Source organism: Sturnus vulgaris, chromosome 24 (genome assembly GCF_052056855.1).
Source record: "Sturnus vulgaris isolate bStuVul1 chromosome 24, bStuVul1.hap1, whole genome shotgun sequence".
Lineage (NCBI taxonomy): Eukaryota > Metazoa > Chordata > Aves > Passeriformes > Sturnidae > Sturnus > Sturnus vulgaris.
The window spans coordinates 4,241,389-4,375,213 of NC_142266.1; the positions used below are offsets into that span (position 1 = coordinate 4,241,389).

At 55.0% G+C, this 133,825-nt stretch overlaps 11 protein-coding genes across 23 annotated transcripts; 7 read left to right on the forward strand and 4 right to left on the reverse strand.

The window, feature by feature from the left end:
• Window positions 1-5,673: 5,673 nt before the first annotated feature.
• CSF3R (colony stimulating factor 3 receptor) lies at window positions 5,674-12,192 on the forward strand. Of its 4 annotated transcripts, none has more exons than XM_088178314.1 (16): window positions 5,674-5,942; window positions 6,752-6,847; window positions 7,142-7,441; window positions 7,527-7,650; window positions 7,744-7,913; window positions 8,615-8,769; window positions 8,948-9,107; window positions 9,237-9,319; window positions 9,414-9,627; window positions 9,803-9,991; window positions 10,229-10,330; window positions 10,591-10,737; window positions 10,941-11,081; window positions 11,201-11,291; window positions 11,450-11,531; window positions 11,633-12,192. In XM_088178314.1, exons 2-16 carry the CDS (start codon window positions 6,778-6,780, stop codon window positions 12,011-12,013), a joined length of 2,409 nt encoding a protein of 802 aa, XP_088034440.1. In that variant the 5' UTR covers window positions 5,674-5,942; window positions 6,752-6,777; the 3' UTR covers window positions 12,014-12,192. The 4 variants fall into 4 exon arrangements, with proteins under 4 accessions (XP_088034440.1, XP_014736719.2, XP_088034441.1 ...); XM_014881233.2 differs by having other exon boundaries at window positions 5,674-5,930; XM_088178315.1 differs by lacking the exon at window positions 11,633-12,192 and having other exon boundaries at window positions 5,676-5,930; window positions 11,412-11,532.
• Window positions 12,193-12,524: 332 nt separating this feature from the next.
• On the forward strand, window positions 12,525-18,874 carry MRPS15 (mitochondrial ribosomal protein S15). The gene is made up of 8 exons (XM_014881269.2): window positions 12,525-12,655; window positions 13,509-13,571; window positions 14,186-14,261; window positions 14,975-15,023; window positions 15,550-15,634; window positions 16,507-16,565; window positions 17,711-17,902; window positions 18,648-18,874. Exons 1-8 carry the CDS (start codon window positions 12,580-12,582, stop codon window positions 18,816-18,818), a joined length of 771 nt encoding a protein of 256 aa, XP_014736755.2. The 5' UTR covers window positions 12,525-12,579; the 3' UTR covers window positions 18,819-18,874.
• A 1,535-nt stretch (window positions 18,875-20,409) lies between these two features.
• On the forward strand, window positions 20,410-31,094 carry OSCP1 (organic solute carrier partner 1). 2 transcript variants are annotated; one of them, XM_088178283.1, is made up of 11 exons: window positions 20,410-20,558; window positions 22,282-22,311; window positions 25,706-25,860; window positions 27,011-27,178; window positions 27,538-27,618; window positions 28,180-28,283; window positions 28,627-28,755; window positions 29,249-29,318; window positions 29,802-29,941; window positions 30,507-30,570; window positions 30,890-31,094. In XM_088178283.1, exons 1-11 carry the CDS (start codon window positions 20,447-20,449, stop codon window positions 31,004-31,006), a joined length of 1,170 nt encoding a protein of 389 aa, XP_088034409.1. In that variant the 5' UTR covers window positions 20,410-20,446; the 3' UTR covers window positions 31,007-31,094. The 2 variants fall into 2 exon arrangements, with proteins under 2 accessions (XP_088034409.1, XP_014736753.1); XM_014881267.2 differs by lacking the exon at window positions 22,282-22,311 and having other exon boundaries at window positions 30,890-31,093.
• A 139-nt stretch (window positions 31,095-31,233) lies between these two features.
• Window positions 31,234-32,507, forward strand: LSM10 (LSM10, U7 small nuclear RNA associated). Its single transcript, XM_014881273.2, has one exon. It carries the CDS (start codon window positions 31,890-31,892, stop codon window positions 32,283-32,285), a length of 396 nt encoding a protein of 131 aa, XP_014736759.2. The 5' UTR covers window positions 31,234-31,889; the 3' UTR covers window positions 32,286-32,507.
• Window positions 32,508-33,551: 1,044 nt separating this feature from the next.
• Window positions 33,552-56,433, forward strand: STK40 (serine/threonine kinase 40). 3 transcript variants are annotated; one of them, XM_014881265.2, is made up of 12 exons: window positions 33,552-33,683; window positions 39,659-39,783; window positions 41,677-41,796; window positions 42,761-42,846; window positions 43,311-43,454; window positions 44,609-44,836; window positions 45,626-45,678; window positions 48,510-48,625; window positions 52,688-52,832; window positions 53,106-53,225; window positions 53,500-53,584; window positions 54,236-56,433. In XM_014881265.2, the coding sequence occupies exons 3-12, from the start codon at window positions 41,685-41,687 to the stop codon at window positions 54,452-54,454; spliced, it is 1,308 nt and encodes a 435-aa protein (XP_014736751.1). In that variant the 5' UTR covers window positions 33,552-33,683; window positions 39,659-39,783; window positions 41,677-41,684; the 3' UTR covers window positions 54,455-56,433. The 3 variants fall into 3 exon arrangements, with proteins under 3 accessions (XP_014736751.1, XP_014736748.1, XP_014736749.1); XM_014881262.2 differs by having other exon boundaries at window positions 39,659-39,771; XM_014881263.2 differs by lacking the exon at window positions 33,552-33,683 and adding an exon at window positions 36,334-36,652 and having other exon boundaries at window positions 39,659-39,771.
• A 381-nt stretch (window positions 56,434-56,814) lies between these two features.
• Window positions 56,815-64,838, forward strand: EVA1B (eva-1 homolog B). Its single transcript, XM_014881270.2, has 3 exons — window positions 56,815-57,179; window positions 58,445-58,561; window positions 58,648-64,838. The coding sequence occupies exons 1-3, from the start codon at window positions 57,101-57,103 to the stop codon at window positions 59,058-59,060; spliced, it is 609 nt and encodes a 202-aa protein (XP_014736756.1). The 5' UTR covers window positions 56,815-57,100; the 3' UTR covers window positions 59,061-64,838.
• On the reverse strand, window positions 60,166-62,407 carry LOC148221289 (uncharacterized). Its single transcript, XM_088178106.1, has 7 exons — window positions 62,185-62,407; window positions 61,380-61,430; window positions 61,135-61,246; window positions 60,933-60,994; window positions 60,527-60,845; window positions 60,369-60,432; window positions 60,166-60,295 (listed from the first exon to the last, which is right to left on the reverse strand). The coding sequence occupies exons 1-7, from the start codon at window positions 62,405-62,407 to the stop codon at window positions 60,257-60,259; spliced, it is 870 nt and encodes a 289-aa protein (XP_088034232.1). The 3' UTR covers window positions 60,166-60,256.
• THRAP3 (thyroid hormone receptor associated protein 3) lies at window positions 63,539-89,589 on the reverse strand. 3 transcript variants are annotated; one of them, XM_014881258.2, is made up of 14 exons: window positions 89,502-89,564; window positions 84,577-84,635; window positions 80,788-81,012; window positions 80,426-80,507; window positions 76,777-76,937; window positions 72,963-73,862; window positions 70,826-71,566; window positions 70,102-70,274; window positions 69,567-69,678; window positions 69,228-69,312; window positions 66,748-66,932; window positions 65,977-66,169; window positions 65,292-65,441; window positions 63,539-65,024 (listed from the first exon to the last, which is right to left on the reverse strand). In XM_014881258.2, exons 5-14 carry the CDS (start codon window positions 76,911-76,913, stop codon window positions 64,803-64,805), a joined length of 2,898 nt encoding a protein of 965 aa, XP_014736744.1. In that variant the 5' UTR covers window positions 76,914-76,937; window positions 80,426-80,507; window positions 80,788-81,012; window positions 84,577-84,635; window positions 89,502-89,564; the 3' UTR covers window positions 63,539-64,802. The 3 variants fall into 3 exon arrangements, with proteins under 3 accessions (XP_014736744.1, XP_014736741.1, XP_088034593.1); XM_014881255.2 differs by lacking the exon at window positions 80,788-81,012 and having other exon boundaries at window positions 89,502-89,589; XM_088178467.1 differs by lacking the exon at window positions 80,788-81,012 and having other exon boundaries at window positions 64,990-65,122; window positions 89,502-89,589.
• Window positions 89,590-90,213: 624 nt separating this feature from the next.
• On the reverse strand, window positions 90,214-105,205 carry MAP7D1 (MAP7 domain containing 1). Of its 4 annotated transcripts, none has more exons than XM_088178309.1 (18): window positions 105,170-105,205; window positions 98,150-98,803; window positions 97,972-98,040; window positions 97,118-97,281; window positions 96,655-96,769; window positions 94,887-94,997; window positions 93,371-93,493; window positions 93,115-93,257; window positions 92,861-92,994; window positions 92,423-92,772; window positions 92,172-92,346; window positions 91,947-92,106; window positions 91,597-91,701; window positions 91,421-91,474; window positions 91,266-91,323; window positions 91,066-91,183; window positions 90,803-90,993; window positions 90,214-90,729 (listed from the first exon to the last, which is right to left on the reverse strand). In XM_088178309.1, exons 2-18 carry the CDS (start codon window positions 98,784-98,786, stop codon window positions 90,719-90,721), a joined length of 2,718 nt encoding a protein of 905 aa, XP_088034435.1. In that variant the 5' UTR covers window positions 98,787-98,803; window positions 105,170-105,205; the 3' UTR covers window positions 90,214-90,718. The 4 variants fall into 4 exon arrangements, with proteins under 4 accessions (XP_088034435.1, XP_088034434.1, XP_088034433.1 ...); XM_088178308.1 differs by lacking the exon at window positions 105,170-105,205 and adding an exon at window positions 105,012-105,030; XM_088178307.1 differs by lacking the exon at window positions 105,170-105,205 and adding an exon at window positions 104,638-104,713.
• Window positions 105,206-107,999: 2,794 nt separating this feature from the next.
• Window positions 108,000-111,901, reverse strand: LOC106856133 (uncharacterized). Its single transcript, XM_014881275.2, has 14 exons — window positions 111,655-111,901; window positions 111,426-111,586; window positions 111,163-111,322; window positions 110,850-111,020; window positions 110,678-110,769; window positions 110,429-110,586; window positions 110,234-110,337; window positions 109,920-110,144; window positions 109,726-109,811; window positions 109,394-109,530; window positions 109,143-109,232; window positions 108,834-109,042; window positions 108,515-108,721; window positions 108,000-108,398 (listed from the first exon to the last, which is right to left on the reverse strand). The coding sequence occupies exons 1-14, from the start codon at window positions 111,871-111,873 to the stop codon at window positions 108,111-108,113; spliced, it is 2,307 nt and encodes a 768-aa protein (XP_014736761.2). The 5' UTR covers window positions 111,874-111,901; the 3' UTR covers window positions 108,000-108,110.
• A 2,197-nt stretch (window positions 111,902-114,098) lies between these two features.
• On the forward strand, window positions 114,099-119,648 carry TRAPPC3 (trafficking protein particle complex subunit 3). Of its 2 annotated transcripts, XM_088178311.1 has the most exons (6): window positions 114,151-114,321; window positions 115,774-115,821; window positions 116,783-116,880; window positions 117,077-117,176; window positions 117,434-117,616; window positions 118,064-119,648. In XM_088178311.1, exons 1-6 carry the CDS (start codon window positions 114,280-114,282, stop codon window positions 118,181-118,183), a joined length of 591 nt encoding a protein of 196 aa, XP_088034437.1. In that variant the 5' UTR covers window positions 114,151-114,279; the 3' UTR covers window positions 118,184-119,648. The 2 variants fall into 2 exon arrangements, with proteins under 2 accessions (XP_014736758.1, XP_088034437.1); XM_014881272.2 differs by lacking the exon at window positions 115,774-115,821 and having other exon boundaries at window positions 114,099-114,321.
• The last annotated feature ends 14,177 nt before the right edge of the window (window positions 119,649-133,825 follow it).

The window sequence follows — 133,825 nt, forward strand, 5'->3', positions numbered from 1 at the left end:
GCTGGGGAAGGCAGCACCGGGCGTTCTGCTCAGAGCAGCTCAGAGCAGGAGGAGCCCTTAATTATGTATTAAACACACACAGATTTATTACACAAAGTTATGAAAAATAAAGGCATTTAATTTAAGAAATAACGAGGCTTTCTGCTACCTGGAGACCCATGTTAACGAGGCAATTGGCTGTGGAGCTCAGCTCCAAGGAAAAACATTTACAGGGGCCTGGCCCTGTTGTGGTGAGCTCTTTCTTTATGTGGGAGATTCGGTGCTCACCAGGGAGGCTGTTGGGAAGGGCAGGCAGGGCCACCCCAGTGCACACATGGTGTGCATACACACACATGATATTTTCTGGGAGCTTTCCCACCTCCAGCTCCTCTCCATGAGCACAAGACGTTCCTTTGCTCCAGGGAACCTGGTGCAGGTGACCCCAACACAGGCTGAGGGTCTCTGGAAGCCCTGGTGGCAGCTCACACACAGACTGCTGCCCAAACAATGATCTTCAATTTTCAATTTTCAAAAAGATTAAGTTTTCATCTTAAAGGATGTTGTCTCCTGCTTTTTGACCCGAATAAAGTGAAAGACAATAGAACCCAGATGAAATATATATCTACATTAATCTTACACAGCCTCATGCTGCTTCCAGGTGCTGTGGCAGGAGCAGATCCAGTTGCAATCAGGTGCACACCTGGGTCTGAGTGATTCCCACTCTGATTCAACAGCATTAAGTGCTGCTGTGAAATGCAGCTGGTCCCAGTACAGGCAGCTCAGCTTCCCCCTGGGAGCGTGGTGGAAAAGCTCAGGGGTACATTTTCCCTGAGAAATATCCATGGCAGGGGAGGTGTGTGACCCTGTCACCTCCAGACATCAGAAGGTGACAGTGGGGTGGCCACGGAAATTCTGCTCCAGGCTGGGCCACGCAGCTGCTGCCAGCTGGGCAGAATGGTGCTGTGCCCAGCAGGATGATGCTGTGCCCAGCAGGATGATGCTGTGCTGGGCAGGATGATGCTGTGCCCAGTGGGATGATGCTGTGATGAGGGGGATGATGCTGTACTGAGCAGGATGATGCTGTGCCCAGTGGGTTGATGCTGTGCCCAGCAGGATTATGCCACCTCAGCAGGTGGACAGGCATTTTCACCCGGATTTTGGCAGAAGGAGCGGCTGCCGGGTGCTCACGTCGAGGACCAGCAGAGAGCATTCACTTTGTTTTGTATCTCCTTAGGTTCCTCCAGCAATTTGCATTTCAAAGCCTCTCCTGTCCTGCCTGTGTCCCCAGAAAGGCCTTGTGCAGCCGCAGGAGCTGAGGCCAAGGTGAGGGACACTCACAGCCTTCACAGGCACAAATGTCTGCCAGAGGCAGCTGGATCCCCCAAGCCAGATCCCAGAGCCAGGCATGATGGGGGCTCCAGCTGTAGCAGGAGAGTGCTGGGGGAAGGAGAGGGAGAAATTGGATTCAGAGGCAGCAAATGCAGCTCCCCAGAATGGATGTACATTTTCATTATACACTGAGTAATTGGTGGTAATACAAGAGATATGGGCAGTATCATTATAGACCAGGCTGTGCTGGAGATGGATTATCATCATCTGTCATTATCTGGGCTTCCTTGTGGCTGCTAAAATTGTAGAACATGATTTTAATAACCCTGGAAGGCAAGAATCATTTTTCTTTTGTCACTTAACAACTTGGCCTCATTCGCTGATACCTTTAAATAAGAAGGGGGGATTAATTTCTAGTGGGATAAATGCAGACCTGGTTGTTTCCTCCTCTCTTCATTTGCAAAGGGGCCCTCTTTGATGCCTGACAGCTTCCAAGGAAATTGCAGATAATGGGGACAGGATGTCAGTGTGGAGCAGGGGGCACAGGATCAGCAGGAGGGGGTGCTGACACAGTGCCAGCCCTGGGGACCTCACCCTGTGCCCCCCAGGAAGGGCACTGATGGCACTGGGAGCCACAGCCTGAGCCTCAGGGAGTCTCGGCCAGGAGATTTGGGCAGTATCAGAGCCATCAGGGTGCTGCAGGCACCCCAGCCTTCAGTCCCATCTTACAGGGCACAGACACGGCCACTTCCCAGGAGCCAGGGGAGCTGCGTCACTCCTGACACCCCTGGACACTGTCAGGCTCATTTGTGGGTGTTTCATTTGTCACTCCTCTTGGCCATGGAAAAAGCCAGCAGCAGGAGAGGGACAAATCAAATTACAAGGCAGCTAATGAAAATAATGGGGAATAAAGCACTTTTGGAGGCTGCTTGGTTGGATTCCTATTTTCCTGTGTCACTGGGTTCAAGCGGGGATGTTTTTAACCTCACGAAGACATTTCATTACCTTTGTGATTAGCTCAATTGACCATGGATTTTTTGCTCTCACAGATTTGAGCCCTTGGAAGAGAAGTGCCAACTCCAAGTCACATTCCTGCCCCACAGCTCGAGCACCTGGAGACCCCTGTGCCTTCCAGGAGCCTGGCACTGGCAGCATGTTCCAGAGGAATATGGATGGGAATGAGGGGGGTCTCCCTGGGCAGTACAGATGGGGGGGGTTCATACAGCAGGAGCAAGGGGGGAGCAGCTGGGAGAGCTTTTCCCCTTTTCCATGCAATGCTCTGGCCACTTCAGCCACGAGCAGCTGTCAGTGCCTGCCTGGGCTGGCAGCCCCTACCTGCAGCTATTGACTCTGAGTAAATAATCCCCAGGTATCCTTTTCTCCTGATAAAAGCTGCTTTTTTTCTATTATTGTCAGAGGTGTTTATTAGAGCAGAAAAATAATAGTGCTTTGCTTGCAGCCTGATTGCCGGGAAGTGTCGGGAGTGGCCACACAGCCGCGACAGCTGGGATCAGACTCGGATGTGCTGCCTGGCACCACGGGCACAGCGTGCTGAGGGGGTGTGGTGGGTGGGTGAAAAGCCCCTACCCAGGTGGTTTGATGGGAAGCAACATCAAAGGGAAATTTCTTTTCAGCAGTGGCAGGAGAAGATGCTTCACAAGTCTGAGCTCTGGAGTGAATCAGCAGAAAAGAGCAGGAGTTTCCAGGAATATGAGGGGTGAGAGGCTGGGCCAAAGGACATGGGGAGGTTCCTCTGCCACAAACCTGTGCAACAGAGGCAGGAATTTAGGGACAGGCGAGTTCTAGGTGGTCCCATGGAGGATCTCTCCCTCTTGCCCATCCACCCTGTCAAACCCTCTGCCGAGCTGGAGCTGCGGTCCCTTGGCACCACTTTGGCATCTCAAAGAGTAGAGATGAATAATGGCAGCACATCCCGCCCCTCCTCCCCCTCCCCATGCCCATCAGGGCCTCCCCGGATCTGCCACACAGAAATTAATCCTCCTGCCTCATTAATTGCAGGAATGTGTCGGGAGCTGTTCAAGGTCAGCCTCTAGGACCCCTGCCATCAATCCTCTCCAATTTGCAGCTGCCTCGTTGGGGAGGAGCTGGCAGTGGCACAGCAGGGACAAGCACCGGGGACATCTCTGGTGTTTGGGTGACCAGAGCCTGCAGACACAGGAGGGTCCTGGATGGGCTTCTGTCCCAGGAGTGGCTCCATGCTGGCACGCTGCCCATGTCCCCCTGTCCCCTGGTGATGCCATCAGGAGCCAAGGGTCCTCTCCTGACCACCTCTGCCCATCCACAGAGTGACTTGATGGGGAGCCCTCTGCTCCCTCCTCATTGCTGATGGCTGAGCAAGGGGTAGTCTAAATTAATTACATTGGGTACCAATTAACCAGCTCTCCTCACCCATTAGAGACTGCAGAAGCTTTTGCACTTACATCTTGCATCTTATGTGACTGGCACTCTTCTATTTTTTTAGGGAATGAAAAGAAGAAAGGGAAAATCCCTTTAGGGGAGCTGGGTTTTGCTGCCTGCAGAGCTGATACACATCAGGAATGTACTTTATTCTGTTTAAGAGCAATGATCCACCCAGCAGGGATGGAAACAGAGGCGCTGGGAACAGAGATGTAGCTGAGAGCTCCCGGGTACCGAATGTGGGGCTGCTGCCTGTGGACTGCAACCAGGGCTGCCCACAGGGTCTGGCCATGCCCACAGGCTGCTTTCCCAGTGCCACTGGTCCCCATCCTATGCACTGCAACCAGGAAAAACCCTGCAGCTGCTTCCCCTTTCCACGTTCCCCCTTGCTTGATGGCCTTAGGCTTGGGAGGCTCTTATGTCACAAACTGGGAGCCACTGTCCCATCACTCACCCCAAAACCTGCTTCCCTCCGAACTGTGCTCCCCTTGTTGTCCTGTCCCATGGCCTGCGTCGCCACCTGCCTCTGCACCGTGGGACCCATGGCTCAGGATCCCTGCAGGGGTGGCACCCTGCACCCTGCCTCGTATTCCTGTCCCATCCCAGGGGTGGGATCTGTGAGCTTGTGAGGGTGACTCAGAGCCGAAGGGGAACCGAGAGCGCTGTCGGGGAGGCACATCTGCTCCATCCCCGCTCGCAGGGGGGATGTCCCAGCAGACTGGCACGCTCAGAGCCTGCTGGGACGAGCCCTTTCCCTGCGGAGCACGGGCGAGATGAGCCCGAGGACAGGATTGTGCTGGTGTGGGATGCAAGGTGCTCTCCCCACCCCGGATCCCAGCCCGTGGCGGGGCCCCACCGGCGCTTGCCGGTGTCCAGCTGGGTGTTCGCAGCGCTACGCCCTCGGTTCCCACGGAGATGCCCACGTCGCCATGGCTACCCACGGATATTCCTGCTGGTAAACAGCCCGCACGGCACCAGCTTCCGTCCCGAAGTACTGCGGGTTGCTACACCCCAGGGAAATGTTGCGAGGGCAGCTCCCCAGGCCCTGGCAGGCAGTGGGCATGCAGTGGGCATCAGCCCAGGGTACTGAGCCCCCACCCCACCTGCAGCCTGACCCATTACAAGCAGGGCAGATTGGGGGAAAAGTGCCTTTGCTTGGACTGTCGGGCTTGTGAGGTCGGGGGTGAGAGCCCCAAGACATCCCCTCCAGCCAGCGCCCGGCTCTGCAGGAGGCAAAGCCAGATCTCCCCATGCTGATCTCCCACCACATCGAGACGCTCTGCTGCCAGGGCGCTGCTCTGGCCCCCCAGATTTTGGCAGCACGGGCTATGTGAGCACTGTAGCGTGCTGTGGAGATGAAACACCGCCCCGAGAGTAAACAGCTCTTTGCACAACAGCCGCCGTGGTTGCGAAGGCTGTGAGTGTGTGAAGGGTTGAGCAACCCTCTGTTTACCGCCCATGCCAGCCCCATCCCACCAGACATGGGATTCCCTGCCGGGGCTGTGCTCCAGCCTGGCACGGGTGGGCACAGCAGCTCGGCAGGCCCCAGGCAAGGAGCTGTTGAAATAACACGGATTAATGGTCAGTACTGGGAGATACTGGTGGGAACATCATGTCATGGGCTGCCCTCGGGTATCTTACTGGCCACTCACCCTGGGGCAAGCTGGACTACGTGGACGTGGACACGGACACAGGCATGGGAATGTGAGCTGTTCCCAGGTGGCATCACACTGTGCTGGCAGCCACAGCTGGGCTTGCCTCCTGCCCCTTGAGTTGCTCATTCCCTGGCCCAAGGCCTCCTGCTATATACTTCAGCTCACATTCTTCTGCCGTGTCCCCAGCCCAGCCTGGCGGCCCCAGAGCAGTTGCCGTGAGGAACTGTCTGTGCCACATCCCGGCTGTGCCAAGTCCAGCCCTGGAGAGGGCAGGGTGGAGGCTGGGCGCTGCTCAGGGTGTCCATGTCCCCTGGGCTTTCCTGCCTGCGGCAAGCGAGAGGGTCGCAGACTTCAGGGAAGTGTTTTGCAATCACCTTCTTCAGAGCGTCACAGCAACTAACGGCCCTGGTTTTGAGGAACTAACGGGGAAAGCAGCATGTTAGCAAACAGACTGAGCACGGCCAGCCGCCGGCAGCTGGAGCCCTGCACTTGGAGCGGACGGTGAGCCGGCCACGCCGGACACAGAGGAGAGGCAGGGATGGAGGCGAGGTAGGGATGGAGGTGAGGTAGGGGTGGGTGCGTGGTGCTCAGGTCCCACTGAGCAGCATCTGGTCTGGCTGCTCTGCCCAGTCCCCTGCCTGGGACAGCCGCACGTGCCGAGTGCTCAGGGGTGGCCGCTGTCCCACTTCCCACACTCGAGTTCATTGTCTCCCTCTGGATGTTGGCCTAGGGGGTGAGGAGCTGTGGGCACCCAGAGCTGGGCACACTGTGGCCAGCCCTTCCTGGGCCACTAAAGTGTCTGGGACCCATCAAGGGCAGAGGACCAGGGCACGGGCAAAGGCAGCCCCTGCTCCCAGGGCCATTCTCAGCGTCAGGCAGGGGATGCAGCTGACGGGGGCAGCCGGGAGGGGCGTGGGCAAGACCCCGCAGCTCCGGCCAGTCCTGCTCTGCTGCTGTCGGTCATTCTCTTCCCTTTCGCAGCTTATCGCCGTCCGCCGCCCTCACCCGCCCTCAAACCGCAAATCTCTGCCCGGCAGCAGCTAGAGATAATGGAGATAAAATCAGCCCGTGCCTGCGGCCAGGCGCAGGGAGCTGTGTCCGGGACGGGGCGCGGGGCCGGCATGGTGACAGCGGTGTGGCGGGACCCGCGTTCCGGGGTCTCTCCCCTGCGCTTCCCACGCCGGCGGCTGTGGCGGCGCGGGCGCCGAGCCGGGGGCGGAGGTGTCAGAAGGGCTGCGGGAAGGGCTGACGCTGACAGCGAAAGGACATTCTGCGCCAGGAAGCGCAATGACAATGGATCCCGGATCCTTCAGCCCACCTCGTCCCCAGCCCTTGCCGACCCCCAGGACAAGCCGCTTTCTCCGTTCCAGGTGATGCCAAAGGCACGGAGGACACAATGGCCAGGCGCGGTGCTGGGACACCCTTCTTGCCGCAGCTCTCCCTGCTCCTGCTCCTGCACTTGGGCGGTGAGTGCGCTCTATCCTGTCCTGTCCCGTCCCACAGCCACTCCATCCCCAGCACCCTGCGCCCATCCGGGCTGGCCGGGGCCCGGGGGGCTGGCAGGAACGGCGGCAGCGCAGCAGGCACGGGCAGGATGGGGCCTGGCACGTGTCGGTGGCTTGCCCAACGCTCGACTCTTCCTCTGCAGAGACGGGGGGCCCGTCTAAGGGAAGAGGCTCGTCCCTATGTCCTGCACTGAGGAGCAGAGATGGCTTTGTCGCAGCTGTGCCCAGGATGTGACATGCTTTTCCTGCCCGCAGGGACACTGGGCTGCGCCTCGGTGACTGTGGGCTCCCCCACTGTGCCCCTGGGCTCGGCTGTCACGGCGTCCTGCACCATCCAGAGAGAGCTCTGCCGCGGCTTGGAGCACGAGAAGGTCCGGATCAGCTGGATGCTGGACAACAAGCTTGTGGTTGGCAGCCAGCACCAGGGTCCAGGGGGCACGGAGGTGTCCAACCTCACCCTGCCCCGGTTCAACCACACACACGCCAGGCTGTGGTGCTGTGTGGAGTGGAATGGGACCAAGCAGCGCGTTCACATGGCCGAGATCAGGGCGGGCTGTAAGTCTGATACCACTACGGGTCACCCTCCTCCCCAGCAGGGACAGGCTCTTGCTCAGGCTCTTTCCCGGCTGTTCTTCCCCAGACCCTCCTGCGAAGCCCCTCAACCTCAGCTGCGCCCTGAACCTCAGTGACTACGGGCTGACGTGCCGATGGGAGCAGGAAACCGACAGCCACCTCCCCACCAGCGTCGTTCTGAAGTGCACCGGGTAAGTCCCGGGACCACGGCCCTCTGCCAAACCCCACAGCAAGCCTCATCCTCTGCCAGAGGGACCCCGAGCCCACTGCTCTGTCTGCTGTAGGAGCAGAGGGCAGGCAGTGACGGGCTGCATCCCGCGAGGAGGGCACAGGCACTGCACGGTGCCACGCCGGCTGCTCCAGCTGTACCGGCAAATGGAGATCTGGGTGTCTGCCACCAACGCCCTGGGCACAGCCGAGTCAGAGCATCTCCACATCGACCCCATGGACGCGGGTGAGTGACGGCACAGAGGTCAGGGGCCAGGGAAGCTCGTCAGCAGTGACAGAGGTATTAAAGTGACATTAAAGCACGTCGGGCCTTGAGGTCACATTTTACGGGCAGGTCCCATGATGAATGTCCTGCCCGGATGAATCGCTGCCAGCGCTGCATTTCAGAGCGAGCAGCACGTGCCGAGGGTTATGAGCTGCCAGTTGACCTGCTGCACTCCACAGCTCCTGCAGCAATTGATTACCCATTTATTCAGCAGGTCTATTAATAATGGATCCAGTGCCTATAAACTATTTATAAAAGGAGCCTTCTCAGATGGAGAGACTTATTCTCCCTGATCTGGGGTTGGGGAAGGGCTGGCCAGGAACCAGCTGAGCCCTCCCATGGCTGTGCCACACTCTCACCCCTGAGCAGACCCAGATGGGTGGTATTCCAGACACCAGGCTCCATGGAATGTGTTTTCTCTGCATAGGCATTAATGCAGAGCTGTGCCAGTGTTGTGCTCATGAGCATTACTCCATCCCAAGCAGGGACACACACCGGCTCCTGTCCCGTGCCACCAGCCATTCTCCTAAATGTTTTGGGGTGGTTCCCCCCATTTCTTGCTGCAGCACCCCGGCTGCAGCTCCTGGCATTAACAACAGGCATATGTGAGGTCATGGCTCTGAGCACTGCAAGCCACACACCTTTCCTTGCTCTTCCTACAGCCAAGCTGGACCCCCCAACCCTGCAGAGCATCCAGTCCATCCCCTTCCAGACCGACTGCATTGCCCTGGCCTGGGATGCGGCGTGGGGCACAGAGCATATGGACCTGCAGTGTGAGCTGCGCTACCGAGCTCCCGAGGACCCTGCCTGGGCCCTGGTGAGTGCTGCTGGGCAGTGGGGCCGGGCAGGAGCCGGGACCCTCCCTCTACTCCACGCAGTGGGAGAGGAAGGGTCTCCATATGAGTGGGACGGCAAGGCGTCCCCCCGCGCCCACACCAGGGCCAGCCCCTGCCCGAGGCAGGAGCCAGCATTGCCCTCGTTTCGGCTGCCACCAGGTCACCGGTATCATCGGCCGGGCCGGCACCGCGCAGCACTGCGGCTTCCTCTTCGGCACGCAGTACCACTTCCAGATGCGGTGCCGGCGGAACTCAGCATCGGCGTTGGCTTACTGGAGTGAGTGGAGCCCGGGCAGGAACTACACCACACACGAGAAAGGTGAGTGTGAGTCACTCAGGGGGTCCCCTTTGCCTGAGCCTGCGGCACAGCCCTGGGGACACACGGCACAGCGCTGGGGGCACAGCCACACGGGCCCCTCTCAGTTCTCCCATCCCTCTCCCGTTGCAGCCCCCACAGGGAAGCTGGACGCGTGGTGGGAGGCTCAGCTGGCTGGGACAGGGGGGCGGCTGGAGGTGCAGCTGCGCTGGAAGGTGAGCAGGGGCAGGCAAGGGGGGGTGGGAAGTGCGGGGGCATTGCCTGAGATCCCCGCAGGGACTGACACCCGCACACCCTGCCCGCACCCAGGCCCCACGGCAGCGGGAGGCCAACGGGCGAGTGCTGGGCTACCGCGTCACCCTGAGCCCCCGGAGGAGGGGCAGGGACCCTTCCACCGTCTGCAACACCACCCACACCCAGTGCAACTTCTCGGTGCCCGCGGGGACCAGAAGGGTTTATCTCTCAGCCTACAACAGCGCCGGCGAGTCGGCACCGACCGAGGTCGCCCTCCTGGAGAGAAAAGGTGAAGGCAGTGCCCGAAACCTCCGCGCGTTCCCGGGGCTCTGCTCCCCCCGAGCAGGCTGCACGGAGTGCACAGCCAGGGCACGGAGAGGGCAGACTCCAAACCCGGGCGCACAGGGGGTGATGTGGGAGAGGTGCTCCCCTCTTCCACCATCCCGGCTGCTTGTTCCGTGCAGGTCAGCCCCTGGCTGGGCTCCGGGCCGTGCCCGGGGGCGAGCGCAGCCTCTGGGTGCACTGGGAGGCACCGCTGGCCCCAGTGATCGCCTACGTCCTGGAGTGGCAGCGGGTGACAGCAGAGCCTGGGCACTGCAGCGCATGCTGGCAGATGGAGCGTGACGGGGCAGCCACCACAGCCCTTATCCAGGGTAAGTGGGGGCTGCCAGGGGGTCCTGACCCCCTGGTCAGCTGTCCCAGGAGGCTGGCACCCATCCTGACCAAACCAGGACTAAGCCCTGGCCCCAGCGCGCTCCCCACCCTCCCTCCTTCCCCCTGGATCCACCCCTAGTGTAGGTGGGCTGGTGCCGTGGGGCAGGGGCGGCGCAGCTAGGGGGTCTCAGCAGCCGGTGCTCTGAACTCCCGGCCCCCTCTGCTCTCCATTGCAGATGGCATCGAGCCTTTCCAGCGGTACAACATCTCACTGTACCCCCTCTATGAGGACACTCTCGGGGTGCCCGTCCACACCACAGCCTACTCCCAGCAGAAGGGTACGTGGGAAGGGTGCCCTATCACCAAGAGTTTGCTCTTCCAAAAGGAGGAACGACCCCTCCACCATGTACCCCTAATGCAGGGGCTTTACCAAAGAGCTTGGGAGGCTGGATTTGTCTCATCTCTGAATGTGCTCTCAGCTCCCCTACAGCATGGGCAGGTCCTGACGCCCACACCTTGGGAGTGGGACCTCCCCCCATCAGTTCCCACCCGAGGCAGTGCTCAGCACTTGGTCCCCCCCTTGTCCTGCTCTTTCCAGCACCATCCCACGCCCCAAAGCTTCATCTGAAGAGGATCAGCAAGTCAGAGGCCGAGCTGTGCTGGGAGCCGCTGCCAGTGGAGATGCAGAACGGCTTCATCACCAGCTACACTGTCTTCTGGGCCAACAGCATCACCAACGGGGCCAGTGAGTCCTGCCCGCAGTACCACTGACCTCGCCCTCTGTCCCATGTCAATGTGCTGGGTGGAGATATCAGGAGACCCTGTGACCTTCTCAGAGAGGGTCAGGGAGTTTTACAGGTCCCTCACAGGGCTCCCTGCCAGCAGAGACCTGAGGGGCTGTGCAGGTTGGGGGGATTCTGCCACACCATCAGCCCCATGTATCCCCAGGTGCCACCGTGAATCCTTCCCTCAGCTCCTTTGTCATCCGGGGGCTGAAGCCATCGACCCTGTACAAGGTGCACATCATGGCATCCACGGCCGCCGGCAGCACCAACGGCACCAGCCTGACTCTGGTGACCAGAGTCCTGGGTGAGGGCTGCAGCCACCCGAGGCAGGGGGGGAACTGGGGGGGACCTGCCTTAGCCCCATGGCACAGCACAGCCAGTGGTGCCCACTGCAGTTCCCTGTGACCCTGTCCTGCTTCCCAGATGACACCGAGATCCAGTTCCTCTTCCTGACCCTGGGGCTGGTCTTCGTCGTGCTCATAGTGTTGCTCATCTGCTTCCAGAAGAACGAGCGGTGAGTACCAGAGCCCGGCCCGGGCTGGGCTGCTGGTGGGACAGGGTGGCCTTGCGGGGTGCTGACATCCCGCCGGGAGCTTGGCGGGAGCCAGTCCAGCACTGAGGCCACCCATTCCAGCCCGCCTCGCTGAGTCCCCTCATCCCCGTGGTCCCCAGGATGAAGGAGCAGCTCTGGCCCAGTGTCCCCGACCCCGCCAACAGCAGCCTGGGCAAGTGGGTGCCGGCAGCGGTGCCGCAGGTGAGACCGGGTGGCTGCTGCCCGGCCCCCCAGTCCCCACCCAGCATATGGCCCCTGTGAGGGACAGATGACACCGGCTGTGACCTCCCGCTGGTCCCCAGGAGCCGCTCCAGGTCCTCGCCCCGAGGGAGCCCGGCCCGGCCGCCATCTCCACGGTCATTGTACTGGAAGGGGAACCGGGGAAGCAGCCGGGGAAGGAACACCCCACCCTGCCCGCCGCCCTCCCGGCGCTGCACCGGCCCTACGTGCGGCAGGAGGGTCCCGTGGAGCCCGTGCAGTACGCGCGGGTGGGGGGTGGGGGGTACCGGGGCCAGCGGCTGCTCCCCGAGCCCGGTCCCCGGTTCTACGAGAACCTGCGAGGCGGCGGCGGCGGCAGCGCGGGTGACTGGGGGTTCCTGGAGGAGCCCCCCGCCACCTTCCCGCTGCTGCAGGGGCTCCGCATCGGCGGGGCCGAGGAGCTGCACGAGTGCCGGGCGGACTAGCACGGGATGGAGCCGGGCAGCCACACCGGGGCCGCCAGAGGAAGCCCCGGGATGCGGGATCCACCCGCGGCGTTCCAGCCGCATCCCGGGGCGCTGCCCGGCTCCACCCCGCTCTGTGTGTGTGTGTGTTCCCTCCCGACCGTATCCCTCCCAAATAAACGGAGACGTGCTGAGAACAACCCGGGCGCCTCTGCGGGAAGGGGATGGAACGGGGACGGACAGAAATGGGGACGGGGACAGGACGCGAACCAGGAACCGGGACCGGGACCAGACCAGGACAGGGACGAGACGGAGACGGGAATGGGGATGAGGATGGGGACGGGGATGGGGACGGGACCGAGACGGGGACAAGGATGAGGACGGGGACAGGTAGAGGACGAAACAGAGACGGGGACGGAGATGGATATGGGGACGGGACCTGGACAGGGACGAAGACGGGGAGAGGATCGGGATCCGGGACGGCCATCGACCGCTCGGCGCTCGCCCCTCCGCCCTGTCTCGGCACTCGGCAGTCGCGCCTGGCCAAGATGGCGGCGCCCGTGCCGGCGTGTCGGTGAGCGCGGGCCATGTTGGCGCTGCTGGGCCGCGGCCTGGCCGGGCCGGTCCGCGCCGGGGCCGCCGTGCTGGGCAGGGCAGAGCCCGGTGAGGGGAACGGAGGGCTCGGGAGGCCGCTGGGAGGGAAGGTGGAAAGGGAAGAAGACCCCGCTGGAGGAACTGAAGAGGGGCCGGGGCCGGGGTGGGAGCTGAGGATGCGAGGAAAGCGGCGGTCTGGGGGTCGGGGGTGGCCGGGGGCCACTCAGGGGACCGCACACCGGCCTCATGGTCTGTCCCACCTCTAACGAAACAGGGGGCCGGGTGATTTTGGGGGTACCCGGGGTGTGTCTGGGGAGGGGACGCGGGCAGGATGCCGGGGGTCCCTCGGAACAGCGGGGGCGAGCGGGGGTGGCCGAGCCGGGCACAGGCGAATGCCCTGAAACAGATCCTGGTTCCAGCTGCAGGGCCCTGAAAGAGCAGCTGGAAGGGTTTGTTCTTGAAAGGTCAAAGAATGACGAAGTCCCGGCTGATGATGAATATTCGCGTCTGTACAGAGCTGTGTCTGACAAAGCTTGTCCCCAGGCTGTCCCCAGGTGTCACTGCCCCTGAGCTCTGACACTGGGGTGGTCCAGAGCAGCCTCTCCACATCGCTAATGAGATTGAGTTAATTCATCAATTAATTCGGCAGTTCAAACCCTCTAAATGAACACATTTCCTCACACTGCTCAGTGTCTGCAGTGTGTTCTGCTGCTCTGGCCTCGGCATTTGTTCTCTCTCAGGCAGCACAGCTTGGTTGGTTTTAGCACCATGTGAAAGCCACACTGAACTATCCTACATTCCTCTGGGACTAAAGATCTGCCTGGTCACCCTGGAGTCTCAGTGCTCTGACCCCATACATTTGATGTGTACAGAGCTGGAGAAGTGCACACAAGTCTGATAACTTTCTCTTTCTCCCACACAGCCTGCAGTCCTGTGCTCCAGGCAGCCAGGGGCTATGCCAAAGCTGTAACAAAGAAGAAGAAAGGTATGTCAGGATGCACAGGACCAAATGTTTTGCTGTTGACATGCTCAGAGCTCTAACCTCATGGCACAGAAATCGTTCCAGAAATAGTTCCTTGCAAGCTCAGGAGTTACTCAGAAGATTCCCCTCCTCCTGAATGTGGGGAAATGAACAATTGTCAGTAGATCTGTGAGACAGGACATCTGTGAGGATGGTGACGCCCTGGCACAGGTTGCCCAGAGAAGCTGTGGCTGCCCCTGGATCCCTGGAAGTGTCCAAGGCCAGGCTGGACAGGGCTTGGAGCAGCCTGAGATATGGAAAGTGTCCCTGCCCATGGCAGGGAATGGAATCAGATGGGCTTTAAGGGTCCTTCCAACACAAACTATTTTGGTATTCTGTGATCTGTGAGCTCGGTGGATTGTTGTAAATACATTTACACCATATTATAAATGCAGAGTGCTGAAGGGAAGATACTGAACCTATTTTTTTCACTCAGTTCCCACCCTCTTGGCTGGATCTGCTCATTTCTTCTTTGGAGCACACAGCCAGTTTCCTTCAGAGTGTTTCCTCTGATCTGGTTTGCGAGGTCAGAGCTCTGACTTTGTCCTGCTCTTCCTCAAATGTTTATCTCTTTGTAGACACCCCCAGCCATCTGGATGACCTTCCTCCCACCCTGCTGAAGAAGGATTATGCCAATCTCCCAATAATGAACAGGTATGAACAGGGAGAGGGAATGCCTGCTCTCTCCAGGGGTTTGTATCTTACATATAACCATGGTATGTGGAAGCTGTCACCTCCTTACTAATTAATTATTAATGCTCTGTGGGCACAAAAATTGCAGAGTCAGTTTGAAAGCAAATTTACAGCTACAGTGGTCAGGCCTTGATTGTTCACTCCATGTGAGATGGAGTGCTGGTTGCCCACGTCCTCTGTGGGCTTTGAAGTCCATAAGAAGAAAACAAGGAAATAATCTTGAAATACTAGAAACAGTCATCTTGCAAATAATCTGTGCCTCTGTTCTTAAACTCGGGCAATGGAGTGTGTCCTTAAACAACTCAACATGAATTCAGCTGCTGCTGAATTTGGGCTCTGGGGCTTAGCACTGTTGTGCTCTGATGCAGAGCTTCTCGTGTGTGGTGCAGGGAGGGCCCCCAGTGGCCCGACTGTGACTTTCACTGCTCTCTGAACAAACCAGTCTTAAAATGAAATATTTTTGCAGCAAAACTATTCAATACTCCTGTAATCCTAGCCATGATTTTGCTTAGGAAAGTGAGCACCAGTTTGGGAGGGGAGGAGAGTCCCTGTAAATTTGTAGAGTAAATTAAAGCTGAGAAAAGTGAGTATGTTCCAAGAACCTGAGTTCATTTCTGTTGTTAAATAGACTTGTTTCTGCTTTGTTTATAAGTTAATTCGCCATCTTCTTGCAGTGTGGATGATGTAGTGAAACGGGTGCTGTCCCTGGAAATGGCAAGTCAGGTCAGTGTCATTCTGCTTGCTTGAAAAAAAACAGATTTCATGAACACCTTCATGTGAGACTTGTCTATGTTGCTAAATATCTTTCACTTTCTGTATTTCTAAGTGACTGAAAATATTGGAGTGATGAAATACAGTGATAAGTCTGGTTTGCTCTTAAAATTTATCACACTAAAGTGTTAACAATTGCACATTAAAATTAGAGAAGAAAGTATTCAGGGGTGACAGGACAAGGAGCTGTTCTGTTGCTGCTCGTGGCTGACCCCCTGTGCTCTAGTAACCATTGCACTGGACAGCAATGTCCTTCAAGTTATTTTTACTTTCCATATGCCCAGAAAACAAACAGGTAAGAAAGTGGCACAAAGATCTCTATGCCATTCCTCTATGCTTGCCACTTCAGCTTAAAAAGATGTAAAAGCACTGACTAAAGGTCTGAATTGCAATGCCTTTATCTGGGTGTTTGGGAAGAGAGCTGTCTCTGACCTCTAGTGTTCTTAGACAGTGACAACCTCATTTTTGTGACCCACAGAAGGAGAAGATGAAGGTAAAGACACAGCAGCTGGTGGAGAAGGTCAGGAGGTCTCCCAATGACAATGGCTCCTTTGAGGTGCAAGGCAAGTTAAAAAAGGAAAGGGTATTGTTGGCAGATGAAACATCTCTGCTTGTATTCAGCTGTTCCCACCCCAGCACTTCCAGTTTGCTGTATAATTCAGGAGAATCTCCTCCAGGAGAGCTGCTGAGAGGCAGGTAGCCTGCAGGATGCCCTGCAGAACTGCTACAGGTCTGGGAGTGTTGCAGAGGCTGCTGGGGTGCTTCCAAATTCCTGCTCCACATCCACCCTCCAAAGGCAGCGTGTGCATTATTCTACTTGGAGTGCTTCTGTGACATGAAGCACTGAGCTGCAACTCTTACCAAAATGAACCAAATCAGCCACGGAACCCAAATTTTTCTCTTCATCACAGAGCTGTGGCTGAAGCACAGTGGGAACAGTGCAGGGACAAAGGACTTACCAACACTGGCAACTCCTTTGTCATCAGTAAAGCCCTTCAGTTCCTCGGGATGCCACCAGCCCCTCCCTCCAGAGCCCTAAACCCCAAAGACCTGGCTTTCTGTCCTTGGGAAAAAAACCTTTATTGCTGTCTGCTCCCGCAGAGCTTAAATCCCATGAGGTGCAATAAATTTCAAATCACTGGGAATTAAATGCGTGCAAGAGGAATAAATTCACAGATAAATTTATATTACGTGTTGCTAAAATCTTACCCACTAATTCAACAGCCTGATAACAGTCACAGCTCTGCAGGGTTGTGTGTTCTTGTGTGCAGTGCTTCCTGTGGGCAGTGTTGTGCCATGGTCAGTCCCTGCTGTGCTGCTGTGGGTACCTGCAGGCGCAGCAGAGCTCAGCTGGCAGTTTGAGACAAGGTAGATGATCCTGGATCACCTGGGAAGGCTGCTGCTCTCACACAGCTGCTCTCTCTGTCCTTTACAGTTGCTATTTTGACTGCCAGGATACGCACGCTCGAGGAGCACCTCCAGAAGCATCCCAAGGTAACTGGGGGATCTGAGCCCACACACAGCAGCTGCTCAGGTGGTTTTCTCAGTTTATAACGAAAGGGTTTTAATCCTGGGGATTATTGCTTTCCTAAGGAGGTTTATAAAAGAGTTACAGCTGTTCTCTGGTGCCAGTGTGGGGAGCGGCTGGCTCAGGCACAGCTGGATTCTCGCCCACTCTGGTCTGTGTTCTGGTTTGTTAGTGTAGTGGAGGAAGGCTGAGCAGATTCCTTTGGGCAGAGTTGAGCTCCGTTTCTCCTCGCTGCAGATGTGGCTTCACCACTTAAGTTTTCACTAATTAATGAATGCAGCTGCAGTAACAAACAAAGAGCAAAGTCTGTGCTTGTTCTGCTCATGGCAATGTTTGGTGGACAACACTGTGTGAATGTCCCACTCCCCTGCCTGCAGCTACCTGGGTTCAAGTCCAAATTTGAGACATCTTGACTGAATTTATGTTCATAAAACAGATATCAAAGATTTTTTATGCAGGGCAAAAGGTGGGAAATTAATTGATAGCTACATTTGAAAGAAGTGCATAATTGTTACTCATGAAAACGTGAAAGGTACAAGAGAACAGAATTGAGCTTTTTAGACAAGCCAGAAGCTATACCAGTGTTGCAGTGAAGTTGGGCCTTTTGGAATTCCTTGACTGAAGCCTGTTCTTTACACAAATCACTCGTATAGGACAGGGAGATGTCTCCTGTGAGGGATTGCCATGCTTGAGCCCTTCCAAAGAACAACCAGACAGAGCCAAGTCACAGATTATGTTCATACTTAATTTCTGGCAAAACAAAGGTTAATGCTTGTGTTATTCTGAAGCTTCAGGAGAAGCAGGTTTTAATCAGAAGACCTTTCCTGCAGCTTTGGCACAGCTTGAAACTGTACAAAGCTTAAAACAGTCTTCAGGGAAGGTGAAGGTGCAGCCATGGAAGGGAGAAAGCAATTCCAGTGCAAAGTAAATTATATCTCCTTGGACCTGTGCTGACCTGATGTACTCGCAGCATCTGCCAACAGAAGTTGTTCTAAGACTCTGTCCTTAACCTGATCGTTCCCTTTCAGCCAAAATCTGGTTCATTCTCAGTAATTTATTGGAGTGGCAGGACGATCTGCCTGCAGCGGGGTGAACGTTGGGTGCTTTGCAGGACAAAAAGAACCGGCGGTTCCTGCTGATGGATCTGGACCGGCGGAGGAAGATGCTGGGGTACCTGCGCCGGGTCAACTACAGCACCTTTGAGAACACCTGCAAACAGCTGGACATCCAGTACAGCCCCCCCCAGCCCTACACCCGCCGTGTCACCAAGCGCTGGCTGGTCAAGAAGGCTTTGTGCATCAAGGTAAGGAGCAGGCTGCACAGGGAAAAATCCCTCCCTGAAAGTTACAAATGACTGATAGCCGAGTCCTCTTAAGCCAGGCTTTGACTTTGATCCTGTTTGTAGACAACTGCCTGAGCTCAGCCAAGAGCTCCGTGGGGGATATTTATGTCATGGGCACTGACACATGCTGTACTCAGACACTTCAGGGTGGGCCACTGGTTTGCTCAAAAAATGTGTTGTTGAAAACAGTTTTTTTCTCAAATCCTGGTATGGGAACTGATATGTGAGATAATTTGATGGCAGTCTGGAACAGAAACGTGGATGCACCCACTGTCTGCCCTATTTTGCTCAGAATATGAGAGTTTAACTGCATGCAGTAGATTTTGGTATTACTGAGCAGAACCAAAAGCTGAACGTGCCTTAGGTTTGTAAATGCTAAATTTCAGTCCAATTAAAATATAGCCAAAGCACTGGACCAAAGATGTGCAAGGAATGACTAGACATGGCACTCAGTGCTCTGGTCTGGTTGACTAGGTGGGGATTGGTCACAGGTTGGACTCTATGGTCTCAGAAGTCTTTTCCAACCTGAATGATTCAGTGATTGACTGAGTGGCTGTAACAGAGCAATCTCAGATGGTTCCCTGGAGCAAGGAAGGCACAGAGGGAGGATTTGATCTGGTTCGTGCTGGAACCGCTCTGCCTGCAGCAGACAGCCTGGGGAGCAGCTCTGCAGGCAGCTTTATCTCTCTCCCTTCTGCTTCCACAGGTGTTCCAGGAGAAGCAGAAGCTCAAAGCAGCTGAGAGACTGAAGCAGAGGAGAGAGTGGCAGGCGAGAGCAAGGGCTGCACGGGAACAGCAGGAGAAGCAGGTGCAGGATAAGCAGGTGCAGAAGAAGCAGGTGCAGGAGGAGCAGGTACAGGAAGGGACACCTGTGTAGTGGCATGGCCAGGCTGGCACAGACAGGCTGACAATAAATACTTGACCTCAAGCCTCTTTGCTCATGTCCTGTGGTCTCTGCACTGTTCTGAGCACCTGGGAAGGGCAGTGGGTGGTTTAAGTGATTTAGAAGCTGTGTGCTGGGCAGGTCAGTCTGTGAGAGGACCCGAGGGCTCCAACAGGTCTGTCAGTGGGAACAGCTCAAGGGCTGTCTGTGTCCTGTCAGCACAGCCAGTCCAGAGGTTTGCACTGTCACATTTTCTTAGATATTTACAGACTGAAATTTAAGACATTTAGATTGAACATTATGGATAAATTCTTCCCTGTGAGGGTGGAGAGGTCCTGGCACAGGTTGCCCAGAGAAGCTGTGGCTGCCCCTGGTTCCCTGGAAGTGTCCAAAGCCAGGTTGGACGGGGCTTGGAGCAACCTGGTCCAGTGGAAGGTGTCCCTGCCCAAGGGATGAGATGGGCTCTAAGGTTCCCTTCCAACCCAAACCACTCTTCACATGTGCTGGGGCCGTGCCTGTGCACTGGGATGATCCACACAGGGACTGGGACAATGTGCACATGGATTGGGATGCTCTGCACACAGACAGGGATGATGGCACACTCAGACTGAGATGATGCACACATGGATCAGTGCTGTGGTCCAGGGGTCCCGTGGTGATCTTCCCCGGGTGCCACAACCTTCCTGGAGAGGTGTCCAGCAGGAGACGTCCCAAGGAGCAAAGGCACATCCCTTAGTAGGGAATGATTCAGCTCTAGTGATTTCTAGGGATAAAGGATAGGAACCTCATATAGCATTCCACAGAGAGCAAAAGCCTCTATTATAGGAGGCCACTGTGAAGGGTGCCAGGAACGAGAGCTCCCCTGAACTGCGGATAAACATGGGATTATATGGGGAAAGCAGGGGGCGGGGTAGAGCAACAGGGCAAATAGTCTGAGGGCTCAAAACCAAAACAAGGGAAAGAGACCAACGGGGTACAGACTATTAACATGAAGAATCAGCACGGCGCGGGGGAGCTTTCTTCTCGCCACCAGCTGTAAGGGGACTCGTTTGGGAGGTGTATCTCTGGGGAGTCTTACAGAACCTTTCGGCTTTCAGGCCGCGCTCCTCCACGGGAGGCGCAGGGTGTTCCTGTGCTGAGGGCTTATTGCCCTCCACAGAGCGGGACGATGTGCGCGCTCAGATGATGCGCGCACACGCAGACTAAGGTGACGCGCGCACTCGGACCGGGACGATGCGCGCACACAGATCGGGATGATGCGCGCACACAGACCGGGATGATGCGCGCACACAGATCGGGATGACGCGCGCACACAGATCGGGATGATGCGCGCACACAGACCGGGATGATGCGCGCACACAGATGGGGATGATGCGCGCACTCGGACCGGAACGATGCGCGCACACAGACCGAGATGACGCGCGCACACAGATCGGGATGATGCGCGCACTCGGACCCAGATGACGCGCACTCGAACCGGGGCCGATGCGCACGCGCGGCCCAGCCGGCCAAGACGGCGCGCTCTGATTGGCCCCGCGGCTGCCCGGCAACGGCGGCGGCGGCGGCCCGGGGAGCGGGAGCGGGGCCGTGCCGGGGAGCGGGAGCGGGGCCGTGCCGGGGCCATGTCGGCGCGGACGCTGCCGCTGCTGTTCCTGAACCTGGGCGGGGAGATGCTCTACATCCTGGACCAGCGGCTTCGCGCCCAGAGCATCCCCGGAGAGAAGGCGCGCAAAGGTGAGCGGCGGGCGGGGGCCGGGCACGGGTCCCTCCGCTCCCAGCGCTCCCGGGGAGCCGCTGGTGGCACTGCCGGTGTCCCCGGGCAGGGCTCTGGGCTGCTCCCCCCGGCCGTGCCGGTTCCCATAGAATCACGGAATGAACCAGGTTGGAAAAGACCTGTAGGATCACCTGGCCCAACCTATGACCTAACACGTCCTCATCAGCTAAACCCTGGCACCGAGTGCCACGTCCAGTCCTTTTTTAAACACATCCACGGCTGGTGACTCCACCCCCTCTCTGGGCAGACAATTCCATTGCCCAATCACTCTTTCAGTGAAGAATTTTTTTCTGACATCTAACTTAAACTTCCCTTGGCGCAGCTTAAGACTGTGTCCCCTCCTCCTGTCATTTGTTGCACCGGGACGCGCAGGGACACGCTGTGCTGTCACCAGAGGATGCTGCGAACTGACGGCATCAGTGCTGGTCCAGGGCAGGAATTTAGGAGTTTCCTTGGCCCGATTTCAGGGCTCTCTCGCAGCAATTACCACAGTAATTATCACAGAAATCAACCCTCAGTGTTGTGTGGTCCCCACTGGGAAGCACAGCCCGTTGGGTTGATCAGCTCGCTGGAGTTCCTGTGGTAAGAACAGCCCAAAGGAGTTGCTGAGATTGGTTTGGGAGGGTCTCACACAGAAGGAGAAAGTGGAGTCGGTGTCAGTGTTTCTGTGCTCAGTTCGGGGGCTAATGCTTCAGAAATGCAGTTTTGGAATCAAAATAACTCAGGATTTGGTTATGTCAGCCCAGTCCTGGACTGTTTGGGGCAGACCAGGTTGCTTTGGAATGGGAAGGAGTTTCCAGGAATAAATTTGTAAATCTTGTGCAGACCCAGCATGTGCAATTGTGTGAAATTCAAATACCAGTACGGCTCCTGAAACCCTTGTCTGGCTTTTGTACAATCTCATTTGGCCAAAATCCCTGTGAAAACTGAGTGCCTTCACATGGGGCATGAAACTCCAGCTCACAGCCAAGCACCTCTGTATTTACCACTTCAAATTAAAGCTTTGCTTTACAAGTCCTTGCACCTCTCTGTCAGGGGATGGGGAATGTGCCTCGGGAAGCTCTGTGATTCTTTAATAAAAAATCAGCTTGATATGAGCTTGGTATTATCCCTTCTGCCTGTCCTTTATGAAGTACTAAACAACAAAGGCTTCACTGTGTAATTATTGTATTGTTTGTGAGGGGGAAATCTGTAATTTTTCATGTGTGTCCTGAAGAGGAAATGATCTGACAGAAGTTTACTGCTGTACATACAGGGACACGTTTAGGATTTTAGCTAAATTAAATCTTGGTGGAGTATCTCAGCAGGAGAATTGGACTGTTTCAGTTTGTCCATATAGGGATTTTTTTTTTTCTTCCAAAAAATTGTGTTAATGCTGATGTGTTTGTTGATGCTTAAAGCTGTTCACTCAAATGCTGGTTACTTGTAAGTGCAAAATACAGCTGAAAACTACCCAAGCTCATGCAAAGGGTAAAATTTGTTGTGCACTGAAGCAGCAGGATTTAATCCAAGGGGAGGGTGAGGTTCTCATTCAGTGCTGAATGCTGATGAGAAGACACAAAATCCATTAGTTAGCTTTTTTTTTTTTCTTTTTAAGCTTATTTCTTTTTATTTCTTTTCTTCTCCTTGCAACTCTTGTTCTTACATCTTGAACTGCTGTTTTGTTTTATATGCTTCGTGTAGATGAATGGACAGATGTGGACAGGAAACGAGGTACAGTAACTGCTGGCTGCATGCACCAGTCCAACCCCACGTGCACACCTGGGGCTCATCGTGCCTGAACACCTGAGGCTGTTCCTGCAGCCTTCAGTCAGTGTCACAAATGAACAGTAATTCTCACCCGGTTCTTAAATACCCTTTTGACTGTAAATCTGTGAAAAAACAGACCATATCTTAAAATCATATGGCCTCAAAAATCAGCTGTTCATTGAACCAAGACTATAAATGGATCAAGATCTTTTTATCCTGGTGGTCTTGCCTGCAAAAATGGTATTTGTGTTTCTTTACCACTGTTTTCATGCAAGCATGTAATTGCGTGGGCGTTGTGCAGGTTGTTTTTCTGCTTAAATGCAGGAATATTTGGTATATTCCCTTTTTCTAAGGTTTTATCTAATTCATTGCTCAGGGTTTGGACAGGTGAACTCCAGGGATGATCGAAGGCATTCCCATCCCAGCTGCTTTACCCACCTGTGCTGGTGGTCACACCTGGCAGAGGGATCCCAAAGGAGCAGGTGCCCACACCTCAGCCAAGCTCATCCTGACTGCAGTGATCCTGAGGGTGGGATTGAGTCCTTGGATGCTGCAGGGGAGTAGCCAAGGTGTGAACACCTTTCCCTCTGGAATCTGTCCTGGAACAGGAGTCTCCAGCAAAGGCTGTGCTAAAGAATGAGGAAATAAATCTCTTGAATCTCAGGTTTTTGCTCGGTGAGCAGAACTTACAGGGTCCTTCTGAGCAGCCCTTTTTAAAGAGGAATCAAGGTTATGATTCATGTTTTGCAAAATAAGCATCATTTTAGTAGGTTTTCATATTTACTGAAGGTAAATGTTGATGTCCTGGAGATTGCCCCAGCTTTTTTCTTACCATTATATCCTGTTTCCAAGCACACCCTTTTCCCAGCCTTTAACTCAGAAGTGCAGGAACAAATTCCATCCCATCCAAAACAACGAGGAGCTGCCCCGAGCTGTGACACAGCGAGGCAGGGGTGGCTCAGGGGCAGGTCCCAGGCTGACCCATCACTTCTCCTGTGACAGAGGACACTTTGCCTGTGCTCAGTGCTCCTGGGGATCTCGGGAGGGTCCTGGAGTCACCACCTGGGGCTGTCACTGATGGAGCCCTGATGAGGGTCCCCGAGGAGCCACGAGCCTGTGGCATGCAGGGTAACTGTCCAGAACTCAGAATGTTCCTTCTGCTGCCCCAAACATCCTCCAGGAAGCACCAGCATCACCCAGGCATAGCTCCAGTCTCATTCATGCATCCCAGCCATGCCAGTGGCACGTGCTGTTTGTCACCACAGCCTTGGCATGGGGAGGTGACAGCTGCCATCACCCCCAGCTTCAGTCCTGTCCATTGCACTGGCTGCACTGGTTTCCCTCCTCTCATCCCAGTTGATGACCTCCCCTCTCTGCTCAGTTGCTTTTTCTGTGTTGCTTGTGCCATGTCCCTGGGCCAATGCTCCTGTGTCACCTGCCATGGCCACTCCAGGGCCCCCCTGAGACCTTTGCTGTGTCATTATCAAACATTGAGAGATTTATTATCAATTTGCCCTTTACCGTGATTTTTTTTTTATGTCTTTCTCAGTTCTTTTTATAGCCCACACAAGAGGTTTTAATTTCAGAAGATAATTTATGTCTGTGGTTCACACAGACTTTGATTCTGTTGAAAAATCAGTGTACTGGGAGCTGCCTCCTGGTGGTTTGGGTTGTTTGTGACAGGAGAAGTCTTTCTCAGGGTGGCACACACAAGCAGCTTAAAAATATTTTCCTTAATATCAGTATAAAGCAGAATTTTTTATTTTTGTCATAATTGATTCCCTGCAAAATTAACTAGATACTAATATCTACTAGTACTAATACATTTTATTTTCTCCACAAAAAATAGGGAATTTCTGCCTGAGATTCCAAGTAGGGATTGTTTTATGGCCAGTTTATTTGAAAGGAAGGGAGGAAGAAGGGACATTTTTCCCATTTTTAATTAGGTGTATTCATAGTCCAGAGTGCTCAGGAGCTGAGATCTGTCTGTGGCTTTGGGGTGTTTAAACCAGGATTAGGGAGCCCTGTCAGGTTCAGCCCAGGGGCTGCTGAGCTGTGTGTGACCAATGCATGAGGAACCTGCAGCCAGCAGGTTTTGAGAGGAGAGAGAATCACTTCTCTCTGCTCTGCCCTTGGGAACACAGCAGTCCCCAGGGAGTTTATCCTCTAGGAAGAGATGAAGTGACAGGGAAATTACCTTTGGTTTGTCTCTTGGTGTAGGACAGGTGTGAAAAGCCAGGTGTCTGACCCCCCCAGGGAATCATTAGGGCAATAATTCAAACCACTGGTCACTACCACTCTCTGTATGTTTACTTTTTCTCCTTTTCCTTTTTTTTTTTCTTATTATTTATTCTGAGATTTTTCTAATCCACAAGAATTGTCTGGCATTATGAGCTTTGTAACAGTCATCTGCTTAGGAAAATCCATGCTTGTACAGTAATCTGTGACCTGATGTATTCATTTACCTTTTTTGATAGAAAAATAAATGTTTATTGATGATAACTCTTTAGAGGGTATCAGGGAGATAATAAAAGTGGCAGATCCAGCACAAAAGCTCAGATGCTGCATCTGCTGGAACCACTGCTCAATGTTTTCCATCTTGTTTGCATTAAAAGCTCAATAACCAGAGCACAGCCCTCACACTCAGCACTCCTGAGCTCTAAGAACTCCTCAGTAATAAAACAGTTCCATAGCTAAATTTACACATAAAAAAATGAACCACAAGTAAGGAAATCTGGGGCTCTGCATTTGAAACTCTAGGGCCTGCAGATGTTTCAGCTGTGAGAGCCCTGAATGAGTTGATATAGATATCCCAGGGATATAAATGCTTTATTAAATACCTGTTAATCAGTTTGGAATAAAGATTACAGAGAGCCTTGCAGGAGCTTCTGTTGAGAAGTTAAAAAATAGACTGATGGTGTCAGAGGGTGTCAAGGAACAGGCACAGCCAGGCAGCTGCAATCTGCAAAGATCTACCACAGTGCAAACCACTCTCCTTAGGAAGCAGAACTGCAGCTTTTTTAGATCATAACATATCAGAGCAGCCTACAAGCAATATTATTTAAAAGTGAAAAGTGCCAACTATAGCTGTTAAACCAGGTTAACAAAGCCAGCCTTATTCCCACTGGGAAACAGGGACTGCTGCCTTCAGCTCAGGTGGCATTTGTGTCCTGGGGGACATCAGCTGGCTCAGCCCAGGTGGGACTGAGGCAGTGCTGGATCCAGAGGTGCTGTTCCCCCTCTCCTGTTGTGCTCTGTCCCTGCTCTGCACAGGTAACCCCAGTGTGACCTTTGCAGCTGGCATGGACCAGGAGCACGCTGTTCTGGAGCAAACCACACAGCCTCTTTGTCTTTGCAGTTATGAACGACATCATCACCACCATGTTCAACAAAAAATTCATGGAGGAGCTGTTCAAACCCCAGGATCTGTATTCCAAGAAAGCCCTGCGCACCGTGTACGACCGGCTGGCTCACGCCTCCATCATGAGACTGAACCAGGCCAGCATGGACAAGGTAACACAGCCCTGCTGCCCAGCCTGCCTCTGCTGCACTCTCCAGCTGCCCTTCACCAGTTTCTGTTGCAATAATTAACCTGTGGCTTTACCATTTTGAAGCATTTTGGAACAGCTTTCCTTGTGAAAATGGTTCTCGGCCAAGGAAATCCGTGGTGGTATCGGCTGCTTCAGAACTGAGTATTTCTGCTTGAAGAGCTAAATGTTTGATTTGAACAAGTTCACTAAGCATTCCTTAAGTTTATCAGGTGTTTTCATAGATATTAAAAATATACACATATATGGTATATGTGAGTGGATAAACATCTGTATTTCTGTACTGATACCCACTGTCTTGCAGCTGCAGGTGTTAGAGTTATTGCCTGCAAACAGTGTATCCACAGCCAATTTAGGAAAAATTGGTAAGGATGGGTAGGGATGGTAGGATTAGCAGAGAGCCCTCCATCCAGGTGTCAGGGCTTCTGAAATTTATAGGATCAGTGAGATTGGAAAAGCTCTCCTAGAGCCTCGAGTCCAACATGTGCCAAATTCCCACCTTGTCACCCAGTCCAGAACACTGAGGGCCATATCCAGTCATTCCTTGGACATCTCCAGGGATGGGGGCTTCACCACCTGCCTGGACAGCCCCTTCCAATGTTTAATCAACATTTCCATGCAGAAATTCCTCCTGATGTCCAGCCTGAGCCTCCCCTGGCACAGCCTGAGGCCATTCCTTCTCCTCCTGTCCCAGTTCCATGGGAGCAGAGCCTGACCCACCCTGGTTGTCCCCTCCTGTCCGGGAGTTATGCAGAGCCAGAAGGTCCCACCTGAGCCTCTTTTTCTCCAGTCTGAGCCCTCTCCTTTGCTTCAGGTGCTCCAGCCCCTTCCCCAGCTCCACCCCCATCTCTGGACACGCTCCAGAACCTCAAAGTCTCTCTTGCACTGAGGGGCCAAGAACTGGACCCAGTACTCAAGATGTGACCTCACTGAGCACTGGTGACATTGGAGAGCCAGCAGTAAGGCTGAGGATGTGGCTGCAGAGGTCTTGTTTTTTTAGGAAATTAAGCTTGGTTCCTTGTGCCATAGGCAGGCACTGGCCTGATTGAATCCCTCTGTCCTTGCCTGGGAGGTTTCCTCTGTGGCAGGACCAATGTTCCTGTGTTCCTTTGCAGCTCTACGACCTCATGACCATGGCCTTCAAGTACCAAGTGCTGCTGTGCCCTCGGCCCAGGGACATTCTGCTGGTCACGTTCAACCACCTGGATGCCATCAAGGATTTCATCTCCGACTCCCCTGGCATTCTGAACCAGGTGGATGAGACCTTCCGGCGGCTGATTGAAGTAAGAGTCCTCAGAAAAAGGGTGAGACACACTGGGGTTTGATTTTATGGGGTTTTTTCCTCTTAGGGATGAATTACTACTTTGGAGAGGGCTGTGAGTCAAGTAGTATTTTTCTGCTGGCTCAGTTTAAATCAAGATATTGTTTATTCAGCCTGATTTAAGTCTCTACTGATTTCAGCAGAAATTAAATCAGAGTTTCAGTCGCAGACAATAATTACTGATAACGAGCAGCAGCCCCCTTAGAGCATTTCTGCTCCCCCTGCAAGTGGATCAGAATATTCAGCTGTATTTGTTCCCTCTTTCCCTGGGTGGGACATGGCACACCTGTAAACCCTTGCATGATGATTTTCCTTTTCCAGACCTACAACTGTCTCTCTGATGGTGAATTCCAGCTCATCAGGCAAACACTTCTCATTTTCTTCCAGGACATGCACATCAGGGTAAGAGCCCAATCCATTTAGGCAAGGAGAATGACAGGGAGTTTGGGGCTGGAATACCAAGGGGTCTGCTTATAAACACTGCAGGTTTGGGATTGTTGCTTGTGCTTTTCAGTCATCTTGATGTGCTTATAATTGCACTCAAATTTCACAGATTGAGTACATATACTGCAATAATGCTGAATAATTCTACAATATTATGGAAAAAGGAATCTCTACTAGTGTGATTTGTTGATTGATAAATCCATGTTTCCTTTTAGAAGAAACTTGATAGGAAACCTGAGCGTGAAGTCTTGATGTTCTCTAAACAAATTGGTCACACTTGGGTGCATAAACAGGACGTAATTTTTAATGTAATTTTTTTCATGTTACATCAGTGTGCCCATCCTCTGGACCACAATTCCACATCACTGGCTTTGTAAATACATCCCTACACACACACTCAGGAGCTCTGGGAAACCTTCCCCAGTGTAGGCAGAGAGGCTCAAGCTCAGATTTCAGGGAATTTGGATGGGAAGGTCCGTGGAGGATTTCTCCAGTGATGTTTGTGATGTCCTTTTGCAGGTCTCCCTCTTCCTGAAGGATAAAGTGCAGAACTCGAATGGTCATTTCGTGCTGCCAATCTCAGGGCCTGTCCCATGGGGCACAGAGGTGCCAGGGCTCATCAGGTGAGCTGGTGCCATGTGTGAGGCTGCTCAGGGAGGAGCATTTCATGCCAGAGGGCTCAGGAATCCAGCTCAAACTGCCATTCCTATTGCATGGATAGCTGAACCTCCAGAAAATATTATTTAAAGGGCAGGATTTGGAACTAAGTCACCCAGCAATGAAATGTTGAGCTGCTTTGGGAGTTTTTTATCCCAGTAAATTAGCTATTAGCAATTTATCCCATAACAGAGACATTTAACAATGTATGGAATAGAGTTTTATTCCCCTCGTGCAAAATGCAGAGGAACTAGGTAGTAAAATCAGGACTGAAACTACCAAATGTTTTAATAATGCCTTGTTTTTAAGGATATTCAATCATAAAGGAGTGGAAGTTAAAAGGACTGAGTTCACCACTGCTGGAAATTATGTTACTCCACAAAGGGAAGGATCTTTTGAGCTTTATGGAGACAGAGTCCTCAAACTTGGAACAAATATGTAAGTAATTTTTGTTCTATGTAGAAACCTGAACCAAATACTGATGGATTGTTCAGAAGCACATCTTCAGCCTGGTGTGGTTTTGGCCTCCTTTGCTAAGGTTAACTTTGTTACAAGGTGCCATCCTGCACCAGGACACGTGTGGACAGTGTATAAAAGAGCTGAAGAAAACAACAAAACTTTGATTTATGTCCACGGTGGAGCTGAGGAAAGAGTGTTCTCACGTGGTGCTGCATCTTATGTGCAGTGTGGTTTAATGTAACCATAGTTAAGAAATCCTCTCTGTTCTCCACTGCTTTAATGCACATTTTCCATCCAGAGACATCTGTATTCCTTCTCACAGCTTTGTCCCTCACACACCTTTTTGCCTCAGTATTGCACCACACTGAGCTGTAACTTCTCATTGCAATTGTTCAGTCTTCAGAAAAATATCCTAAAATTGCTGTACTTCATCCCAGAGCAAACTGTTCTTCCCTGTGTGTTTTTCCTCTAGGTACAGTGTGACCCGGCCAGTGGAGACACACATGTCGGGGTCATCCAAAACTCTGGCATCCCAGGCAAAGGTCAGTGTTGTCCTGTTCCTGTCACTGCTTAAACTGGCCAAATTCTTTGTCTCTAGATAAGGGATAAGTTCGGGGAAGCTTTTCAGTTCTTGTCAGAGCCTCATCTAATCCTCCCCAGTCCTTTGAAGCCAGGGGAAGTGCACATTTTCCAAAAGAATCCACACACTCATGAAAGGATGTGCTTGTTTCCGTTTTAATCTCCTCAGAAAACAGAAAGTTGGCTTTACAGATTTCTCATCTGTTCAGTTTAGCTGGAAAAGTAGCTTGTGCTGAGTCTATAAATTCAAGCAACCATTTCCAGTATCAAGCTGGTGAATACTGGTTATCTGCACAATCTGTCCCAGGAATAACAGGGACGTGTGTTTATATCCCTCTGAAGGACATGGATGGAATATCAGAAATATATGAAGGACATACATGGAATATCAAAGCTCCTTGCAGCCCAAATCTCCCAGGTAATGGCCCAATTTTTTTTTCCTGCAGGAGAACATAGCCCCCAACCCTCTTGCTAAAGAAGAGCTGAACTTTCTGGCCCGGCTGCTGGGAGGTTTGGACATCCAAAAACCTGCTGGTGGCGACACAGGATTTCGGCTGAATTTGTTCACAACCGATGAGGAGGAAGAGTATGCTGGAGTCCTTTCTGCTTTGGGTTTGGGGTGCCCTATGGGGAGCCCTGGAGAGCAAGGCTCGCCCTCAACAGCTTTAGGGACACACCAGCACATTGTTATCCTGCTCCAGGATGTTTCCTGTGATGCAGCCTTGCTCCCAAAGCCTCTAGACAGAAACATCCTTCAGCTATTTTAGCAGAATGATTCTATCTGCTTCTTATCTCAGCTACAGAAATATTCCTGCTCTTCTACACCTAACAAAAATATCTAGGACAGGGAGAAGCCTCCAAACTGGGGTGAATACATTAATTTGCCAAGCAGGAACAGAGGCATTGTCCAAACTTCATAGAATTCCAGAATGGTTTGGGTTGGAAGGGACCTTAAGGGTCCTCTAATTCTACTCTGCTATGGGAAGAGACACCTTCCAGTAGACCAGGTTGCTTCAAGCCCCATCCAATCTGGCCCTGTGAGCATCCTCTGAGCATCATTTGTGCCTACAGGAGCCTCATGAAGTCTGTTTTTTATAATTTCCTTATGCATGTTCATGGGATTAACCACTCTTTTCATGTTTTTAATTGAGACATGCTGCACAGACCAGACCAGAGGAGTTGTCCTACAAGGTTATCAACATTGAAGCCACACAGGTATGTAACATGTTTCCTATCACTTGTTCTCACCATCCCTGCCTTGCTAAGGACTATGTTTCACCTAGAGTAGGGATTTAAAAATACATTTTTTTCCCATTTCGCTTAAGCTCATATCTAAGTAATAGCCAATTTTCTGCCAAGACAGTGGAATTGGTGAATATTTACTAAGAAAACTTGAATCCTGACAAATACCAGAGCAAGTTTTTAGCCGACTTGGATGTAGAAGGGGCACGTCCCAGCCCAGCCCAGCCCAGTCCCGGCCGCGGTACCGGCGTGGCGGCACCGGCGGGGTCTGAGCGCGGTGTTTGTCCCGCAGGAGCCGGGGCGGCGAGCGGAGCTGTCCCGCATCCTGGGCGAGCTGGAGGTGGCGGAGCCGCGCCCGGGCAGCGCCGAGAAGGGCGAGGACCTGCTGGCACTGATGGACGGGCTCTGAGCGGAGACCGGGACATGGGGACAGCGGGACACGCAGACGCCGGACATGGGGATACGGGGACCTGGGGACACTGGGACACGCGGACACCGCCCGGGATCGCCCCGCCCCTTCCAGCCGTGGGCGGGGCGGGGGGGGCGGGGCCGCGCGTGCGCGAGGGGCGGGCGAGCGCGCGGGAAGCGGCGGCGAGTGAGTGCGTGGGGGGGGGCCTGGCGGGGGTTCGGGGACATTGGGGGGACCTGGGAGAGGGACAGCGAGTGTGGACGGGGGGGTGAGGGCAGGGAGAGTGCGAGGGGGACACGGAACACCCCAGCGGATGGGGGGGGGGGGGGGCAGGTGTGCCAGGGGGGTGGGCGAGGGGAATGGGAGTGACTGGGGAGAAGGACGGTGTGCGAGGGGTGGTGGGAGTGCAAGGAATGGTACGAGTGCAGGTAAGTGTGAAAGGGGTCGTGGGCGTATGACAGGTGGTGTGTGTGCAGGGGAGCTTTTGAGGTTTGGTACAGTGTGCAGGTTTGTGTGCAAGCTTGGTCCCTGCGCGGGGCAATGTTCAGGGGCTGCTCCAGTCGCAGATGAGCATGCAGGGTTCGACCATGTGCAGGTCCATGTGCAGGAGTTGGTCCATGGCCAGGTGTTCGTGCAGGGGTTGGTCCGTAGGCAGGCAAATGTGCGGGGTTTGATCCGTGGGCTGGTGTTTATGCAGAGCTTGGTCCGTGGGCATGTGCTTGTGCAGGGGTTGATCCGTGGGAAGGCGTTTGTGTAGAGGTTGGTCCGTGGGCAGGTGTTCGTGCAGGGGTTGGTCCGTGGGCAGGTGAATGTGCAGGGGTTGGCCCATGAGAAGGACTGGTGTGTGTGAGGCACAGCGGGTGGATGTCCCCAGCCCCAGAGCATGCCCTGTGTCACCGCAGCCGCCATGGAGGTGAGCCACTCGGTGAAGGAGCGCACCATCGCCGAGAACAGCCTGGTGATCCTGCTGCAGGGCTTGTGCGGCCGCGTCACCACCGTGGAGCTGCGTGACGAGAGCGCGGCCACGGGGCGCGTCACCAGCGTGGACGCCTTCATGAACGTGCGCCTGGCTGAGGTGACCTTCACGGACAGGCAGGGCGCCGTGTCCCAGCTGGACGAGCTCTTTGTGACCGGCAGGAATATCCGCTACGTGCACATCCCTGACGAGGTGGACATCCGGGCTACCATCGAGGAGCAGCTGCAGGCCATCCACAGGGTGCGGTACTTTGGGGGTCGTGACAAGGGCCGCAGGGAGTTCCTTCATACCAAGCACAAGTGAGGACCTGGTGCTGCCTGCAGCAGCCAGGATGGACTCAGAATGGGCCTGGGATGGACGTGCCCCTTTGATGGACTGCCAGCCCCCTCCATGCCAGCCACCCTGCCCAACACCATCCCCCAGGAACATTTTCCTCAAGAGACTTAGGGCTCTGCTGTTCCCTCCACCGGTGCCTGCAGAGGAGCAGGACTGTTTTTTGTAGTGAATAACACCACTTAAATGCTCTGTGGTCTCTGTGTTCATTTCCTGTTCCATTGGCAGCTACTCATGTCCCTCCTCCAGTGGCCAAAGGACTCTTGGCCATTGCTGCCATCCCACTGCCCCTGGCTCAGCCTTTCCCTTCCCACCGAGCAAAGGATTTGCTTTCACCAGAATGGCTACCCTGGGAGCTGGAGCCACTGGTTCTGAACTGGACAGGGGCTGGTTCTGTGTTCAGCTTCCTGCTGAGCCACTGTTCTGGAAGTGTTCAGGGAGAAGAGAGTGAGATGAAGGGGAATGAACATACAGGGGAAGGAGCAGCACCATCTGCCTCAAAAAGCAGAAACATACTTCACCCAGGACACAGAATGCTGGTACTGCCAGCTCCTCTGTTTCCTGCCTCTCCATCACCATAAACTCTGGTGACCAAAGTCTGCAGCCCACCATAACCTGTTCCCACAGGAACCTCTTGGGACACGGAGCTGGGTGGCCCTTGCAAGCAGAGCTGGGGGGGCTGTGCCCAGGGCGTGCTTGTCTGCACGGGCCTGGGGCTGGGCAGCAGCACAGGGCAGACCGGGGGGGCCCAGCCCGAAGGGTTCCAACCTCGCCGGTTCTAGCCCGGGGCTCGGAGCACGGGGTTCTGTGGTTCCAGCCCAGGGGATCCCAGTCCTGGGGTTCCAAACTCAGGGTGTCCCAGTCCGGGAACTCCCAGTCGGGGGGACGGAACCGAGGGTGTCCCAGTCTGTGGGTCCAAACCCAGAATTTCCCAGCCCGGGGGTCCCAGTGCCGCTGGGCGGGGCTCTGTGGGCGGGGCCATCTCTACGTGCCCCGCCCCTTGGCCAATCATGGCGCGTTCAAATCTCCCGCGTGTTCACTAATGCTCCCACGGTTCCTGGCCTCGGCCTGAGCCAATCAGCGACGGGGTCATCGCACCACAGCCAATCACCCTCCGCTGAGGGACCAGCTCTGCTGCGCACCGCAACCAATCAGAGCTCGCCGCAAAAGCCGGTCCGGCCCCCGCGCTCTCCTCCAATCATTGCCCGCGCTGTCGCCATCGCCCAATCGGCGCCGCCGTTTCCCCGTCCCGGCGGCGGCCGGCAGGGGGCGGGCTGGCGGTGGGGGGCGGTGGCGGTGCGTCACTTCCGGTGCCTGGCGGCCGCCGGAGCGGAGCGAGGCCGGGCCGGGCCGGGCCCGGGGCCATGGGTGAGTGAGGGGTGTGAGAGAGCGGGGGGAAGCGGGATCGCCATGGATGGGTGAGGGGTGTGAGAGAGCTGGGGAACCGGGGCCGGGCCATGGATGAGTGAGGGGTGTGAGAGAGCGGGGGAAGCGGGATCGGCCGTGGATGAGTGAGGGGTGAAAGAGAAACCAGGATCGGGGCCGGGGTCGTGACTGAGTGAGGAGAATGAAAGAGTGGGGGGAAGCGGGATCGGGGCCATGGATATGGGTGAGAGACAAGGGAACGGGGGCCGTCGGTGAATGAGGGGGAAGCAGGGATCAGGGTTGAGCATGGGGGACGTGGCCCCGGGACCCGTCACCGTCCCCGTCCCACCGTGCGAGAGGGCAGTCGGGCACCGTATCCGGGCCGAGCCGGGCGCTGCGGGGAGACGCGCCGGTGGTACCGATCGTTCGATGGGACCGGGCCGTGGGAGCCCCCCGGTACCGCCGGCTTAGCGGGAGGCTTGGTGACCCGGCTCGGCTCGGTGCCGGTGTTCTCCAGTCTGGGAGACTGGCGTTGAAAAGGCCCCTTGGTAAATCGCTCGTTCGTTCTTTTCTGCCCGGCAGCAGCTCGGGGGGCTGGGGCGCTGCTGCCAGCACGGGGGCAGGTCCGGGGGGCCGAAGGAGGCACAGCCCGTGACTGGGGCTGGTTTTACCTCCAGTCTGGGCAGGAACCTTTGAATGTAGACTTTTTGGACCTCTGTGCCGAGGAGGAGCCTCGTGTGCCTCAGCAGTGAGTAGGTGAGGGCTGTGCCTCTGAGTGAGGGTGAGTAACATCAGCAGGTGTTGGAACTAGGAACGGACCTTGCCCTGCACTCTCATGGGAGCTCACCCAAGGGGCTGAGGGGGCTGGGGGACCTCCCACCCCCAGAGCTGGGTGCTGTCCCTCTCTGGTCGTGGCCTTTGGGAACCCTGCTGCCTGTGCAGTATTGAGGGTGTGAAAGGTCTCACTGCTGGGGGGGGACCCCATGGGATGGCATCTTCACCCCCTGGCACGGGGGTTTAGGGTTCCTCACGTGCCCACCCAGCTGCTCCCACCTGCCCAGGCTGTGCTGAAATGTGCTGCACCAATGTTGGGGATTCAGTTCTTTGCTAGTTTAGAGCCTTAATGTATGGGCTCAGTAATATGTGTTGTATGAACAGGTGTGCTGGGGGTGTCGGGCTGCAATCCCATGTCCAGAGGGAGCTGGAGAAATCGGAGCAGGGGCCATTGCCCATGGTGGGGCTGAGGCACCACCCCTCTGTCATGTGCTGCGGGCCAGCCAGCTCTCTGAGGCAGCAGGGACACAGTGGGGCACAGGTGAGGTGCCTGGCACCCAGGTGAGGTGTGACCCGAGGGACAGCACTCACCTGCTGGCACGGAGCCCTGGGCTGGCAGCAGTCAGGGTTCAGGACATATTTCCCCATTGCTGGAGGGCTCATGCTGCATCCTTTGATTGTTTCTCTATGGTAACCATGCTGAGGGTTTGATCACATAATTGTATTCCTTAAAAGCAAAGTTCAGCTGTGGGCTGTGACCCTCAGGATGTTACAGAAATTGGAACAGGCAAGGGAAGCCTCATAGCCGCCAAGCTGTGCTGTGATTCAGCACAGAAAGGACATCGACCTGTTGGAGCGAGTCCAGAGGAGGCACCAAGATGATCAGAGGGCTGGAGCACTTCTGCTGTGAGAGTATTGGAGTTGTTCAACCTGAAGAGGAGAGACTTTAGGGTGACATAACTGCCCCTTCCAGTACCTGAATGGGCTACAAGAAAGATGGACAGGGACTATTTACAAGAGCCTCAAGTGACAGGACAAAAGGGAATGGCTTTACACTGGCAGGGTTAGATGGGATATTAGGGAGAAATTCTTCCCTGTGAGGGTGGAGAGGCCCTGGCACAGGTTACCCAGAGAAGCTGTGGCTGCTCCATCCCGGGAAGTGTTCCAGCCAAGTTGGAGAGGGCTTGGAGCTCCCTGGGAAGGTGTCCTAGCCCAGGAAGGGTCTTTCAGGTCCCTCCCAACCCAAACTGTTCAGTAACTATGAATAGGCACAGCCCTGGGGATTGTGCCTGAGCTGCCCACTGAGCTCAAGGGGTTGTTAGCTGTGCAGAGACACCAGGTGCTCTGGGCAGGTACAGTGTGTGTCTCCTTCCTGCCTGTGAACTCTTGCTGGACAGAGTAGGTTCTGTGTGTCCGTGGTCATTTTCTGTGTGAAACAGGCTATTTTGGTTAATATTTTTTCCTGACTATGCAGTTCCTGTCAGTGTGCTGTCACACTGCAAAGCTCAGTAGCATAGGCCTGGCAGTGTGTGCAGGTAACTTCAACAGATTTGTCTCCAGGTAGGGCCAGGTGAGTCACTGCTGTGAGAAACTGCAGCCACACCTCGCTGGGAAGTGTCAGCACGTGTGTGGGTCACACTGTACTCTGTGCACACAGAGGTCCTGCTCAGGGGCTTATGGCATATTGATAGTGTCAGAAGCAATAAATGAGAAATAAAACCCTGTAATACAACCCACCCCTCACCCCTGGTGGGCTTTGGAAGGTGAGCACGGCCTGACCACAGGCACAGATCAGGTCAGGGACTCGTGCTGGGGCAGCGGTGCAGCCTCAAGTGCTGCAGCTGCATTTCCAGGCTCCTGCTGTGAGGGTGTTGGGCAGAAATGGGAAAAAATCCTGGTGGATGTGGCCTGTGCTTCAGCACGAAAGGGTTAAGCTGAGGTTGGTGTTTATGTAACCAAAGAGGGAACTCCCAGAGATGAGTCCTTGGCTATCTCATGTGTTGATGCATCAGAAGGGCTTGAAGAAAGCCTGGCTTGTTGCTTGCGCCGTAATTACGCACTGGAACCCTGTGCTTCAGAGTTTCCCCGGCTCCTGGGGCTGCAGCTGGGATGGAATTTGCTTTCCCTGATGTGTGACTGTGGAAGCCTTTTTTGTCCCTGAAGAGCTGAAGACTGACCATAGCTGGATGTGGGTGGAGGTAAGGTGTGCCGAGCTCCTGTAGGGGCTCCCAGGTGCTGGCTGTGCCTGGGATTCAGCTGATGTGCATGTTGGGCTGAGGAAGGAGGATCTCCAGTGGGGTGGTTCAGCAGAGGCTGCCAGAGATGTTCCTGTCTCCCAGCTTGTAGAGCTCAGCGAGCCCAGACCTCCCTGGGTGCCTTCCAACAGCACAGGGCTGTTCCAGCCCCTCATGCTGCACCAGTGCCCCAGGATTCTTCCTGCTCCTGTGGGCAGAGAAACTCTGTGCCTGGTTTTGAGTGAACTTCTCGCTTAGGGAAGAAGTTGAATGAGTCTCTGCTCAGTTCCAAGAACCCTGTGAGTCAGGGCTCCGTTTCGGGAGCAGGCTTCCCTTCCCGGAAGGGCAGCGCAGCGGAACACAGGCTGGACTGAGTCATCCAATGGGCTTTTTTTATATATATGTTATTGCTTCTCTTAGAGAACCGTTCAACTCCCAGAGCCTTCAGTAATGTTAACATTCCTGCACAGGGAATCTCCCTCGTGCTGTGCAGAGGGAGAGGAGTGGAGCCCACTCTGATGCCCCTGCTTCTCCTCCTCACATGCCCATGTGAGATGATGAGCCAGGGAAGGGCTGAGGCTTCTCCTGTGCATTCAACATTATCTTAAGGGATGAAATTGTTCCTGGCTGATGTCGAGAAGGCTGAGCTGGCTGCAGGAAGAGGGACAGCACAGACAGGATGGGCCTGGTTTGGCGCTGAAGAAGAAAACAAAAGTCCTGTGACTGAAACTTTGAAGGACATTATGTCCGGAAAGTAACTTTTGCCTGATTAAGGGTCATTTAAATATTAAAATTCACGTCAGCTTAATGAAGTACATGCTACCACACATGACTCTCTTGCTCAATTTCCCCCCTAGATCATGCTGTGTGTGACGTGGGAGGAAGAGGATAAGGGTGGGCTGTGGATGAGGGGGGCAGAAATTCAGCCTTTTGAGGAGGAAGAAAAGCTAAAAAGCCCTTGGAGACATTTGATGGGTGACTGTCTTCTCCCTGCTCCCAGGGTGTGATGATCTCTTCTTAGTCTTCGAGGTCTCTGGATGTGCTCCTGGTCTCTGAGGACCAGCTGGGACACAAGGGGTGTGTTTTTGACGAAATTTCTTACACTTAATGCAACAGCCTGCTTTCCTTAGGATCTGACACACAAACATTCCCTTTAATCCCCCAGCCAGTGACTCCTCCGCAGGCCTGCCTGATCCAAACTCCGCCTGTTCTCAGGGAAGCTTTTCCAATGAGAGCCAAGGCTCTGTCCCTGGGAGTGCTGATGACTCGGGTCTGAGCTGTTCCTGGCCGGGTTTGCCCGGGAAGGAGTGAGGCAACACTGGGATCGTTGCTCCTTGCAGTGACACCGACCTGCTGGTGTTCCATGTGGGAAGCTGGGCCGTGCTCCAGCTTTTACCCCTTTAATGTTTTGTTCATGGAAGTTTTTAGGTCATGTCCAACACAGCTTCCCATGAGCCAGGCTTAAATGTGACCTTGGATTAACTGTAACTGATAAATACTGCCCACTGTGGTATTTGGGTGGGAAAAGGTGCAGCCTGATGCTGCTCATGTGATTCCATTTTTTAGCTTCATTTTTGCAAACATGAAGGCTGCACAGAGAGGGTCAAAACCTGTGGAGCAGCTCTCCAGCTTTATCCCAAATGCTACAGCTTTTGGCTTCAGGAGGGCATGCTGGACTGACTGGAATGCTGCTGCAGTGGGAGGCAGGTCCCTGGAATCATGTGAGCTCCTCAAAGGAGCTTCTTCTCAGCAGGTGCTCTTGGTCTCTGTCACCTGCTGCTGGTTGCCAGCTCATCCACTGCCTTATTCACCACAATCTACTCATCACAGTAGTGGGGTCGAGCACTTTTGAGGTTCCCAATCCTCACACAAGAAGTGTAACCACCACTGAGCTTGTGTTGTGTCCTTAGTGCAAGACATGACCCCTGAAAGTGCAGTGAGGACTGGATCAACTGCTCTGGAGCCGTGAGTGGTTTCTGTGCTGCTGAGTAATCCTGCTCACACCCCAAAGGTGCTTTTTCCAGCTCCTTTTCTGAGCTCTGGCTGCTGGACTGCAGGACCTTAGTCTGGGATGAAAAGGAAAATTTCCTTATCTCATGTTTTTCATTGTTGTTACTCTGGGCACTGGGACATGCAGTAATTCAGGAATTAAACAATTTCCTTAAGCTACCTAATTAAAAGACATTACATTTAGGTCCCCAAATTAATTGATTCATAATTCTATTAAAGCCATAGCTAGCACAGTGAGATGCTTTGGGCTGGCTTCTCCCGTGAGATGTTTGATACATCCCACGTGTCACATCAGAATTAAGTATAAATTTCTGTTCTTGACTTGTAACTTTGTCTGTGTGAAGGACCATTTTTGTTCCAATGGCAGGACAAGGGAGGAGAGTGTTTTCATTCAGTTTGGATTTGGGGGAAGGGATGCATCTGTCCACAAACAGGTGAGACTTTCCAGTTCTTAAGACTGAAAAGAAAAAAATCATCAGTAGGATCAGTCTAGAGAGAGAACCTCTTACATTCCTGCAAGGAACCAGGACAAACCCATGTTTAAAACACTCCATCCCAGGGACAGTGGTATCAGATACTTCTCTGACCTAAACTCTGTTAACTCCTAGTGTGATTAAAAGCTGCTGGTGGTGGCAAGGAGTCTCTTGGTGCTCAGTTGGGTGTGTTTGAGATGCGTTAAGCCCAGGCAGGTGTGGCATGGTGAGGGCTGAAATGGAGCCTGTGTTTGTCCCTGCACCAAAGACCTGTCCTGCATCAGTTTGGAGGTGAGTGACATGGGAGTTTGTCCTGCAGTGCAGGGACTGAACTTCCAGAGACCTCTCACATGATAACAGGAGCTTCAATCCTTTTCTGAGCCCAAGCAGAGATGTTGGGGGCCCTAAAGGTTCAGTGCATCCTGTGTTATCATCATCAGAATAATCCAGAACTGCAACATCACATGTATTTCATTCCACATTACAGAGTCCTCGACCTTTTGTCCATCCAGCCTTCTCCAAGGTGATGACTCCTGCCTCCTGAGACGTTGGAAAACCTAGTTTGGAAGAAGAGTAACGATACAGTTGATGCTGAACTACGTGAGTCCTCAGGTTGTTTTGATTACAGTAACTCCATTTGCACCAGCAAGCCAGATTGCACAACGAGTTTATCTCAGAGCTCCTGTGCAGGCGGTTTCTCCAGTGGAAATGTTACTCATATGTTTCCAGAAGAGGTGGTGATGTACAAGAAGAGGAGGAGTTCATAAGGATATTGGGTCAGGGATGCAGAATGAACAGAGCAAGGAGCTCGTGGGGGTCAGAACTGTGTCCTGTTCAGCTCGCTGGGATGGTGACACTGCTCTGTGGAGGTGTGAAGGTGCTGGGAGTCAGGAGGGCAGGGATGCAAAGTCTGCTGCAAGACTCCTCCCTTTATCTCCTGGCTGTTGCTGCTCCTGGACAGGTGCTGCCGGATGAATCAATGCAGTGAGATCAGCCTGTGTCCACAGAAAGGGCGGGACTGCCACAGGGTGAACTTCACTTACAGGGAGGTGATTTATCAATCTCATGCGGTGAAACACCCAGGATCTTCTAAAACAAATATGTACAGCCCAAAAAATTGTTATAGTAATCTCTTAGGGAAGAACTCCTGGGCCTGGGTTTGAGTAAGGAAATGGAGCTGTGCTTGGTTCCTCTTCTCACCTACTCCACAAAGTATCTTTAGAAAGTGGGAGCACAGACATTAAATGTAGATGTTTGTGGAAGTCTTTGAAGCTATTTTCCAAAAGCTAGAGATGAAGAGGAGTTGGACGGGGAGCAGAGCTTCCATTGGCTGGAGCTGATGGATGTGGAGAGCTCACACCACACCCAGCAGCTCACCTGAGAAGTGCTTTTCAAGCTAAACTGAAACAATTTTCTTTTGAGAAGGAAGTGTTTTAGTCATAAACATTGAATTTATTTAGCCTTTTAGGTCTTGATTGTGCAATACTGACCCAAATTCTCTAGATTTTTGAGCAGCAGGAAATGGACATTGGAAATCAGACTTTCTGCACTACCTGAATAAGGAGGAGGTAGTTGAGTTTTTAGTTGTTGGTGCTGAAGAGTGGTGATGTGTGGATCTTGAATAAATTCCTGGATGCAAACCAGGAGATTGACATTTAATAGATCAAATGGGTTTTTGCCCATAGTGATGGTGCAGGAAAACACGTGTTGTCACCATCATTGCCTTTCACTAGAATGTCCATTGGAGCATTTAATTGTGTGTTAGTTGTAAATACAGCATTGATTCCTGCATGTGGAGGCTGAGGTGACAGCGTTTTATGTGCTGGACTCCAAATTCCAGCTGCACTGGATGTAGGTAGATGGAGATGTAATAAGGTCAGAGCCTAACAAGGTATAGAGAGGAGACTTTTTTCCAAGGCTAAAAATACGTTTTGAAAAATCATTGTGAACGGAACTGAATCTTACAATAACTATTGTGCTTGTTTTCTATGCCCTTGTTGGGAAAGGTGAAAGATACTAATTTTTGTGGTCAGTTTTGTGCAGTCTTGGCTGTTTGAGGAACAGACTGGAGCCTCTGAGGGACTCAGTGGGTGGCTGTGATGCGTGGTGTGGATCCTCTGTGGAGGAACCCCAAAAGGCTGCAGCAGCAGCAGACACCCATACACAGGGCTAACTTGGGCATCTTCTTTCGGAATATGTTAATTTGCAAACTTGTTTTTGCTGTAAAACAAGCTTTAATTATCTTGACTTGTTCCCACTATGTCTCTCAAGCAACTGTTGCAGGAAATGTTGCCCTGAATAACGAGGCTGATTTATGCCTTGAGAGCTGCTCTGAGCCTGCAGCCCACCCCTGGTCTGTCAGCAGGGAGCCAGGGCTGTGTGTAGACACACAAGTAGGCAGAGCCACCAGTGCATCCATAAGTGAGAGCCTTCCAGTAGAAATGAGAGATAACAAGAGAAAATAACTTGGTGGCTCATCAGATGTGATCTCTCTTTTCTTTCAAGAGCCAAGGATGAAGCGGCGAGCATCAGACAGAGGAGCTGGGGAAACATCCGCTAAAGCAAAGGCTCTGTGTGCGGGGATTTCTGGGAATAACGCCAAGAGAGCAGGTCCTTTCATCCTGGGTAAGCAGGGAGGGGGCTCTGCAAGGCAAGGTGGCAAAACTGAAAATAAAAGGCACTGTGGAATGAAGGAAAGCAGGTGTGTAACTCAGGGTCTTACCTGAGAGTGCAGAGCAGCAGCCTGGGAACTCCTGCTGGCCAAGCTGAGGAGATGTGAGATGCCAGTGCAGCAAGGCAGGCAGGGCTTGGGAGAGAAATATGTGATCTTGATTTTACCCCTTTGGGTATTTTTGTTGGGTTTTTGAAATTTTTTTTTAACTCTGTTCTTAAATTTTGTTAAATACCAGATTCATTGGGGGTTTTTTTGATTAGAGCTGTGGGGACATGTTCGACTCTGCTGACCTGAATGTGTTGTCACATGAGCACGGAGGCAACTTAATAATTCAGTAGTGATCATTCAAAGTAGTATGTGCCAAGGCAAGGCCACTCTGCCAGCTCTGAGGAGTTGCTAGAATAGTTGTTGGTTCAGAACTGCTTACATAAATTGTCAAAAATCACAGACTTCACATTGGAAACTAATGGGAAATCAATTGGAGCTGGCTGATTAAAAGTGAGGAGTGGAGACTGTATGTTAACTTGAAATATGGGCTAATTTGGACACCCCTGAGCCATCCCTGCAGAGGTGGCAGCTGTGTTCCCAGGTGTGGCAGTAACAGTTGCCATGGGTGTTGCTGTGAATGTAAGAGCTGTGTGGTTCAGGCATGCAGAAATTAGGATTTCTGTAAACAGCTGGGCCATGTGTGGGCTTTGATAAATGTTTCTCCGAGTTGCAAATGAAACATTATCCCAAAAGGTTTCAGAGTTCAAGACCTTTTATTTTTGGCTTTAGATTTGTGAAAATGCACTCAAGCTCCTGCAAAAAAAGGGAACTTGTTGCAAGCAAACCAAAAAAGGTGACAGCTGATGTAACCCGGCTTAGTCACTGCTGTTGGAGGGAAAACAAGTCTGTTTCTGCTTTATGCTGTAGGTCCACGTTTAGGTAACTCCCCTGTGCCAAGTATTGTTCAGTGTTTGGCAAGAAAGGACGGGACAGATGACTTTTATCAGCTGAAGGTAAGCAAACTGCAGGCTCCCAGATCTTCAGGGCTCTCCAGCTCTTGTGCAGAAGCATTTGAGCAGTGAGTGAGTGGTGTGGGCTGAACCAGTGCAGTGGGACACGGCTGCTGCAGCTCCCCCCTGGGCAGGGCAGTGCTGCCAGGCACAGATCTGTGTCCAGATCAGCCCTGAGATGAGGCCTCTGCTGCTCCCAGAGCCCTTGGATCTGTGCCTGAATGGGGCAGCTCTAGGAGGGAAAAAGCACCTGGGATATTTGCAAAGAGCCACCTTTCCATGTTAATGAAGCTGCTGCCGTGCATTCTGCACGAGTGGTGCTGAGCTCAGACAGGCCTGTGGCAAGGGCACAACCAGCAGAGCAGTACCACCAGCTGTTCAACACATGGGAATGCCAAAAGTGAGAGAGGGCTGGGGGCATTTGTGTGCCTCTGGGAACTGTAAAGGCATTTTCCCTTTTCCTGAAGATTCTCACCTTAGAAGAAAGAGGTGATAAAGGAATAGAAACCCAGGAGGAGCGACAGGGCAAGATGCTGCTGCACACGGAGTATTCTCTTCTTTCCCTGCTCCACAACCAGGAAGGAGTGGTCCATCATCACGGGCTCTTCCAGGTACACTTGGTCACCATCCAGGCTGGGGCAATGCCAGGGACTGCTGATAGATTGAGCTGCTTTTGTGTAATGTAGAGTTTGTGCTGACCCTGCTCTTGTGTGTCCAAGTTGCAGCACTCTGAGGTTAACCACTGCTGCTTCAAACAGGAACTTTGGAGAGTACATTTGGATTTTGGGAAATGTGAGAACATTCACAGACGGGACAGGCACTCAGCTCTCCCCCTTCAGACAGAACAGCAACTGTTTAATTGACAAATTAATTAGCACCTTTTAGAATTAAATTTGGGATTTCTGTTCTCTGTACTGTTTATAACTTGCAAGAGGGGACAAATAACCAAGAAACTGTTTCAGCAAGTTAAACCAGTCACTGTGCTGGTCAGTTTTTGTATGAGTGGATTGTGTTGTTGATGTGAGGGGCTGATAGCAATTACTGCTTTGGGTGTTGGTATTGCCTGCCTCGCTGGTTGCATTTTGCCAACACACTTTTCACTTGAGACCATCTGTACTAAATCTTAAATAAGCCAAATGTCCAGCTCAGCTGTATCTTGTTTACTGTCGTGGAAGGACTGTTAATTGTGCCTTGAGATTTCTGTTCTTCTTATGAATGGTGTGTTGGATCCCTCTGTTCCCAGAGGCTGCTTCACTGCAGAGCTGTCCTGGGTTCAGCTCCAGGTATCTGTGTGCATGAAGAGCATTAGTGCTGATGTGCACACAGAGCCACACAGCAGAGACTTCCTCTGCCTTCTGCACTCCTCCTCCTCCTCCTAGGAAAAGTTCTTCCCAGTGAGGGTGGGGAGGCCCTGGCACAGGCTGCCCAGAGGAGCTGTGGCTGCCCCATCCCTGTCAGTGTTCAAGGCCAGGTTGGACGGGGTTTGGAGCAGTCTGGAATAGTGGAAGGTGTCCCTGCCCATGGCAAAGGATGAAGTGAGATGAACTTTTAAGTTCCCTCCAAACCAGTCTGGGATTCTGCAAATCGTTAAGTAGAGCTCCTGTATGTTTTTGAAATCCTGCCTTGGGACAAAGACCTAACACTGTGATTGCATTTGCTTATTTTGAGATCACCTCCCAGTTATACAGTTATTTGCTCTGCCAGTTTCTGTGCATGTGCCCTGGAGCTTCCCTGAGGGGTTGCTGCTGTGTTTGCCTCCCTGCAGGACCGAGCTTGTGAAATCATAGAAGATCTTGAAGCCAACAGGATGGTCAGAAAGATGAAGAAACGCATTTGCCTGGTGTTGGACTGCCTCTGTGCTCATGATTTCAGTGACAAAACAGCAGATCTGATCAATCTGCAGCATTATGTCATTAAAGAGAAGAGACTCAGCGAGCGGGAGACCGTGGTGATATTTTATGATGTGGTACGAGTGGTAGAAGCATTACACAAGGTGAGAGCTTGGAAAGAGAGCTCCCTTCCAGTGCTGGGAGGCAGTTTTCCAGGGTTAGAATAGCAGATGCTTCAAACCTTCAGGCAGTGACCGACTTACAGGTCATGGATGTTAAGAGTGTTCTGCATAAGACCTTGTGCCCCAAGCTCTAAAGTGCATTCCCTTCGCTCCCTGCTCCTCACGTTTCTGGATGATGATGTGGTGTTTGTGGGCTGTGGAGAGGGGCCAGCTGGGCTGAGGGCAGGTCAGGTGAACCACAGTGTGGTAACCTCAGACAGGAGCAGTCAAAGAGCCTGATCAAACACAGGAAACAGAAACTGTTTCCTTGCAAAGCAAAATAAATCATAGTGTAAGAATTGATTGGAGATCAGAACCTCAAGCTACAAGTTTTGAGATCAATGAACTAGAAACTGTGGTAATAAAAATGGATTGTGCTGATGTTTGACTCGTTCCCCTGTGACACAGGACACGTGTCCTGCCTTGGCAGGGCAGTGCAGCATGAGTCTGGTAAAGGAATGCTCATCAGATGGCTCTAACCAAGCCTGGACAGTTCAGTTTCAGGTCTCTTAGGTACACTAAGTCTGTCTTTGTCTTCAAAGTAGCAAATTTGTTTGTTCTGTCCTGATCACAATCAAAAGTGAAGGCCAGAAAGAACTCGGGGTGGAACCTGACCTGAAACCTTGACCTGGGTTTTTGCAGAAAGTGCAGATGCCATGATTTCTTTTTAGTGCTCTTGTGCAACTACGAAATTTATACTTTACTCATGTCATACTCCTGTATTTTTTGCAGAAAAATATTGTGCACAGAGACTTGAAACTAGGAAACATGGTGCTAAACAAAAGGTGAGTGTGCTGGAGAGCTGCTGGCCTGGCAGTAGTCTTATTTCTTCCTTGAAGCAGATTTCTAGTACAGAAGCAGACAAAGGCAGAACTTGAGTGCTCTTGTGCAGGAGGGTGAGGGAAAGGGAATCAGGCTGTGCAAAAACACAAATCCAGCTCAAAGTTATATAAATTAATCTCCAAAAATTAATTTAGCCCCACCTAGGTAGTTCACTTTTCCCACCCAGCTTAGTGGCCTCTTGTCAGGACTTCTGTTTGGATTCTAACTGCTGAAAACTGATTTTTATAGTATTTAATAACCTGCAAGAGAAGTACTGATTTTTATATATATTAAAAGGAACAAAAAAAACCATAGTGGTTGGTTCTGTTCCCATCATTCACCCTCATCATGCTAAAGGCATTCCCAGCCCTGCTGGCCGTCCTACAATCACAGCAGTGTTAGATCTGACTGCTGCACTGCTGTGTTTTTGCTAGCAGTGAAATATTGACTCATCTAAACAAAAGCACTTCTGTCCAGTGTGTATTTGTGTATGAAATAGCTCCCTTGTTCCATTGCTGGTTTGACAGGAGCCTCTGGAGCCTGGCAGGTGCTGGATGCTGGTGCAGACCCATAGGGACCAGCCCAGAGAGGGGCAGGAGCTCAGGGCAGGGGATGGTGGCCTGGCTCTGCTTGGTGGCTCTTTGGAGCTGCTCAGTGCCTCGGGGTCTGTGTTCTGTAGCTGGCAGCTAAGATCCTCTGCTCTCTCCACCAGGATTACATTACTGACTAAATATTTTGCACTAACTTGAAGAATGAGTGGAATTCATTCTTTTCACACTGTCTGCGTTTCTGTGGAATGAATAAAAAGAGGGAAGGCTGGAGTTCTGCAGGCTTTGAGTCTACAAAGCTTGCAGGTTTGCTGGGCTCACAGCTTGCTGCTTTCTCCTCCCTAACACTGAAAGGAAACAGGTTTTATCTACAGAGCTTGAACTTCTTGGTTCCTCCCCACACACACACACGCAGCAGCTGCTGCTTCTCAGGGCCACCTCTAAGTTGTTTTAAGTTGTTTCTGTAGAGCTTCTATAAGATAAATCTCTTCTGCTTGCTGCTTTGATTCTCCTCCTTGCTGGAAGAGGCAGACAAAGGTTGGTGCTTTAAAGGATCCATGCAGAACTTCCCTTCTTTTCTCTGGGCACTGAGTGCAGGGGAGCGCCCCACCGATGGGACTACACCCAGCGCCCCACTAGCAGGGGGAGGTATTTGAAGCTTTGAACACACTTGCCAGAGTCACTCTTTGTGTTACATCTCTGCTTTTGCTTTTTACTCAGCGTTGGTGAGGGAAAGCTGCAGGCTGTGCAGCAGTGAGTCACGGGGAAGGGTGGGAGAGGTGTAAGAGCCATCTCCATGGAGAGGAGCAGCCACTGGGGCTGAGCAGAACCGTGTGTTCTGCTCCAGCCCTACTCACAAAGAGCCAGGTCCCTTCTCAGGGCAGGGAATGAAGGGAACAGTGTGGCACTGCAAGGACCTGGCAGGAACCTCCCATTTGGGGCTCCCTCAGACCTCCCTCCCCACAGACATTAAAGCCTCTCGGGTTTCCCCATTAGCCAGTGCAGGAGGAGTTAGGTGATTACAGATTAGATCAAATTTCAGGGAAGAAATAGAACCAAGCAACCCTGAACATTTTCATGTCCTATAGAACACTTAGTCTTTCAAATCCTTAACAAATCCTGCAGCTTGTTATTCAGCCAGGGAAGTCTCCTGACAGTTGAAGCTAACACTTCTTAAACACAAGTCTGTCTGTTTTAATAACCATCTCTCCATGGACAACCCACACTTGGTTGTATTTCATTTGTCTGTGAGACTGGCTGGAAATGTTTCTTCGTTATTGTGACTGACTTAATCCATTCTCCTAGGCTCCAGTTGTGAAATACTTTCCAAGAAATCTTTCAGTGTTTTTGTACTTACACCTTTATATTATAAGTGAAAATCTAAATTATCTGAATGACAGGGAAGCTTAATGAAACAATAGTTTTGTAATTAGCTCACTTGCACTGGAAAAAAATCATTAATGGGAGCTGGCAGTACCATAGGGAAGTAGGGGTGAGCTAATAAAGAAATTTTGTGTACCTGCAGCTCTCCCTTTTCTGTGTGAGATTTTTGGGGTGTTGATCAGGCTTTGTGTTGTGCACACCTGTGTGTGGAGAGCAGTCCTGTGGATCAGGTGGAACTGCCACCAGGCAGTGTGGTCCTGTGTGGGACTCTGAGTGACACAGACGTGGTTGTGCTGAGTCTGATCACAGCTCCTGCAGCTCCTCTGGTGACTGTAAACACAGAGTGCTCGGGGGCCAGGCACGGGGCAGCTTCCACAGGGTGTTTTCCCTTAGCTCCCAGAAAATGCTGTGTGGAGAAGATGGCAGCTGGGAAGCGCAGGGCAAAATCAGCAGCTAAAATAAACTTCACTTTTGTTGATGTTTCACCTGTGGCAGATCCTGCAGCTCTGGTGCTGCAGCCTGGAATGCTCCTGGGAGATTGGCCAAGGCACCTGTGTGGCTGCAAGGTGAGCCAGGTACACCCTGTGCTTACAGCCACGCTGACACAGGCCACCCAGACATTGTCACAGCTGTCACATACCCTGTTACTGCCCCTGTGAGTGCCTTTCAAGCCTTGCTGGCAGGCATGGAATCCCTCCCCTTTGGGATGGAGTTCATTTTACAGCTCTGTGTGTCTTCTCCCAGCACTTCAAGCTCCCCAGAAAGCCCCACAGGCACAGTTCCTGTTCTGGAGTCCACTTGCTGTCTGCTGCATGGCCTGTGCAGGATGCCTGTGTTCCCTGACACCTTGTGCTTCTCCCCAGGACTCACCGGATCACCATCACCAACTTCTGCCTGGGGAAGCACCTGGTGAGTGAGGACGACCTGCTGAAGGACCAGCGTGGGAGCCCTGCCTATATCAGCCCAGACGTGCTCAGTGGTAGGAATTCCCCTTGACACTCATTTCACTCATTTGTGCTTCCTGACAATAAACAAAACCACCTCTTGTGTTCCCATATGGACCTTCATGAGAGCCTTTTAGTTAAGGTCCAGTTAGGAGACTTGGTCTGGTTTTCCAGCTGGGAAAGTTGGAGGGAAGGAGCGAGCCTAACTTTTTTCTTAAGGCTTGTCTGAACTTCAAAGCTAATTCAAATCTAGCTGTTCCTGAATGAGTCTGACTGCATACAACATGTTCTGTTTCCAGTATCAGAATGGATTCCTGAGTCTTCCCTTAAGCTGCAGGTAAAACCCTGGGCCCAAGGGGCAGCCAGCCCAGATCCCACCTGGATGTCAGTGTATTCCAGATGTGCACTAAGAGCACCAATTCCTCCAGCGGCTGCTCACTCCAGGAGGGAACTAGTGACCCTCTGGGCAGCTTCTGGACCAACAGAGAGGAATTACTTAAAATTTAAGGAATGATGACAGCAGGCCAGAGCAGTCTGGGCTGGATCCCCCCTCCAGCAGCCTGGCCTGTGCCTTGTCTCCAGCAGAGGCTTTGAGCAGAGTCTGGCTCCAGCACAGAGCAGCTTTTCCTGGTGTCCTCCTGCCTTTAACTGTTTCCAGTGCATGAGACCATTGGGAACAGCTGTGCTTTCTGTCCAGTTGGTTCAGGAGGTTTTTCTCCATGAGCTCTCATGTCTGCTCTGTTCATAAATCTATGGGACTGGATGAGATCCATCCCAGGGGGATGAGGGAGCTGGCAGATGAGCTTGTGAAGCCACTCTCCATCATTTACCAACAGTCTTGGCTCGCTGGGGAGGTTCCAGATGACTGGAAGCTGGCCAGTGTTACCCTCATTCACAAAAAGGGTGGGAAGGAGGAGCCTGGTAATTATAGACCAGTCAGCCTGACCTCAGTACGTGGTAAGGTAATGGAACAGTTTATACTGAGTGCCATCACAGCACTTAGAGGATGGTCTGGGTATCAGACCCAGCCAGCATGGGTCTAGGAGGGGTAGGTCATGTTTGACCAACCTGATCTCCTTCTATGACCAAATGACCTTCCTGGTGGATGCAGGAAGGGCTGTGGATGTTGTGTACCTGGACTTCAGCAAGGCCTTTGACACTGTCTGCCACAGCATTCCGTGGAAAAGCTGCAGCCTGTGGCTTGGACAGGAGCACTCTGTGCTGGGTTAAGAACTGGCTGGATGAGCAGGCCCAGAGTGGTGGTGAACAATGCTGCATCCAGCTGGGGATCAGTCACCAGTGGTGTCCCTCAGGGGGCTGTGCTGGGGCCAGTCCTGGTCAGTATTTGTATTGATGACCTGGATCAGGCTATTGAGTCATTCATTAGTAAATGTGCAGACGACACTAAGCTGGAAGTGTGTGTCCATCTGCTGGCAGAGAGGAGGGCTCTGCAGAGAGACCTGGAAGGGTTGGATGGATGGGCAGAGTCCAGTGGGATGAGGTTTAATGAGTCTTACTGCCAAGTCCTCCATACCCCCCTGCAACATTATAGGCTGGGGATGGTGTGGCTGGACAGTGCACAAAGGGACCTGGGGACACTTCTCAGCAGCCAGCTGAATATGAGCCAGCAGTGTGCCCTGGTGGCCAAAGGCCAGTGGCTCCTGGCCTGGATCAGGAATGGTGTGGCCAGCAGGAGCAGGGAGAACAGCAGTGCTGTACTCAGGTGAGGCCACACCTCGAGTGCTGTGTCCAGTTCTGTCCCCTCAGTTTAGGGAGGACCTTGAGACGCTCGAGCACATCCAGAGGAGGCAACGAGGCTGGTGAGGGGCTTGGAACACAAACCCTGTGAGGAATGGGCTGAGGGAGCTGGGGTTGTTCAGCCTGGAGAAAAGGAGACTCAGAGGTCACCTTATCACTCTCTAAAACTCCATGAAAGGTGGTTGTAGTCAGGTGAGGATTGGTCTCTTTCTCCAGGCAGCACTGACAAAGCAAGAGGACAGAGTCTTAAACTGTGCCAAGGGAAATACAGGTTGGATATTAGGAAAAGGTTTTTCATAGAAAGAGTGATAAGATACTGGAATGCTCTGCCTGGGGAGGTGGTGGAGTCACCATCCCTGGATGTGTTTAAAAAAGCCTGGATGTGACACTCAGTGCCATGGTTTAGTTGAGGTGTTAGGGCAGGGGTTGGACTCGATGATCTTGAAGGTCTATTCCAACCCAGTGATTCTGTGCTCCTGTATTAGCCTTTGAGCAGGCAGGAGTGGTCCTGGTTGTCAGTGTAGTGACCCAGGCATCATTTTGAGGATTTTTCTTCTCATGCAGGTGAGCCAGATTAGTGTTGAAGGGTGCATGTACAGGTGGGACTGTGCATACAAGGCCTCTCACTCTTGTAGATCCAGGTATCTGGCATTAACACATGAGTTATTTGTTCCTGGTATCCCAAGCAACTGTGTTGCAGTAATGCCCTCAGAGGGAACCAGTCCTGGAAGATCCAGCCCCAGTGGACTCCCCTCAGGAGGTTTTGTGTCAGGTTTGCAGGCAGCAGCAGTAAATGTTGTCGTGCTCTTCCATCATGATCTGCCGGGCCAGGTTTGAGATGCTTCCCTTCCAGCCAGAAGGGAGCAAAGGCAAGTGAGGAGGTGGATCCTGGGGTTTTTGCAAGCCTTTCCTGTTCTGCAGGATATCCTGAGGCTCTTGTGACCCGATGGATGATAGAAGCCAACTGCTCTGCAAGAACTTGGAGCAGTTATGGCTCAAGTGGCTGAAGAAGGCTATGAGGAGCTGTTCCTTTCTGCTCCAGGGTGCTGGTCTATCCAGGCCTCCAGCTACCTTCTCATGTTTCTTCTAAGGGCTCTCTTGTGGTGTAACTGGCCACAGGGCACTGAAGAGGCTGTCTTGGCTGATCTCTGACAGCTGAGACTGCTTGAGAGACCCTGCAAAGTGCAGCCTTAGCTCAGGACTCATCCTGCTCTGCCCAGCCTGGCTCTCACTGCCTTGTGCTGCACCCCAGCTCTGGTGTCTGCCATCAGCCCTTCCCGTGGGGCCCATCCTGTGCTCTCCAAAATGCTCTCCCAAAATTGCTCAGTGTGTAGTTCCCCTTCAGGTATCAAGGGGGAAGTTACTTGAGGACATTCCAGTCACCACCACCTTCAGGCTTGGCACATCCCTCTGTATTGCTGGTGCTCCTGTGCAGGGGGAAGCTGGAGCGCCTGAGGAATTAATCATTGTTGTGGGTCTCCAGGAGAAGCTGTCTATGTTGAGGGACGGCTGCTGAAATGTCACAGCAGGAAAAGTTGGAGGAGGAGGGAGAGGTGCCTTTTTCTGAGCATATAAAGCAAGGAATAATTAGTACAAATACCAAATGCTGCAGCAGTGACTCACTGTGTGAGTCAGAGGAAGTCTCTCCCTGAGTCCTGTGCTGTGCTGTAGCACTGGGATTTGATTTTGTGACCCTGTCCATGCTGCTGTGTGCTGATTATTGTGACCAAAGGGGCTTAGAAACAGCATTTCCATCAGGTGAATCCTGGGGCAGCAACAGCCTTGGGTTAGGGTTTGACTATTGTCTTTGTCTAAATGTCTTTGTGCAGGAAAGCACCTTCCTGCACACTCTGTGGCTTTATATCTGGCTTCAGTGGCTGTGTGCTAGATCCATCCCACTGTCAGAGTCCCTTCTCCATGGGCTCAGCCTTATTCTTCCTGGGTTTCTTTCCTGCCTCCTCCTGCCCTGTGCTCCATGGTTCTTGAATTCCCTCTCCCTTGGCCCAGACTGGCAAGCTGGGTGGCTCTGTGCAAGGGATGCTGACCTGGGAACTCCAGCACAGCAGTTCCAGCTACCTGATGCCTTTGGTTCACAGCAGGGATATCCCTGCTCCATAGGGAACAGGAGGACACTTGTTGGAGGTGGACAATTTGCTCATTCACAGAGCCTTGAAAAGTGTTTTGGTGTTATGTTATGGGAAGCCTCAAGCATTTTGGTTAACGCTTAGAAAAAGGGTCCCATGTGGGGGTTACTCAGCACCTCTGCTGTGGGAGGTGAGGGAGGTTGCCAGTGCTGTTCTTTCCAGGATTTTCAGGCTGTGTGTGCCCTCTCCCTGCAGGCCGGCCATACCGTGGGAAGCCCAGCGACATGTGGGCATTGGGGGTGGTGCTGTTCACCATGCTCTATGGCCAGTTCCCCTTCTACGACAGCATACCTCAGGAGCTCTTCCGCAAAATCAAGGCTGCCGAGTACACCATCCCTGAGTGAGTACAGCCTGCCCTTCCTGCCTGGCCACGGGGGGCTTACTGGGCTAGCTGGAGCTGGAGGGGCTCCCCTCAGCACCCAAAGGGTCACAGCAGTACTGACAGCAAGCTGTGTGCACTAGACACCAGGAAGCAGGAGCAGGGCTGGGACAGCTTGTGGGAAGGTGAGGCAGGCTCAGAGCAGTGGTGGCTCCTGTAGCTCCTGTGCTCCCAGCATGTCCGTGCTGCCACCACTCTGCCCAGCCCAGGCTCACCACGTGTTGTCTCTGCCAGGGATGGCCGGGTCTCAGAAAACACTGTGTGCTTGATCCGGAAACTGCTGGTCCTGGACCCGCAGCAGCGGCTGACGGCTTCTGAAGTGCTGGATTCCCTCAGCTCCATCATAGCGTCCTGGTATGTGCAAGGGGAGAGACAGGACACGCTGTCTCTGGCCACAGGCTGTGTTGTTCCAGCTGTGGCTGGATCACTTCACCAGAGGAAGGTCTGGGAACTGCAGTAAGCCTTTAAATCCCATGTGTCCACCACTGTGTGCTGATGGCTACAGCTGGAGAAGCCTGTGCAAATGCTTGTGGCAGCCATGGCCATCCCAGTGGGATCACCCTGGGGCTGGGTGAGGGTGGGTGAGCCAGTGCCATGCTGTGGATCCCAATGCTGTGCTCTCCTCCAGGCAGTCCATGTCCTCGCTGAGTGGCCCTTTGCAAGTGGTGCCGGACATAGATGACCAAGTGGCTAATCCTGAAAACCCCCAGGAGGTAGGTTTCCCTGCTTTCCACAGAACTGCTTTTCTGTGCTTCTGTGCCAGTCTGTCTGTGATAGCACCCATTGTCTCTCCAAGCTGGGAAGGGGAGGGTGGGGAGTCCCTCATGTTGTGCAACGGAAGGAAAGGCTGATGCTGCTGGGACCAGGAGGCACATCCAGCTGGCTGAGCTGCCAGGAAGTGAGCTCGACCCTAGAGCTGATGAGAGCAGCTCACTGCGCTCCCAGCAGCGCTCACTCCCTCACACACAGCTGGGAATGCTGGGAGGAGGCAGCAGTGTTGGCTCTGGCTCCCAGTGAGCTCTGCCATGGGAGCAAACATCCTGTTTTCCTGCCGGTTTGTTTCATGCTAGAAGTGCCTGCCATGGGGACAGCCGTGCGGGATCTGTGATGGTGCCACAGGGACAGGGGTCAGGCAGCTGCAGCCTCAGTGCTGCCAGGGCTGGGATGAGCCATGTCAGGACAGAGCTGCTGTGGTGGCCAGAGCTGTGTCCTGGTGGCACTGCTAACTCACGAGGAGGCCTCCCTGAGTGCCCAACAGCAGGTCCCTTCCCTGTGTTAGGACTCCAGTTATCCCGTGGTAGCTCAGGCCCATCAGAGGAGCCATGGCGCTGCCAGGTGTGGCTCTGACAGGTCGGTCTCTGCAGGTGAAGGTGACGGAGGAGTGCTCCCAGTACGAGTTCGAGAACTACATGAGGCAGCAGCTGCTCTTGGCCGAGGAGAAGAACACCTTGCATGAGGCCAAGAGCTTCCTGCAGAAGCGGCAGTTCGGGAACATCCCGCCGGTGCGGCGCCTGGGCCACGACGCGCAGCCCATGAACCCTTTGGACGCGGCCATCCTGGCCCAGAGGTACCTCCGGAAATAGCTTCCCATGCCCCAAGAGCACGAGCACCACCCTGCAGTCTGCCCTCACCTCGCCTGCTCCAGCCTACAGCAATACCGCTGTCCCACGACGGGGAATAATGTAGCAATCCCAAGCTCTGTCCAGGGACATGCACTCACACCTGCTCCGGAGGGAGAAGACTTTTGGAAAAGCTAGTTTTGGAAGCAGCAACCTCTTGGCATCTTCTGGAATCTGTTTTTTTAAAATCGAAGCCTAGATGACTAATCTGCTTTTAATCATGACTGTAATCTACCTCTCTTGTCTTTTTAACCATGCTGTTCTCTGGATCGAGCAAAGCCCGTGGGAAAGGAGGAGACTTCCAAGGGTGAAGCTGCTGGCACAGAGCCGTGGCCGTGCAGCGCGGAGCCGGCCCGTGGCACCCGCTCCTTGTGGTTTGAATAAGCTTGGATTTATCAGGGTTTCTGGAAAGGCAGAATTTCTTGAAACCTCCCACTTCCCTTCATCTGCATCAAATCTGTTTCTGTCCTTATGTGCCACCTGGTCTGGCCACGCTGGCCAGTCCTGTGGGGCCACTGCTGTGACCGGAGAGCCCGGCCACCGCCTCAGGCAGGAGTTGAGGAGTCGTCTGGGCAGCGCCACCTGCAGGGATCGGATCCTGTCCCCACTTCAAAGGTTTCACAGGACTTGGCCTGCCAGGGCCCCTGCCCCTCTCCCACCTCTCACTGATTCCTTTAGTTTATAAGGATCCATGATTTAATCTTATTTTTCAGTAGCATATCCCAGGTGCAGTTACAGTTGCATTAATTCTGATTTAGTGTTGACCCCCTCAGTTGTGGTACAGATGTAATATATGAGTTATAATGTGAAAAGCTTCCCAAAATAATCCGCCTAGAGTAGGAGGGGCTGGCTGAAGTCTCTACTGTATTTGTTCCCAGCTTTTCTTGCCATCTCAGCCCAAACCTGGGGCTGCCTCTTGCCCTCATGCCAAGACAGGGGAAGGACATCGTGGTTTGTCACCTCGTACCACTGGAAGAGCTTTGGCCTGTGCTGAGAACAGGGATGATTGTTTCTGAGCCTCATTTATGAACTGGATGCCTGTCTTGCCAGATGAACTGTTCTCACACAGAGCTCCCAGGGCTCCCAGTGCCCTGGCCAGGGTTCCTGCTCAAGGCAGCACCTTCTTCAGCTGCCTCCTTCCCTGCTCCTGGCTGCTCCCAGCCCTGTGAGCAGGGAGGGTTGGAGCTCGGGGGGCTGCCCTGCTTTTTGGGGCTGCACTGCTCTCTGGGCCCAGCTCTTGCAGCACAAGTGGGCGTGGGCAGGGAGTGAGTCGCAGATGTTTGTAGCGTGTTGTTGCCTTTTCTTGCCCCAGGCTGGGGAAGGGGACGGGGTCTAAGCTGGGCCACCCCAGCAGTGGCTTTATGGGGACAGGGGGCTGGGCCTGAACCTCCCTGGCCACGTCGGGCATTACGTGCCAAGGCCCTGTGGCCAGGCAGGGCCTCGTGAACACTAACACAGACCAGCTCCCTGCACCACCCCAGCTGAGCCAGTAGCCCCAACTCTTTCGCCTTATTTATTTTGAAGATGGTGGTCTGTCCCGTGGGCCCACCACCCCCTGTGCCACCAGCAGCAGGGCAGGGATCCCCTGAGCACCCTACCAGGGCCCTGTTCTCTCCTCCTGGTTCTCCTGCCTCATTCCCTGTTTATTTTTACTGTTTTTTCCCCCTTGTTAAAGCAAAAAGCAATATTCTGGGACTCCTTGAGGCTGTATCACACCAGGATCTTGCAGTGGCAGCACCAGTCAATCCACTTGTGCTAAGGCAAACTGGAAGGGGGTGGTACAGGGGGCATGGGGAGGCCACAGGGCCACGGCGGGACAGAGCCTGTTGTAAGGAAAAAAAAGAAAAAGAAAAAAAAAAAAGGAAAAAAATTTGTATAAAGACGTTATTTTTGTACTACATCGAAACTACTCCTGCATGTCGGCAATAAAACTTCATACGACAGCCCAGCGACCCCACAGGGAAGGGGGGGGTTGGGGGATTTTGGGGTACTGATGTGCTCTGGGAGATGTACAGGAGGGGGCAGGAAGGGGAGGGCCAGGCTCACAAATCAGCGTTCTGAGTGCCCCGTGGGACCCCCATCCCTGTCCTGCCCCAAGGATCAGTGCCCTGACTCAGCCACTGAGCTTGTCCCTCCCAGTCCAGCCTGGAGTGGCCATGGGGGCAGTGATGGAATTCTCCTGTCCCCGGGCCCTGGCATGTCCCACACCTCGGCCAGTGGGGCTGAGCCAGGGCCACCCTGCGTGGCTCCCACCTCCGTGGGGCTGGCACCAGCCCCGGCAGCTCCCCCAAACCCATGGCAACCGCTGTGCCTGAGCTGAGCCCCCCAGCCCGGGGGACCTTGGCTCCGGCACTGCCAGCCCAGCCTAGGCTGGGCACAGCCAAGCCTGGCCTGGCCGGATGGGCGCTGGACAAGGCTGGGACGGGGCCCGGAGCCGGCTGTGGCCCCGCTCCGGGGCGGTTCCACTGCAGGGCCGAGCGTGGCGTCCCGGGGGAACGGGACGAGCCCCGGCCCCGCGCCCCGCTCAGCACCGGCCGGGGCTGCCATTGGCTCCGGCGGGAGCGCTGACCGCCAGCCGCCTCCGAACTATTTCCTGTTGCTGCAGCCTTAATGCTAAACAGACCTTGCTCTCTCTTCCCTCGCTCCAGCCAAAGTGCAGCGGCTCTGCCGCCGCCGCCTTCCCACCCCGGTGAGTACCAGCCCCGGGCACCGCGTGGGGCTCGGACCAGGGCACCCTGAGGGGCCGCAGCCGCCCAGCCCCAGCGGCCACAGCGGCTCTCCAGGCTCGGTCCTGTCCTGGCTCAGGTGCTCTGCGGGACGCGGGGCTGGGGGACGCGGGAGCAGTGCAGGGACACGGGGGGCCGAGGGTGCAGGGCTCGGTGACACAGCCCGGGCTGTGGGGACCTAGCGGGTGAAGATGCGGAGCAGGAGGCTTGGGGACGCAGCATTGGGCGACTCGGGGCTCGGCTCTTGGGGACTCGCAAGGCCCTGCAGCCAGCCCGGCTCTCCTCAGCGCTCCGCCACCGGCAGGGGATGCCTGGGGGTCCCGTGGTTCTGCTGTGCCCCTCCAGCCCCACAGCCGCCCCTTGCCGGGGCAGGGCCTGGCCGTGCTGCTCCACGGGGAGGGCACCCGCCCCGCCTAGGGACCCTGCTGGCCTTGTTTTGGGGTGTCCCACTAGAGGGGCTGCCCAGCCCCGGGACGTGCCGCAGACCCTCAGCTCTGGACCGTCCGGGATGGTTTTGCTGATGTGTCACATTTTCTGCATTTCTTTCCTCATTCCTCCCTCCTTGGAGCCGTTTCTGGGAATGAGCTCGTCCCCTACCAGGGCCAAATTTCCTCCCGCCCTGTCTTGCCTGCTGTCCTGCCTCCCATCCGTGCCACTGCCCTGCTGCCCATCCTTCCCGCTGTCCTGCCTCTCATCCTGACCCCTGTCCTGGTGGCCTTTGCACTGTGCCTGGCCTTGTCTCTGCACTGCAGGGCCCCATGGCAAAGGGCCAAGGCTGGAGCTGGGCCAGAGCAGTGTGGGGGACAGGGACAGGGACACTGCCCCAAGAGTGTGTGTGGAGCACGCGTGTGTGCACACGAGCACGGGCAGCTGCGGCACTGCCGCCTGGTGCTGGGACCCTGCTCTGCCCCGTGCCCCTTCCCATGGCCCGGCATGGCACAGAAAGCCTGGCCTGGTGCCACAGATCTGCCTGGTGCTGTGTCCAGGAGGAGCAGTATCCGTCCTGGTCCCTCAGGAAGGACGGGGGGCGGTGGGAGTGGGATGGCTCCAGCTCAGCATCTGTGGGGTTCCAGCCCTGGATGGAGCAGCCCAGCCCAGGCACGAACCTTGCTCAGCTGGAGCTCAGCTGGAGCCCTTGGACGCACCCAGGCACTGCCTTGAAAGGAACAGGGGACTTGGGGGAGAATCCTAGCCCCCTGTAGAGGGTTGCTCAGCTCGTGTCCCGCAGATGCCAAGCATGTGTCGTCCCTGGAGCCGCTGAGAACTGCCAGGCACAGGATGGAGGGTCGCCGGAGGGACATGGAGCTGCTCAGCAACAGCATGGCCGCGTACGCCCACATCCGAGGTGAGCCAGGACGCGTCTGCGAGGCCACTGCGGGCCCCCGGCAGGCGCGGTCAGTCCCTCCCTCACCCCCTCCGTTCCCCCCGCAGCCAACCCCGAGAGCTTCGGGCTCTACTTCGTGCTGGGCGTCTGCTTCGGGCTGGTGCTCACCCTGTGCCTGCTGGTGCTGCGCTTGTCCTGCCGGCCCTCCCCGCGGCCCCCGGCGCGCCCAGGCGACCTCAGCGAGGACGAGGAGGACGATGACGAGGATGAGGACGAAGAGGACACCGTGGACCGCGCAGCGTCTGAGTCGCTGCTGCCGGTGACCGAGATCCCGCTGGAGAGCCACAGCCCCGGGGACGGGGCGCTGGCCGTGAATGTGTTTGCGTCGGCCGAGGAGCTGGAGCGGGCGCAGCGGCTGGAGGAGCGTGAGCGCATCATCCGCGAGATCTGGCGCAACGGGCAGCCCGACATCCTGGGATCCGGCACCATCGGCACCCTGGGCCGCGTCCACTACTACTGAGCCCGGCAGCTGCCCTGGCACGGTGTCTGCTCCCCCACAGCTCACCCCACACCGTGCCAGGATGGACCAGGAGGACAGGGGGCTGCTCGCTGCCCCTGAGCTGGCGGAGCTACTTTGAATTGTCCCTGCACCAAGGAGAGCCAGACCCCGGTGTCACGGGCACCTCCGAGGCTGGACTCACCCCCCGCCACTGCAGGACACGATGCACTTTGAGCCATTGGTACGACGGCTGGCACCAGCCGAGCAGCCCCGGGACACGCGGGGAGTGGGACAAGGACAGGGCAGCCCTGGCTGCCCGGCTCAGTCGGGATCGGGCGGGGGTTTCACCCCGTGGGGCAGGGCCGGGCTGTACGTGGGCTCCTGCCCCACAAACATGGTGCTGTTGTAGACGAACTAGAGCCCAGCGTGGCGGGTCCGGCGTTTTGGGGGACATGGGACCGGACACAGGGCAGGTCTCGGCCCCTCCCCGAGCCAATTCCTTTCCCGGCCCCACTAAAATTAGCCGGGTCTTTTCCGGCACCGCCCGCCGTGACCCAACGCCCTCCGGCCGGAGCAAGGCGGATGTTCCCGCTGGACTCTGGGCCGGCCGCTGCTCCCCAGGGATGCGGCAGCTCCCCCCGGGCTGAGCTGCATCCTGCCCCACTCCCAGCCCAACGCCGCGGGGAGCCGGGCCCCGCTGCCCCCTCCCCGGCAGCTTTATAAAAATAGTTCCTTCCCAGGCTAGTTCCCCCCCGCTGCAAGAGCCAGCAGGATCCAGATGTTTTCCAGATGTTTCTCCAGTGGCTGGAGGCCAGGTTGTGCTGGGATTGGAGCTGGCCTGGAAAACTGTGCGGGGGTGGAGGAGGAGGAGGGGAGGAGGAAGAGGAGGCCCTGTCCCAAACCTGCCACGGGCCCTGGTGGGACCCCTTGTGCCATGGTGGGACCCTTTGTCCCCAGCAGGACCAGCCCAGCCTTTCAGGGGCATAGCAGCCAACAGCAGAGCCCTGAGCAGCCCCCACACAGCACTCTGTACCCGAAATAGTTTATTTTAAACCATTTCTATAGGTCCAGGGACTGTTACGTTTCGATGAGCAGTGTCTGGGTGTGGAGTGGGCATTTGTACCCAATGGGTGCAGAACTGGGTTGGGGGCAGCGAGGTCGGGGGGTGACATGGAACCCTGTCCCGTGCCATGGGTGGGCACTGCAGTCCCCCCGTGCTAACAGGGCAGCCCCCTCCTCACTCGCTCGATCTCCACCTGTGGGGAGAGGCTGTGATTGTTGTGGGGCACAGGGGACCCCAGGACACGGCAACCCCTATCAGGGACTCACCTGCAGTGCCTGGCGCTGAGTCCGCTCCTGGCACAGCTCCTGCCGCAGGTCCTGCAGGTCCCTCCTGCAACATGCCAGGATGGCTCAGCTGGGGCCAGGACAAAGCAGCAAATGGCCAGGAGTCACTGGGGACTCCCTGACACCCCCATCCCACTCACAGGTGCTGGACCCGCATCAGGTCCACAAGGATGTGCAGGGTCCGGACCTCAGCCTTTAGGTCCTCCAGGGCCAGTGACCTCCCCTCCAACACATCCAGCCCTTCTGTGCTCCATGCTGGAACAGGCACCTGCCCCATGCTGGGGACTGGGGCACAGACGGCAGCACGAGGCAGCCCCTGGGGCTGTTCGCCCCCAAGGGGATCCCCCGTGCTCCCCAGGACAATGCTGGGTGGCCGCTGGCCGGGTATTCGTGGCCGTGTGGCTGTGGGGTGGCTCAGCCTGGCTGTGGTAACTGCCACCATGTTGAAGCCATTGATATCTGCCAACGAAAGAGCAGGAATCAGCACGTGGTGCTGGGCAGGGCCCAGCCACCCCTGCAGGCCCCTGCATGGCCCCTGCATCTTACCTGGGTCACTGGCTCTGCCCTGCTCCATGTCAGCTGCAGTGCTGGGCTGGAGGTCACTGAGCCTGGGGGACAGCAGAGGTGTGAAGTGGCACAGCCAGGGAGAGAGTTGCCAGCCCCACGCCAGGGCCAGCCATGAGCATGGTGCTGGCACTGGGACATCGCAGTGGCCCTGGACACCCTAGCACAGCCACGTGTTTCTTACTTGTTGGCCAGCACAGGGGCAGGTTTGGTCTTGGCAGGAACGGGGGGAGCAGGAGCCGCCCTCTTGGTGAGTGGGATCTTGGTCGGCTCCATCCTCGCTGGTGCTGGGAGCTCTGGGGAGAGGCAGGAGCAGGGCTGGGGCTGACATCAGCGCTGACAAGAGTGGGGCAGGAAGCGCTTCCTGCTCGTGACATGCTGTGGCCCAGAGGGCCCATCCCAGGCACATCCCTGTCCTCCAGGACTCACCCGAGAGGGACTCTCTGTCCTTGCTCTCCTTGTCCTTTGTTGTGGTTGGAGCTGCCGGGGAGCAAAGGGGCTCATCAGGTGTTGGGGAAGGATCCTTATCACAGCCTCTCCCAGCCCCGCACCAGCCCCGCACCAGCCCCACACCGGCCCCACTGTGGTCGGCGCTTCCTCTGCGTGTGGCGGACCAGGGAGCTGCAAAGTTCCCCTGAGCACCAGCCCTGCAGCACGGGCTGCACGGGATGTCATCCCACCGCCATCCACAGCACAGCAGCATCCCTGCACCTCTGAACCCTGGGGTTACACCAGGACAAGCCCACTGGCACGGTGAGATACCGGACATCAGGCTATGGGTATGTGCCCATGGAGCACCCGGCTCTCATGGCAGGCTCCCCTGTCCCCATGGCCAGCCCCCCCCATCATCACGGTTGGCCACACTGTCACCGTGGTGGGTCGCCATGTCCCCATGGTGGGCCAGCAGCCATGACGCTGCCTGGTCCCTGCTGCTGCCACCAGCACAGCCCTTGCCACAGAGATCGCTCAGACACCAAAAATGGTGCTGGAATTACCCACCCAAAGATATGTCTGAAGCCCCAAGGGCTGCAGGGGTGAGGACACCCTCATCCAAGGCCCCAGTGCTCCTTTGCTCCGGTGGCATTGGGGTGATGGTGCCCAGAATTGCCCAGCATCCTGCCAGCCCTCCTGGAGTCCCCCAGGGCACAGCTCAGCCCTGGAGCCGTGTGATCACACACAGGTGCTGCCCTTGGCACGATCCCCGAGCGCGGGACCCTCGGCTGCTCCCTCCTACCTGCCGGGACGGGGTTGCCTCCGAGGCTGAGCAGTGCTGTGCCGTGCCAGGCTGTCCCAGCCCCACACCGTGCACGTGATGCCGGAGGAAATCGGCTCCGCTCTGGGAAGGAAGTTGAGGCAGAGCGCACCTCGGTGCTGGTCCGCACCGCATCCCTGTGCCCCACCGGGGGACTTCTGCTCCCCGAACCCACCCTGTGCCCTTCCCGGGGCTGCCTGGCCATCCCAGCGGGACACCAAGGCTCTCAGCACTGCCTGGACGCCAGGGCCACACTCACGGGACTCTCTGGGACGGCAGCACCAGGTTCGGCTGTGGGACAAGGTGGGACTGGAGGGCACCGGGCACTTGGAGCGCAGGAGGGAAGGCTGGCACAGCAGAGCCCCGCAGAGCCATGTGTCCCCTCTTGGAGCCCCCACCCACCTTCTCCGGCCCCGGGCAGGGCTGGGCCACCTGTGCCACAGCGGGGGCTCGCTGTTGGCATTGGGGTTCCCTGCGTGACAGAGCTGCGGGGGGAGCTGGGGCCAGCACAGGGCGGAGAGAGGCACCAGGCCAGGACCGCAGCAGGCCCGGGGTGACAACTCACACTCACCCAGGTCTCACAGTGGTTCTGTCACCCTTGGCTGGAGGGGAAGTGAAACCCAAACCACAGAGGGGCCAAAACCCACAGAACAGGGTGCAGGGGATGGTGCAGCCACGCTGCAGCCGTCCCTCCACAGAGCCTGAAGGGTCAGTGTAACATCACGGATCCTGGCCGGTCCTGGCCAGTGCCTGGACCAGGAGACAGCGTGGATTTTACTTTTGGCCAAATGCATCTGACCCAGCAATATCAAACTGGGAGCGGCTGGGAATCAGCCCTGGGGCAGAGAAGGATGGCAGAACAGAGTTTCCACTGCAGACCAGGAGGCTGTGCTCTCCTGCTGTGGCCACTCAGGCCAGGGAATTGGGAACACTGGGCACCCATTTCCTCAGGCTGGCTCAAGGCCTGAGTGTGAAGGGAAGCATCAGCCATTAACCCAGCACTGTCCCAACAGCTCTTGGCCAACACCATGACCCACAGCAACCAGGAAAGCTGAACTCCTGCAAAGGCTGCACAGCGCTGCAGCTGCCCAGCACTGGGAGGAGCTCAGGTGTGGGAAGGATGGAGCTGCTCCTGTGCACGGATGACACAATGCTGGCAGCAGGTGGGGGAAAGGCCTGTGGCTGTGTCACCACTGCCCCCAGGCAATTACTGCCAAAACAGGGGCAGAATGATTTACTAATGAACAAAACCCAACAGGGAGCTGCTCCCTTGTTGCTCCAGGCACTTGGTCCTTTCAGGCTCTCCCTGGAAACTCAGGACACAAACCAAGCAGAGTTACACCTACGACTTATTTTATTGTATTTTATTTGCATAAACAAACTTCGGGGCTTTGCTAAACAGGAACTGTTCAAGTCAAAACAAACCAAACTCTAGCTGGTGTGTGGGGAACAGCACAGCAATCCTGGGGAGAGGGACAGGGAGAACACAGGCACGGCTGTGCCTCCCTGCCCAGGCTCACGACCTGGCCGGGAACCCTCCACAAACTACTCCAGAATATCTTTAAAGTAGAAAGTAAAAAGAAATGCAGCCTAAGGGCCGTCCTCAACCAGCTCAGGAGGAATTTGCCTTTTGGTTTTATAAAAAGATTAATAAAAAATATTGAAAAATTCTCATCTCCATTTATATTTTTCCCCAAGAAGAATTCGGAAGTTCCTTAGAAAACGGTGTCACCTTGGAAAGGGCACTCGGGTCACAACCAGCTGCAGGGAGGAGACACAAATGCTACAAGCAGTTTGGGGTCCAGCACACACCAGGCCTAATAGTGAACACAAAGAGTGGCCAGAAGTAGGGTGTAATTTTTTTTTTTCTCTTTTAAACCATGCTAATTTTGTTAACTTCAAACATAAAAGGAAAACAATCATTTTTAAAAGGCCCTAAACTCAACTGTTACATAAAAAAAAGTTAAAAAAAAAAAAAAAGTCATAGCAGTTTGGTCCCAACAAGTGAACATTTAGATGTTTACTCACATGCTTCATTGTTTTCTTATTTATAAGAACCAAAAATAGTTTCCAAAATTATCTCTGAATTGATGCTACTACATATGTAAAGGCCTAAAATAAGCAGAATTTAGAAAACTGAATACACAATAGGGGAGGAAAATTTGAGCAGGCGAGTGAACCCCGACTGTCACTGGGTCAAATTATAAAAGAGAAACAAAATGTCAGGACACGTGGGGTCAGGTGGGCACAAACTAAAACCACATCGTCCTCAAAGCCTGTTACCAAAAAATAACCGACCATCCATAAGGTCACAGAGAAGGGAAAATCTGGGGTCTCACCCAGTGCTTGACCGTATCCAGTCCAGAAGGGAAGTCTTTGGGAAGAGAAACTCCAGGAGTGGATCCGAGCGTAAATGATGGATCAGTCCCAGTCCGTGCTTGGGGAGGCTGAACTCTGGAAATGCAGTTAAATAACGTCGGGATGGTTTCCGAGCTGCTCTCCAGGGCTCTGCTCAGCACGTGGGGATCACCCTGACACCCCAGCACCAGCCTGACCCCTCCCCTCCTGCCAGGGCTCCCAGAACGGCGCGGGCCCCGCGGCTACTCGGCCGTCGTCTGCAGGGCGTCCTTTTCCTCCCGGTTTTCCGTTCCGCTTTCGTCGTCTTCGATTTCTCCCTCTTCCCCACTGAACTTGTCATGAGCCCACTTGGGGCTGGTGCTGGACTTGCGGAACATGAAGCGGCCTCTTCCCCGGGGGAAGGCGCCACGGCCGCGGCCCCTGTTCACCCACTTGTCCGTGCCCTCGCCCTCGCGGTCGTCGTGCTGCACGGGAAGCCAAGGACAGCAGGTGAGACAGGCTGGCACCGCCCTGCACCGCGCCTCTGCGACCGCCCTTGGGGATCCACTTAATGGGAACCACTCTACAGGGAGCAGGAACAAGCTCTCTTTAGGCACGAGCCAGCAGCTTCCCGTGAGGCGCCACCCGAAGCCTTACCTGGTGTGTCAGTGACAACGGGTGCTTTCACCTCTGAAGCACCTGAGAGCGGACACACCTGGAGCACACGGGTGTCTCAGCACCCAGGTACGTACCAAGTAGTATTTCTTGCTCTTGGGTGTGTACTCGGGGTCCCACTCCTCCTCTCTGCTGCGTTTCTGGAAGTCGTTGTTGCCGCCGCTGTTGCTGTTGTTGTTGCCTGAAAAGTTTCCTCTGCCCCATCCTCTCCCTCGAGCTCTGAACTGCTGCAATAACAACACACAGGAGAAAAATGGAACGGCTGCAAAGGCAGTATCCCCCCACTCCAGTCAGCTTCCAGGGGTCCCAAGATATCCAACATCCCTTCTCTGACCATCCAGAACACCTTTAAAACTTATTGTTAAAGCAAGAGGACAGCTTTAGTGTGTCTGCACCACCCCCTGCACTCGTGGTTTTGGGTTTTTAGTTCATCTGATCACACAGCACATCACAGTTCCTGTAAAGCTGATGAAGATCATGTAGAGGCATTCCCAGGGCAACCCCCAGCAGGTGAGACCCTCTGCACATGGACTGCAGACACGAGCAGTGGCCAAACCCCAATGGAAGCACAGTGTGTGCCCATCAGGATGCTCAGCATCACTAATGCCCAGAACCTTCCGGGGTTTGTTCTGCTCCTCCCATCTGGAGCTTGCTGCCCCCAGCAGCCTGATTTATGCCCCAGACCTGGAGAGATTCCACAAGGGCTCAACCCTCAGGGCACAGGTGGAGAACACACTTGGGGCAAGGGTGGAGAACACTTACAAAGGTTCCTCTTGCTCTTCCTCTCTCATTTGGACCAGTGAATTCTTTAGTCCCAAGGCGGGACTTGTCAAAGCCTGTGGAGCTTTCCTCCCTCTCCTCAGTCTCCTCGGGATACTCCTCTGCTTTGACTGAGTGAGAGGACCACGAGGACGAGGAACTGGACCTGGATCTCTCACGCACCCGTCGGTGTTTCCTGTTCCAGTGATGGGAAACGGAGGGGAATGGGACACAACGGCATTAGGAACTCAGCTGTGACCCATCTGATACAAAACCCCTTCTTTATCACTCATCTTATCAATGCCATGCTCTCCTTTTCCTACTCCAAGAGGAAAAGCCATAGTAAGAGCTCAGGCTTTAACACAGGGCCCAAGGTCTCTCTGAAGGAACCTGCTGCTCCTTCCTAAGCTCTCATCTTAGCATGCGTCCACGGAGTTTTAGTCAAATGAAAAATTAAGCTAATAGAAAGGGATTAAAAAAGCATCAAAGCTACATCATTTTAACATGGCTGTTTCTCTCTGACACAACAGTAACAAGAAGGAAAAGTGACTCACCCATCCTGACACATGGAGCTTTCCCATGTACCTTTTACAATTATTTAGTGTTTCTGAGAGATACAATGAGACCACACGCAGAGGGGTAGCTCAGGCCACTCGAGGAGTTATGTCACAGGTGCACAACTGTGTGCACAACTGTTGTACACGGTGTCGTCTCCAACCTGAGCAGCAGAGACACGAGAGGCACAAGAAAATGGCTACTGGGTTTCTTACATACTTTTTCTTTGAGCCTTTGTGACTTTTCTCCGTTTTCTCAGTTGATCTTTCCCTTGAGTGACTTGAATCTCTCGAGTCCACCGACTCCCTGGATTTATCGCGTTTAAGATCTCTTTCCTTATGTTTTTTACGGCGTTCAATATCAAGGCGCAGATCAACAGGGTCGTCCTTATATTTCCCTTCAGCCTACAAACGCAGGGGAGAGGGAGGGCAGAGATGAACACAAGGTCTGCAGTGCCCCAGCTCAGCACCATTTACTTTGCTACTGACTGCACAGACTTCTGGAGAACTGGAGTTTAACTGAGCACTAATGAATATTCCACTTTAAGATGTCAAATAAAGCACTATTAATGTAAGTCTGCCTTTGTCAGAATTCAATTTTCCTACATTTAAAATCACTGCTTTTTAAATTTTTAATCTCCTCTTTAAACAGCATTAAAATAAACAGTCTGGTAGAGGGGAGGGAGACATGGAAGCTGACACTTATTGCACACCACAGCCAGCAAGGATGCAAACAACTTGGGAATCCCATCCAGCTGATTATGGATCACAAGTACAGTGTGGCAGAGCTCTCTGATGGCCCACGGGTGCACCTGAGGTCCTGCTGACAGTCTCACCTGGGCAGGGGCCAGAGCGATTTTAATCCCCAGGTCTAGAAGTGACACTATGAGAGAAGCAAAAGCTCTTTGCTGCTTGGAGCTACCCAAGACTAGTGATGGAAGGGGCAGGAGGAGGCCAGGGAAAGGCAGCATCCAAGGGGCTAAGAGAAGGTCAACATCCCACGGACAGGGAGGTGTTACTACATCTGTGAGGAAGATTTACTCAGTGCAGATGCCACCTACAGCTCCTTCCCCTGGGCTGGAGGGCACTGTGTGACAGGTGCCACAAAGCCCCACAGACACACTCTGTGTGTCTCCCACAGTCCTGCCAAGTCTGCTAAAGCAAGCTGGTGTCTCAGAGAGCAAAAACCCACCAGCTGCATGAAAAATTAAAACTAAATTTACATTGCTAATTAAAAACAAGCATAAAAGACACCTGGTAATGCTTGCTTTGAGTTGTATTTAAATTGGTACTTCAAGAAGGGATTAGGAGTTTCTCTGGGAAAGGAGCAGTTGTTTTCCCTGCACCACCTTTGAGCCCTGTGGCATCTGGGTGAGATTCTGCTGCCTGCCCAAAGTGACAGTGGCTGTGGTTTGACAAACAGGTAACTGGGCAGCAGGAGGGCTGCAGGAAGCTTTACACCATGTTGGTACCAACACCCAGCCTCAGCCATTGCTACTGCATTTACACAACATTCATCCTGGGAACTGTACAACTTGATATGCAACATACATCAAATTAATCGTCTTCAATTAAATACAAAAGGATTAGTAATTCTCTAGCTGTTAAATTTTTTACTTACATGAGTTTCTAACCACTTTTTTGTTTAAATAAATATGTCAAATAACGCAGGAGTGAGAGCAGGCATTTTGTTTTGGTATTTTGCTCTTCTACTTTCCCCAGGCAAAGAGCTTTAATTTCTACTCTGAGAATAAAACTGCTCCCAACACGATGGATGACAGATAAGTGACAAAATCGGCAGCAGCTCCCTTATGTGGCACAGCAAACACCTATTTGGGTTTGGGAGGGCACGTCTGTTTCACGGAAGGCTGGCGAGCTGTTTGGAAACCACGTTTATAACACACTCTGCCAAGCTGATGCTCAGAGTTCAGGCCCATCAAATCCATCTCACCATCGTCCATGTCAAGCCACAAGTGTGTTTGGAAAAAATCGAAAACAAATATGAAACAAGTAAGGTTTCAGCAGGACTGGTTAAAATCTCTTCAATGTAAATATGTATGAAGGTGAATAAACAAAGGTTAAAATCTCAAACACTTTACGTTAAGCCTTTTTTATGACTGTTTACAGTGAGTGCAATGGCTTAACATTCATCTACTCAGCAAAGCTAAAACACTCAATCCCAAATGCTCTGGATCTAAGACAAGTGCTGAATGTTAAAGTAACAGCAATCAACAGAAATGGTACAGTCAGTTGTTAGAACAAAATTTATCATCTGCTTAATAGTGTATCTGCTTTAGCTCAGCATTTAGTTTTACTTTCCTCTTTTTGACATGCATGTCTTTGAAAACATGGTTGGCAAAATTGCACGTAACAATGGAGTTAATCATACTTACAAGCAGAAAAATATCACAAAAAGTCTCTTCTCTCATCATGGGCACTTGTTCCAAAAATCCTCTCTTTTTTCTCAAGCTCACCTCAATTGACTTTGGGGTCATTTACCATAGTCTAACCACTTCACAAAGGTTGTTGATACATTTTTAATAAAAATTAACCCTTTGTAGTTCATTTTTAGAATTATGCCCATCCTTAAAAGAAAAACACAAACTTAAGTAGAGAGTAATTTAAACAAAAACATCACTGTTAAGTTCATGCCCAATGCACTCATTTTGTTGAATTAAACTAATCAGAGTAACAGTTCACCTTGAAGCCAGGATCTCTGGAACTTTTCGATTCCTCTTGAGAGAATCCATGTTTTCTAAAAGTACTGGGAGATATATCTATCCTCCTAAAGCAAAAAAAAAAAAAAAAAAAAGCCGATATAACCTTGCTCATAAGAAGAACCTGAAGATTTTAGATCAAATGTCCTTTAAAGCAGACCAGATTTCCAAAGGTATTTAAAACTTCCCATATTTTTCCTTTGTTTTTGTTTTTTGGCTGAAGATAGTTATATACTTGAATTATTCTGGCATTATTCCAGAGTTTAAGAAATGAAATCTAGAATACTTCTGCAACGTTAAGACAGTGTCATATGGCACCAACCTGTGTATTTCAGGGCTCTTTTTGTTTTTAGCTGCATCTTGTTCCATTCCTTTCTTTAGATATTTGGTAAAGCGTTCATTCAGTGTCATTGCTGAAGACCCAAAATGATGCTCTGTCAGGGGTTTGAACAAACAACACCAAAATATTAGTGCCAGTTTTGTAAAAAGACAAAGCCCTCCCATCCCACAGCTTGTGAAGCACCGTGGAGATGAGCTCTAATGCTGCTGACAAACTGCAGAGTCAATGTTTGGTGTTCCAGTGAAAGGAACATAATTTCTTCAAGCAAGTCACAAATTCATCAGAACACAAAATTCCAAGTCCCAGCCTCTGAATATTTCTCAGGCAAAAACAAGAACACCTTCTGCCTGTGCAAAAGAGTATTTATGTTAATAAAGATGATCGTGATCATGCTGCTGCTCTCATCTCTGGAATATTTGCTGGAAAACAACTCCTGGCATTTTGAGTGCACAAACCCCACGCATTTGGGCAAGGGAGGAATGAACCTTCCCTGAGGACACACGGACTCCTGACCCACCTCTTACATGATGGACTATAGTCACTATGTGCTGAGCAAACAGTTCAGAAGGGCTTCGCTGGGACTGAGCCGACTGGATATGATGGAAAATCGAGCGGAATTCCTGCTCCTTCTTGTTGCTGTGCACGAGATCCCGGCAGAGCTTGCGCTCCTGGGCCAATATGCCACTGGGACTGGAAAAAGAAGAGCCCATGAAACACAAGAATGGGGTGAACAGGAGCAATTTAAGGTGTCTAATTCTGCAGGAGCTGGGAGCTCACTGATGGTTTATATTGTTTTTAGGGAAGCACCCACGAACACTAAAAAGCATGAGCAAGGAGTTCCTTTAAACATCCCTACAACACACTGCTCCAGATTACTGTGATAATTCAGGTCCCTATTCTAATGCTGCATGGAGAATAAGAGTAGTAAAACACATGGCAGAGAATCAAATTATTTAAGCAGCACAGTAGCTCCCCTGCACAACTCAGCTTCCCTCAGCCAGAAGCCAGTGAGTACCTGACTCCATCTGGGGCTCTTCCCAGAGGCTGGTGCATGCTAAACTAATCTTACATCCAGTCATAGCAAAGGTTAGGAAAAAGTTAATCTCTAGCTTCCAAAACCACAAATTGTGATGCAATATTGCTTAGCCTTCCCCACACTTGGCAAGCACATGGGGATCTCAGGAAGAAAAACAGGAAAAAACATCACAACTGAGACTGCTCAAAAGCTGGCAGATCCTTACCGTGCAAGATCCTCATCGAAGGAATCCATTCGAATATTGACCTGGGCCTCACGAGTAATGGAGAAGGAGGATTTGCCAGGAGTTAGCCCCTCTACTTTGGTGCCTGCCTTCTCCTTCACCTCAGAAGCCTTCCTTGGTGGAGGGGAAGAGCTTTTTTCCTGGCTTGATTTGTAAGTGGTCACTCTAAAATTCTTTTCAGGTACAAAACCCCTGTGACCAGGTTCAGCTCTCTTGGATCCTGATCTCTCTTCTTTTTTGGATCTTTCAGAATAGCTTTCCTCCTCCATTTCATCAGATTTCCTTTGCTTCTCTTTTCCAGGTGGCAGGAACACCACACCTTCCCATTTTCCTGACCTATCCTCTTCTTGACTTTTACTTGAAGTCGCAACGACTTTAGACATAAATTTGGGCTCATCATCAAATTCCGAATCTTTCCGGCCCTTGGCTTTGTCTTTCTTGTCCTGCTCATCTGTTTCATCTTTCCCATAATGACCTTCCTTGTGGAAGTCTGGGACCTTGAGCTTGTCAAAGTCATCCCTGAACTTGTAGCGCTTGGGTGACTGGCTGCCACGGTATCCCTTCTCTGAGTCAGTTTTCGATCCGTATGAGTCAGATTTTGCCTTTCCATCTGTTGATCCCAACTCAGAGAAATTCCCTTTTTCTTTACTTTTTTCTTTCTCAGCATTTGTTACTTTCTGGTCTTTGTCTTTCCCATTCTCAGTCTTCTGCTCTTCCAGATACCTGATTATAAACAGACATTAAAGGAGGTTTCTTATTAGAGCTCAACAAGGTCAATTCTTCAGTTCAAAGAGTCAAACTTCAGAGAACACCAAGCTATGCATGTACTGAAAGCTGCCTCTAGGCCCTAAAATAATTAAAATGTCAAGCAGATTACTCAGCTTGAATTCAGACTTTTCTTTTCAATAAATTCAGCAAATGTACAAGGAGATGGATATGCAGAACTGATGGAATGAGGCTCAAGGACAAATCAAACCCAGCTGACCCACAGATGCATTGGAAGGAAAAGAGGAACATCTTACCCACTCCATTTATTTACTTACAAACCTGGTTCAGGAGAACAACACATCAAACCTTTCAAATTGGGCTGTTCTGCTTTAAACAACACACTGGAAATAAAAGCCTCAAAAGCTACTTCAAATTTGGGATGCAAGTTTCATAGGTAAGCTAAATATTTCATGACAGACTGCAAACACAAATAAAAGCAAACAGGTTAACAGAGGAGAATACACTGCAGGGAGAGATAAAACACTTCTGGTGAGAACAATTCAGCTGGTTTATAGCATCTGAACAGTTTTAAAGCATTCACAAATCAAAACCCTGGCTCTGTGGGACAGCAGGAAAGCCCACAGACACCAGCTCAGTGCTTTGGAAAGCCCAAACAAAGAGTCACAGGAGTTTTTCCCTTTTTAAATTTCCCTTAATATAGAATCAGACCAAACTACTTTTAAAAACAATAAAGACTTGAAAGCACTTTGTGAATGTGCTTTCACACTTTTTTTTTGTCTTTTGAAACAAAGTGTCACCTTTGGGCACAATCTGCAGTGGACTAATCAAGAGAATGATGGAAGCAGATGCCTTCTGCACGGAAGGCTGTCTTCATTTTAGAGATGTATTTGGTGCTTTAGCTTCTCATCCTACCCACACACACAGGCACCAACACTGCAGCTGCACCTGCCTTGGGCTGCTTGCAGCAGGATATGCACTAGGATTTAATTAATTTCTTCTAATTTACAATATCTAACAATTCCAGAAGGCAACACTAAAAATGTCTATAAACAACACATATGTACTGGAAAATGTGAGCTTCCAGCTGCCAAGAAACCTCTCTGGGAAATCTTCAAGTGTTCATGGGCTATGAACATTTTTGCAGGGAATATATACAATATTTAGAACTATCCAAGTTGGAAAACCAATTCCAACTTCCTATAACTCTGGGCTGTGTTTTTTCCCATAATTCAGAAAGGACCAGGCCCAGAGCTGGCAGTGTGCTGGAACAGCTTCCCAGCTGAAGCCTGCCCCAGCCCCTTGCCCTGCTCACAGGGAGCTCTCACATGTGCAGCTCCCTCCTCAAAAGCAACCCAATCAATAACCCAGCACCACAAAACTCATCACTTGCCTCTTGGAGAAGGCTCCTCCTCCGGGAGCTGTGCCCTCCTCCTTCGGAGCGGCACCATACAGCGAACTGACGGGTGTGGGGCTTTTGCACACCGGGCTCTTTCTGGTGGGGCTCATTCCTGCCGAGCCGTGCTCAAAGGGGCTCTGGTGGGAGCCTCCCTGGAAGGAGCTGGAGCCGCTCTGGGCAGCAGAGCCCATCGGGGACGGGCTGGAGCGGGGCGGGCTCGGCTTCTGCACGGGGCTGGGCCGGGGCGAGCGCCGCCGCACCACGACCGACTGCAGCGGGCTCTTGAGGGCAGGGCTGCGCTCCCGGGGGCTCAGCTCCGACCCTCTGGATGTGGAGCCCGTGCCATAGCTGCTCACATCTTGCCACGGTTTTGATCCCTCGGACGCCTTGGCGTCTTGAGCCCCCGCTCCTGGAAACTGCTGCTCCTTGGACTCGTCTCCTTGGTTATCTCCCGCAGCCTGGGATGCCCGCGCATCCTTGGAGGATGATTTCTTCTCCTTCCCGGATTTACGCTTGGAAGACTCCACCCGACTATGATTGGAGGAGGAGCGGGAAGAGGAAGATCTCCTCGAGCGGTCGGAAGATGATTTATCAGAATTCCTGGAATGACTTCTGGACCGTGGGGAAGGAGATCTTCTCTTGGGCGAGCGGGAGCGTGACCTGCCCCTGCGGGGGCTGTAGGCCTGGCGGTAGTTTTGCCAGTTGGACCTGTAATTCCCATACCCTCCTCGGTTGTACTGGCCCCAGGGATAAAACCCTCGGTTTCGGCCACGGAAATAATACGGTCTCCGGTATCCTCTGTTATGGCCTCTGAAATCCCGGTTCTGATAGACTCTAGGATGGTTCCTTTCTCTGTTGTGAGATGGAGAATAGGATCTTGAACGAGACCTAGAACTGATAAAATACAAATTACACAAATATTTTTTGTTATAGTTTCTTTTTATAATTTATTTTTAGAGTTTATTCTTCTGCCACGACGTCATATTTGAAGACTTATTTTAAAAATACATTGAAAAACTCATTTCTAAGCTTTTAAAAGAGATTCCTTTGGTTTACCCTTATCTGATTCACACTTTGCCATGAATAAACTGCAGTGGAAATAACTTTTACCTGTGATACTGTCAAATATTTGATTTCAGGATCATTGCTGAGATGATAAGCACACACTGCTCTCTGTTTTGCTGGGATGAAAGTGGCTGCTATCCAGCTTCAGAAAAAGTGGCAGATCTCAAGCATCCAGCCCTTAACAGCCCAAGGTCACGGTTATACCTCACCCACAAAAAAGTGTTTTTTATGCAAATCACGCTACTGTTATTGGAACAGACCCCAGATCTCCCTCTCTGGTCCCAGCTTCAGATGCACTTTAAGATTTTGATAATCTAGATGAAACTTCACTTCTCTGTCAGGCAATTTGAATAAAAGGCTACACCCCAACGGCAGCAGGGCAGCAGTGGGGCGAAGGACACGCTGCCCTATGGGTTTAAGCTCACAAAGGTGCATCCCACGGCACAATCCCAGGGCACAATTCCACGCAGCTCCCGGGCAGGGACAGCACTCGGGCACCTCTGCCAGGCGCCACCAGGCGCCGCTGTGGACACCCCCACTCGCATCCACAAAACCCGAACCCAGGAACGCACAAATCCTGGAAAAACGCAGATTCCAGCGGCTAATTGTCTCAACAGTCTCTCCCATTAAATTGCTGCGGTTGTGTAACTGTTTAAAGGTCCCACTGTAGCTCAGATGCCAGAGCTACAGGAAGGACTGACCAAACTAGGAAGATGAAACAGAAAAGAGATTTTTCCAAATGGAATTTCAGTAAATAACGTCGATTGGAACACTTTGCACAGCCCTTTCTCGCATTCCAGGCTCTGGCTCTGACACACACGTTGGTCGTACTCCAATGGAACGAACTTCCTCACACAGATCTCAGTGCTGCTCCTCGCCTCTCACATCTCAAACCCCCAGAACCAAGGGAGAACAACATGCTGTTGGAATTCCTACATGGCTATGCACATGTGCAGTAAGAGATGAACTTTAGTTCTGTTTTAATTTCTTCCTCCTACCAAACAGGTCACAGTTTAGCAGGAAACTCTTATTCATACTCCAATCATTGCTAACCAACAGTTTAATGACCATTTTAACTCATTTTTCAATCCTTCAAACTACCCAAAAACTTATCTGAGACACTTCTTTATTCAAACAACAGCAACCAGAAGAAAAAAGTAGAGGCAGAAGGCAAGGACCAGTTATAACAAGCTCTAGTCCAAGGCATGAGGAACACAGACGCTCAATTTTCAGACAATTGCTGCATCTGTAATCAATTATCAGCAAGGACCTGTCATACACCACTTCCAGAATCTCTTCTAGTGCTTTGAGAGGCTGCAGCAGGAAGATTTCACTCCAAAAGTTGCAGAGACTATTTACCAGAAATCTTTTTAGAAAAATACAGTAAAAGTTATGCAGTAAAAGAAACACCAAAAGTGCTAATTCCCCCAACTCTGCCAGCCCTCAGAACTTTTGGCACTACACTGCTCCAGGGCTAAATCCCCACCATTTACAAGAAGTGAGAAATAAAGTCATAAAGAAAGCAGAAGATGTTAGGCAGACTCCAACACAGCACTATAATTTAGAAAAAAACAGCAAACCTACCAAAAGAAGAAAACAATTTGTGGTGCATCCTGAAGCACACAGCAACTGCCTTTTATGCTGAGATCCCACCAGACCTACCTTGGAGCACATCCCGTGGCCAGGCAGGGGGACTGGGCTGGGCTGACCCCCTCCATTTGGACTTCTTTTTTTTTTTTTAAAAAAAGGAGCTATTTATAAAGTAAAAGTAGCTTCAGCAGCAGCACAGAGGGAACAATCATGTTTGTACAGGGTGCCTTTTTCTCAACTGCCAAAGCTCCTTCAGAGCTAGGAGAATTCCCAAATGAGCACGGATCTTCCAGCACTCCAGCTTCCTTCTGCAAAGGGCTCAGTTGGACTCAAGTCTCCGCCTCTAATTCAGTTTTGTCATGTCCTTCTTTCTCCAACTGTACAGTCATTAGAGCTTCTGTATTTTTAAAATCTCTAACTGGTAACACTTGCATGTGTTCACAGCCTGGTGGTTTTCAGAATACGTGTTATTCATATGAGTGAAAAGGCAGGAGAACACCATTACACCCCATCCAACTGGAATGGCTTTGCCAGATGCAGAATGCTTGGCCAAGAGAAAAGGAAAAAACTGATATCCAGGGAAGACACAAGCCTGTAACTGGCCTCCTCAGAAGCAACTCAGGGAGACAGGAACAACTATTACAGATATTAACTATTTCTTAAAATTAACTGCAGCAAAATTATCTTTTATCCACTTGATCCCTCCAGGAGGATCCTCTCCTGCATGCTCCTGCGTGCTGAGGGGAGGGACAAGGGAATATCAAGAATTGTCCCCACCTTTCACAGAAATGTCTAAAATTGAACTAAACTCACTTCTCAAGACAGGAAAAGCACACGACATCTGCAAACACCCCTCGAGTCTGGGATCCATTACATTAAAGCCTCCTTTAAAAAGCCAAAGCCTCAAAAGGAAGATCTTGACTGTGCTGACACACATCTTACTCTCCTAATTTATTTATTTCTTTATTCACAATCTACTCTCCTAAGTGACTGAAAACACCCAAACAGCACAGGTTGGCAGCAAACAACGTGAGACGCAGGATGTTATCTGTCCTGGGATCTAATCCAAGTCTTTCCCTGGGAAGGAGCTAAGTGACAAACCACCTGCAAGGGAGGAAAAGCCTCATTCCACCCTCTGGCTGCACACACTCACCTCAGCCTGCGCTTCCTTGACCGGGAGATGGAGCGGGAACGGGAGCGGGACTTGGAGAAGGAACGGGAGCGGGACCTCGATCCAGACCTCGAGCGGGAGGAACGGGATCCAGACTTGGATTTGTTTGTTTTAGACATCTTTGCAAGCACCTGTCAGTGCACCTGAGGGAAACAAGGAAAGAGAAGTATTTGAGAAATGAAGCATGTGGTTGATAGGAGAGGACAGGCAGCACCTGGCAGGCTGACAGATTCCAGGGACGTGGGGCTTGATAAGGCTGGAAATAGGAATGTTTGAAGTGCCTGCTAGGAACAGATGAATGGTGCTGGGCTCAGAATAGAAGGTTTATTTCAGTCTAAAAAGGAAAACTGCAAAATGAATAAAAGGCTCTAAACGCAGAGTAATCACAAGTGAGAGTGTGACAGTTGAAAGCACCAAGTTAGTGCAAACCTGGGAAGGGGCAGGGCCACACGGCTGGCTGAGGCAAGGACACCTCCAGAAGCAAACTAGCCCGTGGAAATGAAAATTCCATGTAATTGCAGCCACATCCCTGTCTGTGCAGCCAGCTGCCACTGCTTTAAAGGACAGGGAAGAAATAAAAAAGCTTACCATCAAAACACTCCCCCCACAAACTTTTAACTAAACTTTCAGAGGCAAGCAAAAAAGAGTTGATACTCCAAGACACAGGAATGTGACCCTATTTGCACAGCTCTGCTCAGGTTCAATCCTGTCCTCTCTGCTTGTGCAGTTCCTGCAGTTGCTGTGATCAGTCACCAGTGTGGAGCACCCAGCCAGGAGTCCCGTTGCAGCCAAAATAAATCAGATGTCCTTCCAAATATTCAGAGACAGAAGAGATTACACTGTAGTGCTAAATGACTCAAAATAGCCATTATTATGAATCACCTGGGCTATTTTCAGGCATGTATCCAGGTAAAGGTTAGAAAGTCCCTTAGAAGATGATTCAGGGAATAGTCTGACCACACAAATATTTCAGTTACACCCTCCCTGATCTGTTCTCTTTTACTAATGAGTGAAATTTGCATTAATTGCATATTTGATAAGTTTTAAACAAACTTCTCACCTAAAATGACTAACGAGAAAAAGCCAGAAAGCAAAAGGAACTATGTCAGTACAAACTTCATCTTTTTTTTTTTACCCACTGAATAAAAATAGAGACATTCAGGTACATAAACACAACTGATCAAGTGCGGCTGCTGCTGTTATATCCATTTTAAGGAAATTCCAGAGGACTGACTTGCAATGCCTTCACTTCCAGTGGCTCTCCAAAATTACATATATGGTTACTAAAGGCTTCAACTTCTGCCAGGGCACTTCCAGGAAAAACACAATGCCCAGCACAGGAGCAGTTGCTGGAAGAGTGGGTGGTGGTTCATCACCAGAGCTGGGACTTTCTAGAGATGGGAATTTGGCTTTTATTTAAAAAAAACCCAAAAGTTATATATCTCTGTTCTTCCCTTTAACTATACTAAAGATGTTAGATCAATTCAACTGAAGTGTTTGAATATATTCCCCATCAGAAAGAATGCAGAAAAAATAATAAAATTGTTGTTCTTGTTCTATCAGGAAACAATAAATGTTTTATTTCCTGTTGCCCCAGGGATGAAAATCAAAAGATACTGCCTCTGAGAACAAAGGTTTGTTCTTGTGCTTGGTCATTTTTAAGGGAAAGAATGTGTGAAAGGATAATTTTTAAGTATTTCCTTTTAATTCACTGAATATGTCTGTTGAACCACTTCCTGCAACACTTCCTACTCTGTTGCCCACAATAATCCAACGCTGAGCACTGGAAACCAAAACATGGAAGAAAAGAAAGAAATGGTAACAGGAACTATTGCAAGAAGAAGATGCGACACCAACTCTCAGGAAATCCCAAGAAGACCCCAAAATAGATTTTAAAAATACCACTTTGATCTGTTTAATAGTTTTTGCCTTTCACTTTGATCTACAGCACTTCCCAGCCAAACCACCCTGGTGTGTGCAATGTGTGCCAAACACTCACATCTTGGATATTTTATCTCTGCCAACATTTCAAAGTTGATTCATTCCTAACATATGAAGTAACCCCTACTAGGATAGAAACAGAGTTGCTATGCTCTATCAGCACTCAAAAGGTTAAACAAACTGTACACTGGAGTCACGTCAGCTCCCCTGAGTTAACTGCAGTTGTAAACTTACTGTGATACACATTTAGTTTTAAAAATAACTGACTCAGATAAAATATGTTCAGAAAAATACCCTGCTCTGAAAGCATCTGATCTTATAAAAAGGATTTCATATTTTTTAAATAAAGAGGCGCCTGTAAGTGAAGCAAAGGCAAACTGAGAACAGCAGCGCCTGCTGACCTCCCTTTTCTCCCCTGCAATTCCTATTTTTCCCCTAGAGCTGTGCCTAGAGCACACAGCTCCTGGAGATGCTGGGTCTGGCCCTGAGCAGGGACTGCAAGCAGAAGCATTTGCACAGTGCTATGAGGACTCGTCCTTAATGTGCCCTGCCAGAGTCCCACTTCCTTCCTAGAGCTACAGAATGCCCCAACACCGGCCCCTCCTGCACCTGGGAAGGGACAAGGCTGATGCTGCTGCCTGATCCAGACCTCTCCCAGCAGGGCAGTGTGACTACACTCATCTAGAGGGCATGTCCTGCTGGAAGCGCTGCCAGGGACTTTACAGCTTTTGTTTTTTGGTTTGTTTCTTCTGCAGGCCAGCAGATCTTCCCAAGGAGTGTAGTCTCCCATCTAAAAACATGGATTTTTGGATGGGATCTGTGTGCTGAGTTTAGAAGTTGACACCTGACAGTTTGTTCATCTGTCATAAAACCATTGCATAGAGCAAACTTTGCCTTCCCCATTCCCAAATCCTCAGGGCAATCCAGCAGACCACCGATGGAAACAATAGAGGAGCAAATGCTTCCACTAAAGCACCACAATGGACTTTGCCCGCAAGGCAAACTATTGTCAGGAAACAGTGGCAGGAAAGTTAATGTTTTACCTCCTGACAGAACCCAAAAGAGAAGCACAACTCTGCTCCCCTCATTGCTCCACAGCAATGAAAAAAGGTCACCATTGAGAGTCTCTCACAGCTGTGCACTTCCATGAGCTTCCAGAGCTTCTGGAATTTAAATGCTCACAATACTGAAGGAAAACTTTTAAGGCCACTGACTGAAACCACTGCAATGCTCAAGCAAAGAACAAAAGCCGGAGGAGGGCACATAACAGTTTTAAACAGTTAGATCAGTGTGACATTTAATAATCTGGCCAGTTATGGTATCTGGGGGAAGCAGTGCTCTTCTTCCAAAAATCACCAGGGCATAAATCTAAAGATTAGTCAATATAGCATTAAAAAAAAAAGAATAGGTTTGTAAATACTTCTTCCAGGATTTTTAAACTAAATTGTTCTACTTTACCCTTATATTTTGCAGTTACTTGGGAAGACAAGCCCAAACATTCCAAGACACAAGGCTGATTTTTTTCTTCTAAAGCTGCTCCACATTTTTTGCACAGCAGTATTACCAATGAAAGCAGAATTTTACCATCAGTCCAACTGGTAGCATGCCCAGAAGAGAAGGCATATACAAAGGTCTATTACAAATCCCAAGACAGGCAGTTTTACCTCTCATGAGTTTTTGCTGTGCCTACCTGCTTGAGCAGGCCACACCTTGCACCCTTCTGTCAGATTTCACCGTCTCAGCTTTGTCAATTAGGAAATCAGGAAGAAAACCTGAAATGAGAAGAAATAAATTTGTACATGCATTGCTGTACTGCCACCAGAGGTGAACTGGCTGCCCTAAGCTCCTGCTGCACCCAAAAGTTTCATCAGATCCCCAGTGTTTCAGAGAGCACACACACCACAGCTGACCAGGAATTTTTTCATGGACTTTTATGGAAAATGTAGGTTTTAACATCATCGTTCATGCTTTCAAAATTTTAAGTCTTCTTCCTTCCTCACTCCACCTCCCCTGCCCCATCCCACCTGCTGTGACACACATCTGTCAGTGCACCTGTACAGCCGTGCTGGAGTCATTTCTCTCAGCTCATTTGAATGGTCTTACTGGGCTCAGGACTAAGGATTTTCCCATATTGTTAAAGGAATCCACAAGCCAACAGAAACAATTCTTTTCCTGACAATTCATCCATCAGCATATCGCCGTCATCCAAGGGAGCCACCAGTCCACTGGGAGCTTTTCTGACAGGTCTACAGTTACATTTCAGAATCCTTCCATGCACTGCTGGAGGGGTGGAGGTTTTAGAAGAGAAAACAACAGTAAACACAACCTCAGAAATTGCTCCATGTTATTAAACCTCTGCTCTAACAGCAAGAATGTCACTTACTCTGTGTTCAGCCATAAAATAGACTTGTTTAAAGCTATTAATTTCTTGTCCTTACTTCACTGAAAAAGTACAGTTTTCAAGTAGCCTTGAAACCTCTCTCTGAACCAGTGATTAAGTCCTTCTCTCACCCAAGAGATAAGGTGGTGTTGCAAAGTTTAGTGATTTTTAAATCCCGCTTACCAATCTTGGGAAAAAGCCACAAAGAACAACATGCCACAGACCTCTTTTATTATTTTTGCTGTTGTCTTGTCCCTCAGTCTAAATGTCCCTAAAAAGAAATCTCAACTTTTATCTTACTAACACCTTTGACTTTCAGCCTTTCACAGTGACAGAAAGAGTTTGCCATACCCATTATTTCTTGCTTTGTGACAGAAGACTGGGGCTTTGGGGGTTTTTTGCCTATTTCCCAAACACTACTGTTACCACCAAGTTTTGCTACAATCCCACACCCAGAGGTGTCATCCAGACCAAAACCTGGATTCTCCTTTGGAGAAAAATACTATCCTTGTGTTTAGAGAACTACTATAGTCAACACACAACAGGCAGAAGTAGCAAACCTTTCTTCCAGATAGTAAAAGAAAATTGGGAAATATGCTCAACGCTCTCTGCTACAGTGCAAATCATAGTCCAGGAGTTTCTTATTCCAAGACACTGTAAAGAACATTTCCATGTGCCAAGTCATGGGTCAAATTAAAAACATTGCTGGTTGTCAAAAAGCTTTTTTTCAGGAATTTGTTCCCTGTTTCCAACTGGCCTGTGTTACTTTGTGACTCTTTCCATTTTCCAGTCCTTTGTTCGAGGTCTTTCAGGCAGCACGCACTGGGATTTCAGCCCTGCCCCAGCTGCTGCAGAGCAGCCCTGCCCAGAGCAGCCAGCTGGCACAAGCTCCAGCTGAGCCCACTCCATGCCCAGGTGTCAGTGAGGATCCTCACACGGAGCACTACAGCTGGCCAGCCTGGAGAGGGAAATGCAGCACACAGCTCCCTGCCAAGGCAGCTGTTTGTGTTCATAGCTGAGCATGAACCCCAAAACACCTGGAAACAAGTCACACAGCTTGTGTACATGCCTCAGACACAAGCACGGTGTGGTGAAATTCCTTACGGTGGTTTTCATTTATAACACGGTGTTTGCAAACACTCAGCTCATAAATATTAAATGCTTTGTAAAAGCTTTTGTAGAAAGCTCTCTAGAAGTGGGGTAGGAAAACAAAAATTCGCTTTTTAGTGGCCAGCATTTGAGTAAAGCTGTTGTGGTTTATTTTGCTGTGAGGCCCAAAGCAAATGAGGTGGCACCTCATTAGAGAGCAGATTTCTGCCCGAGCCTCTTGGCATCCATTTGGTGTCACCAGCACAGACATTCAGCTCAGGAGGAACAGCTGAACTGCTCCTTCATTTGCTCAACGCCCTTCATTATCAGGGAAGAAAAAAAATTAATTCTCCTTCTGCCAGCTCTACAATTCCTAATCCCAAGCCCCAAAACCCAAACAAGATTAGTTCGTTCTGAAAAAAAGAAATAATCCCACAAAACACCTTACAAAGTGTGCTCTGTGTAATGAGGCAACAAATATCACTGCAAAAATAATCTTATAAAGAGTGGCAGCTCTCACCACGTCCCTGAAGTGCAGCAGCAAGTGCAGAGAGCAGACTCATTCATCCTTGTTAGCTCAGAACCCAGCTCTTAACACCTCCTTTCTACTGGATTCTTCCTTTTCAAGCTAATTTTTGGTACAAGACCAAACCTTAAGTATGTTCTTGATACTAACGGAATTTTTGAAGGAAAGGGAAGAGCGACCTGTACTGCCAGCCAGGGAGGAGCAAATTAAAATGTTAATTCTAATCAAATTTCATTGGGGGAACAAAAAGAAGAATTACTTCTCTTCCCAGATCCAATGCCAGTGTGCTTTCAGAAGATTTATGACACACATTAACTAGAGCTACAACTACACCTACCAACCTCCACAGCAAAAAATGTCCCAGACAACATTGCTAAAAAAAATGACCAAAAATCCAACCACAAAACAGAGTGTTCTACTCTAACATGTGCTAAACACACTTGGGGGAAACCAGCCAGAATTATTCTGCCACAGCAAGAGAAACACAGATTTGTCAGCAGCAGTTTCAATTTCTCTGTAGTCTATGTGCTTTCAAAATTAAGATTTTCCTTCAAGCACATTTGGGTTTTCACATCAATAAACTAATCCCTAAAGAAGTTTAACCCTGAGCTCCAGTCCTGGGTTCAGATAATTAGAAACAGGTTCTATGAAATGGTTGGAAGATATTAGAAGAATATTTACAGGTTCCTCTGGAAAGGACTGATTCTGCAGATTGTAGTGATGAACAATCCCTTTCCAAATAATTTGACCAGCTACAAACTCCAATCAGTGACTTTTCTGAAACTGGCTACTTGAGAGACAGTATTTTACAAATGTTTGAGCTTAAAAGTCATATGTTGTTACACAGACAGTTTAGTGACAGGGAGCTCAAGGAAACAATCCAAGAAAAAGCTGATTATAAGTCTGGGTGTCTTTGTAACAGAAGTTAGGCAGCTGGAATTTCTGCTAAACACAGAAAAAAAAATCCATAATTTAAAAAAAAAGGAGAAAAACCTATTTTATCAGCTTTTTCCTTCCAAATTTTACATCAGCTTGGGAAAAGCAGAAAGATCAGGTCTTTCCCCAAATTGATGGCTTTCTCACAGCACAGCCCTACTGCTCTGAGCAGCTTTGGATAGGAACTGATCCTCTGACAACACTGCTGGGGGCTGGGAATCCATACCTGGAGTTTTGAAACCCCCACAAGCAGCAAGAAATGGTCCGATTTGCTTTCCTTAAGAGAACTATTCACGAATCAGTTAACTCAAAGAATTCAAACTTGTGTGTAAGTGAAGTTCTCAGCAAAGGGAGGATGAACTTGAGGACATTTCCACCCTCTCTCAGGTGTCTGCCAGCTGGAGCCCAGCAGCCTTCACACACGCTTAGAAACGTGGAAGTTCTGCTTCCAAATAAACAGCAAGTAACAGAAAAACCGTTTGATTGGGGGCTCTTTGGAATTTCTGCTGCAATACACAGTACAGTTACAGCCAAAACAGAATCTCCTGAGGGATTACAACTCTCCACGCATTTAACCTATGAAAAACCAGCAAATTTCATTTAAAAGCTGAAAAAAGCAAACCTACTCACATATTCTCAAGCCAGCACTTCATCTATCTCTACCTTAACTGGAATCCCACTACCTCATGGGAAAACAAGAAAAAGGATTTCCACGGCCTGGTATAACATTTAAAGTTCTTTATTTTTTTTTTTTTAAATGTGGCATTATTGTAAGGACAAGGCACCAGACCAGATCATCCCTACACTCTGTCAGACTTCAAAACAGAGGGAAATGCCTGTCCACAGGAATCCCACACATATAGAATAAGCTCATTTCATTTAAACAATTTTCCGTGCTGTGTTCACATACCTTGTACAAGTGTCCCATCAAATCTGGTTCTAAACACTGCTTCTTTAGAAGCGATTCACCTAAGTAAAAAAGGGAGAAATAAATTTAAACCAAACCAGACACTGGCAAATCCTCTTATTTTAGCAGCACAGGAAAGGAATCTGATTTCAGCCATTCATCTCAGCATCGTTTCCCAGTAAAAAAAAAGCCACTAAAATAACCTCATCTAATCAGACAGTGCACACACAGGTCTTAACTCAGGAAACCAACCTCACACACAGCCCCGAAGGAACAATTACAATAATTATTCCAGGTGTAAATTACGATGTACACAACGCTACCTGGTATCACATGTCCAGCCCCCATTAAGGCACAGGTTAGTTAACATCATTAATGCTGAGCCTCATCCCTGGAGGACTGAATTCCAGCCTGACACCCCACAGTCCCCCATCACCTTTTAGTGCTCCCAGAGCAGACACTCCCGGGGACTCTTTGCCCGGCTCTCCTCTGCAGCTTTCACTCATCCAAAGGCAGCAGCAGCAGCAGTGCCTGGCCGAGCCAGCTCTGCACCCTGCAGTCCCAGCAGGGGCTCTTTGGGGTTTGCACACCCACCTTACCCTGTAAATCATGGCAGGCTAAAAATGGCCGGGTGACGAATGTGGAGGTGAAATTGTGAGCAGTGCTCTGGGATCACTGGAGCCGTGAGCAGGGCTGTGCACAGGCCTCACTCTTGGGCACCAGAGAGGCATAAGCTGTGTTCACGTGTGACAGGAGCAAGGGCATGGACAGAAAACCCCTCCTTGGGTGGGAAACAATCCCCAGTGAAGCCGGGTGCCACCTCTGTGTGCCATTAGCTTCATTTTTTTTTTAATGGCCTGGCAGCTTCCGGTTACCATGGAGTGGGGCAGCGCAAACACCATTCCCAGCTGGCATGAAATGTGATCCCGTGATTTCACTATTCATAGCTCTGACATGATAAAGCTAAATTAAGCAGGAACTCTTCACTTCTCCGAGCTCCCAGCAGTGACTCCCCCAACGCTCAGGCTCTCCTAACACAGTTTTTTTGTGAAGAGGAGAAGGATGTTTCCTTTACGGTAGGAGACTCCAGATCCACACAGCCAGCTTGTGATCCGGAAACAAAATGGCACCAGCTCCTTCCCAGACACTGGTTTGTCCTGGCACCAGCGGGAACAAAGACCTGATGAGCTGCTAGGGCCAAATTTAACAACTTCCTCATCTTGAGACTCACTGCAGAATCCCACAGAGCAGTTTAAGCCTTGTTCCCAGGTCTGTCCCTCATGGACACCATAGGGGCAGCTCAAGGGGCACTGGCACAGCCCCACTGCCACCAGTGGCTGTCACACAGGCTGGCACCATCATCTGGCACAAGATCCCCAGGGAGCCAGGTCAGCTTCGGCAACCACCACCATTATTTCTCTCTCTTCCAATGCCCGTGGCCTGAAGTATGTGGCTAAATATCCTGAAATTCCTGCCTCACCAAAGAACTCTTTGTACCACCGTAACTCCATTAAACACAGCCCAGGATACTGTAAACTTTTCCAGAAATGGAGAAAAAGTTCAAGGGGTCCACGGCTGCTCAAACAATTAACGAGTTCCAACAAGACAAACTGTCATGTCACAAAGACAAAGCCAAGTGAGCTGAAAAATACTTAAATTTCTGGCAAAACCACTCTATTCCTTCAGGGATACAACTAGGGAACACCATGGCCTTACAATGAAAAGCATCCTCAGGCTTATCCAGTCCAGCTCAGCACTCCCTAGGCCTCCCAAAGCAACATTTCTTTGACAGCAGAGAAAGTGGGAGCAGGTAAACCAAATTTAGATCTGCTGATGTGCACAGACTTACTCTATATGCTGGTGTTTTATAACTGTAACATTTTTGTTTTCTAATAGCAACACCCATATCAAAAAGTGTTCACCAGCTTTTCTGCAGCCTCAAACACCTCACTGTGAGCCCACATGCCTGGCCTGATCCAAATGACTATTTTCTTTAATACTTTACAAACTTCCTGACTTAAATGAACTGGAGAAAGCAGCAGACAGATAAATTATACTATCATAACCCCATCTGAAGAATACCCATTTTATTTACAATACACATGACAAAGCCTTACTTCCATGAAAAAGAACTAGAAGTCAAAGTCAGGCCACGTGGCTGGTCCAAAACCCTGGAGTCCAGGGATGCCTCTTCCCAGACAGCACTTGCTGAAGCACTGACAGCAGAACTGCTTTCTAGAGACACACACAGCTCAGAGAAGTAGGGAATTAGGAAGGATGGAAAATAGCAGGAAGTTATCAGGGTAAACTCAGCAGAGACACGGGCAGGACTCCTGCAGACAAAGAACACGGGCAGGGATCCATTGCTGCTCACACCTGCTGCTGCCAACACAGCCTGAGTGAACAGGAGGCTGCAGCCAGAGCACCACTGCTCTCACAGCACCTTGGATGGCACCTCCTCCCCAGGGCCAGCTCATCTCTTCACAGATTCATTCAGCTTGGTAAAGATCTCCAAGATCAAGTCCAGCCTGTGATTGATCCCCACCTTGTCACCCAGCCCAGAGCACTGAGTCCCATATCCAGATATGCCTTGGACACTCCCAGGGATGGGAATTCCAAACCTCTCTGGGTAGCCTCTCTCTTGCCTGACCACCCTTTGCAATAACCTGACAGGTAAAAGGTTTCCTCTTTGGATCTCCAATGTGAAAATGAGACAAATGGTCTCAGCTGCCCTGCACCTCTCTCATCCCATGGACAGGACCCCCAGCTGGAGGGGAAGGGTTCAGACCCCAGAACTCTGCAACCCCCTGTGACCAGACTGTAGCATTTCCAAATCACACTCATGTGGAACAGACACCAAAGCCCATCCACCAGAGCACTGCCTCAGGAGCAGCATTCTCAGCCTTCAGCTGCCTAAGGACATTGGAGGAAACTGTTCAATTTGAATTCTTACTTGCCCTCCCTGCTTCTGCTGAAGTAGGGACAATAATTCCTAGAAGGAAGGATGCAATTCAAAAATATGTAGCAGCACCCAAAGAAATGACAGACAAAAATCATAAGACCCTAGACCCTCCAGAGGATCCTATGACACAAAAATGTACATTTGCAAAAGCTCTCTACAGTAACGGTCTTGTTTTGTCCTCTCATCTGCTGTGAGATTGTGCAACTCCTAAGAGAGGTCACAAAGCTGGCCATTTCCTCACTCCATGCTGGGCACCTGTGAAATTCCAGAGCAGACACAATCACAGAAGACTCCAGGAGAAGGCTCTGCTATGTGCTAGCACTTGCTTTCCTGTGCCTACAGCCGACTCCCTTTGAGGGAACCTGAGAGGCAAAGCTTCGAAACACCTTTTGAGTGAGTGGAGCCAAGGCTGTGACACCCAATCCCTGGGAGCAGCTCTCCCAGCCCAGCACCCACCAAGGGCACAGTAAAGCCCACCCAAAATGTCACACGCCATCAGTACTGACACAGCCTTGCCCTCGCTCCCTGCAAGAGGGAATCCTCAGGAGTCCTTCCAGAGAGTAACAGGACGATTTCATTGCACTCTCAGGAAAAGCAGCCTGAAAATGTCAATCGGCTGATGTGACCCTGCAGCCTCTGTGCTGCTGTAGCAATAAAGGCTCTTCTCTGCCAACACCAGCTACAAGACAACCCAGATGATCTTCCAAATGGTTTTAAATTGTTCATTTTAAGCAACAAACCTGTTCTTGTGGCACAGCACCTGGCACATCACTGTACACATAAAAATCAAGGAGTCCTCCACCTCCCACAGGTCCTAGAAGTGTGGATGCTGTTACATACGCACCACACGAGTTCATCTGCTCCTCCCAAGGCAGGGCACAGGGAATGGTTTCACACTGGAAGTGAATTTAGATCAGTGGAAGGTGTCCCTGCACATGGAAAGGGGTGGCATGGGATGAGCTTTATGGTCCCTTCCTACCAAATCATCCCATGATTCAGTGATTCTATGGATCAATGCCCATTACAGACTTACCCTGTTACTTTCCACAAAAACACATCCAGGAAAAAAATACAGTGACAACCACCTTGGGTAGGCTTTGAAATGCATTTGTAGAAATTTCAATCATGTTAATTTCCCTAAAACTACACGGACTATTATCAGTCCAAGGAAAATGAACACTCAGGCTTCACACGTGAGTCGGAGCCACTGCACCACCCCTTCTGCCACATCGCCTGAAGTTCAGCCAAATTTCATGTTTAAGCAAGATGCAAAGCAGGCAATAGAGAGCACCGATCCGTCCTGCTGCACCGGCAAACGGGTGGTGCTGAGTGCCGGTGAGGGGTGCTGCGGGAGCCACACACCAGCGAGGGGCTGGGACGCGGGGTCATGGCTGCGACCCCTTTGAGCTGTCGGGCTCCGCCCGCCTCCTCGGCGGCCCCGGCAGCGCCTCCCGAGCCGCAACAGCACGCGGAGCCCCGGGGATCGGGATGGGACCTCTGGGACAGACCGACGCGAGGGGGGGAACCTAAAGGGCGCGGCCCAGGAGCGCGGGCGTAGGACAGGGATCTCCAGGAATGGGACGGAGGAACAGTCTAAGAAAACCACAGCGTAACATGAGCTGCTCCGAGAAAGGGCCGGGGAGGCCCAACCGGTCCCGGGGCCGCGAGGAGGCGCCAAGGCCTGGCCGGGCCCAGGCCCACCACGAGGCGCCACTGGGGCCGGGCCAGAGCGGTCCCGAGAGCTGCAAACAAGCCTCGCCCGCGGACATGCGGGGCCACGACACCGGGAAGGGGGGGAGCAACGCCGCGATGAGGCCCAGGATGGGGCGAAAAGGCGGAGGGGGTAGAGCCGGGGCGAGGCGGCTACGGAGGGCCCGGGGAGGAGGGAGGGGTAAGAAAGGCTCCCGGTAACGGCGGGCGGGATAGAGGGGGGACGCCGCGGACTCCCCAGTGCCCCTGCACTCACCGGCGCCGCTTCGCTGCGGCCCCTCCGCACCAGGCGCCCCCTCCGCCTCCACCTCACGCACTTCCGGTCCGCGCGCGCGCTCTGCCCGCCCGCGGGAGCCGCCGGGAGCCGTAGTCCGGCCCGCTTAGCGCGCCGCCTGCCCGGCGGCTCCGCCGCACTACAGCTCCCAGCGGGCGTTGCACCCTCCAGTTCGTCACTTCCACGTCCGTCCGTGGCGCGGCAGTGCGCGCAGCCCTTCCGGCGGGGAGCGGGACCGCGGGCGGGAAATGGCGGCGGGGGCGGTGACAGGACGCGTCCACCCAGCCGAGCCCAGCCCGGCCTGCTCCGCCGTGTGGGCGGCCAGGACGTGGCGCGGCCAACGTTGGAGGGGCTTCGCGGGGGTCTCTCCGGTCCAGCCCTAATGGTGCAGGCCCCGGGCTCCCGGTTTGTCCCACGTGCGGCTCCTGAAGGCCTGGCAGGAAAGTGGCAGCCCTAGGACAGGGCCCTGCTTGCGGGTGGGGCCGCCAGGATGAGGTTTCTCCCCATCGCCGGGACTGAGCTGATGGAGTGGGCAGTGCGGGGGACTCCAGGGGCGAACCCGAGAACAGTGACGAACGTTCCCCACTGCTATAGGGGCCGGGAGAGCGCTCTGCCCTGCCCACCCCTGCGGAGCACCGAGGTGCGGGCACAGACCCGCCCAGTCCCCTCCCCGGACACAGAAAGGCACGCCGAGGGCATTGTCCACTTTTAATTGCTGTCAAAGGTTGTCTGGATGCATAACACTGTCACAAGGGCACAGAGCAGCGTGGTGCCGGCCGGGCCCGGGGACACTGGCCACACGGACATGCGGGGGAACGTGGGGACAGGGAGCTGTGACAAGGCCCCCCCGAGCCCCCCAGAGCATCCCCACGCCCGGCCGGCTCTATTTACAGTATTCACAGACGTTGTACCCAGCGAGTTAAATAACTACATCATTACACCACACGTCTGGGGCGGCTCTGGCAGGCTGCGAGGGTGGGCTGTCAGTCTGATAAGGTGCATATTTAAAATAAAAAAACCCAACAAAACGAAATAAAAACGAGAACAAAGAGAGGAGCCAGGCGTCCTCGCCGGGGTCCTGCAGCCCCCAGGCACCCGGGAGGAGCAGCGAGGGTCGTGTTCTGACGACAGCTACGGTTCTGCGTGGGCCGCCGGGGTCAGGGCGTGGGCAGTGGCCCCTGGGAACATCAGCCAGGTCGTCACAGCACCTCTGCGGGTGGGGAGAGCAGTGTGAGGCTGGGGTGCACACAGCGTCATCCCCTCACACCCCTCACACTGCTCACCTGTCACCTGCGGGGGCTTCACCACAGCCTGCTTGAGGAAGGGCTCCTTGTCGCCGAAGGGGATGATGCTGCTGGGGCTCCCACTATGGTGGGAGAGATCCCGCAGCTCCTTGGAGCCCTCGGTGCCTGAGAAGCCGTTCTCATGCTTGCCGGGCTGCACGCCGTTCACCAGAGCCGCTGCCTCCTTGGAGCTGTGGGATGGGAGGGCTGGGCTCAGCCCCGGCCCCGCCACCCCCTGGCCCCCCCGGTGTCCCCGCGCTCACCTTGGCTGCAGCCCCTCACCCACCAAGCCCTTCGTTCCCCCCGGCGTCCCTGCGCTTGGGGTCTCCGTCTCTGGGAGCTCCTCTGCCTTTGGGATCGGCCCCAGGTGCTTCTCACGGCCTGAGGACATGACAGAACCTGGCTCAGCCATGGTCCGGGCCAGGCCATGGCCGGGGGAAGCAGACCCGGGGTGCCCACACACCTGGGACATCTTCCTGCTCGGCTGCTTTTCCGTTCACCACCTTCTTGTCGTCCTTTTTCTGCAGGGACAGGAGAGCTGTGAGGGTCTGCAGGCAGGGGCAGAAGGGCTCTGTGCCCCAAGTCCCCAGTACCCCGGGACACAGGACAGGCTCCCACCTTGGTGTCTGCTGCATCCGACTTGCGCGTCCTCTTCATGATCTCCTCCAGGCGCTGCAGTCACAGAAGGACTCACACACAGCCCTGGCCACCCAGACCTGCCCCTGGTGCCAGGCAGAATCCCTTCCAGGGAAAAACCTGCCCTGCCCCATGCCTGGAGATTCCCCCATCCTCACCTTCTTCCTCTCCAGCCGCTCCTGCTCCTCCCGCTGGAAGTGCTTCTCCCGCTCCAGGCGCTGCCGCTCGGCCTCCTCACGTGCCCTCGCCTCGGCCTCTTCCTTCTGTGTCACAGCAGGGCAGGAATGGATGAGATGCAACAGGGAGGAAAGGGATGGGGCAGGGTCCAGGGCAGGGACTGTGGGGAATGTGCTGCCTGGATAGCTCATCCCTCCTGCCACTCTGGGCCTTGAGGGGTTGGGCTGGTTCTCACCCCTTCATCCCCCTGGAGAGTGAATCACAGGAGAACATCCCTGCCTTTGTCCCCCATCTCCTGCAGCCCCTTTCCCCCACGCTCTGTCACTCCAACCTGTCTCTGCAGCCGCTCCACCTCCTCTCGCTCAGCCTGGGCTCTCTCCTGGGCCTCCTGTTCCTCCTGCAGCCGCCGCTCCTCCTCCCGCTGCCGTGCCAGGGCCTCCCGCCGGCTCTGCTCTTCAGCCGCCCGCTGCGCCCGCTCCTCCTGTGCCCGCCTGTGGGGAAGGGGCCCTTAGCATGGCAGGAGGCCAGGGCCAGGGACCAGGGGGACAACACCCACCTCTCCTGTTCCTCCTGCTCCCGGCGCTCCCGCTCCTCCCGCTCCCGCTGCTCCCGGGCCTGGCGTCGCTTCTCTGCCAACAGCCGGGCAGCCTCCTCCCGGTCTGTGGTGCCAGCGGAGGGTCTGGCTGGGGGGCTGGCCGGCACAGGGCCAGGAGCCACAGGAACTGGGGGGCCTGGGGAAGGCAGGCAGTGTCAGGGCTGCTCTGGCTTCTCCCAGCCCTGCAGCTTCCCTGGCCACACCGTACCCACCTGCTGTCGGCTCTGCAGACACCTTGGGGGGCTCAGGAAGGGCTGGGGGTGCCGGACCCCGCTCCTCCTCCTTCCTCTCCCGTGCCTTCACTTGGCCCTCCTGCTCTCCTCGCTCCTCCCGGGTCCTGGCCCGGACCTTGGGGGACGAATGGGCACTTCGAGGCAGGGGCGGCTTGTGGGGAGAGCTGAGGGCCAGGCTGGGGGACGCCGGGCGGGCCTTGGGGGTGGCAGGGGACGAGGGACGGTTCTTGGGAGTGGCAGGGGACGAGGGACGGTTCTTGGGGGTGGCAGGAGATGAAGGACGGTTCTTGGGGGCAGCAGGGGACGAGGGACGGTTCTTGGGACCAGGGCTGCAAACAGCAAGAGACCGTGTTAGTGAGGCTGGGGCAGCCCCTGGGTGGAGTCGGGCTGGGAAGCCTCAGGGTGTGGGATCCCGACCTGCTGTCAGCTGCAGGCAGGAGCCGGGGCTGTGCCGCCGGCAGTGACTGCCGCTTCCTGAGGCTGCGCTCACGGGACAGGGCGCTGCGCTCCTTGGCATTCTCCCGATCCTTCTCCTTCTTCTCTTTCTTCTTCTGCTCCGGCCAAGGACAGACAGAGATGCTGTTAGCGCTGGGTGCTGGGCTCGGCCAGAAGTCACGCCGTGCCCCACAGCTGCCCTGGCACCCAGGGTCCCTGCGGGAGGTGGCACTCACGGGTGAGGGCTCGGTCCTGCGGCGCGGTGTCACATCAGGGCTGGCGGTGGCCGCCTTCCGGCGCTCCCAGCAGCGGTGCGGCAGGCGGTGGTTGTGGCAGGGGCTGAGGGGGCTGGCGGAGGCTGAGCGCGGGCACACGGGCACTGCGGGAGGAGTGACCAGGGTCAGGGTGGAGCCGGCACCAACACCAGCTCCCCAGTGACTTCAGGCTCCCTCATCCTGGTTCCCTGCCTGTGCCAGGACCCCAGGGGCTCACCCTGCTCCTTGCCATTCCCAGCCAGCGTCACGGCGCTCCGGCTGCGCGCGAGGAACGACAGGGTGGGCGTCATCAGCCGGTCCACGATGCTGCTCTCCCACGGGCTCAGCTGCAAGCTCCGGTCTGGGGAGGGAGAGAGGCCATTAGTGCATCACAAACCCCAGTCCTGCTCCCACAGCCGCCGCTGGGAGGGAGCAGCCGTGTGTCTGCAGCAATACCATGGTGCATGCACAGTTCCAGGAGTGCCCAGAGCTTGGCCGTGCTGGGGAGGGGTCCCCACGGCCCTGCACAGCTGAGCAGGATGGTGGGCGTCTGGGTGCCTGTGGACGGCGCTGTGGCATGACGACAGTGTCCTTGTGTCCTGTGGACACTGCAGTCACCGTGTACCAGTGGTGCCGGGTGCCACCCTGGTGACAGCAGCCTCCCCACTCTGCCCTCTCCTTGTGCCCAGCAATGGCACCATTCTGTGCTCCTGCCCTGTGTGACCAAGGCCCTGACACGTGCCAGCTGCCCGGGGGACACCATAGTGTGCCCTCATGCCACGGGAACTGTGCTGAATCACCAAGTGTGCCCCAGGAGCCAGGCCAAGCTCACAGCACCCACGGAACAGCGATGCCTGGCCACACAGCTGGCTCAGCTGGGCACCAAGCTGCCAATGGCTGCCCTGCAGCACATGTCACCAAACACCCCACGGCGCATGGGAAACACCCACGGAGACAGGGCCCCTCTGCCCCTCTCCACTGGGTGTCAGGCCAGAGGCAGCACCAGCTGCTGGGAGGGGAGAGCTCAGAGCCATGGGTGCTGCAGGGGGACAGGGTGGCAGGTCTGGCACGGGCCCAGGGAGATGCTGCTCCCACCTGGGCAGTGCTGACAGACCCCAGGTGCCTGTCCCTGGGCTGAGCCCCAGCAGAGGGCGGTGGGAGCTGCCTGCGTCACCACAGCCACCAGCGTCAGCTGCTCTGGCTATTTATACCCATCCGGGAAGGCACCCATCACCAGGCAACCCCGAAACACAACAGCAGCCCCGGCACTGGACACATCCCTCTGTTGGACACATCCCTCCAGCATGGCTGCAGCCCTGGGCAGCGCTCCCAGGGCCAGGACGACCTTGCAGCACCACGGCCACAGAGCTCCATGGCACCCAGCCCCAGGAGCCTGTGGGGACACTAGCACCATGCCCAGCCCCAGGAGGGCTGGCAACAGGCAGCCCCTCTGTGGCTGCACCAGCACCCACTGGAGCTGCCCTGGGGCAGGGAGCCAGGCTCCCATCCCCGTCCTGGCATCCCATGGGGCTGCCACCACCCAGCCATTCCTCCTCCTCCTCTTCTTTCTCCTCCCAGCCCACACAGCCTCAAGGAGCCACCGGCCGGTTCCAGCCTCCTCCCACAAACAGCAAACGGCTTCTCCTCTCTCCGCGGGCACCTGGGGATGGGGGACCCTGGCACTGGGAATCCCCAGCACTGGGCGGGGACCAGGCTGTGCCCCCTGCGCTGGGGCAAACGCAAAGGGCTCTTACTTCTACTGGGAGAGTTCCAGAGGGTGGCGGAGGATTTGGAGAGCCGCTTGTTGATTATAGAGTCGACGTGTTTGGGGAGGTTTACAGCGGACACCGAGCACCGGCTCGCACCTGGAGGAGGGAAAAGACACAAGGGCATTAAGGTCCCGGGGCTGGGGCCGGGCCCCCCACATGCAGCATGCACGGCCGTGCCAGGGCACTGGGGCAGAAGTGGAAGGACCAGGGGAGATGCTGGAGTCCGGGGACACAGCACAGAATGGGGTAGGAGATGCTGGAATCCAGGGACACGACACAGAATGCGACAGGAGATGCTGAAGTCTGGGGACACGGCACAGAGTTGGACAGGAGATGCTGGAATCCAGTGACACGGCACTGAGTGGGTCCAGAGGAGATACTGATGTCTGGGGACACGACACACAGCACTGGCATTCAATATGGCAGTGTCTGAACCCTGCAGGGTCATGCTGGGATCATGCAGGCATCTCATCCTCAGAAAGCCAGGGCAGCTCCCAGGCCCTGCTACAACAGTCTTCCCAAACACAGTCCTGGGAATCAGGAGCAGCTGGCCGGGGACCTCGGCAGCACCAGGTGAGCATCCACCCTGGGGGAGCAGGGTGAGGGCAGCAGGTCCAGACAGACGCGAGACAACATCACACCAGTCCTGGGTCACTATGACACTGCCAGGACAGTGCTGGTGGCGGCAGCACCTCCACAAGTAGCTGGGATCTCCTGACCCTGGCTGAGTTCCTCTGGACAACACAGCCAGGGAAGCTCAGGGCCGGTGGAAGTAGATTTGTGAGTGACAGCTGGCAGCAGCTCCAGCAGCACATCCCGATGGGAAGTGGCAGGGGAAGGTGTCCCCTTGCCAGACTCTGCCAGGTGCTGCACCATGGACACCCCGAGTGTGCCACAAGCGAGAGTGGCACACACAGCACCGAGACAGGCGTACCCAGAACAGGGAGCCTGCACACACAGCCCAGCCAGGTACAGCCAGGCACGCAACACCTGAACGCACACGGCACTGGGCACACGGTGCCAGTACGCACAACCTGGGACACAACACCTGTACACAGCTCGGTCAGGTACAGTCAGGAACACAACACCTGTACACAATCTGGCCAGGTACAACAGGGGCCAGCACAGCTGCCCCATGGCACATGAAGGCCAGACAGTTCCCAGGGACACAGCACTCTCCTCTGTGTCACCATCCATGCTAGACAGTGCTAGCACCTGCCAGCACAGCACAGCAGTCAGGAGACCTCCACATGTCCAAGTGCTGAATTGTGAAATGCCCCCAAGAAGCCCTCAAGGAGCAGGAGCAGCTTCTGCAGCCACACATACAGCCACGGTCACCTCCGTACTGGACCTGGAGGGGACAAGCACTGCCCCCCACCCCCAGGACGAAGGGACACGCCGCAGCACAGACCCCAACCAGAGCTTGCAGAGGCCTCGTGCAGCTCCACAGTCCCTGGGCCCAAGGGCATTTCACGGCTGCTGGAGACCTGGCAGTGTGGCCATGGCACACCGAGGCAGCCAGAGCTGCCCCCAGGCAGGTCTCTGAGTGGAATAGGGACTGTGACACACAGCCTCCAGCTTACACCCAGTCCCACAGGAGCAGGAACAGCCACGGGATCCCATCAGTCCCCAGCACAGCCCAGAGTGGCGGCAGCATGACCCCACCAAGTGGGGTTGAGCTGGGTTTGAGGGTTGGCAGAGAGATGCCCAGCTGCTCCCACCGCTGTCAGAGACAGCCCAGCCCAGCACTCACCATCCTTGTGTGCAGGGGAGCCGTGGTGCAGGGCCCCAGCCCAGGACCACCGCTGCTGCCGGATCTCTGCCCACGTCTTCTTGACCGACCGCTGGATTGCTGCCTCATAGCGCTCCTGCCCGAGGGAGAGGGACAGGCTGAGCCTGGCGGCTGCACGTGTGGGGCTGGGGCCAGCCAGAGCCCTCCAGCATAAGGACATCACAGCGATGGGGGTGCTTGGAGGGAGACAGGACAGTGATGCCTGCCCTGGCCAGGGCACATGTGCCAAGAAGCTGGGCACAGCACAGGCTCTGCACCATGAAAGAGGGGCAGCAGAGGACAGGCAGAGTGGGCAGCTCCTGAACGGCTCATGAAGCATCTCCTGAAGGGCTGCTGGAGCCATGAGGACTCCTCAGGGATTGCATCCCATATGCTGCCCCAACCCCATGTCCACTGCACCCATGATACCCATCCCCATCCTCACCTTATTCTTCTCCAGCTTCTGCCTCTGCCGCTCCTCCAGGACCGCCCGGCGCTTCTCCGCCCGCAGCCGCTGCTCCTCCAGCCGCTTGCGCCTCTCCTCCAGCTGCTTCTCCCGCAGCAGCCGGGCCTTTTCCTCCTTCTCCAGCCACAGCACCCGCTTGGCAGCTGCGGGGGGCAGCGGGGTCGCACCGGAGGCACAGCCCTGGGCAGCCCCATGGTGGGACCGCGTGCCCATGCCGGCGGCGTGGGGCCACAGGCTGGCTGCAGCCGGGGCACGCGGTCGGGCTTGCGGGGCAGGCAGCATCACGGCGAGGGAGGGGTTTGGGCCAGGACAAAAGGAAGGCCGGGAGCCCGCCGGGAGCCCGCCGAGCCGCGCGGTGAACAATGGGGGAATGAGGGTGGAAAGAGCGCGGGGACAAGGAGGCCCCATGCGCAGCGCAGGGGGCCCGCTAGCCCGCTGCCCCGAGCCACTCTGGGGCTGCCTGGGGCTGCCTGCACACGGCAGAGCCGGGCACCAGGGCTGGTGGCACCTGCACAGACCCGGGGAGTGTCCAAAGCAGGGAGCAACAGTGTGCTGGGGGGTCAACAGCATGCCTGGGGGTCAGCAATGTGCCTGGGGGTCAGCAGTGTGCCTGGGGGTCAGCAATGTGCCTGGGGGTCAGCAGTGTGCCCAGGGATCAGTGGTGTGCCCAGGGGTTAGCAGTGTGCTGGGGAATCAGCCTGGTGGGCAGAGCTGCAGGCGCTGCAGTTCCCGCCTGGGCTCAGCTCACCACAGCTAATGGGATTGCCCATGACCCGGCAAAGCTCCTTAGCCCCTGCCTCCCTCCACATCCACTTTCCCTCCCAGCCCCATACCCAGGTACTTGGCCCGCTCCTCGCGCCGCTCCTTCGCCTGCTTGTGCCTTGCCTGGGCTTTCTGGGCATCTGCAGAGGGGAAACACCATCAGGGTAGTACCTGGCCCCACCAGGCATCGACTGGTGCCCCCAGGGTGCAGCATCACTGGAGGGAGCATTGCAGCCTCCTGGCACCCACCTTGTTTGGGCCGGGCGCTGGCAGCAGGAGACAGTGAGGGGCGGTTGCTCCGGGGGGTCACATCCTTTGAGGGCCCAGCTGTGGCACCCAGGGAGCTCTTGGCATCAGGAGGGGCCCCTTCAGTGGCAGCTGGGGCTGGAGGCTGGCTCCCATGGGGCAGCATCTCCACGGAGCGAGGGGCAGCAGCGTGGACGGGGTCAGGCTGGTCAGTGGTGTGGGGCAATGCCTCTTCTTTGGGGTGCTCAATCCCAGGCTGCTTGGGGGGTCCGGGAGGGGACCGGTCACACCGGGAGGGAACACTCTGTGCTGAGGGGACCACAGTTGCAGAGCTGGGGGACACAGGCTGTCCTGGCAGTGCCACGTCTGGAGGGCCGGGTTGGTCACGCTGTGGAGGGCTGCTCTCAGAGGGGTGCATCACAGCCGTGGGGAGCTGCTGGGAGGGGGCCATGGCTGCAGGGACAGGTGAGACGATCTTTTCAGAGGGGATGATGGCTGCTGGGACAGGTGGGACGGTCTTTTCCGAGGGGATGACATCTGGAGGGCCGGGTCGGTCACGCTGGGGGGGGCTGCGCTCTCCCTGCAGGGCAACCCCAGGCGAAGGGGGCGGCATGGAGGGCGGGGGGATGCTGTCTCCCATCGGGGATGGTGGCTTCCCTGCAAGAGGGGCAGAGCAGAACACAAGGTCACTCAGATGGGGAAGGCTGTGGAAGATCCATCCTCCCCAAACATAGTCCTCAGGGGGCACAGCCCTGTCCCCCCAAACACAGCCCTCAGGAGCGAAGCTGGGGAGGGCAGTGGGACCCCACCTCAGCCCTGCTGCTGCTGCCCCAGTCCTGGGGGGCACCCACAGCGGGTGCCAGGCGCTGGGCACACAATGCACAGAGGGACAGCCGGGCTCCACCAGGCACTGCCACCACAAAGCTGCCCTTCATCCCCTGGCAGCTGCCGCCTGGCCCTGCCATGGGGGGACACGGGGCCAGAGACCCCCCACGGGCACAGGGACCCACAGACTCGCCTGCCACTGTCCCTGAGGGGACGAGGATGTCGAGCATTTCCGCGGCACAGCCAGAGGCAGGATGGGCGCGGGCTGTGGCCTGACTGACGTCACCGTGACAGCCCATGGCCCCCATGCGCCACGGACCCGCAGCCATGAACTCATGGCCCAGGAATGCACACGAAGCTGCCAGACAGAGCCCCCTCCCCGCGTGGGGCCGGCCGTGGGGCAGCCCAGGGGATCTCCCCCATTCTGGATGTCCCCTGGGCACCCCGAGGGAGCCCTGAGCACACCCCAGCACAGTGCCAGCACCTGGCAATGCCATGGCACGTGCCTTCTGTAGAAGTGGTGTCGGAAGTGTCCTCAGTGACAACAGTGGTGCTGACTCCCCCGGCCCCCATTATCAGCCCTTTGCAAACAAACCCTTCAGTATTTGCCAGGATCCCAACTCCAACCCCCACGCAGCAGCAGCACCATCACTCCCGGACAGAATGATGCCAGACCCACCCCAGGACACACAACTCCAGCCCCATGGGCACCACTGCAGAGTGAGCCCCCAGCTGCAGGGGGGATGGCAGAACCCCAGTGACCAGCACCCACCACCAGCTGATGTCACGCGCTGGCTCAGCCGTGTTTGCAGAACTCTCCACAGCCCTCAGCGAGGGGCAAAGTGTGGGCTCTGCAAACACAGCCGGCGCCACTCCTCACCCATCCCATTGCTTCTCACCCACCCCACGGCTCCTCTCCCACTCCATGCTCTCATCCACCCCATGCTGGAGCGCTCTGAGCCAAGGTCAGCCCAGGCTACACAAAGAGGCATTGCCAGCCCCCTGCACTGACAGCATGGGCACACCCCAGGTCCTCTGGTCCCCAGAGAGGGGCTGGGGGTGCTGCTGCAGCCCCCCAGGCCAGGGCTGTGCCAACAGGATTCCCCCACCCTGGACTCTGTGGGGACATAGCAAGCCCCGGCCCCCCCGCAGACTTTCCGGGTATTTTCTGCTGCAGGAAGCCAGCCCATCCCCTGGCCCCGATCCTGCACATCCCATGTCCCCAGCACTGTGCCCTGCGAGGCAGCCATCAGTCTGATGAGGACTGGGACTGGGGGGTCCCCTGCTCTGACCCCCAGGGCTGCCTCAGCTGGGCAACCACAGGCAGCAGGGCTTGGCAGCCTCCAGTTGCCAGATCTCAGGATGGAATCCCATGCTGGGAGGGGTGACCCTGGGACCACTGTGGTGGCACAGCCAAGTGCTGCCCACAGGGCCGAGTGAAAGCCAAGCCAGTCAAGTCAAGGCCAGGCTGATCCCCTGAGCAGATGGAAATACCTCAGGAGAGCCCTGGACATTTGGGGAGCACTGGCAGGGGACAGTGGGTGCCTCCTGCCACCCCACATAGCCAGGCACAGAGCCCTGGGCAGGATTTGCCCTGCCCCACTGGCCGGAGAGACAACAGCACCTGTGGCCAGGGGAGGGCTGGCCAAGACCTCCAGGCCCAGCCAAGACCCCCAAGGTGGGGCAGGGCCAGCCCTGCTGCCATCTGTCCCTGTCGCTGCTCCAGCACGGCAGCTGCCCTGAAACCCAACGCTGCCTGCGCCCAGGCGGCGCGGGCGTCCCCTCTCCCCCGGCCAGGGCATTCCACACGGATTAGCTCCCGTCCCCCCAGACACGCAGGCATGGCTGTCCTGCAGCTCCCAGCCTGGGTGAGCCCGCACGGCACCAGCCCCGCTGCTGCCACCAGGACAGCGCCATGCCCAGCCCAGGGCGAGGTGCTGCCCTCGGTGCCACATCACCCAGCCCATCCCGCTCCTCCCATGGGTCCCTTTGGCACTGCTGCCTGTGCCACTGAGCACCAGCGGCACCTCCAGCCCGGCAGTGCCCGGTGCAGTGCGGTTCCTTGGCCAGCACATGGCCAGGGATGCTCAGCCAGGCACAGGCACATCCCCGGTGCCGTGAAGCGAGAGCACATCGAGGCCCGCGGGCACTGCTCGGACCAGCGGCCCTTGTTAATTGTCCGCCACACACCCCTGCAGGGCACTGCTCCTAAGAACGGGGGGGGCACCCTCCTGATGTCACCTCAGCTCCCCCCAGCTCCGTATCCTTGTGTTCCCGCTCTGCAGCACAGCCAGAACAGCCACAGGCTGCTCCGCGTGCAGCGCCCAGCAGGGCACAGGGCATCAACCAGCGCCTGCCCCTGCCCCGGGGGACCAGGAGAGCAAGGCTGATAGAAGTCACTGGAAAGCCACCCAAAGGAGCTGGTGTCACAGTGCCCAGCCACCCTGGCCATTGCATCAGTCCCTGCTGTTCCAAGGACAAGACCCTGAGTCCAGCCCAAGGAGCTACTGCTGGCCCTGCAGGGCTGCTCCCTACAGCCTGTGGGGACATCCATGTGTGCAATACACCCTCCCTGGTGCAGCTGTTCCCAGCTGCCTTCCCTGCTTCCATAGCAGCCGCACGGGGATGGGTCTCTTGTTGCCAGCAGGTCCTGGTGCAGAGCAGGAAGGCAGCCGTGGCTGCAGAGCAGGGACTGCTCTGTGGGTGCTGGTGTCCACTCTGCCTGAGGCCACCGGAGCATCCCGGGATGCACCGGGATGCTCCAAGCCCTGGGGGTGCTCCAAGCCCCAGTGCTGCCCCTAATCCCGCCCCCACCTCAACACTCAGATGTGCCTTGGGGCTGAGCCCCGCCCTGTCTCACCCAGCTCCTGGGATTCCCCTGCGCTGCAGCAACCCTGATACCTGGATGACAGGGACAATGAGCAAGTGCTCCTGACACATCCCTGGAACGTCCACAGCACATTCCCAACACGTCCCCACTACGTCCTGCCTGCAGGCACAGCACTGACACGCACCCTCAGTGCTGGCTCACATGCCTGGGCAGGGAGACGTGGGCAATGCCATCAGCCCCTGCCTCGGGGGTGGCCAGTGCCACCCTGGCAGCCGCCATCAGCAATGACACCCTATCCCCAATGGGGACAGCCACTTGCAGCCTGTCCCCAGGCACACGGGCACTGTCACCCATGGCTGGCTCCTCTCCCCAGCAGCTTGGAGCCAGTGAAACACAGCTGGCACCTGGCTGGGCTTCAGCCCACAGGGCCCCACCACTGCCCCACTTCAGGGGACTGGCCTCTGGGGACAGGCTGGAGCAGAGCAGGAGGGGCCAGGCAGCAGGACCCCTGGGAGGGCACAACCAGGTGGCATGAAGGAGAAAGAGGCATATCCAGCCCCCTTTCCCAGGCTCATGTCCTACCAAGACTCCGGGATAGATGTATGGGGGGCAGCCATGGGGGAACTGCACCAGCCCCTCGGCCAGGGCAGAGGTCACTGAGCTCCCACGGCACTGAAGAGCCAGCAGTGATGTGCTGAGCTGCAGAGCAACAAGGGGAACTTGGGATCTTGTGGCGAGATCGAGGCCAGAGCCAGGGAGTTTCCAGGGTTTAAAACACACGTGAAAGAAAGAGCTGGAGCTGCTGCTGGCCCCAGTACCCCGACAGCAAACTGTGGTCACAGTGCAACCCCAAACAGCCCGAGGACAGGAGCAGGAACACCTGCCCACCATCCATCTGGCACTGGCAGTGGCGACAGGAGGTGCCCTCGTCCTTGCGGCGACCCATGCGGCGCCACCAGTGCCCAGGGCAGCCAGCCCAGCTGCGTTCCCAAAAACCTGTCTGCTAGCATCACGCTTGGGAAACAGAAACCTGGCTAGAAGGCAGGGCATGGGTCCCTGTGCCTGTCAGCATCCAGCCCCTTGGGGAGCAGCTCAGTACCCCCAAAAAACAGGTCCTGTGCCTCACAACACGGATGCGGCACCTACCAGGGCTGGGGCCGTGCAGGATCCAGCTCCGTTCCCGGCAGGCTGCCTGTGGGGCTGCCCAACCCTGCTCAGAGCCCTCCAAGGAGCGAGAGCTTTGCTAACTATTTTGGACATGGCACCACGGGACTGTCACATCACCACTCTGCACGTCGCATCACGTTGCTCTGACGGTTTCACAGCAGCGGCTCCTGCACTGGGAGAACTCCCGAGCTGCTGCTCCCAAACACAGGCACTGGCGGGCAACCAGCTCACCCTCCCTCTCTGCTGTGCCAAGGGACAAGGGCTGGAGAGGCTGGGGGAAAGCTGAATAAGGACAGACCTCTGCCTGCTCCCTGCCTTGGTCCTCGTCCCTCTGTCCACTGCATCCTTCTGCCAACCTGGGCAGCTCTGCAGGTCACACCCTGCCCTGGCTGCCCTTCATGCGTTTCTGGCATCCAGAGCCTCTGGCTGCCCCACACATGGTGGTTCCTGGCCCCTTGAGTGAAATCCTGTCCCTGATGGTGGCTCCGACCCGCTCTAGGCAGCAACACAGGAAGCAGCCCGGGCTACTCAGTCACGCAGGTCACCCACATGGGACAGGTCAAGGAAGGTCCCTGAAGAAGGACACGGTGCAAAACCTCCCGTGCTCCTTCAGCACCATTCTGTGCTTACAGCGGAGCAGCCAGTGACCCACTCGCGTGTGCAGGGTGTCCAGGGGGGCCGGGAGCAGCCAGCCCTGGTCCCCGGGCAGCGACAGCACCGAGCAGGCAGGCCACGGCGGGCGGGAAGGCGGCAGAGGCAGAGAGCAGGACTCAGACAACATGTCTGGCGCAGGACGCGTCCTTCGGGCAGCGACGCCAGGACCCGCGGCCGGCTGGTGCAGGAGCCGCCGGTTTTCAGCATCGCCGGAGCCGCAGCCATCCATCCCTCCCTCCCTCTAAGCGGGCCCGGGCGATGGAGCACTGGGGCCGAGGGGGAGGGGAGCCGCCTCTCCTCTTCCTCCCGCGGTGGGAAGCGGCTCCGCCGCGAAGCTCTGCTTAGTCACAGCGAGCGCTGCGCTGGAGCCTCGAGAAGCAGCGCCAAACCCGGCCCCGGCCCCGAGCGCGGCCCCGCCGCCGCCGCCGCCGCCCTCCCCGGTTCATCCCGGGGCAGCGAGACCGGCCGTGCCGGGACGAGCCGCGAGTCCACGCGGCGGGGCGGGGGCGCCCCGGGCGGGCGGGGGGCAGCGGGTGCCTCCCATAGGGTATATCCCCACCAGCCCACCAGCCGGCGGGGACCAGCCGGGCGGCGCCGGCACCGCCACCCCCGAGGCTCCCCAAGGGCAGTTCCCTTACCCCCCCTCCGGCGGCGGGGCTGGGGCCGCTCCGGCCCTCCCCAAGATGGAAGGGCCGTGCCCGGGCTTTGTCCCTCCCGGGAAGCCGCCCCGGCCCCGGCAGCGCCTTCCCCCCCTCGCCCCCCCGGCTCCTCCACCGCCTCCCCGGGCCGCCGCCCCGCTCCGCTCCGCCGCATTCCGCGGACCCGGCCGCCGCATCTCCGCCGGCACTGCGGGCCGCATCCCGCACCCCCCCCGGCAGACCCCGCACCCCCGGGCCGCATCCCGCAGCCCTCGGCCGCATCCCGCACCCTGAGTCCCTGCGGCCCCGCGGTGCGGGAGGGGGCCCGGGCGCCCCCCGGAGCCGGTACCGGTGCCGGTGCCGCCGCGGATCCTTACCGAGGGGCTGGGGCCGGGGCTGCGGCTCCCGCCCGGCGCAGCTCCGCTCCATGGCGCGGCAGGCGCAGGGGCTGGCCCAGCCCCGCTCCCCCCGGCCCGCGGGGGAGGACGCTCAGCGCTCCCCGCCCCGGCCCCGCGGCCCCGGCCGGGGGGAGCGGCCGGGGGATGCTCCGCCTCGCCCCGGCTCCAGACGCGGCCCCGCAGCCCCGACCCGGCGCCGCTCCTCCCGCAGCCGCCGCTGGGACCCCGCGCCTGTCACCCCCGTGTCGGGCCTGCCCCTCTGCCTGTCCCTGCAGTGCTCAGCATCCCCCAGCTTTGCTCGGCCACTCGCCCGCCTCCAGCCCCTGCTCTCCCAGATTTTGGGGCTCGCATACACATTTTACGATGCTCCGGTCACGCGCGAAGCGCTGGCCCCGCAGCAAACACGCCCCGCCCCGAGCAGCACCGCGATGCACAGCCAGCGCCACCCGGACCTGCTCCCCCAGCCTCAGGCACCCGAAAAAGACACCGATTTCCCGTTTCCGAGCCCCACCTCAGCTGTTCAAGAGGCCTTGGAGCTGCTGCTCCCCCGCTGCCTGTCACACGTGAGCTTTAGTCACCGCCAGCAGCCGCCCCCGCTCGCGGGGCTCCCCTCCCGAATCCCACCCTGCCCCGGTAACCGGCAGACAACAGAGGCCGCTCCCGGTCCCCGGGCAGGAGCAGCGGCCCCCGCTCGGCCCCGCTAGCGCTGAAACCTCTTTCGGCCCTGCTTGGACGGGAATGTAGCGGCAGGGCCAGGGTAAGGGACAAGTTGGAAGCAGCAGCAGTGGGAGGAACACAGCTTCAGGCTCTGCAGGGGCACCAGGAGGCAGGGACATGTCCTTGTCCACCACGTGGCCAGCCTGCTCCAGGCATCCCGCAGAGTGCCCGACTCTGGATGTGTGGATGAACAAAGTTAGTTTTCTGCGGGCAGCACCCATCAGAGATGTCTGTTTTGGGGATGATGTCACCACAGGCCAGGAGATCCCCTGCTACTCATTCTCCCTCACCTACCAGGCAAACAGGTTTACTGAAATCCCAGCCCTTTCCCTTGGAATTGCATTCCCCTGACTGGGATAGGGAGCTCCTCAGCAGACAGGGCGGCCCCACTCTGTGATGCTGCAGGGGTAGCCCTACACCCCAAATCACCTTAAAGTCATCATCCTCCTACAGCCTCCAGCCTTGCACCCTCTCACCTGCCTTAGACAGAGCAGAGGCTTCCTGAAACTCCCAGAGACAGAACTCACTTGTCTGCTGACTCCCCACCACGGAATGCTGCATGGCCAAGCCTCAGCTCTGGGAGCTGGGCACCCCAGGAGGGTGGCAGGGAGTGCAATGTCCAGCAAACTCACAAAGCCAGGATATTCCCTGGGACAGAAAAGGGGAACAGCCCCATTCACATTGTTGCATGGCTGAGCCTCCAAGGGGCTGCAAGCAGCCCCCCAGCCCAGCATTTCCATGGTACACAAGGGATCTGGCAGAGTGGGACTGGAGCCACCCCATGACATATTCCAAAGGTGACTATGGATGGCTTCCAAAGTCTCTTTGCCTGTGGGTTCCACAGCATCACCTGGAGCAGATGAGCATCTCAAGGCTCTGGGACAGCTTGCTACTCGATCCAGCCACGTCCATGGTCCTTCTCCCCACAGTGGGGTGCAGTGGGGTCAGTCTGGAGGTCTAGAGCAGAGGGCATGGTGAGGAAGGGCCAAGTGTGGGTGTACAGGGCCTGTGGCCGTGCTCCAACAGTTCAACATGAGAGGGCTCGTGAATGCCATGCCAGCCCAAGTCGATGGGCTTATACAAGCAGGGATTGATCAATCACTCTGCTGCAGGCAGAGCCCTGCTGTGTTGGGGTTCCTGGGTCCAGCCCCGCCATTCCCGTGATGCTGGGAACAGCTGCCCTCCCTGAGCTGATGGAAAATCCGATGAGCTCATGATGAGTACAGCACCCAGCCCTGGCTGCTGCATGCCCCAGCACTCCCTGTGCTCCTCAGCCCTGCAGCGTGGGGTACAACACTGCCATGGCTCCATCGGGCCAGTCTGGGCAGGGGGCTGCACCCTGAGGCCCAACACCTGGCCCTGACACCAACTGTAGGGACCCAAAGGGATCAGCACCCCAAAGTCAAAGGATAACTACAGCCACAGCCCAGCCCTGCCGGCAGGAGCTGACGCTGTGCAAGTCTGGGAGCAAACAAGGATAAGGATAGCAAACAAACCCCACCAGCACCTCTGAGCAAATACCGTGTGGGACACCCCATCCCACCCATTTCCACCTGCTCCCTATCGCTGTGCTCCCACCTCTCTCCTCAGCCCCAGGACTTTGCCCTGGCCCCAGGCTTCTCCCACCCTGCTGCTCTGTGATATGGTGCCTGCAAGGGCTGATCTGAATCTCTGTCCCCAAAACACTCCAGCTGATTCCCACTAGCCGTGGGGCAATGACCCAACATGATCCTGGGGACAAGTGTCTGTCCCTGTGTCCTGTCCTGGGGTGGATGGATGCAATAGGTACCTATCACCAGCAGCATGTCAAGATAATAACCAGACCCCCAGCATCTTGCCATGGGGCTACACCATGGCCCATGGCAAGTGTCGGCTGCTGCAGGACCATCCCCTGTGGGTGTCTGACAAATGGGCCAGCAATGGGCTGAGCCACAGCAGGCTGCGTCCTGCCCTGCCACAGCTCGTGCCTGCTCTGTAATTATCCCAAGCCGCATCTGTAATTAGTGTCCTGATGTCATGGGGTCAGGCCTGGGCAGCCCCATGTGCTCCCTGCCACCCCCACCTTGGCCTCCGGCCTCGGGGCTGGAGGAGATCACAGTCTTCCAACACCATCCGGAGGAGTTCCTGCCCAGCTCCGGCTTCCCGCCAGCATTGCTGCCAGAATCACATCCCAGTGCTGTTCCACAGCCCCCGAGCTGCTGCAGAGTTGGATCTGTCCCTCGGGCCAGTGCAGGCCTTGGTCGTTCCAATCACTGTATCTCTGCCCCCTTCCCTGCAGCATCCTGCCCACTCCCTGGATCCTGCCTGGGAAAGAGAAGGGCCAGCTCCTGCCCTCCCGAGCCTCCCAGGCCTGCCAGTCACCCGTTCCCTCGGCACAGGGAATGCGCTGGAGCAGCCCGGCAGCTATAAATAGAGCGGGAGGTGCAGGCACGTGTGGCCGCAGCACACGCGGGTCCAGGCGGCCGCTGCCCCGGGGCCGGTGTGAGGCACAGGCAGGGTGTGGGGCTCTAGCAGCGCCTCGAGGTGGGACAGCGACAGGAGGAGGGTGAAAGCACTGAGCAGGGCAAGCGCAGTGTAGTCCTGCTTCTGGAAGAGCGGATGGAGGGGAGGCTCCACGCAGCTGCCACGGAGCACCAGCACTTTATTGCAGGGCAGAGAAGCACCACACTGCCCACGGCACACGGAGCACCTCGCATCCCTTTCCCTCTGCCAGCACCCCGCGGCCACCGCCGCCACTAACAGCCGTGTAAGGGCCGGGCCGTGCCGGTGACACTGAACTGTGCACTCAGCACCTCCGACGGCGCTCGCGTCTTCTGGCCCGGCTGCTGCCCACCAGCAAAGATGGTGAAGGTGCCGGGCTCCAGGATCCAGTCCTGCACCCAGACCGCGCGCTGCTCGGCCAGCACCTGGAAGGACAGCTTGGCCTCCCTGCCGGCCAGCACAGCCACACGGCGGAAAGCCACCAGCTGCCAGCGGGGCACCGGCACGGATGACTGCTCCCAGCGCAGGTACAGCTGCACCACCTAAACAGAGGGATGGGAGTCAGCACAATAGGACTCCACAGCAGTCCCCTTGCAGAAGGGAGCTCGGGCACATCTGCACCCCATACAGGCAGCTCAGTCAGAGGAGCTGTGCCCACCTCCTCGCTGTCCCGCAGCCCCGTGTTCTCCAGCACCACAGACACAGTGAGGTTGGCACAGACGGGCAGCACTGAGGGACTCAGCACCAGGTCCCGGTAGCGGAAGGTGGTGTAGGACAGCCCGTACCCAAAAGGGTAGAGCGGGGCCTCCTGCCCATAGTACCGGTATGTCCGTCCCTCCATGGTGTAGTTCTCCATCGGCGGCACCTGTGGGACAAGGGGCCAGTGGAACAGGCAAGAACCAGCCCTGCATCTCACAGCTGCTCCAGCCCCCAAGGCAGGGAAATGCTAAAGGTGCAACCAGTAGCCTTGGCCTTACCTGGTGCATGCCTGCAGGCCAAGTGGCCGGCAGCCGGCCAGCCGGGCTGGCTCCTGCCTCACCCAGCAGGACCCTGGCAATGGCCAAGCCGGTGGCCTGGGCAGGGAAGAAGCATGCCAGGATGGCCCCGACGCCGTCATGTGCCTGTGCCCAGCTCACATCCAGGGGCCCCGCGTTGAACAGCAGCAGAATGACAGGGCGCCCAGCGGCTGCAAGGAGGTGGCTGTCACTGTGGCACTGCTGGGATGGCCCCAGGGTGTCCCATAGATGGGGACACCTGGGTGGGTTGAGGTCTCATAGAGCCCCTACCTGCCTGCACAGCATCCTGCAGCAGTTCCAGCTGGTGCCCTGGCAGGGACAGGTCACTCCGGTCTTTCGCCTCTGTCTCCACATCTACCCCTGGGTGGGGACAGCCAAGGGAAAGCCCTTAACACCCCTGTGGGCAGACAGGGCAGAGGGCCATCGACTGCCTCAGAGGTGGCTCATGGGCACCCCCCTTCTCCCAGAGCACTCCCCTTCCCCTGGCAGTGCCCAACCAGTGCCCTCCTGCTCCCACCTACCTGTCCCCAGGCAGACCAGCACCACATCAGCTGCCCCCACCACCTTCACCAGCTCTGCCCGTGAGTATCGCTGGCACCGTGGCTCGCTGCAGCCCGCTGTGAAGCTGACATTGGCTCCCAGCATCTCCAGCCCCCTCCTGCACCAGGGGAGAGCAGAGGACACAGGGGCAGCTGTGTCAGAGGACACAGGGTCAGGGCACAATGGGGACAGCCCTCTTGCCCTGGCCACCAGCCAAGGGCCAAGCAGCTCCACCATCAGCGCTGGACAGTGCCCAGAAGAAGGGAACAGTGACCAGGAGAAGGGGACATGAAGTGGGACCATGCTGTCTCACCGGGGAGTGTAGATGTACTGAGGCTCTGGCACTGGTGCATAGTCCCCAAACAGTACCCGGGGATTGTCAGCAAAGGGACCAACAACCTGCAGAGGGCAGATGGGTGAGGGTGGGCACCAGCAGCCCTGTGGCACCTGTGTGCCATGGGTGAGGAGCCAGCATATCCCTCTGCCCGCCACCTTGCAAGGGCTCACCGCGAGGTGCTGGCCCAACAGGTCCTGAGCCCGCAAGGGCAGTGTGCCCCGCACATTCTTCAGCAGCACAAAGCTCTTGACAGCAGCTTCCAGCGAGAGGTTGCGGTGCTCGGGGCTCTGCACCACACTCAAGTCCAGGGAGCTGTAGGGGTTCATGGCTGGGGGGTCAAACTCCCCCAGCCGCATCCGTGTGTAGAAGAGGGGCCGGACTCGGTCATGCAGCATCTGTGGAGACCCCGACCCCAGCATCTCAGTTGTGCTTGGACAGCCCAGCGTCTCTGCTCACACCCCTGGTCCGACTCCCCTCAGCTCACCTGCAGTGTGATGTTGCCCATGGCCAGAGCTTGAGAGATGTGCATGAAGACGTTGTTCCTCAGGCCATATGAGAGCTCCAGGTTGCAGCCAGCATTCACCGAGGCTGCCATGCCAGGAAGAAAGGAGAAGGGAGAACTTCCATCATGGCTGCACGATGCCTGGGGACTGGCCTCATGCCCAACCCATGAGCTCACCAATCGCTGTCTCCAGGAAGCTGTGTGTGTAGTGGTGCCCCAGCATGATGAGCTCCACAGCCCCCTCGTCGCTCACCACGTACCCATCAAAGCCCCACTCGCCACGCAGGATGTCCGTCAGCAGCTTCTTGTTGGCACAGGCGGGAACGCCGTTGATCCTATTGGAGAGGGGATGGGGCAGCCAGGAGAGCGGGGCACTGGCCATGTCCAGGGCAACCTGGCCCACATGGCCCCTGCCACGCTCCACACCTGTTGTAGCTGCACATGAAGCTGTAGGAGCCAGCACGCACACATGCCTGGAACTGGGGCAGGAAGGTCATACGCCAGTCCCGCTCCAGCACCTGCAAGCATCACGGCAGAGTGGGGTCAGCACCTGGAGTGTCCCCTGCCCTCTTAACACACCCTGACCTGCTGTGCTCACCTTGGCATCAAAGCTGAGTCTGGAGACAGGGATGTTCTCAGGGCCTCCGTGCACACTGAAGTGTTTGCAGCCAGCGCTGGCCTTGACGTAACGGGGGTGCTGGCCCTGCAGCCCCTGCACAAAGCTGCGGGCCAGCTCCCCACTCAGGAATGGGTCCTCCCCATAGGTCTCCTGTCCGGAGCATAGGCGGGTCACCTCTGGGAGCCCCGTCCCCACATGCCCACAGCTTGGCAAGCCATGGCCACATCCAGCTGGTCAGCCACGGTTCTTTGTGGCCCGACCCCAGCGAGGGATCACCCGCCCAAGCTGGCACCTGGTTCCTCCCCCATAGTGGGTGCCTCATGATGTTCAGGACAGGGCTGAAGCAGCTGAGCCCGGTGTGATCACTGTAGCGGCCAGCAGCAGCAAAGCTGTTGTGCTTTGCTCTCACCTCGGTGGCCGTGGCGTTGGCCACACGGTAGATGAGCTCGGGGCTGTGGGAACAGCACAGGCGTGTCAGGGCGGCGTAGGCAAGGGGGGACCGGTCTCAGAAGGTCCCATCCCACACCCCCGCTTCCCGGTCCCCGGTGCTGGTACCTAAAGGCGGCGGCAAGCCCCAACGCCTGCGGGAAAGCCGTGGCCCATCCGGGTGCCTCGCCGTCGCCCCGCAGACACTCCGTGTTCCAGTTGTAGGGTGCGATGCCCAAGCGCGGGATGGGGGGCGCGGGACCGTTCCCCATCGCTCCCCCCCTCGCCACCTGCAGGGCAGCGGCGCTGAGCGGGGAGTCCCGCGGGGGTCTCCGGGGGGGTCCCGCCGCCCCCTCACCTGCAGCACCAGCTCGGCGGGGCTCAGCCGGCCCAGCAGGTCGTCGAGGCGGCGGTGCCAGGGCAATGAGGGGTCCCAGAAAGGGAAGAGCGGCGGCTGAGTCCGGATCGCCCCTGCGCCCAGCGCCGCGCTCAGCACCAGGACCCGCAGCCCCAGAGCCGCTGCTGGGAGAGCCCCGCGCAGCACGGCACGGCTCGGCCCCCGCGATCCGCACACCATGGCCAGGCCAGGCTCCCGGGATCTGCACAGCATGGCTCAGCACGGCCTGGCCCGGCCCCGACGCTCCGAAGCCCCCGCGGTGGGCGCGGCGGGGCGGAGCGCGCTGCTGTCGGTCCTGCGCTCACCGAGCGGGGCGGAGCGCGGTAGTACGGGACGGGTCAGGAGGGCTCGGGGCTTTGGCAGATCTTTGCCGTTCCCGGGCCGATTTGCGAAGTTCACCCTGTGCACAGGGGTCTGTATTCAGGGGGCGGCGACCCCCGAGCCCCGCGCAGCCCGGCCCCGCCGCGGGGACAGGTCGCAGCGTTTCGGTTCCACCCGTCTCCTGCAGCATCTCCCGTGTGCGGGCGTGAACCGACAGAGCCGCCCGGCGCCGTCAGACCGGCTCTCGGTGCCCTCGGCTGCAGCGGGGCCGGCTCGGCCCCTGCCCGAGGCCGGGGAGCAGTAACGGCTCCACCCGGGAGGGATCTCCGTGTGCTCACTCACTGGACGTTATCGCAGGACACGGAGTGATGCCAGCGCGGGTGCCCTATGTACTGCTCCAGCTCAGCACGGAGGGACACTGCGGTGACCAGGGACACAGTGTCTTCTTACGTTGAATATTAGGAAAAGGTTCTTCCCCCAGAGGGTGCTGAGCACTGACCAGGCTCCACAGGGAATGGTCACAGCTCCAAGGCTGCTAGAGCTCCAGGAGCATTTGGACAACACTCTCATGTGTTGGGATTGTTGGAGTGTCCTTTGCAGGGCTAGGAGCTGGATTCCATGGTTCTTGTGGGTCTCTTCCAACTCAAGAGTGTTCTAGCATTCAATGACTTCCATTGGCCACGAGCACACTGGGGCCACTGTGGCGGAGAGCATTTGGGACTTTTTGCAGGAGGGGACCTGGCACTGCAGAGCTGGAGACAGGAAGCACAGACATCCCACCAGCTCACTGGCACAATGGAGGTGCTGCTGGCAGCCTCCCAGCCCGGGACAACCACACCACGCCCCAGTGCCAGGCCCGGTGCCTCGCAGCTGGCCGTGTCCCGGGGATGCAGCCATGTAAGGCAATGCCAGCAGGTCACCGCAGCCCGGCTGGTCCCCACGCTCCTGCTCGGCCGTGACAGCGAGCCAGCTCCCAGCTGCTGGATTCCTGAGCAGCCAGCAGGAGTGGGGGAGTCCCCCTGTGCCCAGAACATGTCTTGCCCTCGGCACACCACCCCAGCTGGGTCAGGGCTCAGCACTCACTCAGTGACAAATCCAGGACAGGGACATAATGGGATAAATAAATAAACAACAGGAGATTAAAGAAATAAGTAAACAACCAGGCACAGTCTGTCTGGGAGCAGAACCTAGTGCACCAGGGACGATACTGGCTTGGGGAGCTTTAAGGTAGGCTGGGTTATTCCAGAGAATATTCCCTGCAGTCCCTGCAGCCCCAAAACAGGCTGGTTTCTGTGACACCTTTGCCCTGTTCTTGCGGGGCCATTTGCAGGCCTCACACGGTGGAAACCTGCTTGTGTTCCACACGGAGCCGCAGCCTAAAGCTCCGAGCCTGCCCAATCATGCCAGCACAGGGCTTGCTTCATCCACCCACAGACACCAGCTGCCCTTTCCCCAGCAATCAGCCTCTGCTGAGATGGGCAAGGAAGGCACAGAAACAGTCTCCCCAGGGCCTGGCCCTGGCAGAGCTCAAGGAGCGTTCAGACCATTCTCCCAGGGATATGGTGGCATTGTTGGGATGTCCTGTGCAGGGCCACGAGTTGGATTTGATCTTTGTGGGTCCCTTCCAGCTCAGGATATTTCAGGAGTCTATTCCGATTCCAAGGTGGCAGTGTGGGACCAAGGTGAGAGCAGGAGTCCAGCCCAGGTGCACTGGGAAAAGCCCCTTTCCCATGACGAGACCCTTGCTCTGCTGACGGCTCATGAGGAGTTATTGACCCGGGGCTGGGGGGCCGCGGGGAGACCTGCAGGAAACCGGCAGCACCGGGACCGACCAGAGGGAGCTGCACCGGGGCCACCATTCCATCGGCGGCGGGCAGGGGCCGCATGCTGCCGGCGGACACCCCGAGACGCGAAGCCGTGGGGAGCGGGAGCGGCGGTCCGGGCGATCCCGGGCCGGGCCCAGCGCGGCCTCAACGGCGGCGCCGCCACAGTTGCGGTGGGCGATAGCGCCCCCTGGCGGCGACCGCGGCCGTCACCTGACCCCCCGACAGGCCGGGATTGGTCGGTGCCTGGAGGTCACGTGATGCGGGACAGGCGCACCCTGTGGGTGCGCGATGCACTCCGGGATTTGTAGTTCATCCGGGCGGGTGGGGTGCGGACGGCGGCGTGGCGGGGACTGCATGTCCCGTGGTGCCCCGCGGTGTCCCGGGGGTCTCTTGGTGCCCCGTGGCGGACGGAGCGGCCGGGCCGGGCCGGGCGGACACGATGTCGCGGCAGGGCGGGCGCGGCACCGAGAGCAAGAAAATGGTAACGGCGGGGTCGGCGCGGCGAGCGCATGGCGTGGGGCACCCGGGGAACCGGCCCGGGGCGGGGGTGATCGGGCCCGGCCCGCTGCGCTCGGTGCGGCGGGGCCGGGCAGCCGTCAGCGGCACCGGGCGCTCTCGTTTATGGGAAGTTCGCACCCAAAACGCTTCCCTGGCGTGTTTCGCTTTCCCTCTCCAACACATTCCGCGTTATCAGCGCGGCTGAGTCAGGAACTGAGAGATGGAGCCCAAAGCTCCAGAGCTGAGCTCGAATGCTGGGTCAAAACAGGTCGAATTCATTAATTTTTAATGCAAAATAAGTAATAAAAAAAAAAAAATCTTGGATTTTCTCCCTCTTTGGCCGCGAGGAGGGGCTGGGTCCGGCTTAGCTGTTCCCTCCTGCCTCTCCACACACCAGGGGATTCGTTTCTAGGGATTCAGTTCCTTAAATACAACGATTATGTAAAGAATTGTGTTAATTCACTGGAGTTCTGCCACTTCCGTAGTCATTGAATAGATGCATAGTGTGAAGACTGTACACTGCTCTGCTGTGTCAAATAATAAAAATACTGGGAAAACTTTGGCCGCTTCAATTGCATCAGATGGGCTGAAAACGAAAAAAAATTGTCCAAATCTGAATTTAGGAATTTGCCGTATTGTAAGAGCTTAAGCTGCATTAATAACAATGTCTCAGCAATAAGTGAGATCAGCTGTGGGTGTGTTGGGGCTGATGGTGGCAGGTGACACCACCATGGCCTCACACGGTGACAGCACCTCTGGCTGGGGACAGCTGGGTTCCCTCCATCCATCCCCATCCCCTTTCCACCTCTGTCTTTACTAAAACAACTGAAACCCTTAAAACCAACACTAGCTGTTCTGCATGATCTGTTAAATTCTCTGCCAAGTCTCTGACTCCAGCTGAGCCAAGGGAACTTCCACCTTGTCCTTCTGGTGATGTGAATTGCCCAACCTTTAGTTTTCCAAGAGGAAAGCAAATTTTTAAGTAAAACCCCTAAAAGAATGTGTCAGTTCTTTAGATCCAAAGTGGGGCAATAGCTCCAGCCAGCCTGACTGGTTGTTTTCATACCTGAAGCCTTAAAGTTCATCCCATTCCACCCCCTGCCATGGTCAGGGACACCTCTCACTATCCCAGTGTGCTCCAAGCCCTGTCCAACGTGGCCTTGGGCACTTTCAGAGATCCAGGGGCAGCCACAGCTTCTCTGGGCACCCTGTGCCAGGGCCTCACCACCCTCACAGGGAAGAAATTTTTTCTAATCCAGGAACAAGACAAGGTGGAATTCCCTGTGTCCTCTACAAACCCAGTTTCTATTTGTTTGGGGGTGTTTCCTCTTCGTGTTTGTTGTGGCTTTGTGTGAACTTATGGTGATCTGTGTTGTCACTTAACTCTGATCTTGTCTCTTTTCCCTCCCTGCCTGCTGCTGCTTTCATTCTCTAGTATTGGTATTTGCCATTCATTTCACCTTCTGCCTCTCTGCAGCTCATGGTAGGTGACAGATCCCAGGTCAGCCCCTGTGATCCCTCTGCATGCCAAAACTGACAGCAGAAAACAGTGCTGGGGGTTTGTTTGTTCCCCAAAATACTTCCTTTTTGCAGAATTTTGTTCTGCAACCTGTAATGACCTTATTAATCACTGGTCTGGCTTAATGGCTCCCAAAAAATGCTCTTTGACATCATTTAAGTGTGAGGTTCGAAGGTGATGGATGGGAGAGGACAACTTTTCCCTTTTTTCACAAGTTTTCTGCAAATCTGACAATTGTGCAAAGAAAACACAAATGGCTTTTGTCCTGGCCAGTCCCAGAGTGGACATGAACAGCACCTGAGTGCTGAGCTGGCCTGGGTTTGGCCTTCCTAAGCCTGTTCTGTGTCTGAGGAGCTGATTTCAATCTGTGAAGCAAATTCTGTGCCTGGACAACTTTCTAGGACCGGATGAGTCCTTTTTTCTTGGTACAGAATTTCGTAAATCCCTGACTGGAGGAGCATTTTGGGCCTGTTAGAAGGACCAGAACTGGAGCCTCACGGGCACTGCCTGCTTGCAGTGTGTTCATGAAACAGAGGGAAGAGTTTGAGTCAGATCTCAGCTCTACGCCAGTGGTAGAGGTAAATTCAAGGCCCTGGCATGGCACCTCCAACTATCCAGGAGGTGTTAGTCTCTTTCCCAAAATCCCGGAATGGTTTGGGTTGAAATGAATCTTAAAACTCATCTAGTTCCACCCCCTGCCAAGGGCAGGGGCACCTTCCAGTAGACCAGGTTCCTCCAAGCCCTGCTCCGAGGAGAATGAAGTTGTTGCCAGAATTGGATCTGGGATCTCTCCTTGTTAAGCACCAGATTCCTTTGAGTCAGCAGGTCCCTGTTCCCCTCTCCGTGCCGAGGGTGGCGGCGCTGGACACGGCGGCAGCGGAGCCCGGGCGGGTTCTGTTGGCTGAATCCCTTTTCCTGTGTGCAGAACTCAGAGCTGTTCACGCTGACCTACGGCGCCCTGGTGACCCAGCTCTGCAAGGACTACGAGAACGACGACGATGTCAACAAGCAGCTGGACAAAATGTGAGTGGATCTGCCGTGCCAGAGCTGCGTGGGAGCTGAGATCACAGCAGGGATCACAGCCACGTCCCTGTGTGCTGCTCCAGGAGCAAAATCCTGGCAGGCTGAGACATTTCTCTGATTAGACTTTGCTTCTTCACTGTCTTCTTTTATAAATACTTGTTATCTTTCTAAAGATGTTGCTCTGGTCCCTTCACAGGGGTTACAACATCGGTGTCCGGCTCATCGAGGATTTCCTGGCCCGTTCCAATGTTGGGAGATGCCACGATTTCCGTGAAACTGCTGATGTTATTGCAAAGGTAAATGTCCAAGCACAGCTCTGTCAGATTTTTTGGGGGGTTTGCACGTGAGGATGGAATATTTGCTACTCACGAGACTGTTCTGAGAGTTTGATGAAGATTTTGGGGAGGGAAAAAAAAATCTTTAGTGCAAGTACTGCTGGCCAGTGGTAACTGGAAGAAAGGAGAGATGTTTGCAAACCCCTTGAGTAATTCTGCAAAGATCAAAGCTGTGCTGTTGCCTCACCTGTTCTTGTTCCTCCTGTTTGCCACAACAGATTGCATTTAAGATGTACCTGGGCATCACTCCGAGCATCACCAACTGGAGTCCTGGGGGTGACGAGTTCTCTCTGATCTTAGAAAACAACCCCTTGGTGGACTTTGTGGAACTCCCTGACAACCACTCAACCCTCATCTACTCCAACCTGCTCTGTGGGGTTCTGCGAGGTGCCCTGGAAATGGTGAGCCACAACTCTCTTCCCTTGGAATGGGTGTATGGATAGCCACGTGCCAGGAGATACTTGAATTCTGGTCCGTGTTCATGACTTCTGGGTTTGTTTTGGGCTTGAAACGCATTCCCAGGAGAGGGGCGGAGCTGCAGGAGCACTTGGCTGCTGTCATGTGTGACAGCTGAGGCCCAGAGGTGATGCCTGAGCCCCTTCAGCTCACGACCCAAGTTCAAGCACTTGCATCTCCCTGAGTTTGTATGAAGCTCCAAAATCCTCACTCTGCAACTGCTGTGAGCCCTAGCTGGGAATTGGCTGGGACAAGAGAGTGACTGTGTCTCAAATTTAGGACTATGTAGAACCCTTAGAGCCTTTAAGCTGATGCTCTGGGATCATTCAGTCCCTGGAGAAGCTGCTGTGAAGAGGGAGTTACCAGCTCCTCTCTGTTCTTTCCTCACTTAGGTGCAGATGGCTGTCGATGTGAAGTTTGTCCAGGACACACTGAAGGGTGACAGTGTCACAGAAATACGGATGAAGTTCATCAGGAGGATTGAAGACAACCTTCCAGCTGGGGAAGAGTGAACCACGGCCCCATCTCCGTGGGGCCTGGAGGGACCAGCTGGGCTTGGCCATTAGCTTTCCTCACAGATCCATAGGGATCTCCTGCCCCTGCACATTCAGACTGATTCACTGACTGTCTCAGATGTTATTTTCTTCTACTCTCACTTCCATCCTCTGTAGAAGACTGTTGTCTGGTTGGTGTTTATTTCCCAGGTTCATTCTGAAGCTTTTTCATCAGGTGCTGTCCTTTTCCCTCCCCCCAGAGGCTTCCTATACTCAGTTTCCAATTGGGAAACAACCTGGGTTGTGTGAGAGCAACTGCTCAGACTCCAGGAGAGCTCCGGTCTCTTCACATCTGCATCGGTGTCGGATGGCCAGAATTGGAGACCAAGCTACAAGAGCCCAGTGATTCCCTGCTAAACTCTGTCCTTCCTTAAATGAGGTGTTTAAAATCCATTTGGAGATGTGTGTAGTGTTTCTGTAGATCAGACTGGCTTCTTGCACTTGATTCTGAAATCACTGGCAAATGCAGGCTTGATCCGAAGGGGTGGCTGGGGAGAACTGTAGGAGTGCTGGCACCAGGCGGGGGCTGCTCTGCTCAGTGGCCTGTGGCACCACAGAAATCTGGGAGTCCCATGGCCTTTCCAGAAGCCTCACCACTCCCCTCTCGGGAGGGGAGGTGGTCAAACTCCAGTGGAGCAGCAGGAACTATTTTATATGGAGAAAGAGTGGGCTAAAATGGTATCGATGCTCCACAGTGGGAACAGCCCAGGGCTGCATGGGGAGTCATGGAGTGAGAACCAGACTCAGGCTGAAGCCTGGGAGGTATTAAAGACATTTCAGGCTCTGTTCTGCTGTTAGGGGATGTAAAGGCTGCATGGTGTAAAGGGTTTGTTCTCACTGGTGTTCAGGCTACAGCAGAATTTCCCAGTTACTTGACCTGTGGCACTTGCTGCTCTGAAAAATTAATACATAAAGAAGTATTAGATAACAAAAGCAAGAGATTGGAACATCAGCTTCCTCTGCCCCCCCAGAGCCAGAGAACACAGGCATGGGATTCCCAAATCACTTTACATAGCATGAAGGCACAGCCTCTCGAGGTCTTTGTGAGCTCCAGAATTTGTGTCGGTTGATGCCCGAATGTGAAGTGAGAGGGAGCAACCCACTGCTTGTGCTGCTCTTTTTTGGCTTTTCTGGAGGAATGTTGGGTCATCTGGTAGTGGCTCACCTTGTCCCTTTTTTGGCCCCTAAGATTCCCTTTGGATGCTCCGTGTGACATGTGCCCTGTGAAGGGACCGTGAGTGGCTCTAAGAGCAGTCAGAGGTGTGGCGGTGGCCCAGCGATAACAGGTGGGTGTTGGTGGCAGAGTGCCACATGGTCACGTTGCAGAGCTCAAAACCATCCCTTATTTCTCATTGTTGACCATTCCAAGTCACTTTAAAGCTGCATTTTAGAAGCAATTGCATTAAAAGATTCGCCGTGTCAATTCTTTGGTCTCCTCTTGCCTGTGTTCTGGTGTTGGGTGTTGGTGGGGAGTGCCAGCAGGGGCTCAGCCCCTGAGGCTGGCAAGGTGACAGTGGTGACAGGGTGCCCAGGGCTGGCAGGGTGACGGCAGCACTGCACCAAGAATTCCTGACTGCTGGCAGGCCTGGAAGCTGCTGCCTGGAGGAACCTGCCCAGTATTCCACACACGGAGGGACTGGGGGCAGACACTCAGTGTGGCTGGCTTGGGCTCTGTGAATCCACTGTGTGCTTGGTGGCTGGGACTCTGCTGCCAGCCCAAGGCAGCTGCTGCAGAGCCAAGACTCTCTGTGGGCATCTGCAATGGCAAAAAATCACCTGGAGAGGCGTCTGAGCCTCGTCTGCTGCCAGCTCCGTGCTGCTTCATGGCATCGGCCATGTAGTGCTGCTGCCAGGAGCGTGGAGACAAGGAACAGCAGCGGCTGCAGTCCAGGAGCAGTTCATGCTTCCCTTTCTTGCGTAAGTGCTCCCCAGGAGCCCTGCTCTGGTGGGATCTCTGCTCCGTGCATTCCCTGCTCTGGGGTCACCCTGCAGTCACGCTCCATCCCGGGCACTGAGCACCCAGGGCTGTGCCTCGACCTCTGCCAGTCCTGAGGATGGGGAAGTGGCAGCTTTTGCAATAAATGGGTTTTTTTTTCTCTCGAGCTGGCGTGCACCACGTGCTGCTGGCCTGGCCAGGAGCAGGAGCCAGCCAGGGCGGCCCCAAACAGCCCCAACACACACCCAGCTCCTGAGGCTGTGTCCCAGAGGGTCTGGGGGGAGTGAGATCCCTTGTCCTCACCCCTGCAGAGAGTGGATCCTGGATTCCTGCTCCCAGCCCCTTGGGAATTACAGTAATTTGCTGGGGCGACAGGGTCAAAACCAGCCCAGACCTTCTGGAAGAACAAAAAGCAGAAATTGCATTAAGTAAATTAAAACTGTCTACTACTGAGCAGCTCGCTGCAGACCAGGGAGAATATGCAAAAAGCTCTGTTTGAAACCTACTAAATATTACCATGTGCTGTTTATAGGAAACAAATGGGGAAAGGCATCTGCATCAATAAACCCCAACGTGGCTGGGCTTGGACTGAAGCCTTTCCACGGCTCTCGGTTATTGAATACCCGTCGCTTTCATGTGGTGCCAGCCCTGACCCCTGACACATACCGCGGAGGGGAAAGTTGACTTGTGGGAATAATAGACATTCCTAGCGAGCGATTTAACCTGGCAGGAAAAGAGGCGACTTCCAGCCTCTCACATCCCTGCGTGATATTGGAGATGACAATAGCAACAAGTCAAGGAGGGGGGGAGGTGGGACATGGGGCGGGAGCGGTGCTGGAGAACGATGCTGTGGGATCCCAGTGACTGGGGTGAGCCCCCTATCCAGCCCCATGTGCCTTCACCCCGTGATGGCATCAGCTACAGCACCGTGTCCCAACCACATCCCAGGCAACCGCAGCAGCAGGCTGCAAGAGCTTTGGTTGGTGGAGTGCCTGCAGAGGTGGAAGGAGCTTTCCAGCCCTTGTCCCACTCCTGCAGGAAAGTAGGACATTGGCTGGTGTCCTGATGGAGCACACTGCCAGGAGCTGAAGGTCAATGTGTGACTCACAGGGTCCAGGGTGAGGGTTTAAACCAGTTTATGTCCCCAATGTGGGGACAACACGGCCAGTGTTTGAAATCCTGGGCAACCTGGCTGCTGCTCCTGGCTGGTGAAGAGCTCCAGCCACACCCTGTACTCTTGCACCAGCCACGAGCCAGGTGGTTCTTTCTCTACTCTCCATTGGGAAGCAGAGCTCCCAGCCCTGCTCCTGTTGCCTAAAACAGGGTGAGCTACATCCCTGGGCACTGTCCAGACCCCAGAATCCAACACTGACTGAAGGGGCAGGGATGGTGCCGGGAGAGGATCCTGCATGGGACAAGAGAATCTCTCTGGGAAAGAAATGCTTCCGGGCTGGTGTCCTCATTGCTGGGGCAGCTCCCACAGCTTTCAGCCAGATGTGCTTGGCCAGGGCACTCATAGAGGCCGTGCAAAGGATGTCTCACCCGCAAGGGCTCGTGCACCAGGGACGGGGCTTGTTGGCAGGGCTGGCGCGGTGCCGGTGGCCCCAAGCAGCCAAGGTGAGGGTGGAGCCAGCAGGGCAGGTGGGTACCAGCCCCTCAGGGCGCTCTAGCCCCATGTCCCTAAGCACCTGTCGCATCCAGCTGTGGGATACTCGGGCTGTGGGTACCACTCAGGTGCGGATCCAGCTCCCCACTAATGCTCAGCTGTGGCCGACCTGGCCGAGCATCTCCCCACGCTTGGCACCACACAGGCACCAAATCCACGAGAGCATGTTCTCTAGCTGATAATGATCTCGCGAGTTTGGGTACCTGGGTGTTTTCATAACCCTTCCCGGGCCCCTGGGCCGGCTGCAACACGTGTTTGGCTACCCTGGAAGCGCAAGCAGCTGACAAAATCCTCCCGCAAGGCACGGCCACGCTGCACCCCCCTGCCCTGATCCAAACGCAGTTTTCAAAGCTGGGAATGCCTCTGGCAGCAGTGCCGGGTCAGGGCAGCCCTTTGGCGATGCTCCTTGGCACCCGCCCTCCCGCAGCATCCCTTGCCAGGGCGAGGAAGAGGAGGAGGTGTCTGCAGTTCCTCCCTCGGGTCAGGGAACACAGGAGCAGCTCCGGCAGCGCTGCTCGGAGCTGAGCCACATTCTGGTGGCGTTTGGTATTTGGGGTGACGGGAAGGAAGCTCCATTGTTCCTCTTTCATTGTTTTGTGTTTCCTAAGCGGGATCGGCACCCTCCTCCCACGCTCTGCCCGGCTGCGGAGCGGATCCAGCCCTGTGAAAGCCAACGCTGCGCCGGAGGTGGCTGCTGAGTCCTGGGCAAGGGAAATGCGAGAGAATCGTCCTTGCTCCAGCACAGACAGGCCACCAGAAACACAGGGATGACGAGTGGCTGCGGCAGGGACACAATTCATCTCAGTGTCCTCCTGCCCCTGCTCGGGTCCGTGCTCCCGGGTGTCCCTGGTGCTCTGTTCCTCTGTGTAGCCTTTTAGGGAGCAGCAGCTGAGAAGGGGCGATCCAGCCACAGGGAGGGAAGGTGACATCGGCCACGCCACCATTCCCAGCCCCATGGCATGACCCAGTGAGGACACCGGTGCTCTCCCTGCTTGGGACAGTCCAGTCCCCCCAAACCCCAATAATTCAAACCACAGCACCGCTGTCCCACCAGCAGCACCTCCATTGCCCTCTGGGAGCCACCCTCACTTGCCGGTGGTGCAGGATGTGACACGGGGACACAGTGTCCTGTGGGACTGGGATCACCCAAAACTGTGCTGGAGTGCCTGTGGGGTGGGAACAGCTCAGGCTCTGGCTTTGCACCATAAACTCGAAAGCCATGAGCTCTCTGGACCCTGTGAACCCCAGGGCAGCAGGGCAGTGCCACTCCAACCTTCCTGAATTTCCACTGGAAAATTTCAATTTTCCCAGCTGCAGCCAGCACTCCAAGAGCCCAGCATGGTGGGTTTGCCCAGAGGCACTCGGGAATCTGCTGGTGCTGAGCAGCCTTGGCTCACCACAACAGCCAGAAACAGGCAGGAATTTCGATGAGAAATGTTTGTTTTCTTTTAAAATACTTTTAATTGTGGCTTCCGAGTAAGGGAGCCTCTGGAATGGTCGCTCTTTCCCTGAGCCTGTGGTGAATGAGGGGTTTGGGGCTGAATCGCTGGCAAAAGCAGGTTTGATATAATTTTGTCACTGTAATTCTTATGATGTAGATAAATCACACCAAGAAAAATAGGATTAAAAACAGCCTACAATGATTTAGGTGGAAATGGGGAGAGAAAAAGGAAGGGAGGAAAAAGTCAGGAATGCAAGGGGGTAAGGGACACTCCCAAGCTGAGTCACCAGGCACAGAGAGGATCCCGTTACTAAATTTAGCCTCAGATCGGATCCGTGGATTAAGTCTAAAGGATTTACCAACACTTAATCATAACAATACCTCATTAACAAGCAATAGCAGTGCTTGATCAACTCATACAAAATGACTCAAATGGGATTTTCTATAACCATCACTCTGATTGAATTATAAATCTAAATTAGTGACATCCATAACATGCATGGACATAAAGAGCCTGAACAAAGGAACAGACCTGTGAGAAATTCCCCTCGAGTTCAGCAAAATACTCACATTGATGCATCTTCTCAGTGGTGAAGGAGTGAGCAATATCAGCCCAGGTCCTCTGGGTATCACAGATGGGATGAGCTCCAAGAGGAATTCTGCTCTGAGGGAGATCCTGGCACAGCCACTGCAGCCCAGGAGAGTTCCAAGGGTGTCACTCAGGACCACTGGTTACAGGGTTGTGAGATGACTGATTTCAGGCATCTGTGAATTCTCATCCTAGCCACAATCCCGATTGGTAGCTATGGGAATTTTCTTCGAAGTGTCCAATAACTAAAGGCTGTTTTTGAGCAGAAAAATAAAGTCTTGAGGCTGTTTGTGAGGGAAAACAGGAGCTCCTGAAACACCAGGAATTCTGGGACCAGAGGGGTTTCTGATAATCTCAAGGGGAGCCACCTGTCCAGAAAATAATAATTAAAGTGGAGACCTAATGAGCCAAGCTGTCCCTGGCAGCAGGGACAATCCAAATCCTGTCCTCCAGCCCTGATCCCATCCCCAACCCCATCCTGTCCCTGCCATGGCAAGTGGTTCACCACAAGCAGGGCTGAACCAGATGCCTGAATGACCAGGGATGGCTGCAGTCAAGACTTCCAAACAGTTCAGTTAATAGAGAAACAAGAAAACAAATAGAGAATTTAAAACCAATCCCCTCCCTGAGTGAAGCGAAGCCCCAGACGTTCCTTGCAGCCCCAGGATCCCGTTGGCTTCTCCCTGCCTGTCACACAGACACAGGAGCTGACTCGGGGAAAGTGCCTGCCAGAACAATGTCTCTTTTTACAGCAAAAAAATATTGATTTTATTTTAATTAGTGCTAGCGCTGACATCCAAGAGCTCAGGGAGAAGTTGCCAGGCACTGGGCTGGCTCTGCCCTGGGCTGTGGCTCCTTGTCCCTGTCCCATGGCAGGCACAGAGCCCCCCACAGCTGCCCGCGTGCCCCGGCTGGAGCCAGCGACTGCCCGGGGCTGGGACCAGCATTGTGGCCTCTTGCCTAAGCTCTCGGCCAGGGCTGTCACTGCTCCCCAGGCCCTGCAGCGCCGAGCCATTGCTGGGAAGGCTCTTGAGCAAGATGCCACCGAGGAGCTGGAGGGTGTTCCCTGCCAAGGGGAGAAATTCAGCGGCTTCCTTGAGCATGGAACACTGAAATGACCTGGTGGGACCTCTGCCTGCCTCGTGCTGAGGAGCCTGGAGGGGACAGAAAGGCAACGGGGCTGCCGTGGCCTCTTGCATCCCCCCCAGCCTCCCTCACTCCCACATCCCCTGAACTCCCGCATCCCTTTACTCCAGGGTTCAGCATCCCTCCGTCCCACACTCCTGCACCCCCAGGCTCCCCCATCCTGGCCGGGCAGGGCACAGAGCACTGTGCTGGGGGTGCTGGCTGGCCAGGAGCCGGGGAACCGAGCGTTAACCGGGACGGCCGGGCCGGGGAGCGGAGCCCCAGGAATGAGGAAGCCGGAGCGGGTACCGTAGTGGAAAGGGCTTGGCACGGGCTGTGGAAAATGGAGGCCTAGAGAAATGTGACAGCAGGCTGGCCTGGCCGGCAGTACCACACAGGCATAGTTAAGCCTTCAAGCCTGCCATTGTTCTCCCCTAATTATTCCCACTCCCTGAGTATTACACCCCATAATTCAGGAAAGCTGAGTAATGGAAGAAACAACAGCAATTTTAATCTCTCAGTACCGGTGGTCTCCACCAAAAAAATGCTTTCAAGAGCTCTGCGGTTGCGACTTCCTCGGTTTGGTGGGCAGTGCAGGGGAGGGGGAGCACGGCCACCGACCTGCGGGGGCTCGACTGAGACCAGGGGCAAGGAGGCCAGCAGGGATGGGACCAGGACCTTGCTCCAGGTGATGGGAGAGGAGCATGCTGGATGCTGGGAGCATCCCCGACAGGTACCACACGAACCCCACGCTGGCAGCTGGGCTGGCATTGGGGTGATTCCAGCTCAGGGGCAGCCCCTTGTCCCCTGCACAGGGGGGACCTGGTGTCCTCTCTCTGCTGACACTGTATCTTCTGTACTTGGCTAAACCACACAGAGCTGGGCATCAGTTTTTGGTCAAAACATGTTTTCCTTCCTGGGAACTGGCTTTCAGGAAAGGAAATTCCAAACTCCCTAGAAATGCTCTTGCTTTTTGACAAAAGCCACTGCGGGTTTGTTCCCTAAGGAGCAAGTTCTGGGTAAACACATTTCCACTTCTGCAAGAAACAAGAACAGGAGTCAGCACTGGCAGCACCAGGGTGCTCTGGAGGCCTCCACATGGGCAGCAGGGACCCCCAGCCCTGCCTGGACCCCTCTGCCCATTCCAGCACCCCTGGCTGAGTCCAAGCACGTGCACTGTCTTGCCAGCCCTTTTCCCACTGTGGCTCTGAGCATGAGTAACGTGATTGATGGCTCAAAATGAGCCTTTGTCTTATTTAGCATCACCTGCTCATCAGATCTTGAGGAGCAGGAGGAGGAGGACGGGCAGCAGTGCCCTCAGTGGGGCCAGAACAGATGCACTGAGCTGGAACCAGTGCCTCTAGGGAACAACACGAGGTGTTTGCCAGCCTTCACCTGTCTTTCTATTCTTCCATCCCTCCCTCCTTACTGCTCTGAGATGCAGTAAAAGCAGCAAAATAAGCTCAGGTCTGCCCTGCCCCAGCTTCCTGTAGGCACAACACACCTGCTATAAACTACCATGACCATCTTCACTCCTCTTGGAAGTTTTGGCAATGGCAACATTCACTGAAATGGTTAAGTCACAGACCCGAGCAGGGACCTGACACACTGAGGAGCCCATCAGGGATTGCACTGGAGCCGAGGGGGCACAGCCTCTCAAAGCCAGTGGCTTTGAGACAAGTTCAGCATCACCTCTCAGCAGCTGCTCTAAAGTTTGGCTGCAGGGTGCTCAGGTCTCTGTTACATTTAGCAAAATAATGGGAGCTCATATCCCTCACGCCAGGTACATGCTGGGGTGATGGCCCTGCCACTCCGGGAGCCACATGACAAACCACCAGCCCTAGGGGACCGATGACCCCACTGCCACCCCTTAGGGCTGACCCCAATGACACACAGCTTGACCTGCCGTGTCCCCTGAGCGCTTGACACATCCCCCCAGCCCCTGAGGTGATGGAGCAGGGCAGGGGGGTGGGATGGGGTGGCCGAAGGTGACGGTGGCGGTGGGAGCTGCGTCTGTGTGGTCTGAGCCATCTGGATGCACTTACAGCAATACTGCAGCAATTGCGGAAAGATCAAAACTCTTCAGGCCAACCTTGATTCCCGGTGCATTTTTTGCATTTTTGAGGACTCGAGTCTATAACCTGACAGCGGGAGGGGTGTTGCCTGCACAGCCCTGGAGCCCTCTTTACAGTGCTGCCAGATTCTGGGAGTGATGCCTGGGCTGCCCTGGCAGAGCTGCAAGATCTCTGGGGTGCAGGGAGTGACCATAAAGAAATGGTGTTGGGTTCTTTGTCCATAGCCAGCACTCAGAGCAGGCACTGTTTCTGCTGGGGAGTCAAATCCATGAGCAGAGTAAATGACACCCACACCTGGCCTAGGGAGCAACACAATCCCACCTATCCCCACCTCCCTCCTGGGGCTTTCCATCCCCTTTGAAACTCAGATGGAGAAACTTGTCCCAGTACCCAACACAGGGCATAAAGGGTTTGAGATTGTGACAGCTTTGGTTGGTTTATGCTGTGCTGCTGTCACCTCATTGCTGTGCCTAGGAACGACCTGGTGACAGCCATGGCAGGTAATGGCTTGGGCACTGATGCTGAACTGGGCACACTGCAGCCCGTGATGAACACCATGATGAGTCCTGCAGCACATGGAACACATGGCTGTGTCCCTGCAGCCCGTGACACTGCAGCACTGTGGCAGCATGGCCCTGAACAACAGCTCCTCTGACAGGTGGCAGCCCCGGAAACTAATCATTAGCTCAGCCCTTATGCCCCTCCAGGGCAATGGAGAGGGCACGGGGGTTTCAGAGGGGGCACAGGAGTGTCAGAGAGGGTACAGGGGTGTCAGAGAGGGCACAGGAGTGTCAGAGGGGCACAGGAGAGGCGGGTCCTGCTCCCATGCCAGTCCTGCCCGTGCTGACTGACTGACTCAGTCATTAGCGGGAGTGGGGCCGCTTGGCTTTTCCCTTCTCCTCCTGGAAAGGGGCCACTTACTGTTTTACAACTAAAATAATAAATTATTTCATAGGGGCTGGAGCTGCTGGGAGCTCTTGGGCCTGGTGCTGCACTGGGGCAGGCACAGACCCCCAGGCCCCCTCCCCAGTGCTGGCACAAGCCATGTCCCAGGATCCCCAAAATGGGCCCATGTGGAGCACGCAGCTCCCATCAGCATGGGCAAAGGGGGCACAAGGGATGGAGAACGAGAAAAGGGAGCAGCAGGACAACATCTGGCATGTCCTCATGATAGTCTGTCCCTGGTGATGCTCATCTTTCCGTGGGTTCACCATCCCTAGTGGTGCCCAGGGACCCTCAGCTCTGCATTCAGCTCTCCAGGGGGAACAGGCTCCGTGCAGTGCATGGCATCTGCATCCTGTGGCAATGTCACATCCCAAGCACTTGACTTCCTCTGGGAAAGGGATGCTGAACTGTGCCCCAGCTTCCTCTCCCGGGGAAGGCGATGGGAACCAGCCCTGGTGCCCGCTCCCTGCCCTCCCCTCTGCAGCTGCTCACGCACTGTCTGGCCCTGCAGACGGATCTCAGGGTGCCGCAGGATGCAGCACCCGCCAAACAGGGACCCCACGCCCCCTTCCCAGGGCGACCTGCTGACAGCCCCAACAATAGTGCAGCTGAAAAAACCCTACAGCCACACATGCCCTTCCCTGTCCGTGCCCACTCTGGCCCCAGTGCCAGCCTGGTGATGGGGGATGGATGGGGGCTGGAGGAGCTGAGCTGGGGGTGCCAGGAACCTGGAGCCCTCCGAGACCTGGGCTGATGTCTCTGCTCTGCCAGCCTGACCTCCTCAGAGAATGATCCCCATAAAATGAAGCAGCAGCTGTTTGGTGGATAATAAAATGTTTTGGGTTTTGGTTTTTTTTCTGTTTTACAACTAGTTTACTGCCCAAATGTTTCAGCAGCTGGGCAGAGCACCAGGGCAGCAAACTTCCTCTGTGTGCTCTGGGCAGCTCCTAGATAGGCTGCAGGACCCTGCCCTCATCCCATGGGATGGGTCCCCAGTACTCATGGGAGCACCCAGCAGAGCCACCAGTGCAGGAATGGCACAGGGAGGAAGGATACAAACTGAGAGGGTGACAGCAGCTGGCTGAGCCTGGTCCTGACAGCCCCTTTCTTGTACCACCTCCTTTCAGAGACAGCTGGATACTGTGGGATCACCTCAGCTCCGAATTGGAGCAGCCCCCAGGACCCAGGGACTCCATTCATCCACCAGCTCTGGGGGCAGATTTACTAGCTCATAGCCAGGGGTGTTTATGGTGGGCTGGAATGTGCGTCCCCAGCACGTGATGAATTTACAACGTGCCAACGAGTGGATTTATTCCAACCCCACTGTCAGTGAATTAATCACAGCAGCCACGGGAAGGCTGGAGGTGCAGGTGGGGAGAGATGCCCGGAGAGGGGGCTGGTGGGGGCACATGGGGGCATCACAGGGATGTTGTGTTGAGCTACGATGAGCTCCGGGGCTGCTGCATCCCCTCCAGTGCTCCTGGGAAGGGCCAGCAGCCTCCAGGGCTGCCCTGGGGAGAGATTTAAACTTCAGCTTCCAATTCCACGTGCCATTTCCAAAGAGAGGTCTGGGGGCCACCAGCTACCACCTGGGCTGGTGCTCTGCAGACAAGGGAGCCCTGGAAACCGTAGGTGAGTGCAGTTTTTCCATGCATATGTATATAGGAGCAGAATCAGCTGCCAAAGTAAATACAACCCTTCCCTTTCCAAAAATGTCCTCCAGGAATTGTAAAGGATCCTGGAGCAAGAATTCTGTCTCAGATCCTTTTTGCTTTCTATTGGGGGAAGTGTATAAACTCACTCTGATTCAGCCTGAGCAAAGGCAACGTGAGAGTGTTTTTTTATGGCATGCACCAAAGGTGCTGGGAGCCGGAGCCACCATGTGTACCCCGGGCAGGGCTCACACAGGAAAACAATCCCAGTAAAGAGCTTTACAGCCACCGAGGAATGTGGAACCTCCACCAGCCCGGCCGAGCCTTGCAAAGCTAATTGCTTTGGGATTTGCTCTTTGGGGGGGTTGAGTCTCCATGGTTGCTGCCTCAAAGGGTCCCAGCTGCCCTTGCGGTTCATTAGGATGCTGAGCGGGGAACTGGAGATGCTTTTAGGAGGCTGCAGCGGTTGTGGGGTAAGGGAAGGAGCCCTGCGGTTCCCAGCTGCAGCCCTGCCTTCTCCCGTTACAGCCGGGGACCCTTCCTGCCCCGGCGGGGTCCGCGATGGGAGCCGGGCGTGGCAGCGGTGGCCGCACAGCTGCTGAGCCGGGCGCTGTCCCTGACCCCAGCGGGACCATTCCCTCCAATCTGGCCCATCCCGGGCTCATTCCTCAGGAAGAAACACAGGGATGTTATTTGAGGCCGATGCATCATCCTCGTGTCTGCCGGGATAAGGGCTGCAGTGCTGATAGTGGCGTGGTGCTGCACCCGCAGCCCGTCCCCCCAGGCCCCGGCTGATCGCGTGTTTTCTTAACTGATCTTTTCTTGCTCATTTAAGTGACTTTGGAAAATGGGATTTTGGCTCTTAAATCGTTCAGGGGCTTTTGAAAATTTGACTCTAAATACTTTCCGAAGTGCATTTGTATGAAGTAATTCTCTCCAACCTCCCACAGTGGTAGTCAGATTGCATTTAATCCATCACTGAATGTTCCCGAAGGCTGGGATCTGGCACCACGCTCCACACGGAGCCGTGGCTCGCCCCGCACTGTGCCGACACCGCCGCCCCCTCCCTGGTGTCCTCCTGCCTGGGCCACCTCTCACCTGCATGTCACTTCTGGCACAGTCAGGGCAATGCCCCCAGCCCCTTGTCTGCCCTCGTCACCCCATGCCAGTACCCTGAGCGGGCACAGCAGCACACCCCAGCACTGCTAGCCCAGCTCCTGGCCCTCTCCCACCCCCATGGCACGTTTTCCCACTTTGAGCACCAAGGGCTGGTTTTCTGAGCACAATTATCCATCTTTGTGGAAACATGGAAACCATATTCCAATACACGGGGCTGATTAGATTATGTCCGTGACCCACTGAAATTAAGTTAAGGCATTTTTCAGCCCTAGATTGAATTATGTCTCCTCCCTCTCTCTTGCTCTTCCTGTGTGGAGCAGCTGGATGGCTGGGACAGGGATTTTGGGAGGCAGTGAGCCTTGGACCCTGAAGTGCAGCAGTGCCCAGGGCTGCTGTGGCACCAGAGCTGTCACTGGTTCAGATGAGGGCCTGGCAGGGCCAGTGCAATGCTGGGGACACCGTGGAGCCCTGGCACAGCAGTGGGTGCAGAGCTGCCAGGAGATATAGGCAGCAAAGCCACTAAATCCCACTCTAAGCCTGGCTTCCCTCTCCCACTGGGAACGAGAGCCATCAGCAGTGGCTCAGCGCAGTGCTGAGAGGTATCAGTTTTTTAGCTCAAATAAACAAATTTTAAGTAGGATGAGTTACTCAGGGTTATGGCAGTGGGTGAGTTGGGATGTTGTTCTCTTGCCTTGCTCAGCACAAGGAGCTGAGATTGTTGTGTCCTCGGGCTGCAAGATGTGAGCTTACACTTGGATACCTTTTGGGCTGGAATAGAGTTAATTTCATAGTAATTTTCCCAACAGCTGGTACAGAGCTGGGTTTTGCCTTTAGTGTAAGAATATTGATAACACACTGACTGGTCAGGTATTGCTTGGAAATGTTTATTCAAGTTCTACCTATTTTTCAGTTCCTTGTTCTCTGCCAGTGAGCAGGTGCACCAGCACCCAAAACAGAGGATGAGGAGGCTACAGTCAGAAGCAGCTGTAACTCCACAAGATATAAAAGAAAAGAAAGAATCCAGTGAGCGGTTAGAAGACCCCAGAGCAAAAATTACCGTTGCTGGGCAGCAGGAAGAAGCCTATGCACGGCCAGGAGTGGCACAGCACAGCCAAGATGTCATGGCCAGGGTGCCACAGCTGCACCCCACGCTCTGTCCTATTGAGGGGACAGGCTGGGGAGGAAGGAGCCAGCACAGGAGCGATGACAGGCAGCAGAGGCCGGCTCAGAGCAAGCCTGCAGCTGATGGTTTGCTCTGTGGGACAGAGAAAGGTCTGTGCTGGCAAATGAGTCTCTGAGCAGAGGAAATGCTTTGCCAGTGAGAGCTCTAGTTAAACAAGGCTGGTTCATTTCTGCCGGAGCTGCTGTGCCAATGGAGGCCCCTCCATGCTCTGCCCCGTGCCCGGGTGCTGCAGGTGGGACAAGGGCGTGGCCAGGAGAGCTGATAGTGCCAGAACACTGCACTCTTGGTGCTGAGGTGGTGCCTGAGCAGTTGCTGCCAGCAGCCATCCCACTGGGGCTGTGGTCCCCGAGCACAGTCACCATGTCCCATGGTTCAGCCTGGCTCAGCCCTGGCCTGGAGCAGCCTTGGGACTGCTCTGAGCTGCTCACCGTGGCCTGCAGTGGGGACTGTTGTAAAGGACCTGCGGGTGGACCCCCAGCCCTGCCTGCTCAGGGCAAGGAGGGGACGCCAGCCCCGTCCGCCCTCGCAGGGCACAGCACATCAGCATTCCTGGGAGCAGGGTCCGGCCCCACGGCGGCTGCTCTCCGGGGGAAGGCATTGAGGGGGGATTAACTGTCTGATGCCCCCCTTGCTCAGGCGCTTAATACAGAAAACAAACACCCTTGTGCACCCAGCGGCCTCCATCCCGACGGGCTTTCTCCGTGCCCGTTGCCTGAGCAACCCTAATCTGCCTCCCGGGGCACACCGGGGCCCTGCACCCCTCGCCCAGGCACCCCGGCAGCTGCGGCAGTGCCGGCGGTGTCCCGGCTGTGCCTGGCACGCGGCTGCCAGCGGGATGCCAGCGGGATCCTCCTCCTTGGGCATGGGCAACACACGGTGGCTGGGAAAGGCGGAGGTGGGGGCTGCAGGCACCCCGCTCTCCTAGGATTGGGGCACCTCTGTGCCCAGTGAGTGATTTTAAACCGTGCCAAGACACGAGGCAGTAGGACCCGGCTGCACTGGCACCGCATTTCCAATCTGTTTTTCACAGGGCAACAGGATTTTCAGGGTGGGGACGTTCCCCCGCCACAGAAATGGGGATCATCTCCTGCCACGGCCCTATGTCCACAAAGGGAGTCGGCGACGTTTTTGGGCGAGCATGGGGGCAACGCTGCTCCAGCTCTGGGCTGCCGTATGGGGCAAGAAGGGGAAAGAAGGCTGGACCCCATTGCGCCCCTTCCCAGGGGCAGGTAGCACCCACTCCTGGGTGCTCTGCAGATGGAGCGGGCTCTTTTCCCACCCTGCGGCTGCTACTGCTGGCATCAGCATCCCCGGGGCACAGGGCATCCCTGCTCCAGAAGGCAGGCGGGTCTGGGTGGTGGCCGTGCCCACGGGCCCCCTGTCCCGCGTGGGGTGGCGAGGAGGGGCCGGGGAGGCGGGGGCAGGGGCCGCGCTCTCGGGGGGTGCGGTGCGCGCAGTCTCCCTCCTGCACCGGAGGAACGAGCAGCGCGTTGGGACCGCCAAGGAGAGAGAGCAAAAAAGAGGGGAAAAGAGAGAAATCGCAGCAGCCGCCTCGGCGCGGTCCCGCTCCGCACCTTTGGTCCCGCTCTTCATCCTCCGCACCCCTGATCCCTCTCCGCATCCCTCTCTCCACATCCCCCCGTCCCGCTTCGAAACCCCCGCACCTCCCGCACCCTCAACCCCGCTCCGCCCTCCCTCCCTCCCGCCCCGCTCCGCCCCGCGGGGTGCCCGGCCCGGCCCGGCCCGGCCCGCCGCTCCCGCCAGCAGCCGCCCGTGCCCGCCGCTCCGCTCCGCCGCGCCGACGGGAGCCGAGGTAAGGTCCGCGCCGCTCCGCCGGGATGGGCTCCGGGCTCCGCCGCTCCCGGTCCG

Coding starts and splice junctions, on each gene's coding strand:
- CSF3R (XM_088178314.1), top strand. CDS start 6,778: ATGGCCAGGCGCGGTGCTGGGACACCCTTCTTGCCGCAGCTCTCCCTG. Junction 9,108..9,236: donor CTACACCACACACGAGAAAG/GTGAGTGTGAGT, acceptor CTCCCGTTGCAG/CCCCCACAGGGAAGCTGGAC. Junction 11,292..11,449: donor TGCTTCCAGAAGAACGAGCG/GTGAGTACCAGA, acceptor CGTGGTCCCCAG/GATGAAGGAGCAGCTCTGGC.
- MRPS15 (XM_014881269.2), top strand. CDS start 12,580: ATGTTGGCGCTGCTGGGCCGCGGCCTGGCCGGGCCGGTCCGCGCCGGG. Junction 14,262..14,974: donor AATCTCCCAATAATGAACAG/GTATGAACAGGG, acceptor ATCTTCTTGCAG/TGTGGATGATGTAGTGAAAC. Junction 15,635..16,506: donor TGGCTCCTTTGAGGTGCAAG/GCAAGTTAAAAA, acceptor TGTCCTTTACAG/TTGCTATTTTGACTGCCAGG.
- OSCP1 (XM_088178283.1), top strand. CDS start 20,447: ATGTCGGCGCGGACGCTGCCGCTGCTGTTCCTGAACCTGGGCGGGGAG. Junction 29,319..29,801: donor CTCTGGCATCCCAGGCAAAG/GTCAGTGTTGTC, acceptor TTTTTCCTGCAG/GAGAACATAGCCCCCAACCC. Junction 29,942..30,506: donor ACAACCGATGAGGAGGAAGA/GTATGCTGGAGT, acceptor TTTTTAATTGAG/ACATGCTGCACAGACCAGAC.
- LSM10 (XM_014881273.2), top strand. CDS start 31,890: ATGCCCTGTGTCACCGCAGCCGCCATGGAGGTGAGCCACTCGGTGAAG.
- STK40 (XM_014881265.2), top strand. CDS start 41,685: ATGAAGCGGCGAGCATCAGACAGAGGAGCTGGGGAAACATCCGCTAAA. Junction 43,455..44,608: donor ATCATCACGGGCTCTTCCAG/GTACACTTGGTC, acceptor GCCTCCCTGCAG/GACCGAGCTTGTGAAATCAT. Junction 53,585..54,235: donor ATCCTGAAAACCCCCAGGAG/GTAGGTTTCCCT, acceptor CGGTCTCTGCAG/GTGAAGGTGACGGAGGAGTG.
- EVA1B (XM_014881270.2), top strand. CDS start 57,101: ATGCTAAACAGACCTTGCTCTCTCTTCCCTCGCTCCAGCCAAAGTGCA. Junction 57,180..58,444: donor GCCGCCGCCTTCCCACCCCG/GTGAGTACCAGC, acceptor CGTGTCCCGCAG/ATGCCAAGCATGTGTCGTCC. Junction 58,562..58,647: donor CGCGTACGCCCACATCCGAG/GTGAGCCAGGAC, acceptor TTCCCCCCGCAG/CCAACCCCGAGAGCTTCGGG.
- LOC148221289 (XM_088178106.1), bottom strand. CDS start 62,407: ATGGCCAGGCAGCCCCGGGAAGGGCACAGGGTGGGTTCGGGGAGCAGA. Junction 60,995..61,134: donor GCCCCTGTGCTGGCCAACAA/GTAAGAAACACG, acceptor GCTGTCCCCCAG/GCTCAGTGACCTCCAGCCCA. Junction 60,296..60,368: donor CTCAGCGCCAGGCACTGCAG/GTGAGTCCCTGA, acceptor CTCTCCCCACAG/GTGGAGATCGAGCGAGTGAG.
- THRAP3 (XM_014881255.2), bottom strand. CDS start 76,913: ATGTCTAAAACAAACAAATCCAAGTCTGGATCCCGTTCCTCCCGCTCG. Junction 70,275..70,825: donor TTCGATGAGGATCTTGCACG/GTAAGGATCTGC, acceptor TTCTTTTTCCAG/TCCCAGTGGCATATTGGCCC. Junction 69,313..69,566: donor AAGAGCCCTGAAATACACAG/GTTGGTGCCATA, acceptor TTTTTGCTTTAG/GAGGATAGATATATCTCCCA.
- MAP7D1 (XM_088178307.1), bottom strand. CDS start 104,689: ATGGAGCGGAGCTGCGCCGGGCGGGAGCCGCAGCCCCGGCCCCAGCCC. Junction 98,041..98,149: donor CAGCGCCCGGCCCAAACAAG/GTGGGTGCCAGG, acceptor TCCCCTCTGCAG/ATGCCCAGAAAGCCCAGGCA. Junction 92,107..92,171: donor GAGCAGGAGGAACAGGAGAG/GTGGGTGTTGTC, acceptor CCTTCCCCACAG/GCGGGCACAGGAGGAGCGGG.
- LOC106856133 (XM_014881275.2), bottom strand. CDS start 111,873: ATGGTGTGCGGATCGCGGGGGCCGAGCCGTGCCGTGCTGCGCGGGGCT. Junction 109,531..109,725: donor CAGTACATCTACACTCCCCG/GTGAGACAGCAT, acceptor CCCCTGGTGCAG/GAGGGGGCTGGAGATGCTGG. Junction 109,233..109,393: donor GCTGGTCTGCCTGGGGACAG/GTAGGTGGGAGC, acceptor GTCCCCACCCAG/GGGTAGATGTGGAGACAGAG.
- TRAPPC3 (XM_088178311.1), top strand. CDS start 114,280: ATGTCGCGGCAGGGCGGGCGCGGCACCGAGAGCAAGAAAATG. Junction 115,822..116,782: donor CTGCCTCTCTGCAGCTCATG/GTAGGTGACAGA, acceptor TCCTGTGTGCAG/AACTCAGAGCTGTTCACGCT. Junction 117,617..118,063: donor TGCGAGGTGCCCTGGAAATG/GTGAGCCACAAC, acceptor TTCCTCACTTAG/GTGCAGATGGCTGTCGATGT.